The sequence below is a fragment of the Pelodiscus sinensis genome, chromosome 24 (genome assembly GCF_049634645.1).
Source record: "Pelodiscus sinensis isolate JC-2024 chromosome 24, ASM4963464v1, whole genome shotgun sequence".
Classification (NCBI taxonomy): domain Eukaryota; kingdom Metazoa; phylum Chordata; order Testudines; family Trionychidae; genus Pelodiscus; species Pelodiscus sinensis.
Genome location: NC_134734.1, coordinates 17,301,598 through 17,445,776, shown reverse-complemented (window position 1 = coordinate 17,445,776; position 144,179 = coordinate 17,301,598). Strand labels below are relative to the sequence as shown.

Below are 144,179 nucleotides of genomic sequence, written 5' to 3'. Positions count from 1 at the left end.
CTCTTGCATTGAATTTCACCATTCCCGCCCCTCACCAGGAAATGGGCAAGGGTGGATATGGAATGGCAAAGAATGTTTGAGCAGATCTTGCTGGGTCCGACCTCTTCAGACCTCCTCTCTCCCAGGAGGAGAAGACAAGCTCCAAGCCCCATCACCCTCAAGGCCCTGATCCTGGGTACCCTCCGAGACCCTGCACGTCACCTGAAAACCCTCAATTCCCAGCAAAGTCACGCCGCTTCGAAGGTGATCAACACAAACCAGGCAGGAAACAGTTTTCCTATCCCAGGAGCCTTTTCCAGAAAAAAGTTCCCCATCCCCGAGCAGGAAGAAAAGTCAAAATGTTGAGCGTTTTCCCAAACGGCAAATCTTGGCACCCTCTCAGAGCGGCGGCGTTGAAACTCTGTTTCAGTTTTGACATTGATGAAAAGATCATTTATAGCACAAGAGAAGCGTAGCCTCCCTTTCAGAGGGGAGAGCAGGGAATTTTTTTTGGAAACAGTGACATGAAAATGTTAAAAAATATATAATTGCCTAACGCATTCCTTTCTGGTGAAAAATGGTTTCTCAAATTCCTGACCAGACCTATTCAGCACTTTGGAGTTACTGGAAGGATGGACATAAGAAAGCTCAGATGAAGAGCAAGAATGATGTGGCTGTCTGGCTTATCAGAGTGATCCCTGCAGTTGGGAGACTTTGGGGGGACGGTTCACATCCCCACCTCCCTTCCTTTCACTAAGGCCAGGATGCAGGGTTGGCTCCATTCAACCACATAAGCTTGTTTGCAAATGCCCTAGACCTCTGTAACACTTCAGCCTAACAGGCCAAACTCTCCACAATGTAAAACCCAATGGAGCACTCATTTCAGACCCACACTTGGTTGAGTGGCCTCATAGAAATCATGAGGCATGCAGTTCCACAGGCTAATTTCTGGACCTTCCCCAACTTGACTATAAGGGCAACAAAGAATCAGAGCAAATATCTGTACTGGGGCTCAGTAGTAGGGTTGCATTGTGCTCCATGCCATAGGTAAACATATTCCTGGCTCTGAAAAGTTAAGGGGCCCGATTCTGTCGTTTGTTACGACAGCTCTAAATCCAAATTAAGTGCACTGAAGTCCGTGGAGTTACTGATGACAGAACAGGCTCTGGGGCTATAGTATCAGAATAGATCAGGCTTTCATAGCTTAGTAATTGAATATATAGAACTACTATAATAAAATATTTAAATAGGATCATTACAAAATTAAACAAGGCTAAGCTAGCCCCTTGAACTGGGCTGTTTTAACTTTGCTTTTATGCAGAAGCAAGGTTTCATGGTTACAGCAGATGACTGGGATGGAGGCTTGACTCCTCTTTTCTCAGTCCAGGGAAGAAGTATTGTCTCAAGGTTACATCACAGACTTGCTCGTCGGTCCTGCTGGGTTGATTGGCTCCCACATGGGACTGGGAGTCCAGGCTCTTAGGCCTTCCTCCAGGCTCTGCCCTGGTCTTGGGTCAGTCACAGCCCCTTTCCAAGCCTCAGTTTCCCCATCTGTAAAATAAGAATAATGAGACCGACTCTTAGTAAAGCACTTTGAAATCTATGGATGAAAAACGCTCTATAAACTGGAATCGACAGGAGATTTTTCATAACCACAACCCTTCAGCTGCCTATCTCTGCTTCTTCTCCGACACAGCTATTCATAAAAACGGTTTTTGATGAAGAGAGAGTATTTTGTATACAATGTAACATTCCTTCTCGAAGGGCCCAATCCAGAGCCCACTGAAGATAGGGTTGTCATTTCACTGGGTTTAAGTGGGGTTAGAGTAGGACTCCAATGCTTTCAAGTTATTTCCAAAACGCATCTATTTTAAAATGGCCAGGGCCCGATCCTGCACAGGTTTGGGTGAGAGCTGAGGGTTCCCTGATCTTTGCAGAATCAGGCTCCAAGACTCAGTCTACACACAAATTTGTCCCGGTGTAAACCAGCATACACCATTGTACAGATGCTCTAGTGTCAAATTTTAAAACAGTTCATTGCAGTTTATCTTAAATCTGGTTTTTAGTAGAAATGGGCAGGAAAGTTTTCCCATCCTGCGAAAAGATTAGCGAGGCCTGAATTTCATCCCCATCCCAAACGTGGACCAAATAAGGTCCAAAATTTTAAATTTAGCTGGTCGGAAAATGTGAAAAAATAAGTACAGATGTAAAACTGAATCAGTTCAAGTGTTTTGTTTTGATTCTGACTATTAAAAAGACCCCTGTCATTAGCTTTCTTTTAAAAATGAAAGGCAGTTCAAGCCAGAAAAACTGGATTCTTTTCAACAATTCTGAAACTTCCACCCACCCTTAAAAAATTTTTTCCAAGTCATAACATTCATCAAAGCGTATCCTGCGCTATCCAAAGTTTTAGTTCTGAAAAAGCAGCATTTTTCACAGCAAAAATGTTTGTTAACCAACATTCCACGTGGCCATTTTCATTGCTGCAGCAAAACTGGAATCACACCTTTTAGGTGATGCTGACGAGTTTCTCTCTCTGAACACCCCCAGGTTATCAATGATTTTTTAAAGCTGATTTAATAAAACCGGGGCAATATATGGACTTGATGAATTCTATTGAACCCGGGTAAGCACATTCACAAAGAGATTTGTACCACTCCAATTTAAATCAGTTTCAGCTGACTTCAGGATCATTTTGAATGAATTGTATTTATTTAAACCACCGCAAAGTCCTGGATGCATTACTGAAGTACGCCTCAGTTTCCCTGGCTGCTAAATGGGGATAATGTGTAAGGAGCTTTGAGATCTAAAGAGGAGAAGAGTTAACTAAGAGCAAGGACGGTATTATTAATGATTCATTATTACTTTTAAACCTGCTCCTAAGTAAGCAAAACCGAAAAAAAGATTGAGAGGAATAGTTGTGTTAAGTCTGCAATTTTAGAAACAACAAGCAGTCCTGTGGCACCTTAGAGACTAACAAATATATTATGAGCTTTCATGGGTAAAACCCACTTCATCAGATGAGTTGAGAAAAGACTGGTTTACTTATATACTATGTGGGTACTCTCGCTTATGTTTAAACCAGTTTAAAAATCACGCCTCTACTTCTAACATTGTGTATAGACAAGCTCTGCATCCAAATAACTGCCAAAGAGAAATGGAGGGGGGAGGTTTTAAAGCTATTTTAACCAGTACTCTTGATGTAATTGAAACTGGGAAGTGTTAGGAAAACTCTGTATCTGTTCCTGATGTGGCCCACTTGAAAGAAATTACCAGATACCCGTTTCCTTCTTTAAACCCTTCGGCTACGTCTACACTGGCCCCTTTTCTGGAAGGGGCATGTTAATTTCACCTATCGTCGTAGGGAAATCCGCGGGGGATTTAAATATCCCCCGCGGCATTTAAATAAAAATGTCCGCCGCTTTTTTCCGGCTTTTAAAAAAGCCGGAAAAGAGCGTCTACACTGGCCCCGATCCTCCGGAAAAAGCACCCTTTTCCGGAGGCTCTTATTCCTACTTCAAAGTAGGAATTCCTACTTCAAAGTAGGAATTCCTACTTCAAAGTAGGAATTCCTACTTCAAAGTAGGAATAAGAGCCTCCGGAAAAGGGCGCTTTTTCCGGAGGATCGGGGCCAGTGTAGACGCTCTTTTCCGGCTTTTTTAAAAGCCGGAAAAAAGCGGCGGACATTTTTATTTAAATGCCGCGGGGGATATTTAAATCCCCCGCGGATTTCCCTACGACGATAGGTGAAATTTACATGCCCCTTCCGGAAAAGGGGCCAGTGTAGACGTAGCCACCCAGTTGACAGTTAGGATGCGTCTATACTGCACCGTTATTTCGGGATAACTAGCATTATTTCAAAATAACAACGCGAGGATCTATACAGCCATTCTGTTATTTTGAAATAATTTTGAAATAATATATGGTTTATTCTGAAATCTGTAAACCTCAGTCTACGTGGAATAAAGCTTATTCCGGCATAGCTATTTCGAAATAAGGCGTGTGCAGATGCTCCACTGCTGCTATTTTGAAATAGCCCCTCACCAGAGCCATTCTAAGTTATTCCTCCCCAGTGCCTCCTGGGGCTCTAAATCAAGAAAGCACATCCACATTAGGGAAACCTGCCTTGGACTCATTTTGAGGCTTCCCTGCAGTGTAAACGTGCCATTTTGAAACAAGCTATTTCGGAATAACTATTCCAGAATAGCTTATTTTGAAATAACTATGCAGTGTAGATGTACCCTCATAGTCCTCGACCAGCAATAATGAACAGAAAATACTTTGTGAAAGGCATGTAATAACAACACTTTGGACCGCTACTATACCTTTCATCTGAGGAGCTTCAAGTGCTTAATGTATGATAATTAGTTCAGCTTCTCCAAGAGTTCCATGAGCATTACCACTCCCATTTTACAGCTGCAGAAACTGAGGCTCTGGGAAGAAGCAAAACTTGCCCAAGTTCACACAGCAAGTCAGCAACAATATTAGGGATACTAGCACCCCCACCATCTATTTTAACCAGGAGGACACATTTTTTCCCACAGTTAGGAAGAATTCCTAGCTCCTAGTATAGGGCTCTAATCATTAGACCACACATCTCCAAAAACTAGGAGCAAAACCTGGGAACCCTGAATCTTAGTACTCTGTTTTAGCCACTCCAGCAGGGATGGTCAATAAGGCTATGTCTAGACTACGTTCTATTTTCGAAAGAGGATATGCAAATTCTGGGGAAATTTGCATATCTTCTTCCGATCTCACTTTCAAAAGAGGATCTTTCAAAAGTGAAAGTAGCCTGGACACAGGTTTTTTCTGGGGAAAAAAACCCTTTTTTTAAAAAAACGCTCTGCCTTAAAAAATGAGGTTTACGCAGTTTTTTCAAAAAAGGGCTTTTTTTCCTGAAAAATTAACACAGAGTTTGCATATCCTCTTTCGAAAAAAACATAGTTTAGACATACCCTAATTTTTGAAAGGGGACCAGTTCAGAAATTTCGGAAGTGGCCCTGGGCCACCCCGGAAGGGGCGGGCCTTAGGCAGAAGGGGAGGAGCCAGGAGACTTCTTGTGCTTCCTTCCCACCCTGATTAGCTTGGAGTAGGCAAACGTGAGAAGTCTTCCCCCTTCCCTCTAGGCGCCTTGCAGGAGGATACCTTGTGCACTCTCCCTGCCCCCAGGCCAATCAGTGCCTGTGGGCAGGGGAGTGCACAAAATCTCTTGCCCACACAAGAGCACACAGCTGCTAGAGAGACATGCCTGCAGTTTAAAAACAGCCACCATGTCTCTTGAGCCACTGCACGCCCCTGGCAGGGCGAGGCCAAGACATGAGAGACTTTGAACGCTCCCCATCCCCAGGCCCCCCCCTCCCAGATCATGATTTTGACCATATGTGAGTGCTAGCAAATTTATTTGGCGTTGCTTGAGTCTGTAATTTGGAAATTCTGTCATGTACATTTAATTTCTCCATCCCTATAAATTCTTGTCATTCTCTAAGTTTTAACCAAAAAGGGTTAGAGTCAATTTGGTTTCCAATAACATTTTCTTTTCATTTTCAAACCTTCTGCATTGATTTAGCTGCGCCAAAACAGAGCACTACTCCACATTTCTCTGTTTTATCTCTTTTCTATACAGTTTACTGAGAATCAAGCCTCTACCGGGTTCGTCCTATTTTTCTGGCTCATTTTGGTTCAGTCTCTTTCATGCGGTTATGTCAGTTGTGAAGACTGTACTTGATTTGGGGATTCTGGCTCTTTTCTGTACGGTTTTAAGAGGAGCAATCCCATTCTAGGCACATCCCATTTTCCTGGCACAACCAAACCCTTCTGTTCCTTTAAGTATGATAAAAGGATGCTGTGTACCAAGTGTGGTGGTCTTAGCTCTTACCATTTAGGAGTTCTCAATGAATCAGACAGATAAACTTTCTAAAATATATAATTGATTCTGCATGCAGGTAGAGCCAAGGTGGGTAAATACCGGCCTGCGGGCCGGATCCTGTTCACCAGAGTTAGCCCCTGGTGGGCACCCACCACTATATTTACCTGTGTCTCTGCAGGTATGGGCGATCACAGCTGTTGTTGGCTGCAGATCGCCTTTCCTGGGCTATGAGAGCTGCAGGAAGCAGTCTGTGCCGCTTCCCACCGCTCGCATTGGCCAGGAACGGGAATCCGTGGCTAGTGGGAGCTGCGATTGCCTGTACCTTTGGCCGTGCAGGTAAATAGAGCAGTGGCCACCGCTAGGGGCTAACCCTGGTGAACCACCGATGTGGTATTGCCCACTTCTGATGTAGAGCATGGGAGCTGCTTTGCTGTGCATGATCTGAATTTTATGGTGTCCGCCCACATGTATGTACACACACAACACGTTTAAAGTCTGACAACAGCGAGCTAATTGGCACTGCAAAGGTAGCTGAGAGGGGGCCAAAAGGAGGCGGTGGGGAGGGGGGGTTCGAAGGCCTGAGGAGTGCTGCACAATTCAATGCTGTTTGCCTGCCTCAAAGGAAAGGAGAGGTTTGTGACTGCACAGTTTTCTTTTTTTTCAGGGCAGGGTCTCCCTTCCAAAGAAATATACAAATGACTCTTTGATGCCTCATTTTGTGTAAATGAAATGCAGTTGCACCTCTCCAGGGAGACTTTCAAAAGCAACATCATCCTCAGGAGCTAGAGTACAGTTATTGTAGCGCCTAGCAATTCCAAACAAAGATCGGGGGCTGGCAGGGAGAGGGTTCTACAGATCTGTGCCCACCCAGACAGTCCCTTGCCCAAAGTCCTTACAATCCTGAATGCCAAATAGGGCTCTTTGCAGAAGAATGGGGACGGTGGCCTGTTATCAGGTTAAAATATTGCTTGTGGACAGTACCTCAGAGGTGGCTACTTCTCAGCCGGGCGCTGCACAGCAATGGCCTGATTCTCATTATTCTAAGGGCCTTTTTACACCACTTTTGCAATATAAAGGTGCTTGTGAGTGGGCCAAAAGCAGTGGAGAGGGGGCACAGAATAAAAAAAAAAATCTGACCCATATTTCATCTCTCAAAGGCTAAAATTCTACCTTGAAACTTTATTGAAGACACCTAACCCCATTGATAAGTGTCACCCCAAGTGATGTTAATTTTTTCTAAGGGATGCAGTTATAACCTTGAATTTCTCTGAGTACCATTGCTAGTTTTTGCAATTCAAGAGGAGTCTCTCTTATTCCGTAGTTCTGAAGAAGCACTCACGTAACCCGGATTGTTTTGAATGCCGACATCTACATCATAGGAGATGTACAAAAAATTCGGATGGAAGTTTTCATTAAAAATATTGGGGTTGTCTCTTATTCAGAAAAAAAATTGTATTTGTTTTGTGAGTGTTTCAAAAATTAGAGATTCCGATTTTTTTCCACCAGCTGTGAAACCCATGAGGTAAAACTCTGAGAGTTATTTTTCTCTGGAATAAAAAATGTTGAAAACAAACTTTCAACTATTTTCTAAGGTTGGAAAATGTTTGTCAGTTCTCCCTGCGGAATTTTAAAAGGGGTGGACTGTTTTGTTTGGGTTTTTTAAAAATTGAAACACCAAAAAAGTGAATGCTAAGCAAAGTTTTAAATGCCTATGTTTAAAAACACCTATAGCAAGATTTTAATAACCGTGGATGTACCAGATCTTCCACCGTTGTAAAGCTGGGATCTGTCTCAGCCTTGCTAACATTCTAAAAACAATTTAAAGGCAGCAATGTTTTTAAAAGGCAGCAATGTTTAATAGAAACTGATTTCTATCAGTACATTGACTGGACTTGTTTATGGCCTGGTAGTTTAATAAATAATTGTTTAAAACATACTACAAATCCTTTACTGCTTTCACTTTTAAAAATGAATATGCTTCAAGCAGAAACGTTAGAGACAAGATGTTAGGTTCTGATATGGTTTAAACTGGAATCCCAACAAATCATTGCTATCAAAAAAGCCCTGGTGGCATACCAGACTTTACTATCCCTTAAACAGAAGTCTGACATGAAAGGGAATCCTTCATGGAGCTCATTTTATTTCAACGATTTTCCGGAAAGAACAAACCCTGTAGATTAAAAACAATCACGGATTTGCAGAATGATGTGGAGAGACGACTAGTTTAGCCTAGGAATCTTTGAAAATGAAATCAAATAGTTTGCCCCCCAAAAAGTCTAATTTAAAAGCGGGGAAAAAAGGATCATAAACAAATCGCCACACCTTTCCATTCCACCCAAAGCGTTTGATATTTTCTTTTCAACTGTTTTGGACGCGGAATGCGGAAGGAAATGTCCCTCGGAAGATAGAGAAGAGCGCCAAAGAGGGTCTTCATTCACCAAGACATGCCAAAGCAGCAGCACAAATAGGCAGTCCGCTTTTTCTTTTGCAGCTTCAGAGACTGAAAGGCACTCTCACGTCAATTGCATTGCTGATGGAACCCAAATATTTTCGTTAGTATCATTCCAAGAAGAGGGAGGGGGGCAAAGTTTAGGGCAGTTTGTGATCAACACCCCACACACACACCCAGCCAAAAAAAGAAAAACCTCTCTGCCTTTGAAATTCCTTTCTGCTTGAATTATTGATCAGAAATACTAGCGCGGCCACGTTGTTTCTTAGCCATAAGTCGCTTGTTTTAAATCAAGGAGGAGGAGGGATGGTAGAATGTAAAGCAAGCCAGCGTCTGAAAAGTTCAAGAAAGGCCGTTTTATCGGGTAGCAGAGAATTATGTTGGTAAACGAATGTGTTCAGCAGCAATGCCCGTTGCGAAATCAATTGCCATTTTACCTTTAGATCGGAATTTTACTTGTAACGTGATTCTGCAATAGTCACGCTCATCTCTTCTCCGCTTTGCCTAATTGACAATATTCCTCCCCGCCCCCATTTTTCCCTTCTGTTTCCTTCCCCATCCCCTTTCTCTGCGATTTATTTGTACCCTAAACCCCTTAACTCCATTCATTTAAGAAGTGGGTTGTGCCCACGTTTGGTTAGTCTCTAAAGATGCTGCAGGACTATTCGTTGTTTTTTGAAGTTTTTCCACTTTTCCTAGTTCTTCAAAAACTCCTATTGCGATTCCCCAATTCCGATTAAAAATACATATGCCCGGTTTTTACCCTTTGCCAATTTCCTTTTTTTTCTCTTTTTTCCCGGTTTGTGTTGGCTTTCTTCGTGTATAATCGGAGGTTACTTTGATTCAGCTGTGCATCAATTGGTTTTAATTTAAAAAGAGCTTGTTTTATGATCTGATTTGGGAAGGGAAATTCATTTATGATTTTTCTCCCCTGCTCGCCATACGGGGCTATTATTCGTGCATTTCCTAAGGAAACATAAAGATTACAAATTATTAATTTGGTTTTCATGTGGCATCTCTTCTAAACTTTTTGGCTAGCCGGTAATAAAACGCAGCAGGACAAATCTCCAGAATGTTTTCCCTTTTGCGCTGCTCATGCTGCGGCGAGGGGAGACATACCAGCCTGTCAATTTCCTCATCGGACCAGCTAGTTAATTTCCCTTTCCAAAATTCGAAGCTCGTCAATTTCGCAAATCATATTGCCCTTCCCAGACTATTCCACTTATACACACATGGGACAACAGAGCAAAGCGCCTAACAGGAAAGATGACCACAAATGCTGCTTTTTCTCCCTGGAAAACAAGTATAGGCTAGCTAGCTGAGTAATTGGCTTCCCAAACGCGACTGAAAAAGGAAAGGGAGGGTATAAAGCAGCCGCGGAAATTTGCAAAGGTGCAGACAGAAGAAATATGAAACCTGAGAGATGGTTTACTAAACACAACTCTTCGCACGAAAAAGAAACGTGTCTTAGACCTATAGGAAACACGCGCTCTCTTTCAGCCTTCACTCCAGGGGAGAGTTCTATTTGTGCAATCTTCTCAATCAATCCTTCGAGTTTGCATCCAAAATTCAGCCTCGATGTATTTTGACGTGCAGATAAGCTGGAGTTTTCACCAAAATTGATACATTTTTAATACACAAACAGGAAGGCACTTTGGTAAATTACAGGAGTACGGAAGGGCTGTAAATCCTGAACAAAATAGCGGAATATAGCTGAATTATAAGGTATACGTTTTCCATTTGAGCCTCTGCTATTCATTTTATCCTCTCCCATGAAATATTGTCTTTGCCCTTTTTTCTATTAAGCAAAGGTCATATATTTGTAACCACAGACACTAAACATGCTATTTGCTTCTTTAAAGAATTTTTTTAAAGTTTTGTCAAGAAGTACAGCAATGGGATATTTAAAAATGTAACCACATTTTTCATTTTTCTTTTTCTGATTGGCACATTCAATTGTCATGCCGCCATTTTTACTATTAGCAAGAGGGTTTAAATGGGCAAATTAAGCGTTTTGTTTTATGCCCTGATTTAAATGGGAGTAGCCTTTTAGTCTGTATCTGCAAAAACAACCAGGAGTCCTGTGGCACCTTAGAGACTCAAAGATTTATTTGGGCATCAGTTATGGGGAGTAAAAAACCTACTGTGTCAGATGCATTTTATATAAATGGTTGTTATCTGTGATAAGGAACTGTTACTGGAGGTAATATGATTGTCTGTTTCATATATACACAGATTTATCTCTGTAAATATTGCTATAAAAGTTTATATTATAGAAATTCCCTATAACTTTCTTACACATGCCAGATCCTTAGCTGGTGTAAATTGGCATAGTCAGAATCAGTCCTACAGTATTTTGTTCCAGAAAGATTTGCTATCAAGCACAACCCTCAATCCTTCCAACAGGCAGGCGTGTGCACTGTCTCACTTTTGTGCTTTGCACAACCCATAGGAGTATGTTCCCACATGCATTTGGAGGATGGGCATGGTATCTGAGACCTGGTTTCTGTTAGCTCTGCCACTGGCCTGCTGGGTGACCTGGCATGCCCACTCTATGCCTCAGTTTTCCCCACCTGTATAATGGGAATAATTATACTAACCTGCCATGAAAAGTGCTTTGAGATTTATTGGTACAGGTTGAACTTCTCTAGCCTGGTACTGTGTGGGCGGGCATGATTTTAGTTAGCTGGATGCCCACTTTTCATGAGTTTGTCCAAGTTTCCTGCAGTCCCATAAAGTTTGTTCACAGCCACCAGTCCCGGCTCTCAGGGTTCTGTGCTGTTCTTTAGCTCTAATTTACCCTTAAATGTCTTCTCAGAGTTCAGCAAGCAGTGGAAGTGTTGGTAAAGCTGCTAGACAATATTGACCACCCGTGGTCCTGCAAATTCTCTGGTTTGGCACTGGTCAGCCCCAAGGGTGCTGGACTAGAGAGGTTCAACCTGTAAAAGCTAGGGATGAATACCAGGATTACCTTTGTCACGTCAATGGAGCTATGCCAACCCATTGAGGAACTAGCTTATCTATATATAACCAGGCAAACAGACTAATAGGGAAGGCCTGGGGAGTTCCTAGGGAGATGATGGTGCTTCCAGATCCTCTTAAATAGTGGGGAAAAAACAGTGTAAATTACAATGGCACCCACCAATGTTCCCTCTAATCTTTTCCGTCCACATGCAGATTTTTTTCCATTCAGGTGCAGAATAAATTTTATGTGAACCAAGGACCATGCGGATGTGCACCACACACATAAACAAAAAACCCTAGCTGTGGGCTCTCTGCTAATCAGCTGGGCAGCATTGGAATCTCTCCTGAGCAGCTGCACAAGTGAACAGCTTACAGGGAACACTGGCACCCATGAGTACCCTTTACAATGCCAGCGTGATATAAAGGGGCTACCGTATCATGCAGAAGGAGGCATTATATTTCTTTCACTTAATTATAATATTAGGTGCCTCTTGAATAGCGCCCCTCAGTATGCATTCACTTTTGCAGTATCAAGAGCAATCAGTAGATATAGTTACAAGGACTTGGCTTGAATTGGTGTGCTTGTGAAGTGCCGAAGAGGGTTGGATAAAGACAATTCAATGTTAATTGTGACTATGTAGACTGTGTGCTAATTTTTAACAATACAGTTGTGCTTATGTATGAATGTGAATACAATATTAATAAATATAAATACATACATTCAAAATATTAATACAATCTTAACTAATCACTGCAGCTATAAAAATCCAAACCCACCATCCCCCCGGTTTTACAACATTTAGATGAGAATCCCAATTCTGATCCCAAATACACAGGTGTTCAGAGCAAGGCCCATTCAGACTGTCCCATCCAGAGGCCAACTGTCATATTTGAGCCCCGATCCAGGTTCAGGAGTCCAGATCCTGGGAATCGAAAGGCCTGGGTTTTGATTCAGTCCCCACCTACATTATAAACAGTTTACAGCAGGAGAGACAGGTCCCTTTGCATGGCAAACCCCTCGCCCAGGAATTTGGGTAACTGACAAAAGAAAAGGAAAGAGGTACCCTCTTTCAGTTACCCCAGTGTAACTGAGTGCTACTCAAGACCTGATATTAAAATCCCTTGGCATCAGGCTGACCAGACACATCCATCCACTGACCTCTGTGGCAGCATATAAGGGCCTCTGTGTAAATGAGACTCTAGCGTTTACACCGTTTGCACCAACAAGGCTGAGGCTGGCACACTTTTAGAACAGCCTGTCTCATGATGGACGCAAATGTCAGACACAGGGAATGGGGAGTCGTAATCAGAGACCAGCAGGAGGGTCCCAGGTTTGTTATATAACAGAGGGGATGTAGCCGATGTCTCAGTGCTACAAGCAACCGGGGACTGTAATAGGGTGATCACAAGCACGGCTAACAGATTGGGCCTGAGTCTCCTTTTTCACTAAGGCCCTTTAACAGTGACAAGGTAAAGAGGACGTGGGGCTAAATCGTGGCTAAGGTCCCTTTGCGCTGAGCGAACAGTCCTAACGTAAATCAAGGCAGAGCCAGACCTAAGGAGAAGTTTGTATAGGGATGAATGTGGGCCCGAGGATTCGCTGGGGTTTGCAGATCTAAATTCTCATTTACACTGAGGCCTGGTCCCAGTGAAAAGGTTTACTGGCATAGCTACACTGGTCAGGGTTATGATTCCCTGTGCCCCACCCATCCTGACTGAGGCTACGTTTAGACTGCAGGGGACTTTTGGAAGAAGCTTTTCTGAAAGAGAGCTTCCGAAAAAACTTCTTCCGATAGAGAGCATCCACACAGCAAAAATGCATTGAAAAAGTGATCTGGTTTTTCTATAGATAGCGTTCACACTGCATGGATGCTCTCTCGCATGTAAGTTGTGGTTCCTATGGATGGAATGGCCACCAGGGCACCTGTGCTTTTTCCTCTTTCCTCTTCCTGCGAAAGAAATCCCTCTTCCCCGTCCACACATGCCTTTTTGCGAAAGAGCGCTTCTGGAAAAAGGCTTTTTCCATGGAGAAGGAGGTTTACCAAAGTCGGGAAAACCCCTCAGTTCTTTTGATTTTCTTTAGAAATAACGCGACTGCAGTGTGGACGTAAGTGACGTTTTTTCGGAAAAACGGCCATTTTTCCGAAAAAACTCTGCAGTGTAGACATACCCTCAGATGCAAAACCCCCTGGGGTAGACACAGCCCCAGGAAGTCCTTGTGCCAGTCTGGCCAGCTTCCTTTGGGAAACTGGGGTACGCCCAACTCCGCTTTGGCCGGTATAAATGGTATCTCCTCTAGTAGAGAGAGGGGAAAGGCTGGAGTATCTACACTGGCAAACCTTTTCACTGTTAGACACAACCTTCAATGCCTTCCCTAGTGGGACTGGCTCCTTTGGGAGTTCTGCCATTGAGGCCAATGAAACCGGCATCATGGCCTTTGCATCGTAGAATCATAGGGTTAGGCGAGGTTGACCTCCGGCCAGAATGCAGGGTGAGGTGCATCTTAAGAGAGGGTAAATTGTTATCCTTCATTATTTGAACCATAGCAGTGCCCCCAGGGCCAGGTGAGCCAATAGGAGGGGGGAGGGCTCAGCTCCATGCCCCAGGAAAAGAGGGGGTGGAGGAATGAGAGGGAGTAGCCGGCCTTTGGCTCCATCCAAGTGTGCCGACCCCTCCTCCCCCAGGATCATCTGGAGCACTGTCTGCGGTTCCGGCGGCAATTTAAAGGGCCGGGAGCCACTAGTCCTGGGGCCCCTTTGAATCACTGGGCCTCGGGGCAATTATCCCCTTTGCCTCACTCTCATCAGCAGGCCTGCCCAGGGCATAGGAGAGGGAACTAGGGGTGCAGGGGTGGGAGCGTTGTCTCAGCTGCTGGCTTGAATTGGTTTCCCTCATCGACAGGGTTTACAGTGTGGTTCAAAGGCTCTCAGCACCCTCCCCCCAGAGTAGCTCATCCCGCTCCACTGGCCCCATTGCGCTAGGCACTGTAGAAACCAACCAAAATCTCTGCTCTGCAGAGCGTCACCAGGGACGAGTCCAGACAAGTCCCGCCGTCACCTCTGGGACTAAACCAGCCAACCAGCTGCCCAGTCCGCGATTGCTCTCTGAAAAACGCAGGCAAGGCAATTTCACCGCTCTCACTCTTCAGGCCTGCCCGACGGCGCCTCTTCCCGATCCTCCATTAGCAAGGGGGGAAGAAATGCCGTCATTCAACAGAGGATAAAAATCAGACTCACGGGTCCTTTAATGCTGTAGAAGCAGCTGACGATAACGTTGTGATGGGGTTCCATTCCCTTCCTTCCTAATCCCAATAGAGGTTGAATCGGGGTGGCGGGTGTCATAGGTGGGGGAAGGTGTTGCCTTCCCAAATTAACAGCCTGGCTCCACCCACACTCTGCCCCCAGAATGCCTACTGTAGGCCTACTGCGGGCAGAGACTTGCTGCCCCGGAGTGTCCTCCTCCCTCCCTGTGCTCCAGGGTCAGGGAGGCTGGCTCCGGGTGGGGTGAGGGCTTGGTTCCTGTGGGGGGCGAGGCCTGGGCAGAAGGGGCAGGGCTGGGGGCGGAGCTTGGGACTTGCCTTCTCCCACCCTACCTTCCCCCACCGCCCAGGAATTGGATAGAAGGTATCTAAAGGGTTTACGTTTCATCCTCACTCCTGATGGTTTTGAAGAAGCTGCAAGTGGCAGTAGCAGACTCGAGATGGGGACCCCGCTACCCCAGCCCTAACTTCATGGCTGTTTTCAATTTGGGAGAAAAAATAAAAAAACAGGGCTCCCTTCACAATGATTTCCCCCCTCGGGCAGTAGGGCTGGCCTTAAGGATCAGGGCCCCCTGCGCCAACTTGTGTCTTGGCACCTTTTCTTTGAGTTGGAGAACAGCAGCGCAGGGCGTGAGGACCTGCTCCTAGCCTCAGTGTCTGGCCAGAGAAGAGTTTCTGAGCCTCCTCCCACCATACACCTGCTGATCACTTAGCAGGAGAGGAGCAGGAGATGGCAGGGGAGACCCAAGAACTGTCCTGCTGCTATTTCCTGTGTCCCCCCACCTGGCTGGCAGCTCCAGGCAGCATCTTCTGCCCCCCAACCAGCTGGCCAGGGTCTCCAGACTCAGGCTCACCTACATTCTAATGGCCCAGGCCACCACCCCTGTCTGGCAGCATAAAGAGATCTGCAAGTAGGTGTCATTGTAATTGATGCTCACAGCGGTCCACAGAGACAGACCAGCATCTGGCAGAAATCCCGGACTTCCCCAGTCTGAGCCTCACCTGTTGTAGGTCATCCTAACTCAGCTGAAGTTTATGGCGACGAGGCGAGTTATACCCATGAAGCTTTTGCCCATCGTGTCATGGAAACTCTGATTCCACGGCGGTCTGGAGCGCCTCGTTCCTCACTACTCCCAAACTACACGAGCGCTTTAAAAAAAAAAAAGACCTCGGATCCAAGCAGCGGTTATGGGATTTAACACACAAGGGTTTCTAAGACCACTAATCCAATTAGAGTACTACAGGCATGCAGGGTAATAGCCACTGGACATGCATGGGGAGGGGAAAAGCAGGGGAGGGGGGAGCTTGTAAGAATAATGATACCGAAAGCTTGGAAAAAATGATGCATGTATGAATCTGTGTTGAGCTCAGGGGAGCTACTCCTGTTTACACCAGCTGAAGAGCTGGTGCATAGACCAGATTCTCTCTTGTGCTAAGGCCCCTTTATGCTGCTGGGAGGTGGGTAAAGAATCTTAGAATCCTAGAACCAGAAATCCTAGAATCCTAGAATCCTAGATCCCCTGCCCTCATGGCAGGACCAAGCACCATCTAGATCATCCCTGACAGGTGCCTGTCTCACCTGCTCTGAAATATCTCCAGTGATGGAGATTCCACAACCTCCCTAAGCAATTTATTCCAGTACTTAATCACCCTGGCAATGAGGAAGTTTTTCCTAATGGCCAACCTAAGCCTCCCTGGCTGCAGTATAACAGGGCCAAAGGGTGGCAGGGCATAGAACAGCGGTTTGCAAAGTTTTTTTCTCATGAGAAAAAAATCATTGATGCTTCAACCCAACAGAATGGCTGTGTCTAGACAGGCAAGTTTTTCCGCAAAAGCAGCTGCTTTTGTGGAGAAACTTGCCAGCTGTCTACACTGGCCGCTTGAATTTCCTCAAGAGCACTGACTTCCTACTGTCTGAAATCAGGGCTTCTTGCGGAAATACTATGCTGCTCCAATTCAGGCAAACGTCCCTTTTGCGCAAAGCTTTGCGCAAAAGGGCAGTGTAGACAGCTCAGATTTGTTTTGCGCAAAAAAGCCCCGATGGCGAAAATGGCGATTGGGGCTTTTTTGTGCAAAAGTGCATCTAGATTGGCACAGACGCTTTTCCGCAAAAAATACTTTTGCGGAAAAGCGTCCGTGCCAATCTAGACGCTCTTTTCCGTAAATGCTTTTAACGGAAAACTTTTCCGTTAAAAGCATTTGCGGAAAATCATGCCAGTCTAGACGTAGCCAATGTGACTAGTCTGTGGGCTCCAGGGTGGGGCTGAGGATGGGAGCTTTGGGCTGTAGGAGGGGGCTCTGGCTTTGGGGGGGGGGCAGGGTTGGGGCAGGAGGGGCTTCTCTTAAGCGGCTCCCGGTCAGTGGTGCACCGACAGGGCCTGGCACCGCAGACCATGCTGACCCCAGAAGCAGCCAGCAGCAGGTTCCAGTCAATGGGAGTGTGGAGCCAGTGCTCAGGGCAGGGGCAGAGTGGGGTGCCTTGGGCTATCCCCACGTCACACCTAGGAGCCGGGCCTGCTGCCGGCCGCTTCTGGGGCACAGCTCAGTCTGCGGTGCCAAGACAGAAGCTGCCTTAGCCCCTCCACTACTCACCTGATCCCCCTGCAGCAACGAGACCCAGCGCCCGACATTCCACACCCCTGTCCTGGGATGCGACCAGTTGTCTGAAACCCACTGGCACTCAAACCCTGGAATAAATCAGTGGGGGTAGTGGACCCTCACATGCCTCCCGCCCCATGCATTGCCTCTGCCATTGCTCTATAGGGGCTCCAATACAATGGTGATGAGCGTGGGAAATACATTTTTATGGCCTAGGGCCGATACTCACTTTCAGCCCCTTTCCACCACAGAAGAAAGGGCCCTTAGTGTACAGGAGAGGAAGGTCCCCTGTGTTTATTGCCATGTCACTAACAAAAGAGGATCTAAATAATGGCAGTGCAGGAAATACATGCCAAGGACTCAACCCTCTGTCTGGGCATTTACATCGGGTGAAAAGTGAGTCCAAAGTGCTGCCTTGCTAATTGGAATGCATTTTACACTGGGACAAATTGACCAGAGGCCCTTGTCTGGCTCCTATGGTTCTCTGAGCACCTCGCAGCTCACTGGTGAGATAGGGCTGTGCCATTATTCCCCACGGCACAGAGGGGAAGCAGAGACACAAGGGGCATGGCTGCCTCGCAGTGGTCCGGTGCAGTGGCACGGTGCTCCCCACGATCGGCTGAAGGTAGTGCATTCCACCAAATAGCAGCTTGGCCCCGCTGGCCCTCTGGGGCTATGTCTAGACTGCATCCCTTTGTCAACAGAGGGATTTAAATCAAGCACAGGGTTTTTTTTTCGACACGGAGTTTTTTTGGGAAAAACCCCCCCGGCAGTCTGGACGTGGATCTGTTGAAAATAAACCCTTTCCCGACAGATCCTGTAAACCTCATTTTTTGAGGTTTTTTTCCTCAAAAAACTCCATGTCGAAAAATAGTGGCAGCCATGTTTATGCTAATGAAGCACGGGATATTTAAATCCCTGCTTCATTAGCAATTTCGATGTGCTTGATTTGCATCCCTCTGTCGACAGAAGAATGCAATCTAGACGTAGCCTGGGCGCAGACGTGAGTGGCTGGCCCGACTTTTCACACAGATGTTCTTGGGGTGCAATCTCAAGGGGAGCCAGCACTGGGGCGCAGCATCCTGGCGACCGTGGAGACCTGAAAAGTGCATCTAACTCACATCCCAGAGCCCAGGTCAGCCGACTCGGGCTCGCTGGGCGCTCGCGTCCGCAGCGCAGGGAACACAACCAAATCTCCCTGAATCCTCGGCGAGCAACTTCCCTGTGGGAACCATCCTTCCAATGAGAGCACAAGGCCTGTAGGTTCCTTCTTGGCACATGATTCTCTTTTACACCAGGCTACCACCCATAAAGGGGCTTAGCATCACAGGCCTCTTGTAGTTAGTCGGTTTCAATATTTCCCAGTGCCTACTCAGTTTCCCCAGATCTTCCCTAGCGCCACAAGAGGGACAAATCAAAATAGAAAAATGGGATGGCAACAATGACAAAAATTAGCCAGGAGACTTAGACACAGGCCAAAGGACGACTGCCCCCCCCCCCCCCCGCCCCCACGCCCCTTTTCTAAACAGCAACTGGATTTCACGTTGAGAACCTCCCTTGCAGGACCACCTCCGGCATGCGACTTGAAGAGGAACCGTCAGCAGATATCACCATTTTTGTTTGTGTATTGATTGGTTTGGGGGCTGGCTGCTGTATTTTAATGGATCTGCCTTTAAGTAAGATTGGCGTGATTAACAGGGAACAAAGAACCCACGCACACAAGCTTTCAGACAGAAAAAAAAAGGCAGCGGACCGGTGGGGAGAGAAAGACGCGATACGCTTGTGGGGAATTAACTAAAAAGCTATACAAAAAAGTCTGTTTATAACCGATATAGCACTCAGGCCCACCTCTGCAGTAAGTGTGTTTCTATACAGCAGGGCTTCACTCAAAATAAGCTACGTGAATTGAGCTACGTCAATTGCGTAGCATATTTCGAACTAGCTTATTTTGAAATTGGGAGCGTCTATACAGCACTTATTTGGAAATAGAGCACTCTTCCTCCGACTTCCCTTACTCCTCATACAATGAGGGTTACAGGAGTCAGAGTAAGATGTCCTCCGGCTTGACAATATTTCAACATTATTTCGAAATGCCGCTAGTTATTTCAAAATAATGTTGCTGTGTAGACGTACCCTAAGAGACAAGATGGCTGATTCCACAGGCCGAATGGCTAAATACTTAGGCTCCGTCTACGCTGCACACTTATTTAGAAATAAGCTGTTCCAGAATAGTTATTCTGAAACAACTTATTTCGAAATAGCACATCTCCACTGCAGGGAAGCCTCAAAATTAGTCCGAGACAGGCTCCCCTAATGCAGACATACTATATTGATTTAGAGCCCCAGGAGGCACCGGGGAGGAATAACTTAGAATGGCCCTGGTGAGGGGCTATTTTGAAATAGTAGCAGTGGAGCATCTACACATGCCTCATTTCGAAACAGCTATTTGGGAATAGGTGTTATTCCTCGTAGAATGAGATTTACAGATTTCGGAATAAGCCATCCGTTATTTCAAAATAATTTTGAAATAACCGAATGGCTGTGTAGATGCTCGCATTGCTATTTTGAAATAACACTAGTTATCTTGAAATAACAGTGCAGTGCAGATACATCCTTAGTTTCTCTTGAGAGTCTATATAGGGCTTTATCTGATTCTTTTTCAATGCGAGCTAGATCCTCCACTACCACCTTTTCCTTTTGCAAAAGATTAGTTTGTCTTTCCTTCTCTCCTTTTATTGTTGTTTACAGACCGGCAATTAAAGACCAAAGACTCAATTCACCGGGCACTTTGTCCAGTTATTTACACATGTACAAAGTGGAGGCTGCCTTTGCATTAAGCCACCTGTACATGTTCTGTCCGTATAAAGGGGCTTTACAGTGGGTGTGAATTACCGTTACACTCACCGTGGTTCCTCTCCACACTGCTAGCGTGGTGTAGAGGCTTCTGGGTGACTGGGCATCTGCCGCCCTCTCACTGCGCCTCAGTCTCCCTGTCTGTGAAATGGGGATGTGCTACTCACCTTCTTTCTAAAGCACTTTGGGAGTCATTGCTGAGCAGTGTTATATAAGAGCTAGGTATAATTATAATATTACAAAGCAGTCTTCAGTGGAAATGAGAATCAGGCCTGTTGAACGCCAGCAGCAGAACGCCCACTAAGTTTAGAGCACTGTTGGCCCTAAGAGGTTTGCCCAGGTAATTGATAAGGTGACACGTAAGACCATTAAAGGGAGAGGTCTCTGTGTGTCTTTTGGGGGTGGATTTTAAAGTTAGGCTTCCTGTACCGGAGAAAACCCAGTGACTTTTTCAGCTGCAGCAGGGAGGATGTCCTAACCTTTATGGTCATCGGTAGCCAAGAAAATAAATAAAAAATGGGCACCGTCTTTTCATGGTTGGATTTTGACACGTTTTTAGATTCATCAGCAGTTGTGCTGGGCTGATACGGCATATCAGGCTCATATGCACCTCTATTGTCCTCCAAGTATAAGCATGCTCCAGCTGGCCAGGAGCAGCACGCTGCCCAAACCTCCCTCCCCCATGCTCTGACCAGCCGGGGGAAGGCTGGGGCTGATTTCCCCACTTACTTGGAGGACCATGGGAGTGAATTCACACCCCTGTGGGTCCACATTTTCAAAAAAAGTACCCCCCCCAATTCCTGCGTATGGGCCTGTATATGTACATGTTTGGTTTTTTTTAAAGAAACATGTAATTGAAAAAGGCACGTTCTCAGTGTATTTTTTCCCCTTTTGGGGAATACTTTGGATTATATACTTCAGTGTTTCCCAAACAGTGCTCCATGCAACCCCAGGGTTCCATGAAGTAAAAGTAAGGGTTCTGCGAGAACCCGATCACTCCCTCCCCCGCTCCCTCATGCTGGTCTTAGGTGTGAGTGAGCCAGGTGGTCACCTGGAGCCACCATTTTCAAGGTCTTAGGGGAGGACCACTGTGTGTTTTTTTTGTTTTTTTTTTTGTTTTTTTGCTTGACTATTTTTCCACTTTTTTTTATCAGTTTTCCCTGGCATTTTTTTTAAGGGTTCCGTGGCCAAACAAAATTGGGAAACACTGATATACTTTATACAGTACATAATTTATACTGTATATATTTTATACTGTTTGTAAAAGTTTCCTTAAAGAATCAGTAAAGGAAAGATGTTGTAGGCTGAGAGTACGGCTAGACTACAAGAGTTTTTCTGGGATACTAGGGACGCCTTTGCTCTTCCGCTTTTTTTTCCGGATTAGCAAACGCACTCTTTCAGAAGCCCCTGTGGAACGAGGAATAAGGGAGCTTCTGAAAGAGGGTGAAATGTCTAGACGGGCCAAATGTTGGAAAAGCCTCTTCTGATAAAAGGATCGGGGGGAAAAGCGGCAGTGTAGCCATACCCTATATAATGTAGACAAGTTTAAGAGTTAGTAAAGGACAAATTGATGTTATAGACATACTGTAGACATGAGCAGTATGTGCTATAGACAGGTCTAAACAAATCAGTAAGAGGCATTATAAATCATTATGAGCTATGTTTATAAGCAGAAGAGGTTCTGTGAACACGATGTGAGTTGATTTAGCCATTAGTGAAAGCTCTGTTCATCATTTACAACCTTACATACATTTTGTAAATTATCTTTAATATCAAGTATGATTTTTAAAAAGCCTGCCTCGCTAGTGAAAGGGAAAAATTGTTTGCGGAGCTTTATTTTAGGATGCTCAGGCTATTTTCTGATTAGGCACAGGATAGAAAGCTAGATTTAACTGGTCAGACATATGCAGCCAAATTTTTTCCGGCTACAGAAAACAGCTTTGACTAAATGGAAATTTTTATGGAGGTGGGGGTAAGACAGCTGGATTTGCTGAAAAATTGAAAAAAGCCAGCTTTAAAAGAAAAAAAAAGTTGGGTTTAAAAAAATGGAAATTGTTCTGAAGAAGTGGGTTGTGCCCACGAAAGCTCATGATGCCATCTACATGTTTTGTTAGTCTTTAAGGTGCTACTAGACTATTTGTTGTTTTTCAAGTTTTTCCTGTTACAGACGAACTTGGCTACCCCCTGAAGCTTTTGAAAATCTTTGGTGAGTGTTTTCTGAAGGAACCCCCCCAAAATTTTTAGAAAATCTATTTTGATGGAAATATTTTTCCCCAAAAAAGGTCATTTCCCATCCTGTTCAGGCAGACAGATATTCTAACAATTAAAGCAACAACAGCAAAGAAAACCCAGAGTATTTTTTCCTGTAGCTTTGTCACCAATGCTACTGCTGCTAGATACATTCATCCACTATAATGCATCAGCCCAAAACAGGTCTATTTTGCTTACACTGATCAGTTCATAAGAGGGAACCCCCCCCCAAATCATTAGAAAGACAAATGTTTAAAACATTCAGATTCTCAGATAGTACAAATTCAGTGAACCATCAAAATCAATGAAACGACTACCACTATTTATACCTATTGAGGGTCTGTTTCTTAGGGTACGTCTACACAGCATATCTATTTCGGGATACTGGAAATACCCCGCCTCTACACAAGCCACCCATTATTTCAAAATATTTTTCGAAATAACAGGCACGCTATTTTGCCATCCTGGTGAACCTTGTTGCACGAGGGATAAGGGATGGATTGAAATAGCACGTTATTTTGAAATAGATTCAAGATAAGATATGCAATTGGCGTAGCATATTTCGAGTTTAGGGTGCTGTGTAAACACACCCTAAGTGATTAAACTGGCTTATAAGCAGAATTCAATCATTAATATTTAAGATTTGATTAATCATTTCTGAGCAGGGAGTGCATGAGCTAAGGATCTAGCCCTTAACATACAGGTACCTAAAAATCTGCCACATGGCTCCAGACTAGACAGGACAAGAAAATATTGACAGCAAGCAATATTAGAGACTTCAGTCCTATTACGAGCAAAACCCTTTTACACGGCTAGAGCAGCACACAGAGACCATCGGTCCAGATTCTCACTTCTGGCAGTAACATGGGACTTAGCATGAACGTTAACTGCATCATACACCCTGGCTGTGTCTAGACTGGCAACTTTTTCCGCAAAAGCAGCTCCTTTTGTGGAAAAACTTGCCAGCTGTCTACACTGGCCACTTGAATTTCCTCAAGAACACTGACTTCCTACTGTCTGAAATCAGTGCTTCTTGCAGAAATACTATGCTGCTCCTGTTCGGGCAAAAGTCCCTTTTCGGGCAAAAGCGCCAGTGTAGACAGCTCAGATTTGTTTTGCGCAAAAAAGCCCCGATCGCAAAAATGGCGATTGGGGCTTTTTTGCGCAAAAGCGTGTCTAGATTGGCACGGATGCTTTTCCGCAAAAAATGCTTTTGCGGAAAAGCGTCCGTGCCAATTGAGACGCTCTTTTCCGCAAATGCTTTTAACGGAAATCTTTTCCGTTAAAAGCATTTGCGGAAAATCATGCCAGTCTAGACATAACCCTACTGTTAAACGAGAACCAGTGCAAAGGAACCTTAATTGTAAATGAAAACCCAAGGCTAATATTATATCGGTCTGTTTCTTATCTCGCCCGGGTGTAAATCAGGAATAATCCCCTTTCAGATCAGTGGCAGGCCACAGCAAGAGGATCAGACCTATTTCTCCTGCTTCTCATTCACACCAGGACCGCTTTCTGACTCTTTAACCGTGTACGGGGCTCTGAAAGTGTGTGTAAATATCCTTTCAGTCTTCTTCTTGTCACCAGCCCCGCAGAGTGGCATAAAAGGAGCCTTGGTGGAAAAGCGAATCTGGCCCGTTATCAGTCACGTGTCGCCGGCGTTCATTTTTCTAGCATTTTCCACAATCTGCCTTTCTCTCTCCTTTCTGTATGGGTAGCCTGAGGACGCCGAGCTGGGAGTGCAGTTCTAAGGTTTCTGCCAGTAGAGGCTGCCACGGCTACTCTTTCTGCCAACAGCCCTTGTCTGAGAGTCCTTCTGGGAACGGTGACACCTTTGAAATGCTGCTGGAAAAGGCTCACCTGGGCGAGGGGTCATGTTACTCCGCTGCTAGAGGCTGCATGTCAAAGAAAATGAACCATCTCATGCCGCCTTCTCCGCACTGGCGAAGGATTTGGAACATGCCGCGGCGATGCAGAATGGACTCTTCCTTTCAGACCGGTTGTAAGATTTCCACTCTGGCTGGCATCCGGTGTGGACACGCCTCCGTTCATTGCTTTCCTGTTAGAACAGGTAGGTCCAAGTGTGACCCATAGGCCTGCTGGGTGTGGTGCACTGTCCCGTCTAGCGGCACAGAGGCCTTGAAGCATGGGTCTGCTTGAGCGCGTTAGCTGGCTGTTAGATAATGCAGCAGAGCCAGGCTGGGCAAGATGCAGCCCGGGGGCCGGAGGTGAGCCGGGGGTCGGAGGCGGCCCGCCTAACATTTTGATCCAGCCTGTAGACTACATCTTGCTACTTTCTATTTATATCCTGCTGCACAGGCCACGGAATTTCCAGGCGGTGGCTCAGGTAGCAGGATCCTATTTAAATGGCTCACGACTCATGGTCGTGGCGCTACCCCGGTAGGGGTTGGAGCCGTGAGCTCTTTAAAACAGTGACAGCGACTCCGAGTGGCTACCAGGCAATGCAGTAAAAGCCAGGCTGGGAGCTGCGAGACCTTTGTTCTGTTTTTACTTCAGAGCCTCCTCCTCAGACAACTCTGGGGCGAGGCTAGTCCCTAGCCCCGCCCCTTCCACCTCAGGCTCCTCCCCTTCTGGGGTGTAGGGTGGAACCAGCCTGTGACTAGTACCAAAATTCATTAAGTGGCCCCTCTTGTGAAAATTATTGCCCACCTCTGAAGTAGAGGCACATGGCTTTAACCCCTCTCATCCCTGCTTCAATCTCTCCTGCCAGCAACCAGATCCATGGGTTACACAAGACTCCAGAAGCATCCAGATTCAGGGGCCTCATCCCTTGACTCAGGTTGGGGCTAAAAATAGTGTAGACACATAGACTAGACAGCGGAGGGGTGGGGTCCTCGCAGAACAACATTGCTCTTTTATAGCCCCACAGTACAAGCCCTGCAAGATCAAGTCAGCGGACTCCAACCGGCCTCAGGTCTTCTATTGCCATGTAGACCTGTTCTCTGAGGCCACATCTACACTGCAGAGCCTATGGCAGAAGAGTTGCTGCATTGTACCAATGCCCGGGTCAACACACAGTGCAGCCTGCAGGGACAGAAGGAGGTTTTTCATCCCTGTACGAACTGCAGCTCCCCGAGAAATGGTCTTTGGTCGATGGATGAATTCTTCCATCAACCTGGTTGCGTTTACACTGGAGGGCTGAGGGCAACAGAGCTCAGGGCTGTGGCTTCTTCACGTCAACCCAGAACTGAAGTGGAGACCAGGCCCAAGTTTGATTCCCAGCCCTCTTTATGCTGTTCCAGCAAAGTGAAGAGGTCTTAGGCCAGGTCTGCCCAATCTGGAGAAAATCGACCTAAAATACGCAATTCCAGCTGTGAGAATAGTGTAGCTGGACTCGACACACCCTACGTTAAATTTCTGCAGCTTGTGGGAAGTTGACGGGAGAAGTTCTCCCAGGGTATGTCTACACTAGCTCATTAGTTTGAGCTAGGTAGGCAAATGAGGGCAACCGGAGTTGCAAAAGAAATCTGGGATTTAAGTATCCCGGGCTTCATTTGCATGTTCCCGGGTGCTGCCATTTTTAAATCCCCCTTAGTCCGAACTAACTGCCGCTAGACGCGGCAGTTAAACGTTAATTCGAACTAACTCCTTAGTTCGAATTAACTGTTACTCCTCATTCCACTAACTAAGGAGTTAGTTCGAATTAACATTTAACTGCCGCGTCTAGCGGCAGTTAGTTCGGACTAAGGGGGATTTAAAAATGGCGGCGCCCGGGAACATGCAAATGAATCCCGGGATACTTAAATCCCGGGCTTCATTTGCAACTCCGGTTGCCCTCATTTGCTTACCTAGCTCGAACTAACGAGCTAGTGTAGACATACCCCCATTGACTTCCCTTACTCCTCACAATCTGGGTGGAGTGCTGGGGTTGATGGGGATGCCATCAGCGGTTGATTTAATGGGTCCTTACTAGACCTCCTAAATCAAACCCCGGGCCATCGATCTCCAGAGAGTCGATCTCAGGGTAAGAGAAAACAAGCCTTTAAAGTAGGTGAAGCTTATTGGCATTCACTTTCTGCTGCCAGAACGGTGTGATGATCAAGCCGGGCAGAGACCAATCCTCCATTGCCCTGCACCTTGCATAGTCATCTTCCCCATTACACCTGTTCCAAGTATAGAGAACTGCCAGTCTGATCCAGTATAAAAGACTGCACAAGATACAAGTAATTAGGGGTAATCTCTTCAAATAATTAATGAAGAGCCAGTTCCTCAACAGCGTTATGTCTGGCTAAGACAACATGGAACTTTTCATGCAATGTCAATGAATTTGGAGGGAGAGATACTGAAAAATTAACACCCCCCCCCCCAAAAAAAACATTTTTGATGAAAAATTGATAAAAATGAAGCCTTGTTTCTATAGAAATTTTTCATGGGAAGATTCCCCCACACACACAGTCTCATTAATGTATGTGTTACATTCAATCACATGAATAGTGATCGACATTATCCCGGCATGCAAACCAAGACCTGGAATCTCCTCTTGCTTATACCTGTGTAAAGACTTGTCTCCACTTACTGGGAGATCGACACTGTGGAAATCAATCTCCCGGAGTTCGATTTAGCAGGTCTGGCAAGGACCCATTAAATCGACCGCTGATAGTGCCCGTCAACTCCGGTACTCCATCGGGTCTCACGGAGTAAGGGAAGTTGATGGAAGAGTTTCTCCCTGTCGATCTCCCACAGTGGGGACGCCGTGGAAATTTGACCTAATGTAAGTCGATTCCAGCTACACTATTCTTGTAGCTGGAGTTGTATAGCTTAGGTCGACTTTCTCGCCCAGTGCAGACCTGGCATAACTTAGGAGCAACACCACCCATAGTCACTGGGTCTATGTCTACAAAGCAGCGTTATTTCAGAACGTCAGTTATTCTGAAATCACATAGTGTGCGTCGACATTGCAAGCCCGTTATTTTGAAATAAATTTGAAATAACAGGCTTCTTACTCCAACTCCTGTAAGCCTCACTGTCGGAGGAGTAAGGGAAGTCAAGGGAAGAGTGCTCTATTTCAAAATCACTGCTGTGTAGAGAGCGCCAAAAGTCGAAATTAGCTATTTCGACTTAAGCGACACAATTAACGTAGCTCAGATTACATAGCTTATTTCAAGTTTAGCCCTGCTATGTAGACGGGCCCTAGGTGTCTGTCAGCAACTGGGGCAACAGTGATTTCTGCCCCTGAAGATCTGACCCAATGAAACACCCTTGATTTGCACTAGTAGAGGATTTGGTCCTCGTCCTCTTTGTTTATCGACATACCAAAAATACTCGGTGTTGCAAAAAACAAAATAAATCACTAACCACCAAGCTCTTCTATCAACTGTTGTGGAGACTGGCAAGCAGAGACAGGAAACCAGGAGGAGCTGTAGCAGCAGCCAGGAAAACTCTGGGCTTACGGAAGGGGTTACACCTTGTTTACACCTTGGCACCATGTGGGGGCTCCAGTCCGTTCTCAAAGCTTGCAGGAACAAGGAGATAGAATCCACCGCTCAATTCAGAATGCCACCCCATACCCCTCTTGACAGCCTGCTCCGGCATCTGAACTAGCATAGATCTCCACGTGGCTTTTGTGAATTCCTGCTCTGCCCCAAATTCTTTGGGTCTTTGTGCCTCGGTTTCCCATTTGTAAAATGGAAACAAACAGCCCTTCTCCCGCCTCACAGGGGTGCTGAGAGGATAAATGTTTCTTTAAAACAATATTGGTGAGATTTCAGCAAAGCAAACACAGGACAGCTCCCTAGGCCTGACTCCTATACACCTCTGGGGCCTGGTCTGTTTACAGTGTACTGCAAACCCCTGCGTTCATGTACTCCCAAAAAGTGAGTGTAAATTACCCATGAGAATCAGACCCCCCCCCTTGTATTTCAAAGTGCTGTAAATGGCACATGGGAAAGTTGTTCCCTGCTGGCCTGTCACTTGTGAGATCACTTTTACACTAGTGCAACATGGGCATGCAACTTGACTAGATCAGAGAGGCAGCTCTATATTCTCATTGGCACTGAGCACCTCCTCCCCATTGTTCAGGGTAAGGCAACAAACATTGTTAAGGGAGCTTTGTTTTTCCCCTCCTTTAAGCTGCCCAAGGCAGTGGAGAATCAGCCTTCGTGCCGCCGGCGTGATGGCGTTTTGCACTCTCTTTCCACCAGTGTCACCGGCCACACAAGGTGCAGCAGAGTGGGAAATCAACTCCCCTCTCTGCAAATCTTTTCTATCTCTCTTCCTCCAGAGAATTTTCCCAGGCCCCTCGCCACATGGGAAAGTGAGCCCTGGGGAGAGACAGAAGGAGGGGGGCGAGCTGGAGATGGAGCCCAACATCCTGAGAACCCCTTGTTTGAGGGGGCTCAGCGAGCCCCTCTCCTGCCCCGGCTTTGTGCAAACGGTGTGAAGCGCCGTGACCGCGTCCCAAGTCATTGTCGCGACGTGGATGCATCCACGTGCGAGATCTCCCCTTTCCCAGCGCATTTCACCGAGACAACCGCGTCCCAGACACGGCGCCTTGTGCACGGATGATGCCAGACTGGCGAATGGGCTAACACACCGCTCCTTTTGTTTTACAGCATTAACACCCCCCTCCAAAAAAAGCCCATTAACTCTGGTTTAGTGTTTTGGTCCCATTCTCCCCTCTCCTCCCACTCCAGCCCCCTCTCTCATCTCAATTAGTGGGTCTGCGCCATCACCCGTCTGGCACCGATGCCCCTTCACACAAATGCCCTGGCAAAGCCGTGCACAAAAACGCATCTTGCAGGGCTCGCCTGGTTCCCCCGGCTGCCATAGAAACACTGTTTAGCTGAAAGTATATTAATGGTGTCTCCTGCCCTGGCGATGAATTCATCACATTGTATTCCCCCGGAAAAAAAAACCACGTCTCCCCTTTTGTCCCTCTCACTTGCTTTTGCCGGCTGAAAGACGGTCGTTTTATGGATCATTTTGCACTGGCAAATCCAACCCCCACCCCAAACTCCATGCAGCGTGCCCCAGACCCTGGAAGAACTGGTCCTGCACCCCCCGGAGTCTTAATATTTTCCAACCGCCACCCAGGATGCACCAGAGGCTCCTACACAGCGAGCCGCAGAAGGGGGAGCTGGGGGAGGGGGCGCGGGGAAGGGAAAATCGTTGGCCAAAACTGCCCCCGCACGCTGGCTTTGCAAAGCGATGAGAAAGTATTCCCCCAGCATCTCCCCTGCAGCCCCCTCTGCAAGCAGCAAACAACAGCACCAGCACAAAGGGCTCGCCTTTCTTCCCCGGCGCCAGCGTCAAAGCTGGCTGGGCCCAAGCCGCCATGTTGAGCCTCTCGCCCTTGCTCTGCCAGCCCCTGACAAGGGGAGCCGTGATCTCTGATTTTGCAGTTTTCCTTTTCGTCAGGCCAGGCTAGATTTTCAGGGGGCGCAAACCGGCGTAGCCCGCTTGGATTTCAGTGGTGGGAGGTAGATTGATACCAGCTGGGAACCTGGCCTAGGGGAGGAGAAGATCTTCCAGGGATCTGTGCCAAAAAAAACCAAAAAAACCCAGTTTGGGGCAAGGGAGCAGAAATCTACACTCGCATTTTCCCCTGGATTGCTGCATCTGACTGGGACTCCTTGGGCCCAGTGAAATCAAGGAAGTCTTTCTGTTGGCTTGAATGGACGTGGTCTGTAACTAGCACAGGAGGCAGTATGTCTGTCTGGCACCAGACACTAGAGCAATGGGCACAGGTTACACAGGCGCGCTAGAGGCCTCATCCACAGAGATACAAGCAGGCCTCCATAGGACCGTTCTCAGTGTCTCCCTTAGGGTTTGCCTGCATGGCACCGCACTGTAACTCAGTGCTCTCCATCACGCCCCCCTCCAACCACTCTGGGCAGAAGCTGCTGGCACGGGCATCTAGTCTGTGCCTACGTAGGAGGATGTTAACTCACAACAGGGTGTGCCCAGCAGCATCGCCACAGGGCAACCCGAGCGCAAACCCATCTCCCTCTAGATCAGTGCTTCTCAACCAGTGGTACCTTGGGGGATGCTTGAGAGAAGTCTGGAGGGTACATCGACACAACTGGAATTTGGAGAAAACTGAATTTTAGTTTTAAGTTTTACAGCATTTTATTCTTTTTGTACTTTTTACACCAAAAATGTCATCGCCCACCCGGCTACGATGAAGTTGTTTAAACAAAGGTGTTGCAATGGTAGAAAAAACATGAGTGTGTCTGAAAATTGTAGGTACTGGGGGCATTTATAACTTTTTTTTTAAAGGGGGTACTTTATTTAAAAAAAAAAAGTTGAGAAACACTGCCCTAGATCGCACTGTGACCAGAGCTCGCCCACAACATTTTGGCACCTAAGGCGGGGAGATCAAATGATGCCCCCATGCCCCCTCGCTTGGGCCAAAACTTTGAAAGGTTTCAATTCTGCCTTCTTCCTGTTCTATTTCTCTCATGGCACTGCTCTGCTACCTACCCCAATAAAGGAGACCTAACAGCAGCAGACACAATTTTCTACACTCTGGCTGTGTCTAGACAGGCAAGTTTTTCCGGAAAATCAGCCGCTTTTCCGGAAAAACTTGCCAGCTGTCTACACTGGCCACTTGAATTTCCGCAAAAGCACTGACGATCTAATGTAAGATCGTCAGTGATTTTCCGGAAATACTGTACTGCTCCCGTTCGGGCAAAAGTCTTTTTCCGAAAGACTTTTGCAAAAAAGGGCCAGTGTAGACAGCACAGTACCGTTTTCCGCAAAAAAGCCCCGATCGCGAAAATGGCGATCGGGGCTTTTTTGCAGAAAAGCACGTCTAGATTGGCCACGGATGCTTTTCTGCAAAAAGTGCTTTTCCGGAAAAGCGTCCTGTCAATCTAGACGCGCTTTTCCGAAAATGCTTTTAACGGAAAACTTTTCCGTTAAAAGCATTTCCGGAAAATCATGGCAGTGTAGACGTAGCCTCTGGGTCCTAGTGGCATCCCCCCACAGTCTAGCACCTGAGGCGACCGCCTCGGTTCACCTCATAGTAAGGCCAGCCCCGACTGTGACGGTGTGTAGACAAGCCTTTCACCGGCCATCCACGCCGCAAACCAAGCAGCCGCGGCTTTGCACACATTCATTTGGAAAGGAATTTGGAGTTTTCTGCTCCGCTCATGAGGCCTCTAATCGGTTTGTGCTTTCTGGTCGGCCCTGGGCGTGATTTCAAAATAACCCCCCTTAGTTCGAAATCAGGGGCTGGTTATTTTGAAATCTGGCTTCCTGCTTGCCTCGGGGAATAACACTAATTTCGAAATAGTTATTTCAAAATGGCGGCAGTGTGGCCGCACCACTGCTCCTATTTTTAAACAACTACTGCCCAGAGTCATTCAAACTAATTACTCCCCAGTGCTTCCTGGGGCTCTTGAGTTAAGGTAGCATGTCCACATTCACAGAGCCTGCCTTGCTCTAATTCCCATACTCCCCTTAATGTGGACGTACTATTTCCATTTTTTTTATTTTGGGAGTTATTATTTCAAATTGACTTAGTTCAAAATAATTTCCTAGTGCAGACATGCCCTGAGAGAGATGCTCCCCATTCAAACTGGGACAGGTGTGCCGTGTGTGTGTGTGTGTGTGTGTGCGTGTGCGTGTGCATGTGTGTGTGCGTGTGTGTGTGTGGCTGGAGAAGTGGCTGACAATTGTGACACCTGTAAAAATCTAGATGCCCACTAGAAGTTTTATGGCACCTTGCACCCAATGGTGTCAAAAACACTTCTCCAGTTGCCAGGGAGGTGCATTTTTAACCCTTATGTTGGAGGCGGGTAAACTGAGGCACAGGGAGGGTGATTGATAGGCATGGCCACAGCATTTGGAACACAGCTTGCATCCCACCTGCCAGCCCCCCCATCCTAACTACTAGACTCCAGTCTCCTTCTAGAGCTAGCAGCAAAATGCAGGAGTCCTGGCTCTCAGCCATCGGCTCAATCCATTTGCACTTTCTCCTAGCACTGGGAGTAAACCCCCAAGTCCTGATCCCAGCCCCCACTCCCACCTCTCCTTCCAAGCCACCAGACTCTCCTCCCCTTCTGGAGCTGGAAATCAACAGTCCTGGTCCTATTCCCAATCTCTCCGCTGACCACTACACCTGCTGGTCCGGCAGAGCCTGCGTGGAAAGAGAGGAGTGGATCAGGGACGAAGTCTCACATGGGCCGGCCTGACGTCACAAAAAGCAGCACACTCGCTGTCACGTGACCTGAGCGGGAGGTCTAAAGCCAGGGTCTCAGACTCACAGCCTGCGGGCCATCTACAGCCCGAGCAGGTCCACCCTCCGGCCCGCGTGGCTGCCGCCACGTGAGTCCCTGCAGCCCTGGGAGGGGGGAGGTGTTGGCACTCTGCTCCACCCCCATCCCACCCCAGTTCCGCCCTCTCCCCACATCACACCCCTTCCCCAAATCTCCTACTCTGACGGACTCAGCCTCGGGGATTACCGGGGGCCTGGCCTAGGGTGACAGCAGAGGTCGGGCCCCCCCACTGGTGGGAGCCGGGGGGAAGCAGAGTGACACAGCAGCCTGCTCCGCTCCACCACCATCTCCCAGTCCAGGAGTGCAGCAAGCTGGGGATTTCCACTCCCCCATGCGGGGCCCAGGGCAGCTGCTCCGAACCATCCTATGGATGGGACGACTTTGCACGTGCCTCCCCTAAGCCACAGGGACATGCCGCTGTAACCCTGCTTGATTGCTGGGGGCAGCAGGCAGGGCAGGGGGACACACAGGCAGAGAGACGCCCATGGGCTGGTGAATAACTGGGGGATATAAACACCCCCCCCCCCAGAGCCCTGCCGGGAGCGGAAGGGGAGGTGTCTGCTGGCCCGCTAGGAGGACTTAAGCACTGGCCCTGGCCTAAGTAAATTGAGAGCCATGGTCTAAAGCTAATCACAGGCCTTGACTGAACAAGAGGAAAGGGTGAGGAATTGTCGTGGATGCTCCGCAGGGACCCAACAAGCCTTCCCAGTCACATTTCATAGGACAGTGAATCTGTAACAGCCCCTCTGAGCTCCCACCAAGACACCCCTGCCCTCAATCTAGTTTCAAATGTCTGTTCTCAGTGGGTCTCCACCGCTTCCCTTGGAAAGTTAGGACATTTTCCCTTGGTTCCTTTTCAGCCCGTTACTCGCTGGTACACCCGCTTGCAGCATACCATAACCTGTTGCTACTACTTGCAATAGAATAGCTCTAAAGGGAGGAAGTGCTGCCTAGTGGATGGAGCATTAGTTTGACACTCAGGTTTTACTTCCCAGTACAGCCATGAGGCTGCTGGATGTCCCTGGGCAAGTGGCCATCTCTCTTTGCCTCACTTTTCCCATCTGTAAAATGGGGATAATAATACAACCTCCTATAAAGTAGTGTTACTCAAACTTTAAAAATAAAGTACCCCCTTTAAAAAAATTATAAGTACCCCAGTACCTACAGTTTTCAGCCACAATTTTTTTTTCTATTTTTTTTTCTAACATTGCAACATGTTTGTTTAAACAACTTCATCGTAACTGGGTGGGTGATTACATTTTTGCGTGTAAACAGTACAAAAATAATAAAACGCTGTAAAAATTAAAAAAAAATCAGTTTTCTCCAAATTTCAGCTGTATTGATGTATCCTCCAGACTCCTCTTGAGCACCCCTAAGGGTACTCGTACCACTGGTTGAGAAACACTGCTATTAAGCAATATTTATGAGCAAGGGGTTATTATTGTTGTTAAAATTGGGGCCTCATTGGGCTAGAAGTGTTCCGGGAGCATAGAGCCCAATTCTCATCTACACCCTGGCCTTCATGCATTGAGTAATGCAGCTGATTTGTGCATGCCTCGGTGCTGTTAAAGCCCCAGCTCCTGGATTCATGGGATTTGGTGATCATCTTAGGAGAGTTTTGATTTTAATGCAGAGTAAATGTTTTGCCCTTGCCGTTGTAAAAAAACAGTTTGAAAACAGGACCTCTCAGTGTGACACTAAGGGTGTGTCTAGACTACATGCTTCCGTCGACGGAGTCATGTAGAGTAGACAGATCGGCAGAGGGAAATGAAGCCGCGATTAAAATAATTGCGGCTTCATTTAAATTTAAATGGCTGCCCTGCTCTGCTGATCAGCTGTTTGTCGGCAGATCGGGGCAGTCTGGACGCGCCGCGTCGACAAAGAAGCCTTTCTTGATCGGCACAGGTAAACCTGGTTTCACGAAGCATACCTGTGCCGATCAAGAAAGGCTTCTTTGTCGACGCGGCGTGACCAGACTGCCAGACAAACAGCTGATCGGCAGAGCGGGGCAGCCATTTAAATTTAAATGAAGCCGTGATTATTTTAATCGCGGCTTCATTTCCCTCTGCCGATCTGTCTAATCTACATGCCTCCGTCGACGGAGGCATGTAGTTTAGACGTACCCTAAAAGGCCCAAAAGAGAAATGAAAAGGACCCAAATGTAATTGTTTGGCTTAAAAATCAAGAGGGGTTTTTTAAACACTCTCCGGATTTTGGAGGGAGTTGGTCATACTGTGACTACTTTCTGCCCACTTTCAGAGTCTTCTGCCAGACAGATGGAGAGGGGTCATAGATGTAAATAGAGATTCAGCTCAAAGAAACCCTTTCATGCCAAATCTCACCTCTGTGCCTTTGTGAACCATCCCCTGTTAACCAACGAGGAAATACAAGGCAGGCAGAGAGCTGATTTAGTTATTTCCCGGACACTCCAGACTGTTTCACTTGGAAGCCATCTAGTCAGTCAGATTTCACGCTCTGCCACTGGACATGTCTCTATCAGAGTAGCCAGCAGAGGTCTTAATAGAGAAGTGCATTCACTGTGTGGCTTGTAGGTGGAGACACACACACTTCCACAGCCAAACGCAGGTGCTGATTTCCACACAGGAAAGGCCGAAGGAAAGGGTGATTTTTTTTCTTTTTGGATTTTCAGTGAAGACTCAAAATCTGAAAAATTTAGGCTGGAAAAAAAAATTCAGCCGAGAATTGGTTCTTTCAATTGGTAAACACGAAAAACAAAAACAAAATCTACATTCGATTTGCAGCTTAAGTTTGTTGATTTGTGGGTTTGGGGGGGTTTCAGTGAAAACCTGAAACATTTCAATGAAAACAGAGACCAGATGGGTGAGTTAATGTCTTATATGGGACCCATTTCTGCTGGGAAGAGAGAGAGACCAGCTTTCAAGCACAGAAAAGCTGTGTGTGGCACATTGTCCCTCTAATATTTCGGAACCAACACAGCAACACCCACCCTGTATACATAATTGAAAACAGACATTTCCCACTGAAATTTCCATTTTGACAAAAAAGCCCCTTTTTTGTCCGAAATTGTAATTAGAAAATTCACAACCCATTCTAAGAAAAACCTTTCTATTCTACAAGTTATCTAAAATAAAATCAGTGTCTAATCTTAAGCTGTGTGAAAAACACTAGGTATGTTCTCTGACAAATATAGAAGGAAATCAATTTTTTAAAAAGAAAAATGCACTATTTTGTTTGAAGATTTCCAAGAATTGTTTGAGTTTTGGTTAAGTGAAAACTACAAGGGGGGTGTGTGTGTGGAATCCAGTTTTGCTTTTATTTATTTTTCCCTTTCTCTCACATTTTCTCTCCCAAAAAAGGAGGTGGAATGGAATGAAAACATTGTGTTGGACTTCAGTTTTTCACTGAAAGAACAGAACAGAAATGGTTATTGTGGAACACAGGCCATTTTTCAAAGAAATATTTGAGACAAAAACTCCACCCACCTCTAGTCTCATCCGGAGTTAAATCTTGCTAAATGGCGGGCCACAGTTTCCCTGCAGTAATTAGTGATTATAGGCGTCCAACTTGAGTCATCATTAAAGAGACTAGGGCTTTTCAGCTTGGAAAAGAGGACACTAAGAAGGGATATGATAGAGGTCTATAAAATCATGAGTGATGTGGAGAAAGTGAATAAGGAAAAGTTATTTACTTGTTTCCATAATATAAGAACTAGGGGGCACCAAATGAAATTAATGGGCAGCAGGTTTAAAAACAAATAAAAGGAAGTTTTTCATGGACGGGAAAGCCACTTCCCACCCACGTCTCTCTCTTGTTTATGGCTAGGCCTGCTGCCTTGCTGATGAAACGGCTCCCACGAACTCAGCCGTTCGTGGTGGCGCGGAATTGAATCCTCCTTGGTTCTAGTGCAGAACAGACGAACGTCTCTTTCTCTTGCTTCTGTCAGTGACAAATTCAGAACTTGGTCTCAATTGGGCTCCTCCCACTCCCCGCGAGATCAAACCCCACCTTTCCAGCAGGAAGAAAAAAAACCTATTTCTCAGGGCAAGCCTATGGAAATGTTATTATTTCATTTCAATTAAAGGGGTGAAAGGGAAAAAAATCCCTCTTTGCTAATACCACTCCAGACAGAGAGGGAAAAAAAACATCTTCACTTCTTTCTGGGCAGGGGGAGAAATATTGCTAGCCATTTCTTGGTGGCTGGGAACGCCAACAAAGGCCAGCTTCTCAGCTGAAGAATGACCCCTTCATTCACCAGCCACCCTCTCTCCCCCTCATTCAGGGAACTTTTAAGATCTGCCTTTGCTCGGATAATCTCCGGCTGCACAGAATCATGTGAGGTGAATGTGACTGCAGGCGCTAAGCCTTCCTTCTTTCGGTGAGGAAGGAGGGAATGAAAAATAAAGAGGGAGAATGAGAAGGAGGCTTTGTTTTGATTCTAGTTTCCCTTTTCTCCCACCCAAATGCCGCCTCCCCCCCCCCCCCCCCCCCAGGTCTCCATGGGCTTGATTTCAGCTGCTTCCTTGAAAGACAGGGTTGGAGAGGCTGCCTTGAGGATGCATTTAAATGCAGAAAGCTAGGGGGGGGCAGATTTATTGTTACCCAAGGGCCCCCGTCAGTAAGTGCAAAAGGGCTGTAGACAGTGGGAGAAGGGGCTGCTGCAGAACCAGTCCTACAGGCCTTCCCCTCCTGAAGATGAGTCTCTGTGGCCCTGCACCCCAGCAGTTCCTCTGCTGGGTCCTAAGCCCTGGTAAAACCTGAGCTGGGTTGCTCTCAGCTTTTTTACTCCTTCAGGTCCAGCTCCCATCTCCACAGCCAGCTCCTCGACTGCATCACTCTTCCTCCCTTCCATGTCATCCTGCCCGCCCCAGAGGGCGGATAACCTGCTGTACTGCTGTCCCTCCTAGGCAGCCCTGTCGTGGCCCAGGACGCCACCGTGCAAGGCGCTGTACAGTCGCAGCAAAGGCCAGCCCTGGAAGAGGTTGCGACCTGCGTGTGCATGTGAGTGCACCCTTCCAGGCCCGTGTCTGGGAGGGGATGAGTGCATGCTGGTTGGAAGGATCAGAACACAGGCCACTTCGACCTCGTCTGGTCTGGTCCCACGTGTTGCAGGGAGACTCACCCCCCCAGTGCGCCCCCTTCTGGTGTGGATGCAGCATTGCAGGAATGCATCCCACTCAGGCAGCCCCACGGATGTGGCTGGCCACGGTTTTCTTCGGCGCGACTCAGTTCTCCAGGCAGGTCACCCTTCAAATGCAGCCCCCTAACGGTAGCCCAAGTGTCATGGGTCAGGCTGGAAGCTGGCCTCTGTGGCATCCCTTTGCTCAGCTCCCTCCGGAGCTGGTAGCAGAGTCCTTCCCAGTCCATCTGAGCTCCACAGCACCACACCCTTCCGTTGCAAAATAGCAGGTCCCCAAGTGCCCAGGAAAATGCTGCCCAAGCATCTCCCGCCCCCTCACCACAGCTTTTCAGCGCTTGTGTGCACATCTTCACCCTCCTTTTGTAGCGCCCCAGACCCAGGGCCGCCTCCGCAGAGCCCAGCCCCTCCACCCAGGGGCCCGCCACAAGACTTAGCCCCATCCAGTAACTCAGCTTTCCAGTCACCACCCAGCTAAGCCTTCCCTCTGGACTGTGTCCTTGTCAGGCCTTTTTATGAGGAGGCTCCGGGGGGGGGGTTGCCGTGGAAACACCCCACCCCACTGGTTCCATCTACTGAGGTTGGGATGCCATTTATGACAGCCCAGGTGGAGTTAGTCAAACAGAGCTGAGCTCGCCCCAGGTGTCCTCGCCCTTACAGAGGTGGGGCACCATATTACAACCCTGTACCTTATTCTTCTACAATGGCCATCGGCAGCCTCCAACTATCCATCGATAATAACCATCTACCCATCTCCGGTGCCCACTGGCATTCCTACGCCCACAGCGGTCATCCTTCTACGTGTCTGCCTGGCCATGAGGCCCACCGGTCCATTCATCGAGTGTCACAAGGTGGGTGCCAAAACAACGCTTTTGTGGGTAAAAACCCCCTCGGCAGAGGCATCTGATGGACGTCTGGTGACTGTTGCCTCTGACAAAGTGGGTTTTATGATGCTCAAATAAATCGGTTAGTGAAAACGATGCTCAGATAAATTGGTCAGTCTCTAAGGTGCCAGCGGACTCCTTGTTTTTGCAGATACAGACGAACCCAGCGAGCCCTGTGAGATAGGGTGGGTGGCTTTGTAATGGGAAATAGACGTCGAAACCAATTGTGACCTTGTTAACGCACTTCCCCCAGAAGGGGGGAAATCAAAGATGGGTCATGTGATTGAATCAGGCCCCTGGGATAAATAAGGGGAGGCAAAGGATGAAACTCCATAGGCCTGGAGAACACAGGAAATGACAGCAGGGGTCCTGCAGGAAACTCAGAGATATCAGGATAGTAGCCAAGAGGGTGGCCTGCTGGCCTCTGAGTCAGAGAGTTTGGGGTTCTCTCCCAGGAGAAAGGAAAGAATAGTAGGTTAGAAGCTCTGAGAGTGGCTTTTGGATGGGGCGGGGGGAACAGACTGTCAGAAGACCTCTGAGCTGAGTGTGAACTTTTGGTTTGTAGTGGTGGACTTTATTTCTGGGCTTAGAGGGGTATTTTCGACAGTTTGTTAATAGAATGTAAGAACGGCCAGACTGGGTCAGACAAAAGGCCCACCTAGCCCAATTCCTTGTCTTCCAACAGTGGCCCAGAGGGAATGAACAGAGCCGGGAATCATCAAGTGATCCTCCCCTGTTGCCCATTCTCAGCTGCTGACAAACGGAGGCCAGGGACACCATTTCTACCCATCCTGGCTAATTGATGGACCTAACCTCTATGACTTTTTCTAGTTCTTTTTTTAACTTTGTTATAGTCTTGGTCTTCACAACATCCTCTGGCGAGGAGTTTCACAGATTGACGGTGCATTGTGTGAAGAAATACTTCCTTTTGTTTGATTTAAACTTGCTACCTATTCATTTCATTTGGTGACCCCTAGTTCTTGTGGTATGGGAACAAGTACATAACTTTTCCTTATTTACTTTCTCCACACTGGTCATGATTTTATAGACCTCTATTATATCCTCTCTTAGTCTTCTCTTTTCTAAACTGAAAACTCCCCGTTTTATCAATTTCTCCTCAGATGGCAGCCATTCCAATCCCCTAATTATTTATCTTGCCCTTTTCTGAACTTTTTCCAATGCCAGGATAAACCAGCCCTACAGCCAGGGTGTTATTAGCCAGGAGAAAGTCTTTGTGGATTCTGGAATCTGAGGGAAACTGAGGCAGGGTTGCTGTAGAACCAGGGTTGCTGCAGCACCTGGAAAAATTTGTGGAGTGGAGATACCTAGAACTACTAAAATCTGTAAATCATGTATAGCACATCAGTTTTAGCACCTATGACAGTGTCTATTTATCCATGGTATCCACCTACCTGTTTGGTCATCCAGTTACAGTATTTATACAAACTATCAATCTTCAAGCACACTCCCTAGTAGCGTATCCATGTACGTCACAACCAATGTTCTCTTTAATTTTTTCCACCTGTGTGTGGAACAAATTTTGTTCTGTGCACTGAAGCATGTGTGGATGTGCACCACTAGTAGAAACACATGCTACTAGATGTGGGCACTCTACTAGCTGGGCAGCATCTGAATCTCTCCTAGGTGGCTGCCCAAATGCTCAGCTTATAGGTAACACCTGCTCACAACCACACCTTACCACAGGGGTGGGCAAATACCAGGCTGGATCCAGTTCCCCAGGGTTAGCCCCTGACGGGCCGCAGCTGCTATATTTACCTGCTCCTCTGCAGGTACGGGCAATCGCAGCTCCCATTGGCCGCGAATCGCCATTCCTAGCCAACAGGAGCTGCAATCGCCCATACCTGCAGAGGCGCAGGTAAATATAACAGCAGCCCACCAAAGGCTAACCCTGGTGAACGACTGCCATTTTATTGTCTGCCTCTGCCCTAACAAGTCTCATAACTTCTCAGTCCCAGGACTCAGAGGATGAACAAGGAGAGAGAAACAGACAGACAGTGTAAAACTAGTCCTTTGTGTTCATTTAATTTGCCCCACTAGTAATTATGTTTGCTGGAAGGGGAGTTTCCCCATTATTATTTGATCAATAATCAAAACATGTTTGGCAACACAGGATCCGTGTAAGTCTGTCGCTAACGTCCATTGCTTTTAGACAAGCAGTTGGTAGAATTTCTCTTGCTCTTCTTCCTTGCCCCCTTATTGCCTGTTTTTCCAGCACAAAGTGTTGAGCGCAAGTCAGGGGAGAGAGGGGTGACCAAAACCAAACTGATTCCTTTTACGTTTCATTGTGAAACTGACCAATTATAAGAAAAATTGTCGTCACCAGAGCCTGAAGTGGAGACCAGCATCCCACGGTGCTCGGGCGCTGTCCAGTTAAAAAAACCAACAACTTGTCAAGTTTCACAGAGAACACTTGCCAGATTCAACCAACTACTTATTATTTATTATTATTAAAGGGTGGGGATTGCAGACCCAGCCTCTACAGGTCCACCAGTCTCGTCTGGTCTCCGCTGATTTCCATAACAAAGGCCTCAGTTCTTGTGAACGCAGGTGACCTCCTGCCCTTCCCGGCTCAGGGAGTGAATGGCTTTAGTCTGTAACCCATCATCATGTCACTTTGATTAGTGCGTGAAGAAACTCTCAATCCAGGAGGAGAAGTCTTGGCTGTCAGTCTCTGGGCCCTTCCCCTACCCAACCGCTCATGGAGGGGCAAAACGTATTGAAACGTCTGCGTCAGTTTCACCTCCTCTTTCTCGGCGACAAAAGCACATGGACCTCAAGATCGAGAAGAGGTTGTCTGCTTCTCTTTCTTCCTCCCCTCCCTCCCCCCAATTTCTCCCAGGATTTGGCCTAATCTGTTTAATCCACTTTTCTGCCTCTTGTAGGTGAATAACCCCCAGCTCTGCCCCCTTGGCTTCATTATTCACCCTCCGCTGTTCCATCCGCTCGGGAATCCAATCTCGTTGGGGTGTTGATCCTCCCAAAATAGTGTGGGGTCCCGAGTGACTCAGGTAGATTCTCTGATGGCAATGAGATTGCACCCCTCCCTCTCCAACCCCCCGTTCCCAGCACATAGGCCCCATCTGCCTTAAGCAGAACAAAAAGGAGACCAGGTAGCTAGCCTAGCTTAACACTCTGAGGCTGTGTCCAGACTCAGGGGTTTTTTCGAAAAAAGTAGCCTTTTTTCGAAAAAACTTCACCTGTGTCTAGACTGCAGCCGCGTTCTTTCGAAATTAAATCGAAAGAACGCGGCTTTTCTTTCGACGGTGGTAAACCTAATTCCACGAGGAAGAACGCCTTCTTTCGAAAGTGCTCTTTCGAAAGAAGGCGTTCTTGACAGCAAACAGGCTTTTTAGAAAGAGAGCATCCAGAGTCACTGGGTGCTTTCTTTCGAAAAAGCGGCTTGCTTTTTCGAAATTCCGCGTGCAGTCTAGACGCGCTCTTTCGAAAGAGGCTCTTTCGAAAGAGGCTTGCAGTCTAGACATAGCCTGAGGGCCTGGGAGAGGCCTCCCCGGAGAATCCACTCCCAGAGGAGAATACCTCCCCAGCTAGATCCGTGTAGCTAGATCTGAGCCCCAGATCTAACAGTGGATCCGAGTGCACTGCCCTCTGGCTAGTTCTTGTGGCCAGGGAGCAAGAGTTGGTGGCCCCTGAGTCTGCTGCGGCTTACGCCTCGGGGTCTAGAGAAGAAAAAACATGAAGGTGGCTTCCCCAAGGATTCCTTATTGTGAGGTAGATTCAGGGGGGCAATGTGGGCGGAGAGAAGCTGGCTCCACATTCCCAGAAGGGGTGGGGCCTATGGCAGAAGGGGCGGGGCTGGCACAACCAGCACCGCCTGGATGGTGCCATGTCCCCCCTGCCCCGAACCACCCAGAGCCGCGCACAACACGCTCTAGTAGCAATTTCAGGGTAGCAGCAGCCAGGAGCCCTGGGCCCTTTAAGATCGCCGGGGCAACTGCTCCCTTTATCCCTTCCTCACCCCCAGGATAGAATGGGACCCCTGCGTTCCATCTCACTGCCTGTGTGCAAACTACCCCTCTCTCCTCCCTGCAAGCTGGGGGTAAAACATTCAGGTCAAGCCTGTCAAAAGTGCCCATCCACTCCTGGCGTACTGAGCCGTAGCCGCTACTTTAAAATGGGGAAAATCTTCTCCTCTCGGTTTCATTGTGCAGTTCTGCCCCTATAGAACGGGTAGTGGCCCTTCAGGAGTGAGTCCCGTGCCACCCAGCTGATCAGCAGGGCACCCACCGCTAGGTTTGTGTTTCTATTGGTGGTGCACATGCCTAGGTGCACATAACATTTATTCCACACACGGGTGGAAAAAATCTGCACAGAGACGGAAAAGCTGAGGGGAACATAGCTATAGGGTTTTTTTTAAACAGGTGAAATCCGGTGTGGGGAAAGGACACCACCGATTTGGTCCTGCCTTGAGGGCAGGGGGCTGGACTCGATGACCTCTCGAGGTCCCTTCCAGTCCTATGAGTCTATGATTCTATGATTCTAGGGAGGACGAGAGAGAGTCAACTGTGCTAGAGGTGAGTGGCGTACCTGTGCTGGGAGGTCCAAGAAAAGAATGAGGCGTGGGTAGACGCTCCACTTCTGCTCTTTCGAAATAACCCCTCACCAGGGCCATTCTAAGTTATTCCTCCCCCGTGCCTCCTGGGGCTCTCAATAGAGATAGCGCCTTCACATTAGGGGAGCCGGCCTCGGACTCATTTTGAGGCTTCCCTGCAGCTTAGACATGCTATTTCGAAATAAGCTATTTCAGAATAACTATTCCGGAACAGTTTATTTCAAAATAAGCATGCAGTGTAGATGTACCCATTCTGTCTCTTCCCTCTTCAAGTATGCCTGATCTCCTCTCGGCTTAACCTCTCCAGAGCTAGTCCGATGTGGCATTAATGGGCTGAGGCAACACCCAGAGCTTGATTTTTTTTCCCCCATCTAAAATCTACATATGGCATAAAAGGCTCAGAATGATAGGGCATGTGGGATCACAATGGTGGAAATATTACTTTTAGCCTGTGACAAACTCCCTCAGGGTGCATCTACACAGCACTCTTACCTCGAAATAAGATACACAAATGGTGTAGTTTATTTTGAGGTAATTTCGAAATAAGGTGCTATTCCGAAACGTCCCTTAATCCTTGTGCAATGAGGTTTACTGGGATGTCAGAACAGTGAGCCCATTATATTTTGATAACGGGCTTGCTCTTAAGATGCAAAATAGCTCCGCAGCGGAGACATAGCCTAAGTGACCTAGTTTTGCAGCCTCTTTTGACTCTCCAATCTCCTTATCTCTCTGCTCTCCCCACCTTGCCAAGGCAATACATGGTCCCCTCAGCTGCAGAAGTGGAAAATCCTTGCAGTCAGAGCCGGCCCAAGGTACAGGCGAGGCGGGCTACCGCCCAGGGCGCCCCATTGTAGAGGGCACCACGTGGGGCTGCCAGGCTGGGTGGTGGCAGCACCGCGCATGCTCCGCGCACCCAGGGCGGGGCCACGCATGCACCAGGCACCCCCACGCATGCATCGCACTCCCAGGGGCGGTACCATGCTCCTGGGTCCAGGGGCGTGCGAATGGCTCCTCCCCCCCGCCAGAGCACATGGTGCTTCTAAGTGCCACGCACGCCTGGCACGGCGGAAGAAACTTTGTGTGCTTCCCTCCGCCTCCAGACCCTAATTGGCCTGGGGGCGGGGGCGTGGCAGGGCGTCCGTGAACCGGATCAACCCACTTGGTGGGCCAGATCCAGCCCACGGAGACCCTTTTGCCCACCCCTGCTCAAGGGGCATGTCTACACTAGGAAACTTTCAAAATTACTAAATTCGACTTAATAGCTCCCGATTTAACAAATTCAAACGCACGTGTCCTCCCTATGGGAAACTAGCCAAGACAGGATCTGTTCATGTGGATTTAGAGCCCCAGGAAGCACTGGGGAGTAATTAGTTCAAATTACTCTAAGGAGTAGTGATTTCAAAATAGCTGTACCAAAGCATCCAGACTACGGTGATTTCAGAATAACTATTTCAGAATTGTGCAGCACTTTAAAGACTAACAAGATGGTTTATTAGGTGATGAGCTTTCGTGGGCCAGGCCCACTTCCTCAGATCAAATTGTGGAAGAAAATTGGCATGACCATATGTACCAAAGGGATACAATAAAAAAAAGTGAACACATATAAAATTGACAAATCAGATTTTAGAACAGAGGCAGTATGTGGGGGGGAGGTTAGTGTCTATATAGATTATATAATTTCTTCCACAATTTAATCTGAGGAAGTGGGTCTGGCCCACGAAAGCTCATCACCTAATAAATCATCTTGTTAGTCTTTACAGTGCTGCATAGTCCTGTCTTTTGTTTCAGCAAGACCAGACTAACATGGCTACATCTCTATTACTATTTCAGAATTAGCATTACTCCTGGGCTACGTCTACACTGGCATGATTTTCCGAAAATGCTTTTAACGGAAAAGTTTTCCATTAAAAGCATTTTCGGAAAAATCGCATCTAGATTGGCAGGATGCTTTTCCACAAAAGCACTTTTTGCGGAAAAGCGTCCGTGGCCAATCTAGACGCGGTTTTCCGCAAAAAAGTCCCGATCGCCATTTTCGCAATCAGGGCTTTTTTGCGGAAAACAGTACTATGCTGTCTGCACTGGCCCTTTTGCACAAAAGTCTTTCGGAAAAAGACTTTTGCCCAAACGGGAGCAGCATAGTATTTCCGGAAAAGCACTGATGATTTTACATGAGATCGTCAGTGCTTTTCCGGAAATTCAAGCGGCCAGTGTAGACAGCTGGCAAGTTTTTCCACAAAATCATCTGATTTTGCGGAAAAACTTGCCAGTCTAGATACAGCCCTGATGAAAAGCAGGAGTACAGATTTAAAATTAAGTGACCCATTATTTCGAAATAACGGGCTTGATAGTGTGGACGCCCCACTTACAAATTCGATCGAAGGGGGCTATTTTGAAATAAAGTCCTAGTGTAAACCAGTTTTGGGTGTACTTAATCCTGCCTCAGCATGCAGTAGTTGGGGGAGCGGACTAGACCACCTTTTGAAGTACTTTGCCTGTCCCAAAGAGTTTACTGTGTTGTTGGGAACTAGACCTTTCCAAAAAGTACCTAAAAGGGAGTCACAAGGAGGAGGGAGAAAAATTGTTCTCTTTGACCTCTGAATATAGAACAAGAAGCAATGGGCTTACAGTGCAGCAAGGGAAGTTTAGGTTGGACATTAGGAAAAACTTCCTAACAGTCCGGGTGGTTAAACACTGGAATAAATTGCTTAGGAAGGTGTGGAATCTCCATCACTGGAGATATTTAAGAGCAGGTTAGACAAGTGTTTGTCAGGGATTGGGGGGGGGGGTCTAGAATAGATGGTGCTTGGTCCTGCTGTGAGGGCAGGGGACTGGACTTGATGACCTTTCGAGGTCCCTTCCAGTTCTAGGATTCTAGGATTCCCAGGTTTGCTTCAGAGACAAGAAATGTGGGAAGGACTGCAGAAGCCCCTGTGATGCAGCAGAAATTGGAAGTGGTCCCTGTATAAAAGAACATGTCACGAGTACGGATCGGATTATCAAGCACCACACTTGCATTCTAAGGGTATGTCTAGACTACATCCCTCTGTAGCTAGAAGGATGTAAATTAGACATACCGAAATTGCTAATGAAGAGGGGGTTTAAATATCCTGCGCTTCATTAGAATAAAAATGGCCACTGCTTTTTGCCGATGTGGCACTTTGCCGGCAAAAAGTGGCAGTCTAGACAGGGATCAGTCGACAAGGAAAGCCTTTTCCGACTGATTCTGTAAACCTTGTTATTTAAATCCCCGCTTCATTAGCAATTTCAGTATGTCTAATTTACATCCCTCTGGCGATGGAGGGATATAGTTTAGACATACCCTAAATGAGGAGGGCGGAGAGAGAGAGAAAGACCCTAATTTACCAATAGCTTGTGCAAGGTGAAATGGCATCTGTGGCAGCAGTGGAAATGGAAGCAGATCTCATGGTACGGTGTCTGCTGAAAGCTCACCCGAATCAGTTGCTGTTTAAAAACATCGCCACTTATTCCACTTGCCTGCCACTTATTTCAATATCGCTACAGGTCATGGGACACCCAGACAGACACCCGCCTGTAAAGCACACTAGTCAGTGGGGCAGGTTGATAAATCCGATCCAGAGCTGGCGTGCATTATCATCACTCCACCGGCTACCCTCCCCCATGCCAGGTGAGGAGCGGGCCCCGACGCCTTAGCTTTCCTTCCCAAACCCATCCACCGGGAGCCAGCCAGATCAGCGTCAGACAACCTGAATGGTGAAGAATTCAGGAAGCTGCAACGTTAGCATCAGCCAGTGAGCAGAGCTGACCTGCGGGGCCCGTTTCCTGCATTTCAGGGCCAGGAGGCGGCTTGCAGAGATTGGTGGCAGAGGGCATCTGATCACTTTCAAATGAAAAACCAGCCGCGGCAGAATGTGCTTGCCGACCCTTCTTGCTTGGCTTTTTTTTTTTTCCTGCACACCATCTCCAGAGATGTTCAAGGCCCACCCATGTGTTTCCATGACAACCCCAGCCAGCGCTGCTCACATGAAAGATGGCAACAAGGCTGTATCCTTTTGCCAGGTTGGGGGGGGAGGCGGAAGGGAGCTGCTGGTCGGGTGGATTTTGTGAGATGGGAGAATCATAGAATCCTAGAATCCTAGAGCTGGAAGAGACCTCAGGAGTCATCGAGTCCAGCCCCCGGCCCAAAGCAGGACCAACCCCAACTGGGAAGCATGAGCAGGGCTGGATTAAGGCATGGGCTAGCCAGGCAGCTGCCCAGGGCGCCAACCTACGGCGGGCGCCTTATGGCAGGTGTAAGGGACGCACAGCGCCACTTATAGCTGCCATCAGGCGCCATGCGCTCGGCTCCCGGATCACAAGCTGCAGCAGCTCCCAGTGGCCACTCTGCAGCGGTCTCCCGGGGTGTGGGCTGCGTTAACCCCTACAGTGCCGGCCAGCAGCGCCCTTTCCCCCATGGCTGCGGGGCCCTGCATGGCCTCGGGCTGCGCTCCAGCGGCGGTAGCCCGGCTGGGCCAGGCTGGGCACGTACATCCTGCTGCCCCCAGCTCTGCACACCCTTCCCCATGTGCCCGGGGGGGAGCGGGGCCACGCATGAGCCCTCTCCCACACGCCAGCGCAGGGGCGGGGCCACGCATGCAACCTCACCCACGTACCGGCGTGGTGAATGAGCCCTCCCCCAACCCGGGGCGCAATTAAACTGTCTGCCCGGGGTGTCAGAATAGCTCGGTCCAGCCCTGGGACTGAGGCCTAAGCAGACATTGGTTCCTCGCCTCCAAGGATCCAGGATATGTTTGTGGCACTTGGGCCAGGCAGATTTTAACAAGGGTTTGGCCCACAAAGAGCCAAATATCCCCTTCCCCTCCAATCCCACCTCAGCAGGAATTTAAAAAATACACAGTGGTCACCTAGCACTTTCCATCAGAAAGTCTCGAACGGCTTTACAAAGGAGGTCGGGTTCACAGCCATGTCTAGGGCTGGCTAGAAAACAAGTTCTGTTTCGTGAGGGGGTGGGGAAAGCCTCAGCACTTCAATGTTTGCTTTTGTTGCCAAGGCAGAATGAAAATGAGTCTGAATATTTTTGCAGGGGGAAAAAAAACAAGAGCGCGAGACCTAACCCAGAAAAGCCCCAAAGTTCAGATACTCTGCTGGAATCTGTGAGATGCAGAACACGTGAGCTTGTTCCAAAAATCAAACCGAGCAAGGACTTTGAACCTGACCGTCCCGTATCTCTGGCAAGGTGCCCTGAAAGCTGAGCGTTTGGGTGGTTACTTACGAGAGATTCCAGTGCTGCCCAGCTGATTAAAAGGGTGTCCACCACCGGCAGCCTGTGTTTCTCCTGGTGGTGCACATCTGCACCTGCCTCAGTGCACAGAACAAAATATATTCCACAAAGTGATGGAAAAAGTTAGAGGGAACATTGGTTTCCAGTGACTACCAAAACAACCACTCTTCCAGCTGGACACAAATGGATCCATTTCCGTAAACAGATCTGGTTTTGACAAACTGGTTTTACAACCAAAACAATTTTCTTGTTAAAAAATTCTGGACCAGCTGTACCCATCTTGCAGATGGGAAAACAGAGGCACAGAAGATCACCAGCAGAATTGCAAGGAAAAGCCAAGTATCACTGCCCAGGAGTCCAGCCACTGGTGCTAGGCTACAGCAAGTCACTCCTGAGCAAGATTTTGGGAGAGAATTTTAGAACAAACATCCTCCCCCACAAATTCCCATAAGCTATGAAGAAGTTATTCAAAAATCTTAAATCCTGATTCTGAATCACCAACTCTACACATTCAAAAGATCATGGTTTTTTTGGGAGCTAACTCCAAATAAAAAAAGGTGGGTTCTTTCCTTTTGCCTTCTGAAACTCTACAGGTGCACCGGAGGGGGCAAGGTGGGGAGGGGGTTACAGTTTATGGCTTTTCTCGCAGCCACTGGAGCTAGAAACATCCTTGCTTTAAACATGAAAACAGATTCCTGTGTCAAACTTCGGGAGGCAGGACTTTCTGGGTGTGTCTAGACTACAGGTTTTTTTTTAAAAAAGTGGCCTTTTTTTGAAAAAAACTTAACCTGCATCTAGACTGCCCCCGCGTTCTTTCGAAATTAAATCAAAAGAACGTGGCAGTTTTTTCAACTGCGGAAAACCTCATTTTACGAGGAATAACGCCTTTTTTTGAAAGTGCTCTTTTGAAAAAAAAGATGCTATTGAACGGAAACTGGACTTTTTCGAAAGAGAGCATCCAGACAAAAGAGGCTTGTATTCTAGACATACCCCAAGAGTGCCCTCCACAGCAGGGCTTAACTAGAAATAAGCTACGTAAATTGAGTTATGTCAATTGTGTAGCTTATTTGGAAATAGCTTATTTCAATATTGGGAGCGTCTACACAGCACTATTTTGAAATAGAGCACTCTTCCTCTGACTTCCCTTACTCTTCATGCAATGAAGGTTACAAGAGTCTAATTAAAAAGTCCTCCAGTTTGACACTGTTTCAACATTATTTCTAAAGAATTGCCTGCTGTGTAGACCAGAGTTGTTGACTCGAGTCCCACGACTTGAACTCAAATCAGACTTAAGTCGCCTAGGCGACTTGACTTGAGACTCAACTTGGGTTCATTGATTGTGACTTGAGACTCGACTTGAGACTTGCTAATTTTGTTAAATTGATTTGGTGAAAATATTGTCCAAAAATGCCACTGTTGTTAGTAACAAACCACCCACAGCAGTGATCGCAGCCCCGCCTCCCAGCTGGACGACTAGTAGTTAGCAAGTACGGCAAGTACGATTTATGTTAATAAATGAAAACAGATAGTGATTATTGTTATTTATCGATATTGATGGCTTGTACAAAAGTGACTTGACTTTTTTAAAATTAAGACTTGAGATTCGACTTGGGACTTGAACTGTAGTGACTTGAGACTCAACTTGGACTTGACAATGATGACTTGAAGACAACACTGGTGTAGACGCAGACTAAGTTATTTCAAAATAACACTAGTTATTTTGAAATAATGTTGCCGTGTAGACATACCCTTAGGCTGTGTCTACATTGGCCACTTATTCCGGAAAATCAGCCGCTTTTCCGGAATAACTTGCCAGCTGTCTACACTGGCCCCTTGAATTTCCGGAAAAGCACTGACGATCTAATGTAAAATCATCAGTGCTTTTCCAGAAAAACAATGCTGCTCCCGTTCGGGCAAAAGTCCTTTTCCAGAAAACTGTTCCGGAAAAGGGCCAGTGTAGACAGCAGAGATTTCTTTTCCACAAAAAAGCCCCGATCGCGAAAATGACAATCAGGGCTTTTTTGCGGAAAAGCGTCCGTGCCAATCTAGACGCGCTTTTCCACAAAAAGTGCTTTTGCGGAAAAGCATCCTGCCAATCTAAACACGCTTTTTCCGAAAATACTTTTAACAGAAAACTTTTCCGTTATAAGCATTTCCGGAAAATCATGCCAGTGTAGATGTAGCCTTAGGGTAGCCTTAGGGTACATCTACACTGCATGTTTATTTCAAAATAAGCTAATCCAGAAGAAATACTCTAAAATAGCTTATTTCAAAATAGTGCACCTACACTACAAGGAAGCCTCAAAATTAGTCCGAGGCCGGCTCCCCTAATGTGGAGACGCTACCTCAATTTAGAGCCTCAGGAGGCACTGAGGAGTAATAACTTTGATTAGCTGTGGGGCGGAGCTATTTTGAAATAGCAGCAGTGGAGCATCCACACTACAGCTATTCCAAAATAGCTATTTCGGAATAGGTGTTATTCCTCGCAGAATGAGGTTTACAGAAGTCAGAAGAAGCCGTCCGTTATTTCGAATTTATTTCAAAATGATGGAATTGCTGTGTAGATGCTCTCATTGTTATTTTGGAATAATGGCTGTTGTTCCAAAATAACACCGCTGTGTAGATGCACCAAGAAACAATTTCCTGGAGGCTGATAAACAATACGGGATAGACAATACGGAGTAGACATACCCGAAGTGAAAGTAAGGATCTCATCAGTGATCATCTTTCCTTAGAAAAAATATGGAACTAAACTCTTGCTTCATTCCTAGCTATTGATGCCTACCCATGCCTGTTCATCACACAATACATGCCTTATTCTACTCAGCCCTCTGGTCAGAGTATCAGGAAACCTTAACTATCTCCTTATCTATCAAGATTGCTGTGAGGTCCTTTGATCTTACACATGAAACTCACAGGCTGGGGGAGGGTTAGAATGATGGTAAATTAGGAGCTAGGCTAGGGGATCTACAGGGGAAGTTAATGACCTTTTGTCGCTCCTGTCTACAGACAGGCCTCATGTGCATGGTTGCAGTTGAAATCATCTAGCTCATCGTTAGAACATGTGGCTAGATCGCTGCGTGTTCCACAGATCGCTGCGTGGAAGTCAGAAGGGAGTCTCTACCCGAGAGAGTTCTTCGCGTTCCAGTGGGCTTTTCATATCGTCATCGCAATGCTCGGGCGCGAAGCGTAACGCGTCAGGAAATTGCACAAGACTCCTTGCGCTGGCTAATTCTCCATTGCCCCATGTCACAGCGGGGAAGGTAGCCACCCCCATCTGCAGCCAGATGGAATTCTCAGCCCACAGGTAGAGAAGAAGGTTTATTAGTTCACAGGGACACAGGGTAGAACGGACCGGTTAGTGCAGGGACCAGAGGCAGCCAGTACAATCCATCTTGGGGCCCATAGCCAGAGCCCCTGGGCTCATGTTGCAGTGAGCCTGGGCCATTGTGAATGTGCTGCCCTGGGGCCGCCTCCCCTCAGTGAGAGTCACACCCAAAATTGCCACCCCCATCCAGGGAAACTGAGGCACGCACACACAGCATTACTACAGAACAGCACGGGACAGTAGAAATCACATGCAACATAACAAGCAAAGAGAGCGAATACAATCCCCACTCTGTCACACCCTACACACCTTCAGCCTGAATCTAATTTACACTAACGCCCCTTCACACCCTTTCAGCAGGGCACAGAGTGGCTTGGATTCCAAGCAATCGTACATTCACAATTGAGTGATGCGTTCTCAGTACACATGGCCAGAGGACTTTGCGCCGAGAAATTAAAAGATATGACCACGGCCCCATCGGAAATGCAGTGGCAGAGCCAGGAGTGGCACCCAGATGTTCTAAAGTTCTGTGCCTTGGATGGTCATCTATGCCAATGCACAGAGGATTTTACATGGCTTTCCACTGGTACAGACAACTGTCCAGAGGTGCAGCACAGGGGAGAATGACACCCTGAATTTTGAGAGGTAAGGTGCCACCCTGCAAATCCCACCTTTTGCACCACATAATCAACACAGGCCTAATTCTCATTCAATGCAGGCCCCTTTTCACTGACTGTGGTGAGAAGGGCCTTCCTGCAAATAGGTCAGACCCTGCTGGGGTGCTGGAACAATTTGTGCAATGGGGATACTGCAACACCTCTCTCCCCTGCAGCCGTAGTTCCAGCTTCTACGGGCCCTTCCGTTGCTCCTGGCGGCCTCCCTCCAACTCACTTGTTTAACTCAGCTCAGCAACTTGGATGAAAGCCTGGCGTTCAACTCAAACTGGGAACTCCAGTTAAAAGCCAAGGTGCTGCATCTCCCATCTTGAGTTCCCCCAAGTGAAGAGCACACCTCCTTCGGCAACGCAGACGCGCCTTCCCGATCCATTTCTAAAAGGACGGTCTCACAGTTTGAGACAAAGCATTGCTGGATGGCAAGAGATGGACATTCCATTGCTCTGGCACTGGTTGCTGATGTGATTTTGGGCATGTGGCTTTCAGAAAGATGTCCAGAGGTGGCCCGAGCAATGCGGGAGGTCGGACTAGCTCGTCTTCATAGTTCCTTCTGGACTCGTGCAATGCAGAACGATACTGTTGACAACGCTTCTGTCGACAAAGAGCATCTAGACTGCATCCAGTTCTGTCGACAAAGCAAGCCGCTTTGTCGACATGACAGTGTAGACGCAACGGACAGTGTAGATGCAATAACGCCTTCTGGCGACAGAACTCTGTCAACAAAAGGCGTTATTCCTCATAGAATGAGGTTTACAGCCGTCAACAAAACTGCTGAGTTCTGTCGACGTTATGTCAACAGAACTCAGCGGCAGTGTAGACGCAGGTATAATTTTTGTCGACAAAAGTCCACTTTTGTCAACAAAACCCTGTAGTCTAGACACACCCTAACAGCATGTTTACACTAGGAGATTATTTTGAATTTATTAATTATTATTATTATTTTGACTTAATAAAAGTAAGTTATTTAAAAAATAACTCCTAAAATAATAGTTTTGAAATAATGTGTTCACACTATGGGGAAACCTCGAAATTTGTTCGAGGCAGACTCCCCTAATGTGGAGGTGCTACCTTAACTTAGAGCCCCAGAAAGCATAGGGGAGTAATTAGTTCTAATTACTCTGGGAAGTAGTTACTTCAAAATAGCAGCACCGGAGCGTCCACGCTACCACTATTTCAAAATAACTATTTCAAAATGAGTGTTATTCCTCCAGGAAAGCAGGTGCTATTATTTCGAAATTACAGGCTTGGTAGTGTGGAAGTTCCACTTGTTATTTCAAAATAATTCCCTAGTGTAGAACAGGACTAACTGACTAACTGTATCCACATAAAGAAGGTGGTATATGGGTAGAGAGAGCGGATTCATTAGGTACACCTAGCTATGCTGTCAGAGTGGGGACAGATCCGGCTCAACCCCAGTAGGAGGAGGACATGTAAATACATTTGAGGATATAGCTCTTTGAGTCTGTGAGAATCAGTCCCATCCATTCCTACCAATCTGCTTCAGCACCACAAATCCTGATCAAGTTTCCTCCACAACCAAGAAAGAGATCCAGATTCGATCTCATTCCCCTCTCTTGGCAGCAGGCTGGCATCCCTTTCTACTGCCAACGCAGGGCAGTAGGGGCCAGTGAGAATCAGGTCTTTAACACTAGGAGCGAAATCGCTTCACAATAATGCCTCTTTTTACGATCCCTGTGCTAGGCTCTGGGAAGGTGGCTTTTTGATGAACGCAAGGCCTCAGACAAGCCGAGCTGTCAGTCCAGCTGGGATCTCTCAAAAGATTGATTGTTTAAGGACCAAAAAAATCCCCAAAACAAACAAAAGAGAAAGGAAACTTATGGGCACAGGCAAAGGGGTGGGTAAGGGGGGGGGCCCAGACGAACCGAGTTAAAATTCCGACAGAACATGCAGTTGAACTATAGAGTCTAGACAACCATTCATAGACCAGGCCTCGATTGTTTCATAGCCTCTATTGTCTTAATTAACCATTTTAGCTGAAATGGGAGCAGACAAATCTTTTCTTCTCTATTCTACTCCCTCTTCTGCTGCACACTCATGCAGACAAACACGCACCAAAGTCAAGTGCTTTGATTTAAAACATACACACACACCCCTCTTTCTTGGGCCATCTTTGCTAGATTCCTTGAGAAAATGACTCTTGCGGGGAAAGGGGGGGGGGAGGAAAAGAGTGGCTAGTTAGAGGTAGGGAAAGAAATGCAAATTCACTCCCAATGTGAACAGGAACAAACAGGTTGATTCTTCTAATCTCCTAATGGGCTTTTAAAGCATTATGGCAATGCAAATTTTATTTTAATGCTTCTACATATTTTATTTGATGTGCCGGTAATTTTAGTTGGCTGAACAATCCACGGCTTTGTTTTATTGGGGGTTTTTTTTTTTTCCCGGGGAATGCTGAGCAATCCATGTTGCTATTTGAAAACTCTGGGAATCTTTTGCAACACATGATTTTTTTTTGGTCTAAATAATAATCTGAGGGCTAAATTCTACTCCTACTAATGCCAAAGCCAATCCTGAGAAAAGGCAAGGGAACTAGATACTCCACTGTCCCACTGCTTGGTCTGAAGTCTTGTTTACACCAGGCTCCCTTGCATCCACTCTAAGGAGTGATGTCAAATTACACTTGTGCTCCTTTTAAGGCCTCTTTACACTCATGGGTCCTTAGTGTAAATGGAAAGCAGGGCTGTAGCATGGTAGTGTACCCCAGTGCAAAGCGTAAGGCACATTATGGTCCCTGTACATGACTCTGGTGGCACCAAGGGTTCTGAAAGTGTGAAGATGGGGGGAGGAGAACCCCTGCCCTACCACACAGACTTGTAGGCTTGCCAGACGCTGTCAACAAAAATCCTGAACATGGCAAACTTGGTTGAGGAAAAAAAAGCAGGGGGAGACCAAAGTTGAGCAAAAAAAAAAAAAAAAACTCGAATACCAAACTGTATGGGCAAAAACTGGACAGCTGGCAACCCTACAGACTTGACCGGCTTTTGATCTCCATTTGCCCCTAAGCCAAGGGTGGGGAACGTAAGGCCCAGGGGCTGGATGTGGTCCCTGGCTTGCCTTCATCTGGCCCCCGAGGCTCAGGGCTCTCCCCCCAACATCAAGGAGCTGGTTCCCCAACCCACCCAGAGCTCCCTACCCCCTTTGCTTCTGCAGCCACCTTTCTGTGCAGACCCCACACTCCCACTCCACTCCTGCACCCTCCCTGACCCATCAACCCCCAACCCACTCCTGCCCAGACCCCACTCCTGCTTCCCAGAAGCTCCCTCCCACACACTGAACCCCTTATATTTGGCTCCACTCCAGAGCTGGGGGGGAGCACAAAATTTACTAGCCTGGGCATTGGTGTGTGAGGGGAACGTGGGGAGCATCTGTGTCTCAGTTAGGGGACCACATCAGTGAGGTGTTGCGCGTTTTTGTTGGTGCTTCTCACTTTTGTGCGGCCCCGACTGATTTTCCTGTGGGTCAGCAGCCCCCAACCCAAAAAAAAAGTTCCCCGCCCCTGCCCTTGGCAATCACAGCTTCCTCCCCCCACCCCAGAGATGCTCCCAGCAATGCAAAGCAGGCACGGAATTAACCTAGGTGGTGGGGACACACATGTGCTTTGCCATCATGCGGGCACTGGCATGAGGCGCGGAGAAGTTGAGAATCAAGCCCCCACCCCTGCCCAGAGCAGCAGTCCCTGTGCAGGGGAGGCAGATGACATGGGAAAGTCAGACCCCCCACCCACCCAACATGGCACTCCAGCCCTTCCAGGACGGCGCTTGGCAAACCTGCTCCAAAGCTCAGAGAAGGGCACCTCTTGACAGCCTCGGACTCCAGATCACAGCCTGTCTTTCGGCCAATACCATGGACAGCGCCGCTTCCAGCAACCGGGAAGGCAGCAGAAGAGCTGGGGTCCACCCCAGAGGAAGAGGAAGGATGGTCTAGTGACCAGGGCACCAGCCTCTGACTCAGGAGACCCGACAACCTGTCCGGTGACTGTAAACTATGCCAACATTGCAGCCTTTCAGGGATCACGATGGTCCCTTCTGACTTGACTGCAGGCCACCCATGCCTGTAATAGAGCCTCTAACTTCTTCCAGGCCCCTTTACACTGCCAGGGCAAGTGTGAACAAATGAATCACCAAAGTGGATCAACCCCACATCCACCTTCTCCAGTATCCTCTCCAGCTGTGATCAGCAACTCACACTGCTGAGGAAGATGCAATAACCTCCCACAGTAACAGACAGAGATACGGATTCTCCCCTAAGAATTGGAGAGTTTCTTCAAACCCCGAGCAAGAGGTTTAATATCCCTTCTAAAATTCATTAGCGTTAATATTCTAGCTTTGGATATTCACGTTATCCCTGTAGCCGTCCAATCCCTCTGGATCTTGCTGCATTCTTGGCCTCAGTGGCTTCCGGTGGCAGGGAGTTCCACAGTCCAACAAGGCCAAAGTATTTTCTTTGGTCAGTTTTCAGTGTGGCACCTTTTAATTTCAGCAAAATTGTTGTTCCTCTGTTAAGGGGCCTTTAGAGTAAATTGGAGTCAGCCAAGAAGGGAAGTTGCACTGGGGACACTTCAGTCAGCCACCCTGCCTAAAATCGGAGTTTTGCCTCCCCTCTACTCCATACCACCTCCCTTGAGGATTCGCTCAGGCCTAACTAATTCAGTTGTCGTAATTAACCAAGTACCTCGATCATGCGGCAGGCAGTCACTGAATGGCCCTCACGGATAAGCACATCTCTTTGGATTCAAGCGGAAGTCATACAAGTAAAGGGCTTGAGACAAAGGGGTGGGAGGAAGCTTAGATACATTTTTGGTAGGGAGTAAAACCAGGGGTGGGAAACCGTTTTTGGATTGGAGGCCGCTGACCCACAGCAAAAAATCAGTCGCAGGTCGCACACGGGTGAGAACCAAAAAAAAATAATTTTTTTGTAATCCCTCACTGACGTGGCCCTTGACAGAGAAACAGAAAGACACTCCCCATGTTCCCCTCCCACACCACAGCCTAGGGGGGCCCAGCCTAATAGATTTTGGGTGCTCCAGCCCCACGGTGGGGGAGGGGTGGGCAGGAGTGCCAGCACATGCTGGGGCGCGGTTCAGGGGGTGCCTCAGGGGCCAGATCTAGGCAAGCCAGGGGCCACGTCTTGCCCCCTGGCCTGAGGTTCTCCACTCCTGGACTAAAGGAAGAGGGGATCTCAAACGCTCACTGAGAGGCTGAATAGCCTCCCACACTTTAGCCCTTCCCTTCCCACCCCCCACACCCACCTCATTGACACAGCCTCCCAGCTAAGCTTGGCAGGCTGGAAGAAGACCACCTCGCTGAAGAATCAGCAGCTCTTGACATTTCAAACGCCCATCAGCTTGTATCTCAGGGCTTTTTCCAGCACTCCGCGTTCCCTGTCAGCAGTGTGCTTGGGCGGCCATGTGGAGAGAGTCCAATGCCGCCCAGCTGATTAGCAGAGCGCCCACAGCCAGCAACAGGTGTTTCTATTGGGGGTGCGCATCCACACGTCTTGGTGCACAGAACAAAATGTATTCCACATGGACGGGGAAAAAAATAGAGGGAACATTGCTCAGCATACGAGCCAGGTCTGGATTTCCTAAAGAGATTTGCTCCCATTGGCCTCTGACTTCACAGACGGGTGAGTGTCACGCTGATTTATGCCAGCCAGGGACACTAGCCTTCTGTGCTTATCGAACACCTACTCAAGAGCCTCAAACCATTGTGGGAATTCACTCAGCCTCGCAGAGGACAAGACTGGCATGATCCACATTTTACAGATGGATAAGTTAGGTGCAAGTTCTACCTCTATGATGGGTGAGCTGCGGCCCACCGGTTTCCATGTGTGGCCCACAAGACCATTTTTTTACTCTTAACCCTGTGCAGGGTTGCCAGAGTCTGCTGATTTCTGTCTGGGTAGGTTTTTTCCTACCAGTATCACTAAAGTGACAGGCACAGAAAGCCAGGGCAGGTGAAGGCTGATCACACAGACCACTGAGGCTACGTCTACACGGCGGGTGTTTTGCAGAAGGGGAAATGCAAATGGAGCGCTCATTTGCATATCTCGCGCTCTCGTTTGCATACGTTCTTCCCATCCTTTTTGAGGTGTAGATGTAGCTTGACGCTCCCTTGAGGTGTAGATGTGAAAGCCGGGCGCTCCCTCTACAGCCAATCTCAGCGCGGCTACCACTCCATCGGCGCCCCATGTACATTCTAGGGATGCAAGCACAGTGAGCAAAACTGCCCCGGCCTGGGAGTTGTCTTAGTTACAATAATCTTGCAGCCCCACTGAGATGAAGGTGGCCCCTCATGCAGCCCCTCACTAGCCTAGAATGCCCATCCTTGTTCTACCTCATTCAAACTTGCAGGAGGCTCTGCTAGGACTCCTGCCTCCCTCCCTTTGCCCATGCTCCCCACCCAGGGCAGCCTTGTGCTTAAGGGACTGGACTCAGGGGATCAGCTGGCTCTGCCGCCAACTTCCTGCAGCACGTGGGGCAGTTGACATCGATCTCTCTGGACCGCAGCGTCACCAGGTGCCACTCACAGGCCAGAATCCCTTTTCCATCCGTGTTGTCTATTGAGATCGGGAGCTCTCAACGCAGGGGTTCGCCGACTTTTTGGCCACGGCCCGCTGGGCTCAACACAGACCTTTCTGTAGACCACCAGCCCACCACCCATGATGACAAAATGGGTGCAGGAGAGGGTGGCGGGGCAAGTTATGGGTGGGAGGTTGGGTGCAGGCGCGAGCTGGGTCTGGGTGGGAGGTTGGGGGCAGGAGTGGGCTGGGAGGGGGTCAGAGTGGGAGAGTCGGTGCAGGAATGGGGTGGAGGTGCAGGGTCTCAGCAGAAGGGGGCTGTAGGAGGGGGTGGGATGTGCTGACCTGGCTCCAGGCCTCCCACCGCTCCCAGGCGCCACACCCACTGCTCCCATTGGCTGTGATTCTGGCCAATGGGAGCAGAGGGGAAAGCCTCCAGGCAAGCGGTTTCCTGTTCTGCCATTCCCCCCGCCGGTGGGAGGGGAAGAGGCAGCGCATGGAGCCACTTCCTTCCCCCACAAGCTGGATCCAGCCCATGAGCTCCCCCTCCCATGGGAAGCCGGCACTGGTGCTCCAACCTCACAGAGGCGGGGGGGGGGGGGGGGGCAGCGCAGGCTCCTTGCTGTCGGGGGTGGGGGAGTGTGAACCCCAAGCCTATGGTCTACCTGCAAGCTGGTCATGGACCATTAGTGATCTGTGGACCGCACTAGAGAACCTCTGTCTTAAGGCAAGAGGAATTATCACAACATGGATGTAGAACAAGGAGAACCAGCTCTTACTCGAGGTCCCCAAAAACTATGGCAATAGTAACGACAAGTAAAGCAGAAGCCTTGACCTCTAGGATCACGGCTTCTTGGACCTAATTCAAAACCATTTCAACACCCTGCAGTTACAGCTTGACTATGTGAACACTCAGATGCAAGAATGGACGAGGGATATCTTCATCCCTGCTGGGGCGTTTCCCAACCTCCGCAAACCTCTACCGTTCACGCAATCTTAGGTCTTTCTTCTAAGCCAGGCACCGAGAATCTCAAGAGTGGCTCATTGCCAGATGGAAACATTAAAAAAAGACATCGTTTCAGGCTGATTTAAAATGAACTTGTTCCAGGCTTTTTTTTCCAGCAAACTGAATTCAAAATGCACATTGTGTCAGGTCCAATGCAATGTTTTGTTCAGTCCAAAAAAAAAAAGTGTGTTTTGTCTGAGTTTTTAAAAAAAAACCAGTTTAACAATAATGAAACCCAAAGTTGTGTCTACACAGCAAAGGTATTTCGGAATAACGGCCAATGAGAGCAGAGAGGCCAATGGGAGAAGACTGTTTAGACTCTCACATTCCTGTGTAGACACTCACATAGTTATTTCAGAATAACGGTTGTTATTCCGAAATAACTATGTGAGTGTCTACACAGCAATTCCATTATTTTGAAATAATTTCAAAGTAATGGATGGCTTATTCTGCCTTCTGTAAACCTCATTCTACAAAGAATAATGCCTACTGTGAAATAGCTCTTTTGAAATAAGGCGTGTATAGATGCTCCACTTCTGCTATTTCGAAATAGCCCCTCACCAGGGCCATTCTAAGTTATTCGTCCTGAGGCTCTAAATCGAGATAGCATGTCTATATTAAGGAAGCCTGCCTTGGACTCATTTTGAGGCTTCTCTGTAGTGTAGACATGCTATTTCAAAATAAGCTGTTTCGGAATAACTCTTCCTGAATAGCTTATTCTGAAATATCTGTGCAGTGTAGCTGTAGCAAACTCAACAACCCCAAATGTAAAAAGTCCTTGTGAATAGAAAAAGGGATGCATTTTGTTTTGACAAAATTTTGAAATGTTTCAGGGGTTTTCTTTGGGGGGGGGGGAGAGGAGGGAGTGGTACAAATTCCACACAAATTAGCTACATATTTTGATCAAATAAAATCTGCACTTTTCAGGGTGGGGGAAGTTTCACCCATAAAGTTTCACCCAGCTCTTCTGGCGAGCCAGAGGTACAAGTCCCCTTAGCACATTCCTAATTCAGCCCCTCTAGCTTCCACACACACTTCCATTGCCAACAGAGCAGAGAACGGTCTCCATCATTTGTGCCAAGGTGGGCCAGGACAAACCTGATTGCAAGCGAAAGAAATTAGCGACAATTATAATCACCGCGGCAGGCTGCAGTTCGCTAATAGAAAAATGTCACTTTGGCATGATAAATGCCACGAGAGAAGCTCAGCAAAATAAACAGAGCGGCGCGCAGGGTTGTGTGCGAGCAACTCTGCCGGTTCCCACTGGCAACGAGGTTTTGGAATGGAGCCAGCAGTTCTACTGGCTCCTGAAACGACTGAATCATGGGGTTTTGGGTCCCTTCCTCCTCCCCTCCCCCGGGAAAAACCCAGGGAAACCAGATGAGAGATTTGAATGAAGTATGGTAGAAATTTCACCAGGAATAGCTGAGCTGGGTATTGCAACCGAGGGTTAAAGTAATGGCCATGTGGTCTAGGCCAGTGATTTTCAAACAATGGGGCACAACCCAGGACTGGGGGGGATGGAATGTCGGGCATTGGGTCTCGTTGCTGTGGGGGGGATCAGGTGAGCAGTGGGGGAATTAAGGCAGCTTCCTACCTGTCCTGGCACTGCAGACTGTGCCCCAGCTCCGCACTCCCATTGGCTGGGAACCCGCTGCTGGCTGCTTCTGTAGGCAGCTTGGTCTGCGGTGCCAGGAGAGGCGGGAAGCTGCCTTAAGTCCCTACTGCACTGCTGACCGGGAGCCACACAAGGTAAGCCCCTGCTGCCCCAGCCCTGCCCCCCCAAAGCCGAAGCCCTCCCCCACAGCCCAAAGCTCCCCTCCTTAGCCCCACCCTGGAGCCCACACTCTAGTCAAATTCTGTTGGGGGCGGCATCAGCAATTTTCTTCAACTGGGTCACAAGAAAAAAAAGTCTGAAACCCGCTGGGCTAGTCCAATGTTTCTCCGCCCTTTATAACACCAAAGGACCAGCTGGTTACTTTCCTAAAGCACCAGGAAATCTCGGAGACCCGTACCGGTCCAGAGACTGGTCATCAGGAAACAATGGCTTGTTGCTAGGCCATCAGTTGGGGAACAGGCTCCATTCCTGGAGGCAACACTGGTATATACACAGCACCGAGTACAATGGGCCTTGAGGATGCTGCATTCCAACACCCCCCCCCCCCAATAGTGAGGTGGAAATGTTCCAGCTGTGAATGAGGGTGCAGAGCAGAACAGCGAGTCGATTGGTCCTGAACTCGCCAATTAGTAGGATTGTAGCAGAACCCCCGTTCATGCCCAAAGTTGCAGATCGCATGAGTGGTTTTTGAAGGGAAGCCTCATTCCTGCCCCCTTCCCTTCCCCAGGGCATCTCGCTCTCACACTGTGCAGTCAGCCTGGCATATGCCCACATCTGCCACGGTTCCAAGGCCCAAGTGTGGAGCTGGCAGATGGCGTTACAGACAGCCTGTCTCATCCCCCTTGCCCGCTGCGGGAACCGTGGATGTGGAGCATTGGAAAACGCTGCCACTGGGTGCATTGTGTCCATTCACTGCTCTCTGAATCGCGCCAGCCCCTTGCCAGCAGGCGCACCTTGCCTCTCGACAGCCACGGGGGGGGGGGGGAGAGAGAGCGTGGTCCCCCCCCCCCGATGGGGTGGCACAGCCCTTTGTTGGGATGGCATCTCTCACCTGACTCCGCCTTTCATGCCAGCCCGACAGACATGCCCCCCCACGTCGCTGCAATGGTCAGCCCTCAGACAAAAAGGCTTTCCCCTCGCTCCTCCCCTTTGATTCTTCTTTGTCCTCTCCTGAAGCTCCAATAATAAAACCATGAGCACAATCCCCAGCCGGGGTCAGAGACGCTCCGTCACCGCCAAAGGAGCCACAGCTAATTACATCACCTGAGCATCTGACCCATCGACGCCAGTGGAGCTAGGCCCATTCACACCAGCTAGGGGTCTGGTTCTCTGTCCTTACGGACCCTTTCAAAGGATCTCAACACATATTCATCAGTTTAGCTTCCCAACATCCCTAGCAGGGAGGTACCATGCATAGCATTAGCTACATTTTGCAGAAGGCTAACAGAAGTGCATGTTTTGCTGTGATATCAGCCTGTCCTAGGACCAATGTTCTCAATTTTTTTCCATCCATGTGCAGAATACATTTTGTTACATGCACCAAGGTATGGGCAGATGTGCACCACCAGTAGACACACAAGCTGCCACTGTGGATGTTCTGCTGATCAGGTGGGCAGTATTTGAATCTCTCCTGGGTGGCCCATCCAAGCACTCAGCTTGTAGGGAACACTGCATAGGACTCCTGTCTTCTCCCCTGAACGGAAATGAATTGGACTCAGGAGATTTTTGCATGCAGTACTTGGCTCTGCTACTAACTCTGTATCACCGTGGGCATGTCACTTAAAATCTCTCTGGGCCTCTGTTTACCCATCTGAGCTAGGACAAAACCTTCTCTCCTCCATGTTGTGCATTTAGATTGTAAGCTCCTGATAGTAGAATCTGCCTTTACATGTGGAAGTGTCCTACCTAGCACAAGAGAGACCTGATCTCCCTGGAGGTCTCCCAATGCCATGAGAGTGGCCAGACTAGGTCAGACCAAAGGTCCATCTAGCCAAATGTCCTGTCTTCCGACAGCAGCCAATGCCAGGTGCCCCAGAGGGGGTGAACAGAACAGATAATCATCATGTGATCCCTCTTCTGTCACCCATTTCCAGCCTCTGACAAACAGAGGCCAGGGACACATTCCCAGCTAATAGCCATCGATGGACCTACCCTTCATGAATTTATCTAGCTCTTTTTTGCCACTGCAACAGGAATGATAAGTAACCACTGCAAGTCAAGGTTAGCGGTATCACAGCCTTCTGGACCCAATTCCCCAGCATCCTGCACCCCCTGCGGTCATTTCCACACATGGGAAGTGGGTATAAAATGACTCCAGGCCAGAACATTTGTTTTTTGCTCTCGTGAATGACCAGGCACAGAGCAGGGTCAAGCCAAATTAAGACCTTGGACATCAGACATTGATTTCCTGAAGGTAAAGTCACGTTCTTATATGTGCTGACAAGGAAGCACCCACCCAAGATCAGAAATCAGCTCTCATAATGCAACAGAGTCTGCGCTCACTGGCTCTACCAGGCCTCCACAGACTAACACGAATGATAGACGATCTTGGCCCCTCCCCCAAACCCAAGAGGTCAGCTGTCAGCTTCCTTGCTTTGCTTTAAGGTACGGTGAGCGGTAATTTTAGAAATGAAAGTTTGAGAGTTGACTTAGTCATTGTGTAGAGAAATCCATATAGGAAAGAATTTTCTGGTAGCACTCTTTCTTCCGGCACCCTTGGGACTGACTAGTGCCAAATCAGAGAATTTGCTGAACTACAGAAGATCAATGAAGGCAGGAGACCTGACTCCAAGGTCCCTTCCAGCTCTAGGAGATAGCTTCATTCATTTCATGATAAGTGGCTATCCAGCTAACTAAAATCATGCCAGACTACAGATAGTGCTGGACAAGAGCAGTTCAACCTGTAGAAAGCTCTTTAATTTTGGGGAGCAGACAAGCTCATAAAGTGACCCAATGGCTGGAATCTGAAGTTAGATAAAGTCAGGCTAGAAATAAGGTGCAAACTCTTTGTCATGCTAATTAGCCACTGGAAGACTTCCAAAGGTATGTGGTAGATCCTCCAGTATTTACAGTTTTTAAACTCAAGATTGGACATTTTTTCTGTAGACATGTCCTTTAGCTCAGTCACAAGACAGGGGCTTAATGCAGAGACCACTGGAAAAAAATCTCTGGCTTGGGCTATTCAGACCAGATGCTCAGAAATGCTTCCTTATAGCTTTAAAGATCTGGAAACTCACCAGTGGATATCTGGGCTAATTCTACCACTGAATTGCAATTTGTTGTGCTTAGTATTTACACAGAGCTGAGCCTGAACCACAACAAGAAGTCTGGCTGGGGCAGGCTCCAACAACCAGGCTGGCCAATGGGGTAGTAAGGCCCGATTTAGAAGATTTAGAAAACTATCAAACTAACCTTCCAACCGTTCCAGCCTCCCCGTCTTCCAGCAACTCTGACAGCCAGCTCAAAGCCCAAGCTTTATATAAAGGCATTTCCTACCCAGAACCCTTTGCAGTGAAATCCCACCTGTGTCTCTCTGGGTGATTGGCAGCCCATCAAGCCAATCAGCTCTCTTTTCGTCGTGGATGATACCACATAAGCATCACACTGAGCCCCTTCCAGCATTTGAATTTTAGATTTAGGTCAAGCTGCAGTGCATGTGACTTTCCCTTGCTGGCCTATACCTGTACTCACAAGCTGACACACTCTGAAACTTTGGTCTGAATACGTCTCTCAACCCAATATCTGAGGACCATATCCCTTGTTTTACAGCATGGCTACGTCTAGACTGGCATGATTTTCCGAAAATGCTTTTACCAGAAACGTTTTCCGTTAAAAGCATTTTTGGAAAAATCGCATCTAGATTGGCAGGATGCTTTTCCGCAAAAGCACTTTTTGCGGAAAAGCGTCTGTGGCCAATCTAGACGCGGTTTTCCGCAAAAAAGCCCCGATTGCCATTTTCGCGATCGGGGCTTTTTTGCAGAAAACAGTATTATGCTGACTACACTGGCCCTTTTGCGAAAGTCTTTCAGAAAAAGACTTTTGCCCGAACGGGAGCAGCATAGTATTTCCGGAAAAGCACTGATGATTTTACATGAGATCGTCAGTGCTTTTCCAGAAATTCAAGTGGCCAGTGTAGACAGCTGGCAAATTTTGCCAGTCTAGACACAGCCCATGAGTTTGTTTCCCTTCCCGTACCAGTATGGATGTTAAGGGAAGTATGTTGCAATATCGAATTTACAAGCAGGGCAGTACGTATGGAGTTGTCTGAAACCCGTCAGTTTCTCATCTTAAGGAAACTTGGTGGCTACGTCTACACTGGCCCCTCTTCCGGAAGGGGCATGTAAATTTCACGAGGCGTCGTAGGGAAATCCGCGGGGGATTTAAATATCCCCCGCGGCATTTAAATAAAAATGTCCGCCGCTTTTTTCCGGCTTTTAAAAAAGCCGGAAAAGAGCGTCTAGACTGGCCCCGATCATCCGGAAAAAGTGCCCTTTTCCGGAGGCTCTTATTCTTACTTTGAAGTAAGAATAAGAGCCTCCGGAAAAGGGCACTTTTTCCGGAGGATCGGGGCCAGTCTAAACGCTCTTTTCCGGCTTTTTTAAAAGCCGGAAAAAAGCGGCGGACATTTTTATTTAATTGCCGCGGGGGATATTTAAATCCCCCGCGGATTTCCCTACGACGACTCGTGAAATTTACATGCCCCTTCCGGAAGAGGGGCCAGTGTAGACGTAGCCCATGTGTTTTCCCCTTGGCATGCTGCATGGCTTTTCACCAGAACCTGTGTTGTGCGAGCTTAAATAATTATCCCCACCACTGTTTACAGCTGAGAGTCCCACACACTTTAGTGAATTTATCCTCATGACACTCACGTGAGACAAGGCCATACCACAATCTCCATTGTACACATGGAAAAACTGAGGCTAAAGTCACACCCTGGCTGTGTCTAGACTGGCCAGTTTTTCCGGAAAATCAGCCGCTTTTCCGGAAAAACTTGCCAGCTGTCTACACTGGCGGCTTGAATTTCTGCAAAAGCACTGACTTCCTACTGTAAGAAATCAGTGCTTCTTGCAGAAATACTATGCTGCTCCCATTCAGGCAAAAGTCCTTTTGCACAAAACTTTTGCGCAAAAGGGCCAGTATAAACAGCTCAGATTTGTTTTCCGCAAAAAAGCCTCGATCGCAAAAATGGCAATCGGGGCTTTTTTGCGCAAAAGCACATCTAGATTGGCACGGATGCTTTTCCGCAAAAAGTGCTTTTGCGCAAAAACATCCATGCCAATCTAGACGCTCTTTTCCAAAAATGCTTTTAATGGAAAAGTTTTTCCGTTAAAAGCATTTACGGAAAAGAGAGTCTAGATTGGCATGGATGCTTTTGCACAAAAGCACTTTTTGCGGAAAAGCATCCGTACCAAGCTAGATGCGGTTTTGCGCAAGAAAGCCCCAATCGCCATTTTCACCATCGGGGCTTTTTTGTACAAAATAGTCCTCCCCTGTCTACACTGGCCCTCTTGCGCAAATACATTTGCACAAGAGGGCTTATCCCTGAGCAGGAGCATCATAGTATTTGCGCAAGAACACTCACAATCTTACATTAGATCGTCAGTGTTCTTGCGCAAATTTAAGCGGCCAGTATAAACAGTTGGCAAGTTTTTCCGCAAAAGCAGTTGCTTTTGCGGAAAAACTTGCCAGTCTAGATGCAGCCTCTGAAGTCTTAGGTTAATACCAGGAATGTGGAAACTTACGCCCAGGGATCAGATGCAGTCCCTGGCTTGCTGGAACTGGGCCCCAAAGTTCAGGGGGCCCACAGGCTCTGGTGTTCAAGGGGAAGATGGAGCCATGTTTTTGTTTTTGGGAGGACTTTTTGCTTCTCACTTGTGTGCAGCCCCCAACTGATTTTTCTGTGGTTCAGCTGCCCCCCTGATCCAAAAAAGGTCTGCCACGTCCCACCCCTGGCTATACCCTACCTCCTGCACCTGCTTGCTGCTCTTAATACTCCTGACTGCTCCACAAATAACCTATATATCCCCCAGCCTCCCTCCAAATTTACTCACGGATCACCTGCAACATGGCCCAATCCTGCTCTGACAGTTCCCAAACCTTAAGCGATCTTTTAGGTGGGAACAAGTCTAAGCCACAATCCTGAATCCAGACTCCAGATCTGGAGCTGACCTCCATGTGCCTTTTACCCAAAGTCGCCTTTACCCCATGCAGACAGCATAAAAGTGTCCTACACCCCCAAATCCTGTTCACCTTATCCCAGTCTCATAAGACTTAAAGGCACTCTGGGCATGTCTACACTGCAATGCTATTTTGGGATACCGGGGTATCCCGAAATAGCTATCCCGCGATGTCATGGCAAGCCCGTTATTTTGTGCTCACTATTCCGATGTCCCTGAAGATCTCATTCAATGGGGATTAAGGGACGTTTCAGAATAGCGCTTTATTTCGAAATGGGGCGCTGGGTAGACAACACCAAATGACGAAATAAGCATAAATATAAGAGACACAATTTGTGTAGCTCAAACTGCGTAGCTCATTTTGAGTCACGGTGCAGTGTGGACACACCCTCAGGCTTGTAACTTCTGCTGAAATCAGCGTTATCAGCTGGATGCTGGACTTTGGTTGTTGAGCATCAAGGGATAATAGAAGGGTCGAGCCCCTTTGTCTATTATTAATGTACTTCTCAAACTGACTTGCATATCAGGATTCAAGCCACCGTGAAGTATCTTGCAACTGGAGTTACTGCTGGTACCACATGATTTGGTGGTATAGGACCACCACGGGATCAGGATGGATTCCTTGCTATGAAGTAAATGCTCTCACAGATATATCCAGTAGCCCTGCTGCTAAAGATGATTTTATAGTGCAGCAGCGTGGCTTACTGGTTAGCGCCCTGGATGTGGGTTCTCTCCCACATTTTGTGACTGACCTGAGATGCAATCTTGGGAGAGTTACTCTAAGCCTCTCTTTTCCCCTTTATCTGTCATTCTGCATTAGAATGAATGCTCTTAGTAGGGAGGACTGAGAGGAGGGATGGGTCAGAGGTTAGGGAAATAGCCTCGGACTTTGGCAGCCAGCATTAGCTCCATGCCTCAATTTCCCCATCTGTACAACACAGATGATAGCACGGCCTTACCCCCACAGGGGGTTGCTAATATGCTAAGGGGACCTAAGTGGCCATTGAAATAACTAAGATAGGTTGCCTGTCACTTGTTCTAGACACTTTATACAAGCAGGCCCTGGTCTCAGTGGAGGCCTCAAAGAACCATCTTCATGCAAAACTAATCGTATTTCATCTGCCTGATTTGATTTGGTTAGTCTCACTTGATCTTTGCAAAACTCCTTTAATCACCTTGCTATTTCCATGTTGTTACAAATGAAACAGCCACAAACATTTTCAGGCATCCAAGTTTTATTGTGGGGCAATTTATATTTTAAAGTACAAGAAAGGCAGTCGTTAAAAAAAAAAAAAAGAATTCTGAACAAGACAGAGGCTGAGAAAACATGAACAGGTCCCCCACGCTTTCCGCCAAAGTGCCTTCATTTCATTATCATTAAATTTCCCTAGTAATTAGATTTCCGCCCATGAATATTTAAAAAAAAAAGTAACAGACAGGCTGTCAAAAAAAAAAAAAGCACGACGACATCAATTTGATAATTTTTCAGACAGAGACATTCAGAAGCAATTAACACAGATTTCCAGGTTTTCAGGCCTTTGCGGCTCTTTCTTTCTTTGATGATCAAATTCTTCCTTTCCGCCTTGCATCCTTCACCTGCAAATCAGAAGGAGAAAAAAACAAAAACACTCTAAATATCAACACTTCTGGTTTTTTTTTTTAATGTTTTTGCTATAGATTAACATGATCTCTGGGCCATTTTTTCCCCTATCCAGCCATGTTGCAAAGCTTGCTTAGCATGCTAAATCATTGCTGTCTTCCCCTGCTCCCATCCTTGCTAAACCCAGGCAGGCATGAGGTTGGGTCATCTATTAGACCTCCCCTCTCCTGCAAGACCAGATTAAATTAAGGTTGCATGAAGCTTCTGTCTTGATCTTCAGGCATTTCTGCTGAAAACAGTGATTTTGATCATCATTTGCATAATTGTACAGTTACATATTCACCGGCTCCCTAATTATATAATCTGTGTTCGACACCGCTCCAGACAGTTAAAAGGTTTGCCGTGGGCATACTAAACTGGTACTCTATGTACCTACCTATGGACTCTACCCTTAAAGATCCCCTAGTCTGGATATTAGGGTATACACTGGCGTGGCTGCAGAGTTAAATCCATTCTCCAACCTAGAACCAGGCTTGCCTGCCTACGCTCTTCCCACAGTGCTCTTCCATGCACCTGAAAAAAATCACCCAGAGGTGCCCCTAAATTCCCATTGCACAAGGCGCTGTACACTCACACTGTTCAACAGTCCCTGCCCTGAAAAGCTAAATCGAGGAGGGGTGGAGACATTTGTATCCCCTTTTTACAGTTGGGAAACTGAGGCACCCAACGCTTAAGTGACTTGCCCAAGCTCACGCCGGAAGCACGTGGCGAGGGCAAGAATGCAAACCAGTTCCCATGAATCTCAGCTCAGTGCTTTCACCAGACGGTCACACATCATCTGGCCACGGGAGTCATATCGGCGTGGCCTCAACTGGCCAAACTCTATTGGCCTTCTACACTAGCCTATGCAAGGCTGGCCTGGAGATCCCCTCCACAGTTCAGAGGAACAGTGAAGAAACTGCATAGCCAGCAGGCCCCTCACACAGCCATGGAAGTTCAGTGAATTTCACCTGGCCACCTAGGACTGCTGCAGCTCCAATGATGGTACCATGGGAACTGATACGCCAAGCTTAGCTCCAGTGAACTCATTGGCTACGTCTAGACTGGCATGATTTTCCGCAAATGCTTTTAACGGAAAAGCTTTGCCGTTAAAAGCATTTGTGGAAAAGAGCGTCTAGATTGGCACGGATGCTTTTCCGCAAAACCACTTTTTGCGGAAAAGCGTCCGTGCCAATCTAGACACGGTTTTGCGCAAGAAAGCCCCGATCGCCATTTTCGCCATCAGGGCTTTTTTGCGCAAAACAGTTTTTAGCTGTCTGCACTGGCCCTCTTGCGCAAAAACATTTCCAGAAAAGGGCTTTTGCCCAAATGGGAACGTCAAAGCATTTGTGCAAGAAGCACTGATTTCGGACAGTAGAACGTCAGTGCTTTTGCGCAAAATCAAGTGGCCAGTGTACACAGCTGGCAAGTTTTTGCACAAAAGCGGCTGCTTTTGCGGAAAAACTTGCCAGTCTAGACGCAGCCATTGGGAATTACGCCAGCTGGCACCAGCTAAGGATATGGCTTGTGCTGACTGTCCATGGTCAACATCCTGCCACAAAGACCTGGTGCTCTCTCACAGATCATTCCCAGTAGAGCCAGGCTCGCAATGAAGAAGGAATTCCCTGCATTTTTCCATTTTTTCCACCTGCAATTTTCTCAGCAGGTAGTACCCAAGAATTTCCCACAAACAATTCTTATCTTGGATTGGTTTGCAGTGACACCCCCATAGTCAAGCTGTTCTGATTGGACACAGAGGTCACATGGGGTGGTTCAGGTCCTCTGACTGGTCCTCCATACCTGTCAGGGATGGAGATGGTACTTGGTCCTGCCGTGAGGGCAGGGGACTGGACTCAGTGACCTCTCAAGGTCCCTTCCAGTTCTAGGATTCTAGAATTGGAAGCAGGTGCCTGGCCGAAACAGAAAATTTGCTTTCAATGAATATGAATAAAAAAGGATGACTTTTGTGAATATTAGGAGTAAATCATGTATTGGCTTAAAATACTGTTTCCACTTGCTATTGTTTTTTAATACAGTAGCCCTGGTGTGCCACTGGACTGGGCACCATACATATGCAGAGAGGGAGATAGCCCTTCCCCAATCCAAACAAATCCCTGACAATTCCTTAACCATTCATTATCAGTGGGAAATAGGTCAATGGAGGGATGATAGGAGTTACTATAGAGAACTTTCTGGGTTTCTGGCTGGTGAGTCTTGCCCACATGCTCAGGGTTTAGCTGATCGCCATATTTGGGGTCGGGAAGGAATTTTCCTCCAGGGTAGATTGACAGAGGCCCTGGAGGTTTTTCGCCTTCCTCTGTAGCATGGGGTACAGATCACAGCTGGAGGATTCTCTGCATCTTGGGGCCTTCAAAGTATTTGAAGGCTTCAATATCTGAGATATAGGTGAGAGGATTATTCTAGGAGGGGTGGGTGAGATTCTGTGGCCTGCACTGTGCAGGGGGAGTCAGACTAGATGATCATAATGGTCCCTTCTGACCTTAAAGTCTATGAGACAAAGCATGAAAGGGGAAACTGAGGAACAGTGGCAGCATGCCTTCCTCAAGAGCACACTACAAGCCAGAGGCAGAAATAAAACCTAAGTCTCTTAGTCCATTTCATTGTTCACTGGCCCCCATGTTGCTTCACAAATACTCTCAAATTAATTCCCAGAAGAACTGGGCAGAACACTTTTACTGGACTTGTTTTCCATTGGGCAAAATCAAAATCAGAATGCTTGGTAAAACAGTGCAAAAGCAGCCGAAATTTCAATGGAGGCGGGGAAAGGGAAATCTGTTTAGACAATGCTGAAACAGAAATGTTTTGATTTTTCCTCTGACAGTGACTTTTGGTTTAGCCTTTTTTTTTTAATAACTTTGTATTACATCCTATCCCTCCATCATATACAATTTGTACCAGTCAAAATAGAAATGACTCATTGTGCCTGACCTGAAGTGGGATTTTTTTTTTCAGAATTGTGAAGAATTTTGAAATTGGCAGATTTTGCTCCCACTGGAAACAAAAACAAATTTCAAAATCTTCCATTCTCTGCACGGTTCTAGCACCCAGCACAACCTAATTTTCTATTGCGTCTGTAGAACCGGTGTTAAATAAATTGTTACCAGAGTTTTTTAGAGCCTTATCAACTTGACACTAGCCTGGTAAACAAATTATTCCCACATCAGTCATTTGATGGTGTCTTGTGGCTTACACGGTTGATTGCCACGTTTTACAGACAAGAGCTCAATTTCTAATCTCTGCTAGTCTGGGGCAAATACGGAGTAAATTCACAGAAGTTACCAGGGTTACACTAGATTTATGCTGAAAGCAAAATTTAGCCTGTAGGATCCACACTGGTATGTAAGCAGTGAAGAGCTTTAGACAGCAGGTCATATGATACAGGTTGAAACTCTCTTAACCAGGACTCTCTGGTCTGGCAACTTCCATGGTCCAGCATGGATGTTGCAGGACCAGAGAGTCTGGTGGAAGGGCAGCAGCAGGGAGCCTTGGGGGGTTGGCAGGGCAGCGGGGCCGGCAGCAGGTGGGGAGCCAGCCAGGAGACCAGAGGGCCAGGCCAGGGCTGGGAAAGCTCGTGGCAGGGAGACCAGAATCTAGCAAAATTCCTCATCCGGGACCAGTCAAGTCCTGAGGGTGCCAGACCAGGGAGATCCCACCTGAAGATACATCAGATATTAATACAGAAGGGGTACAGTTGGGGAAATGCAGGTATTTTGACCTGGGCATAAGCTGGTTTTATTATTATTTTGTGGAAGAAAGAAAGAAAGAAAGAAAGAAAGAAAGAAAGAAAGAAAGAAAGAAAGAAAGAAAGAAAGAAAGAAAGAAAGAAAGAAAGAAAGAAAGAAAGAAAGAAAGAAAGAAAGAAAGAAAGAAAGAAAGAAAGAAAGAAAGAAAGAAAATCCTACACCTCAGCCCAGGTCATGCCTCTCCAAAATCTCCTTTGCAAGGGCTTTATCGGAAGGAGCAGGGGGTGGAAGCAGCTGGTACGAGCAAGCTGAGAACTAAAATCAAAAGCATGTGAGTAGATTAAAAAAAATTAATCCTCCATCTGATGCAGAGGAAATCCCACTAATTATAAAGAAGGGGCTTATTTCCTGGAGTCACTCTGTTTGAAGTCATCACAACGAGCAATTCTTAATTACTCTACTTTATGGTATATATGGAACATCAGCCTCCGAGTCTTCTGGTGCAGTGCTGAGCGGGACTTCGCAGAGATATCTGTGATGCATGCCATGTACGGTATCTGTTTATTCAAAGGCATGTCTTACCTGCTCTCCCATGACAGAGCAGGCAGGTAATTCAACCTGCTTCAAAAAGGGGGTCGTTACAAAAAGTTCATTAACCTGGGATCTACCAGAGGACTGCTTTGGCTGGGGGGGGCGGAGGGGGGGTTATATTTGCTGAGTCCCTCTTTGATTTAGCCACAGTTGCAAATAAAAATGGATCCCAGTAAAGGAAGCTAACACTAAGCATAGGTCTTGTCTACACTAAACAGAAGAGCGTCGCTGCCGCGATTGATCTTCCAGAGTTCGATTAGTTAAGACTCACTAAATCAAACTCAGAGGGTGCCCCGCCAGCATCCGATACTCCTGCTCTTGCCAGGAGTAAGGGAAGCCACTAAACTCCGCTTAAGGTAAGCCGACTCCAGCTACGCTTTTTACATAGCCAGGTCTAGTGTAGACTGACCAGACCTTTAAAAGGAAGGGTAGTCTAGTGGTGAAAGTGCTTGACTGGGTTTTGAGGGTCTGGGGTCACTCTCTACTATTTCCAGGGGAAGTTGCTAATGCCCAAAACTACAAAGAGACCTGCCTTTTGCTGCAATCCATAAGCCCAGAGCACAGGTTTCTATACAATGCATAGCAAGAAAAAGGAGGCTTCAGAAAGGGAACCCCAAAAGCCAATATGCTATACGGAGTGCTGCCTAAGCTAGCCAAGGGGAGTTGCCAAAGAGAGGGATGTGTGTCCCAAGCCCTGCACCTGTCAGGAGTTTGACTATGGTGTGCAGAGGTGGGCACCCCATCTCAAAAAAGATACCTTGGAACTGGAAAAAGTGCACCATAAAAATGAACAGGGGTCTGGAACAGCTTCCATGAGGGAGAAATTAACAAGATCTTTTCAGCTTGGGAAAGAACCGGCCAAGTGGAGATATGATAAAGGTCAATACAAGCATGATGAGCGTGGAGAAAGGAAATAAGGAAAAGTGATTTACTTGTTCCCGCAACACAAGAGCTAGGGGATCACGCAATGAAATTCACAGGTGGCAGGGTTCAAACCAACAAGAGGAAGGATGTCTCCTCACAATGCACAGTCAGCCTGGGGAATGAACTGCCAGCGGGTGTGGTGAAGGCCAAAAAGATAGCGGAGGCAGGCAAAAGGGGAGCAAAAGGGGCAACCGCCCCAGGGCCCTTGGATTCTACAGAGCTCGGAGGACCAGTGGGGGGGGGGGGGGACTGGCTGCCCCACCCCTTCTGCCTACTGAGCTCCATCCCACCACACACATTGCCCAGAGGTGATCCTGTCGGGTCTCCCAAACAGGGTTAAAAAAAGAGCTGGATAAATTCCCGGAGGGTAGGTCCATCACTGGCGATTTGCCAGGAGGGACAGGGATGGTGTCCCTCACGTCTGTTTGTCAGAGGCTGGGAATGGACGACAGGGGAGGGATCATGGTTCCCTGTTCTGTTCATTCCCTCTGGAGCACCTGGCATTGGCCAGGATGCTGGGAGAGATGGGCCTTTGGTCTGACCCTGTTTGACCATTCTCACGTTTCTAACCCTCTCTTGGAGTCAGGCACCAAAGTCCTTTCGTGAATCTAGGCTTCGGGGCTGGATTTTCAAAGGCATTTAGGAGCTTAGGGACACCTTGGACCCAAGAGGAGTCCGGCGCCCAACCCATGTAGGAGCTTTTGAAAATTGCAACTGAGCATCTAGCTGCATGGTTAGGCAGCAAATCATTTTGAAAATTGGGCCCTCAGCCCCTCCATAGTCTGTTAGAAAGGAAGCAGAGCCCTTCCTTCCTACTCTCGCTGCCTATGTAGGCCTTGATCCAGCGAAGGCCTGCACCTAGCATTACCCATCTGATGTTCATGGGATTGCTCAGGAGGTCATCAAGTCCAACCCCCTGCCCAAAGCAGGACCAACCCTGAGATGATCCTGAGATGGGCTTTCAAATCAAGAGATTTTGAAAAAAAAATTATGAGGATTCTTTTTACGTGCCCTCCAGTGCTGGAGCCTTCAGGGGGCAACCACAAGTGCTGCAAACTTAATTTAAAATACTAACCAGAAGCTGAGAATCTCACCTAATCACCTGACTCCAGGAGCTGAGTCTTTAAGAACAGAACCAGGAATGTTGGAAACATTACTAGAAAGTATCTTGGCTCATGGAGAAGTAGGTTGTACAGGACATCCAACGTCAGCATTTTATCTAGTTTGCTCCTCTGGGTTTTCTTTGCGCCCACTGTGAGTTTCCCCAGATCAAATAACCAAACGCTACTTAAAAAACGTAGGGAAGATTTGAAGCTACGTGCTGCTCTTTGAAATTCTGCACCTGCCTTTAAGCTTAAGGACTGCCCTGGAAATGCCTTTCCAGTCCTGCGGCATTTCAGTCTGAAAACAAAAACAAAACAAGAAACACATGGGGGAGGGGAGGAATCAATTGTCTCCAAACCAAGGTCTGGATTCATTCAGAAAAAAAAAAAAGTAACAAATAACTCAGACCAGCTGTAGAATTGTAGGGCCTGGTTTGTAAAGGAGTCCCAGGTTTTGCAAGAACAATGAATTGTGTAGGGCCTCGCTTAATTACAGGTGCAGTTCTGCAAGCATCAAATGACCTGAATTGTCAGTCCACTCAGGTAGTTGAGACATTAAAGAGTTGAACTGCCACTTGCCATCTCTGGGTGCAGTTGCTGGCTCTGCCACTGGCTGCTTGTAACACCTTGGGCAAATCACTTAACGGTTTCTTTGGGTCTCAATTCTGTGCCCCACCCCCCATCTATATAAATAAGGGTGATGATAATACTTCCTATCCTTCTGTCTTGATTACTTAGGCCAAGTCCATAGTAGACCCAGAAGGTCAGCTCAAGATACCCAACTCCAGCTATGTAAATCACATAGCTAGAGTCAACATACCTTAAACTGAGCTTGGCGCCATCTTCACAGCAGGAGGTCAAAGGGAACAAATGCCCCCGTTGGCTTTCCTTACTCCTTGCAAATTGAGGAATACTGGTGGTGACCAGAGGCGCCCTCAGTGTGCGATTTAGCGGCTCTTTACTAGACCAGCTTAATCGAATGCCAGAAGATCGATCTCCAGCACAGCAAGTGGATACGTAGCCTTAGATTACAGACTCTTTAAGGCAGGAGCTGTCTTTTAGTATGCGTGTACACTTCATTGCCTAGCACAAGAGACCATGACCTGATCTGAGTCATCTAGGTACTACCATAATAATAATTTAGATATCTAAAAGCCATCAGTTGTGCCAGCCATTCCTCCCACATCTGCTAGTTGTAGGCTAGTTTTTAAAAAGAGACTACCTCATTTTAATTATTATTTTAGTCTTTCGTACAAGGTACAAAATCCAGTATAGGTAATTACATTCCATCTCCCTAAACAACTCCAACAGATGCAACTGATCCTATTTTTCTGCTTCGCTCCCTGTTACTGAGCATGGTTTAGCAACTCCCAGGCTCCACCCCAAAAACAAAAGCATTTCAGAGCAGGTAAACTGTTTGCTCTGTACCACTTACAATGCTCAGAGGGGAGCTCTGAGGCTGAGGCCAGGTCTACACTAAAGGGGAAGGTCAAATCAAGATATGCAACTCCAGCTATATTAATTACATAGCTGGAGTCGACATACCTCGATTTGAGTTTTCCTGCTGTCTCCTTAGTAGGAAGCTGATGGGAGCAAATGCTCTTGTCAAGAGGTGCACCCTCTGAGTTCGATTTAGTGGGTCTTTATTAGACCTGCTAAATCAAACTCCAAAAGCTTGATCATTGCAGCATCCACCTTCCCCAGAGTGAAGATAAGGCCTGATTTAGTGAACCTGATTCTCCAATTGCCCGGCTCTTCGTGCAATGATTTTCCCCAGTGCAAGAGAGCTGCACACTCACATTCTGATCTGATTCAGTTTTCACGCCCTTTGCAATGGCATAAACAGCTTCTTAAGGTGAAAGGGAACAGAATCAGGCCCAGTGTTTGTAAAGTTCTTATAAGTTCTGTTTTCAATAGAACTTAGGCCTTGCTTCTGCTCAGATTTTTGTCTGGCTATATCAGGTAGGGGTATGATTTCTTTTATCAGTCTACTAGGACAACCTTAATACTATCATAAAAGTGCCTTGCAGTAGTATAGCTTCTCCCCCTGTCCCTATGAGAAGAGGCAGAATGGTTAAGTATTTGCATAACTATATAGCTGCAGCTATGCAAGGGGAATGGATGAAGTGATGCAATTTGTGTGTATAAGCAAGATTTACATCATTTGGCACTTTGGACAATTTAGGTTTCCACAGAGAAGTAAACTGAGGCACGGGACAGCGTCATGCCTGAAGTCATCATTGGTCTGCGGCTAAGCTGGGGCAAAGATTTGAATAGCTACTGAGAGAGACAAGGCGGGTGAGGGATTATCTTGGGTTTGACCAATGTCACTTGGTGAGAGAGACAAGTTTTCGAGCTCCCGCAAACCCCCAAGCCTCCAGCACTGGGACGGGGACCCTCACACTACAGAGGGTTTGAAGTTTTTGGTCCTGGCGCTCAGTATGAGTGTACACCCCCGCACACACACACACACACGCACACACACTCCATCCATTCCCCCGGGGGAGTTTGTCGGTGCTTAATTTGTCATGAAAGCTACCAGGGCTCAAGAATTTTTTTTTTTACCTTTTTTTTTTTTTTTTTTACCAAGAGTGCCATAGACAGAGGGGGAGGGGCAACTAGGCATGGGTGTTGCTGGGTAAGGGGGGGGGAGGGAGCTGGGCAGGGGAGCTGCGTGGCAGGACAGGCTGGAAGCTCAGGGCTGGGGTTGGGGGCGCCGGTGGGAGGAGAGTGCAGGGGTTGGGATGAAGGGGGCCTGTGCAGAGGTTGGGGGCACAATGCAGAGGTTAATGGTGAAGGGGGCACTGGATGGGGGTGCACAGGCTGGAGAGCCCCTGAATACCAGGGGAAATAAGTGGTGCTGCACCAAAACACAAGTTTGCCCAGGGCACCATTTTCTCTAAGGCTGGCCCTGGTGCTAGGGCTCAGCCCTGGCACACATGAAGCTGTGGCATTTGGGCTGACTAAGCCCACGCTAATGCTCCCCCTCCTCTCCTCTCCTCCTCCTCAAAGTGATTTCAATGTGCGGCCATGCCCATCATCTACGGGCACTGACAGGTGACATTAGCACAGCAGTCTGCAGAAAGAACAATGCCATGGAACATGGTGCCCCTCCCATTGGAGCCATGCTGCTGGCAGCATGTTAAGCCACACTTGGCAAATGTCAGTGCAACCCCGCAGGGCATGCAGAACTGGGAGACAGAATGCTCAGGAGGTGTCACAAAAGTGGACTGGCTTTGGGGTGCTAGAAAAGACTGCCTTGAACCATGGGTGCAGAATCAATGTCAGGGTGGGTTGGGATTGAACCCACAACCTTGGGGTCCCCAGACCAATGCCCTAGCCCCTAGGCTACTCCAGAATCTGCACTATGTTGAGGGCATCCCTTAATCTGCCTTCTTAATGGGAGAGCCAGCTCCATTTCTGGGGCAACTGGTGCTGGGTGCAGGTGTCTTCCTGGAACTATCTGAACAGAGTCAGCACATTCTAGAAGCCAGCCGAAGCTCAAAAAGCGACCATGGATCAGCTGGTTGGGTGGTGTACATGGTGTAACGACAATGATGTCAGCCCAAGCCCCGCTGTTTTACAGCAGCTGTGGCTCTGGTCAGCTGTGAGACCTAGTGAACAGAGTAATAGGAATGGGTTTTATCCCAGGGTCTGCCACGAGTCTTGAGCAACTGCAATCCCCTCTCCATGCCTCAGTTTTCCCATCTGTAAAATTGGGGTAATAATAGTGACCTACCTCAGAGGATGATTGTGAATAATGTTTCCTCTAATGTTTGTCATTCATATGAAGAATAAAGTTTTTTATATGCACCTTGGCATGTGCAAATGCACACCACCAGCCAAAGCAAAACCTAGCTCTGGGTGCTCTGCTAATTATCAGGGCGGTGTTTCAATCTCTCCTGAGTGGCCACTTAAGCACTTGGCTTACAGGGAAGCTTAATTATTGTATAGGCATGAAACAATTCTCATTGACATTAGATTTATACCAGTACTGCCATTGACTTCAATGGAGTTAGTCCTAATTTACATTGGTGTGAATGTAATCCAAATCCAGCAGCATAAATATATTAAAAGAACCAATAAGAATTAAGGAGACTGACTCCCATCTCAAACTAGTATCAATCCAGAGTGGCTCCATTTAAGTCAATGCCTTTACTCAGATATGAAACCAGTTTAAATGAGAAGGCAGCTCAACCCTGGTATTTAGAAACCAGACTGGAAAAGGCCTCCCAGGAGAGGTTTCGCTCTAAAATTCCAGCCCTTAAATTTTCCAAAGAACTGCAGAGTCACTCCCATTAGCTGCTCAGGGTAAAAACTATGGGGATGTAAAGGATTCACCTTGACTTGCTGACTCGTAGCAGAACTACAATCTGCCTCATCTTGGGATAGTTACTTGTGCACCCTGATTCACTACTGCCCTGTGCCTCTCACACTTCCTTTGCACCAGTGCCAAGCGAGCATAGTAAGCTATTGAATGAGAATGGGCAGCATCCCAAACTTCCTTTGCTCTGGGATAGACCACAGCAGACGGTGCAGGGCAAAAAGTGAGGAATTGGGCTCTGGTCATCGAAAGCCAAAGGAGCTTTTCCAAACATGAGGGGCCATAGACCTTTTTCAGCTCCCTGAAGAAATGAATTTGCCCTTCCTATGAGGGTGCCCCTTACTCTGGTTCAAACCCCATTTGAGCCCAGCCCTGTGCTGTTTGCTGACCCATTTCAGCAGAGTGCAGGTCATGTCACTCCACCCAGTGTGACCCACGGCGCTATCCATTGGGGGGGGGGGGGGGAGTGGGGAATCAGCCGCCAGAGAAGTAACATAAACAAGTTAAAAAAGATTGGATCCATCCTCCATTGACCAAAATGGTCAGGGATACATCCCCATGCTCCGGCTGTCCCTAAACTTTGGGCTGCCAGAAACATCTAGCAGTGGCCCCTGCCAGAGACAGGATACCGGGCTAGAAGGACTGTTGGTCTGATGCGACATAGTTGATCTTATGTCCTTATTAAAGATGGACTTGAAGGTGAGACTGTCCTCTAGGAGAGTGTTTTTCAACCAGTAGTACAAGTACCTTTATGGGTACTCGAGAGAAGTCTGGGGGGGAGGGTATGTCAATGCAACTGAAATTTGGAGAAAACTGAATTTTTGTTTTAAGTTTTACAGGGCTTTATTGTTTTTACACTTTTTGCCCTCAAAAATTTCATCGCCCACCCAGCTTCAATTAAGTTGTTTAAACAAATGTGTTGCACTAGTAGAAAAAAAATGTTGTGTGTCTGAAAACTGTAGGTACTAGCAGTACTAAGGTACTTTATTAAAAAAAAAAAAAGGGTTAAGAAACACTGCTCTACGACCTTGGAGAAGTGGGTTTCAATTCCCAGAGCTAGGTCAATTTTCCCTTAATTGCCTTTGGCAAGTCACACAGTGCGTTGATACTCCAGGGCTTTGATCCCCAAAAGTATTTAGGCACCTAAATACCTTTAAGGTTCCCGCTCCAATTCCTCCTCTGCAATATACAAATAATAGTGCTTCCTTTGTCTGTCTGGTCTATTTCGATTGCATGCAGGGTGGGGAATATATCTTACTATGTGTATGTATCGCTTCTAGCACAATGGGGTCACGGATCTATTTTAGAGGCTATCCCAAAATGAATACTCAGAATTGCCTGTATTGGGCATACACTGAAGATGAAAAACCGCCAAGGCCTTTTGCTGAAACTGTTGTGCATAATTCTGCACCATCCGCGTTCTAATGGGCCAGCAGTTTTTCTCTGTGTGTGTGGAGTTTGGGGGAGGATGCTAATGGATTGTAGATTACATAGCACTCCAGCATCAATCTAAAACAAAAACATTTGCCTCCAAACACTCCCAGAATCTAGAAGAGGTTCAAAACTGAACCCTAAATCCAGGTCCTCCTCTAATACCGCTTTGCCTTCTTTCTTGTACCCGCATAGCCAAGGGTGGTTTCAAACACGAATACATTCATCTGCTGTGAGGTAAATCTTCCCATTTTGCAAACAGGGAAAACCAAGACAAGGAGCGAGAAAATTATCAATACACAAGAGGCTTTTTGTAACGGGGCACACTGTATAATGCAACCCACGTCAACTCACCTACAGCACAGCTGGGGGGAGAACTAGCTTTCCTGACTCCTGGTTGGTTACAGTCGAAATAGATGAGAAATTTATCTCTAACTAGGTGGGTACAGCGGGTTAGATCCCAGCTAAAAGGCAGAGAGGTACAAGAAAGCCAGAAAGCCGCTGTCCTGAACTAGACCATCCTGCTGCCTGAGATGGGTCAAGTAATCTCAGTATAAATCCACACTTTAAAAAAATGTAAAAAAGATATTGAAAAGTAAAGCTATTCTACACTCCCTGTCTTCCCAAATGTAAAAGGGAACTGAAATGGGGATCTGTGGCAGTTTCTTTCATCAAGCTGGATATCAGAGGTATTTAAATGCCTTACTCCTCTTGGGGAGTGGCCAGAAGGCAGGAAAGTACCTGTGCCTTTTCTATTTTACTTAGAAGAAAATTCCTTCCCAACTGGAAATCTAGTGATTCTTTAGACCCAGAGTACATGAGCGAGAAATACAGCTAACCATTGCAAACGAGGATGGAACCATCAGAGAGAAAGCACCTAAAACTGACAAAAATTTCAGAGGGCAAGCAAAATATTCAGGGGCTGATTATCAAGAAGCGCATTTTAGGGCAACAATTGACAGACGTTTTGCTGCGAGCTCACATTAAGAAAAATGAACCCAGAATCGGCATCAGACAGCACGACTCTTCCTGTGGTCCCAGACTGTGGCGGGCCACCCAAACGGACTTGGAGCAGCATTTCAGCATGGGCACAAATCGCATGGACATCTATGAGATTTAAGCCCATGCAGAAAGTTAAGCAGGCGTGTCAACAATCTGAAGCAAAGGCTAAGAGAATTTGGGCCAGCTTCATAGTTAAAGGAATGAGGAAGGCGGGGTGGAAGGAAATTGGTCAAAATCCCACTTCCACCGCTGTGGTGAACAGAAGGCAGAAAGTTTATAAAAGCTCCCCCCTTCTTTTGGGGGGGGTCCAGATGGAGGGGTGAATAAAGGGCCAAGGGAAGAGAAAGGCAGAAGACTGGGTCCCTGCTGGTGGTGTTGCTGCTCTAAAACTAGGATCTCACTGAAACTCCCATAACAAACAGCTCATCGAAAACAGACCAGGGTGCATTTGTCAGTTTCCCTTCATTATTTGCAGTTTGTACACAGTGGTCATTAGGGATTCATTCGGTTTCCCTAGCAGCAGGCATTAGTCTAGCTTTTCTCTCCTCTCGCTTGCTCTCTCCCTCGCTCGCTAGCTCCCTTTATTTTTAGTGTCTTATTTACAGTTTGACAGAGTAACAGTATCCCTTGCAAACTACTCCAGCGGCTTTAATCGGGGGAATAATGGGGCCTGTCGGGAGATGAATAGAGTTTAGGGGACAGATTGTTCCACACTCACGCGGTGGGGGTAATTTATTTATGTGCGCACATGTCAGGAGGAGAAAGGGACGGCGGGATCAGTATGCAGCGAGGACACCGCCAGAACTGAATGGCGGCGGCGAAGGGAGAATTGAGTCAAATGCCCAACTTTCCCCCTCCCCTCCTCCTCCTCTTGTCAACTGACCTCCAGTGGCCATGAACTTGAGGGGAGGCAAAGACCCATTCCCAGGCCCTCTGGGCGTCCCGGGGGCCAAGTTCGGTCTAGTCTGTTGGGAGGTAGGCCTCAGGTTCCAGATGGGTCTAGCTGCAGCCGTCCCCCCTCCCTGGCCGTTCCCCCGCATAGCGACGGCATCAGGAGCATGTCACATAGCAACGGTACAGTAGCCAGAGCGCAGCAGGGGTCTGGGAAGAGAGGCAGAGCCCTAAGAAAAATACAGGATGGGCCCAGACAATGGCGGTCTCTCATATCATAAATTACACAGCAGCTACAGAGCGGCACCCCGCCCCCGCTCAACTGGATTCTGGCTGGCACCTAACGCCGGGGGTCCGGGTGCTCGGATGTTGGTGTTCCAAAGAGACGTGCTTTTTTCTTTCCCTTACCTCCTTTCCCACCGACCAGTCCCTCTCTTTCCTCAGCATGAGCTGGGGCAGCGGGTCCTTTCCCTGTGTTCTTGGCGTTTGCGTCTCTCGGTTGCTGTGCCCTTGTGAAAGAAGAGCCCTGTTCTTGTGCCTGGGATTTCTCCAGCCATCCAAGGAAGGTATCATTTGAACACTACAATGGCCAGACTGCATCAGACCATCTAGTCCAGTGTCCTGGCTGCCAAAGGCAGCCAGTGCCAGGTGCCCCAGAGGGAATGAACAGAACAGGGAACATCAAGTGATCCACTCCGTCATCCATTCCCAGCATCTGGCAAACTAAGGCTAGGGACATCTTTCTAGCCCATCCTGATGGACCTAGTCTCTATGAATGTATCTAGTTCTCTTTTGAACCCTGTTAAAGGTTGGCCTTTACAATATCCTGTGGCAAGGAGTTCCACAGGTGCACTGTGAACCCCAAAAGCCCCATTGTGTTAGATGCTGTGCAAACACCTAGGGAGAAGTAGGCCTGTCCTACTGCCCTCATAGTCCAACCATTTAAGACAAACATCTGGAATGGTAAGACGGAAAAGAGTCAATAGTTACAGAACCTTGCTATGCGCATGTCAATCCATCCAATAACAGTCTGCTCTCTTCCCAACATATCCCACCCACCCGTATCCTTCCATCCATAACATCTACCCTTCCTTCCTTCAGTCCACCACCTCCATCTATAGCCTGCACCCACGACTTCTATCCAAACATTGCATCTCTCGATCGTACTTTTAAAATCCCCGGCATTGGGGCATCTAAACATTGAACAACAACTGAAGGTGGATAAGCACATCCCAGGAAGGAGGTTAAACTTTCCTGGTTTTCCCACATTCCCACTGTATAATAATTGTTTTCTTCTAAGTCTCTCTTGGTTTTTGTTCAGTGGGGATTGGAAGGGGGTGGACGTTGACCAGGAGAAAGGCCTTCTCAGAGCCTGGCATTTGAAGTTGGGCCCGCTGTGAACTTCTCTGGGAAGGCTTTTGCCTTCCAGGGTCTCATCTGACAATTGTCAAAGCACCTTCCTAAGCACGGTACAACCTACCCAAGCTCATCCACAAGGTTTCCTATCAGGGCAAGGTGAAAATTTTCCAACAAAACAGTTTATGGAAGGAAAATTGGGTTTGATCAAACTTTAAAAAAAAAAAAAAGACACACAGAGCATCTGCTTCCCATGGGAAGTTTTGTTTCTCGTCAAAATCCTTCAGCTGAAAGCCAGATTTGGGCTGAAAACCAAAAACTTTTCTGTTGTCAGCCAAAATCTTTAGGACTTTTGAGTTTTGGGCTGATAGCTTGTTGGTTTTCAGCTGAAATCTTTCAGCTTCTAAATTTTGGAGACAAACACATGGGTTTCAGGTATCTATGGGCAAACTTCAGAGCCTTTGTTGAAAATCTCCGTAGGCTGGGGTCACAAAATAAATTAAAAAATGGTTTTCCATCAGCTCTGTTCCCCTCCTCCATCCACATTCACGTGCCTCTGGAAAAATCCACATCTAACCCCTTCTGGTGAATCAAATTGATTAGGATCTCAGTTACCTATTGTCTTTTCCCTTCTCCTAACTCCCGTCTGCTAGTCTGTCCATCCTTAGATTGACACCTCTACACAGAGACGGCTCCTTCTTGAGAACCTAGAAAGCACATAGCATGTGCCGAGTGCTACTGTAAGTATGCAACACTGGCAGGACAATTGCAGGCTGGTGCTCACACCATAACGCAAGTAACAATGGCATAGAAATGCTCTGCATTGCCAGCCTTCAGACTCAGCTAAATTCTGGCTCCCAGGAGGGCAAAAATGTTTTAGTCAGTCACGGAACCAGCGCCCTTCTATGGTCTCCAGGTGGGACTCACGCAGCCGGCACAGATGCCACTCATTGGAGTGAAATGGTACAGCCAAGATCCTCACTGTGTGTGTGTGTGTGTGTGTGAGAAAATTTGAAGAGTGGGTTGGACCAACAGTCCAAACAAAATGGCTGACCTACATTCTGCTGCCGGAAACTCCTGTCTGCCCCACCCTCAAAGAGAGATGGAATTCTTCTTTGGCTTGTGTAAGCTCTGCCTGAGATTGAATGAGACTCAGTCGCTTGGCATCAGTGATACGCTCGCGTCGCAAGATACAATCCCTGCCCCATGTCTGAACGGCACCTAGCACCCTGGGCTGCTGATCTTAGTGGCAATCTCAAAAAGCTATTGTAATATAAAGGGACAGAGAAGACGACAGAATAAGTTATTGCCTCTGTATAAATCCATGGCATGCCCACATTTTGAAACCTGCATACAGGTGTGGCGATCTTATCTCAAAAAGATACCTTGGCATTGGAAAAGGTTCAGAAAAGGGCAAAAAAAAAATGATTAGGGGTTTGGAATGGCTGCCATGTGAAGGGATTAAAAGGACTGAGACTTTTCAGCTTAGAAAAGAGGAAACTAAGAGGGGATAGGATAGAGATCTAAAAAAAATCATCACAGGTGTAGAGAAAGTCAATAAGGAAAAGTTATTTACTTGTGTCCATAACAAAAGAACTAGGGGCCACCAAGTGAAATGATTAGGTAGCAGGTTTAAAACAAACAAAAGGAAGTATTTCTTCACACAGCACACAGTTGAACTGTGGAACTCCTTGCCAGAGGATGTTGTGAAGTCCAAGCCTACAATAAGGTTAAAAAAACTAGATAAATTCATGGAGGTTAGGTCCATCAATACTTATTAGCCAGGACAGGCAGGAATGGTGTCCCTAGCCTCTGTTTGTCAGAGGTTGGAAATGGATGATAGGAGAGGGATCACTTGATGATTCCCTGTTCTGTTCACTCCCTCTGGGATATCGGACATTGGCCACTGCTGGAAGACAGGATACTGGGCTAGATGGACCCTGATGCAGTACAGCTGTTCTTACGTTAATATCTACTACTCCTACTAATGGTGAAGGCCCCTGGGTAGCTCTTGGTGTTCAAAGAAGATTCTGCTCAACACACGTCTTGCCCTTCATTTAGGCAGACAGAATCTGCCCCTCCCAGTGCCAATGCTCAGCATTTCTCTGGTGTGGACCCCGCTTTCCATTCACCACAAAGCATCCAAGACGACTCACAACAGAACTCCCAAAAGTAGAGACCAATGCCCAGGGAGGGGTTCCCGAAACCCACACCAACGGACGTGCTACCCAAAAAGAGGCATCACGTATCATGAACCGAAGGCAAGACAAGCCCGTGTGAATTCCAGTGTTACAGAGTTTCTTGTGAGCACACCGGTTCCTCCTAATTTCCATCCTAAAAACCAATACATAAAAGACGGTTCCCCTAATTCCTATACCCCCATCACTCCTTTTGGATAACCTCATTAGCAAATCTCGAATAGCCCACGTGGAGGCACTTGGTGGGCTTGCATGATGCACAGACATTTCGGAAGTGGTCCCCCACTGTTCCCTCCCTCTGTTTGGAGCTTTGGGATCAACACTAACACATTGAGTGACTTCAAAAGAGACAGCTTCTTCTATGGACAGAGCTGGTCTCAGTGGAGTTTTCAGACCACCGCAGCTCCACCAACTTTATTGGGGTTATGCCTGATGCCGAATCGGTAGATGTGATAAAAATGCCCATGATTTGGGGGGGGGGGGCACATTTAAATTTTGAAAAAAGGGAAGAAAAAGTTTTGTTTTAAAGACATTTCCAGTGTAAAATTTTCAGTTACTCAGAAAGGAAAGGGGGAAAGAGAAAGAAACGCACATATTTGGTGTGCAAAACCTGTTTTGGGGTCCATTTTTAGTTCATCACAAACCAAACAGTTTTAACCAAAAACTTTTTTTTTGGCGGGGGGAGGGGCATTTGTCAGCTGAAACTAGACAATATCATCCACAAAATGAAACATCTTTCTCTATTGGTCAAAAAGCGTCTCCTCCCAACCCCCTTGAACATTTTTTGTTATAAATATTTTCACTGGGTCTAAAAATCAGTCATTGACTTCAGTGGAGTTATGCAGCCTAAATCAGAAGACAGCATAGATGTTGCTTTCATTGTTTAAAAGGCACCACTCAAATGCCCTGCTTTCTTTTTATTTGTAATTCAGTGTTATGCTTTTCATTTGAGTTTTCTGGATTTGAACGGGCCCATTTCTGCAGTAAGTCTCTAGTGAGCATGAGTGAAAAACTGACTCATGGGTGGGGCAGCCAAGCAGGACTTCTTCCCTGGGTGATTTTTGTCTACACATAAGAGTGCCTTCATCCAAAAGGAATTAAGGTTCTCCTCTATTTTTTCAAGTATTCATTCTGGATTAAGAGAGTCCCTATCTAGTGTTATTCTGGAGTAGCTTCTCTGCTATGAATTCACTCTGGATTCTGGAATAACTTGCATGTGTAGACAAGTCCTTGCACTGGGGCTGACAGGTGATGTGAGATGGTCTGACACTACATTAGTAAGTACCGAGGATGGATAGAGGCTCTTAAAGAAAAGCTGAGAGCACGGCTCTCAAACCCACCCAAACAAGAAAGAAGCTGGGTCCAGAACGTTAACCAATCAGTGGCACTGTTAAAGAGACAGTGGCATTACCAGGAAAAGCATTACCTGCAATGAGCTGGCACTTCTAGACTACCTGTGATCTGCATGTTTGAACACGTTTTACAGAAGTGGGCAACTATCGCTATGACCATTTTAAAAACAGGGGACGCTGAAGTCATTTCCGAAAATCCCAAGGCAATTCGCTGGCAGTGCCAGGACTAGACCTCAGCTCTTCCAACGGCACCAACTGGGCTCTAGTTACACCGCCATGGAAGATTTTTGTTGTTGGTGGTGGGTTTTTTTTTTTTTAACATTTTGCCACTAAAAAATTGGAGGAGGGAAGGGAAGAAAGGAGAAGTAACAGGCAAAACCAAACACTGGACATTTTTTGTATGAAACTCAAAAATGAAAAAGCATAGGAGGGAGAGAATGAGATGTAAAAATATTGGTTGAAAGGCTTTGTCTATATTTACTCGGAGAGTGATGCTCCAGAGATCTATCTTCCAGGGTTCGATTGAGCAGGTCTAGTAAGGACCCACTACATTGACTTCTGATTGTGCCCGTTGATCCCAGTATACGAGGAGCAAAGGGAATCAAAAGGTGAAAATTGGCTGAAAAATTTCCAACAACAATGCTAATTCTGGCCACACGTCAGTAACTAGCTCAGCATGATTCCCACCCCAGAAAACTGGTTCATTTTCCAGCTGTTCTCAGGGCCAGATTTCCAAATGTTCAGCTTCCAAAATTGGGACCCAGTTTTCAAACTGGTATAGCACATGGTGTGCAGAACTCTTCTGCAAATCCCTCTCCCAGTTATTTTGAAAACTCTGGCCATTGCGCCTTGGGCAAACCAGGCACGCAGGCTGAGAATATTACCCATGTCTCCTATGCCCTGTTCCTCTGCTATAGCAACAAGATATACCCCAGGAGCAATGCTGTAGCCATGTCTACACTGGGGAAGAAATTTGACTTAGAATACGCAACTCCAGCTACAAGAATAGTGTAGATGGAGTTGACATACTTTAAGTCAAATTTCTGTGGCGTCCCCCGAGAAACTCTCCTGTCAACTTCCCTTACTCCTCATGACCCCATCAAATACCGGGGTAAATGGGGGGCACCATCAGCAGTTGATTTAGTAGATCCTTACTAAACCTGCTAAATCAAACCGCGCAAACCTAATCTGAGGTAAATATAGACAAGGCCGTCTCCTCCCTTCCGAAGGCAGCTAAGGGCTCTGTATCAAGCAGAACAGAAATGATGCCAATTAGCAAATCATTATTATTGTACTGACTACAAGCCAAAAGGTAAGACATTTTGAAGCAGCATTCCCTAGTGGTAAGAGCATTAGACCGTTGAGAAGCAGAAGAACAAAGGCTCCATTCTACCTCTCTGCCTCTGGCCTGCATCTTGTGCTGCTGTAATGCTGGTAGTATAGACATATAGCTTCTCATCCCTTTACACCTACATGGAGGGTGAGGAATGGAAGTGTTTTGGTCCCTTCTGTAAACACTGAGGTACAGAATTTGGTGGTTTAAGACTAAACCAGGACAGACGATGGCACAAAACTGGGTAAAAATCTCCCCTGGCCATGGAACCACATGCACGTAAGAGAGATTCTTCCCCTTTTCCCCATATGCTGGATACTGCACCAATCAGTTCTCCCAGATGGCACGCTGGCGTGCATGTAAACACACACATTCCAGCCTCTTATCCCGCATGCTGCTTTTGACTCCCCAGGCCAAAGACAAGGACTGATTTGCTAGCTGCATGGAGGAGAAGAGATCTGGGTAATGCCCTATATGGTACTAGCCATAGAGAACATCGTGTTAACCTGGCTATCATCCAGAGCACGATACGGCATACAAAATGGCTGCCCCGACTTCAGCTGCAACAAGGAAATGAAAGGAGATGGGAAGGAAGAGCAGAGGGGAATAAATCAAGCTAACTGAGCCATTCCCACTGTGTTTACATGAAGCCACTTTATGAAGGATCTGTGTTATTCTATTCATCCCCGTTCACCCTCAAGAACGTCATATGCCTTCAACTCCCCTTGACCTTCACAGGAATTGAGGGTTCTCAGAGGTAAGCCCTCTGTCAGCTAGAGGTTCCTTTATGCCCTGAAAAGATGAGGATTCATAATCCCTTCCCCAAATATTGAGGACTTGGGAAGTCACGCTATTGTAATTTTGTACAGTCTTGTTATCCCAATAAACATCTAGTTTTTGATTGTCTGTTTAATCCCCTGCAAAGTTCTTGGCCTCAGCAATAGCCAGTGGAACTCACTGCCACATGATAATTGTGCTCCAGGTGAAAAGTCAACCTTCAGCAGGCATACCTGAGCAAGACTAATATCCAGCCTATACCTTTCCAACTGGTGTCAGACAGGTGTTAAGGTACAATATTCCCCATGGGGATATACAAAAAAAAAAATTCTGCTTTCATTTATAATAAACCTCTGATTTCTCCAAGTACTTGCATAAGGACAAGATTTCTGATAGCAGGGGGCTCTTCAATTTGGTAGGTAGAGGCAAAACAAAATCCAGTGGTTGGAAGCTAGAAATAAGGTGCAGATTGTTCCAGTGGTTAAATACCATCACTGTTCACAATTTGCAGGAATTATTAGGTGAGAAATTCTCTGCATTGTACCCAGTGCTTTTTTGTCATGGTACTGCCCAGTACACAGTATCGGCACCTCCAGACGCAGTATCAGCACCTCCAGTCAGAGCTCAACAACTTTTCCCCTGGAGTACCGGCACTTTAAAACACACACACACACACACACACAAAAAGCACTGATTACACCAGTATTCCCTGTAAGCGGAGCACGTGGGTGGCCACCCAGGGGAGATACAGATGCTGCCCAGCTGATTAACAGAGCACCCACAACACCCATAGCCAGCAGCATGCATCTCCACTGGTGGTGCACATACACATGTCTCTGTGCACATAACATTTATTCTGCACATGGGTGGAAAAAATTAGAGGGAACATTGCCCTGTAAGTGATCAGACTAGATGATCAAAGTGGCCCCTTCTTGCCTTCAAAAAAGAAATTGAACCCTCAACTTTTAACTTGATTTATTAATAACCCTTTAAGGCCTAGAGCCCCTGAAGATCCTACTATGCTCACCTCATAGATGGGGAAACAGACTGGCACGGTGAATTCACCCAGGGCACAGAGAATGGCTGCAGCAAAAGAACTGTGCCTCCCTGACACCGAGCCCTCTGCATCAGAGAAGGCCACACTTCCTCTCCAGTTTGCATGGAAACATCTGTGTCGGACGATTTTCTTCTAATACCAGCCATGTAATGAGGCATCGGTTGGACAGCTCCCTGGCTATTCTAAATTGGTACAGCTCCACTGACTTCAGATCTTTGCCAAGGTCTAAACCAGTGTTTCTTAAACTGTGTTCTGTGGCACATCGGTGTGCCACGAGGCAGTCAGAGGTGTGCCGCGGAGAACAGAATTCAAAATGGCCACCCTTAAAGGGACAGGCAACTTCCCCCCCCTTTCTCCCCCGACCCTATTTTATTGCTCAATAACTCCCCCCCCCGACCCTTTTTTTTGGGGGGGTGGGGAGGGCTCAACAAAATGTCCTTGGTGTTCCTCATTAAAAAAAAAAAATTATTGTTTGGTGCTCCTCTGTCTTAAAAAGTTTAAGAAACACTGGTCTAAAGATAACAATGGGAAACCGAGACTTTCCTCTTTAGACTTGCCCTCTAGGCAGGCTTATCTCCTGTGGAAGGAGAAGGTGGTGCCTACCCAAACCAAATCATGCACTTGACACATTTCGCCTCTTTCAGCCAGCAGAAAGTCAATGGGCAGATTGCAGACCTCCCTCCCCCTCCCCCTCCCCCGCACCCTGGTTTTATTCCGAATTTGAAATTATTCATTGGTGGTTTTCTTAAATAAAAGGGAGCACTATGCGCACCTTGAGAGTGGCACGCACATCTCATTTACTCTACAGCTTTGCTCCGCCATGGTCAGTAGCCAACATTTTTGAACTTCATTGGTCCAGAAAGTCCCACGGTGACACTCCTCCACGCGGAGTTCGGGAATGTAATTCTCCGTTGAGTTAGCAGTGTACATTTTCATGGAAAAGTGAGCTAAAAAATAAACATACCCCACTTCCTTGCCCATATTGGAGCATATGAGCTGGAAGCTGGATTCCCACAAACATTTGTACCATTGTACATGTGGTTTGTGAAAAGCAAATACAACTAGGGACATAAAAAAAAAAGTACTCAAGGCCTGATTCATATAGCGGTTAAAATCAGGTTTATACGGTGCAAGCTAAACTGGTAGAAACTAGGTTTAAACAGTAATAGAGATGTAGCCGTGTTAGTCTGGTCTGGCTGAAACAAAAGACAGGACTATGCAGCACTTTAGAGACTAACAAGATGGTTTCTTAGGTGATGAGCTTTCTTGGGCCAGATCCACTTCCTCAGATCAAATTGTGGAAGAAAATATATGGTCATGCCCAGGGCTTGACAATTAATGTAATCTACTTGCGCATGGCGAGTAGATTACAAGCCGGCACAGCGCGGTCAGTGCATGCCGAACCGCGTGGCTGGCGAGTGAGGCTCGCTGTGGCTTGGCGAGCCCTGGTCATGCCAATTTTCTTCCACAATGTGATCTGAGAAAGTGGGTCTGGCCCACGAAAGCTCATCACCTAATAAACCATCTTGTTAGTCTTTAAAGTGCTTCATAGTTCTGTCTTAGATTGAAACAGATTGCAACACCCAAAGCTGCACCAGTTTAACTACATGGGTTTAAAGTAACACCTTTCGTTAAAGTGTAGCAAGTACAGGTGTTAGACCAAGTCTTAGACCGCAGATCTCTCTTTAGGTGTATGTGTGATGGCTCTCACCTTGGCCAATACACCAGGATTTTTACAGGGGAGCTCCAGAGCTAATATCATGATCTACTACAACTCAAATTAAAGAGCCAACTCTCTTTGAGAAGCAACTGTAATAGCTCATAACTTCTCTGGATTGGTAGAAAGGGGAACCCATAACTCACTCTCACCAGTGCATTACATATCTCCAGCTCCTGATGTAAATATGCCTAGTGAAATTGGAGAATCCCAATTGGTTCTACCATGAAATAGTGAACTAACTCCAAGACCTCCGCACCATTTGTCTTTTGCCTTTCCATAAGTAGACACATGAGGTGGCGTCACCCTAACAATGAGACAGTGTCACCTCTTCACCCCAACATGGCACAGTTCACCTGTGGAACTCATTGCCACAAGGTACTATGGAGGCCAAGAGCTTGGCATCTGCAAGCAGGACATTTGGGGCAGGGACTGTCCGATGAGAAACAAGTCTGACTAAGCACATTCAGCCAGTCCCCCTCCAAGTTGAGATCCAGGAGAACACACACAGATTTAAAAAATAATCCCTCTTCAAGGAGTTGATGCTCTAGTTTTGCATTTAATTCCCCACTCTTCATGGGCCAGATTCTAGGCTGGTGGATGCTGGCAGAGCTCCAAAGATGAGGAGCAGGGTTCTGTGCATCTCTCCGTCCCAATAAGATAGGAAAGCGATGACAATTGACAGAAAGAATTTGAATGAGATAGATTGGGAGGCATGGGGGGGGGGGGGGAGGAAACACACATACACATGCTCCTCAGGGCACAATGATGGTCTATTCTCCCCTTCGCAAGGGCTAATCCTCGTCGGTTTTAATTGGCATTTGGGCTAAGCTGATTTAAGCCTCTTCACCTTGGGTTGTTTCTTCTTTTCTCTTTCCCTTTTGGCCCAAATCGCAACGCTGCTACTGCCGAGTCCCTAGCACACTAACATCTTTGTGTGAGGGAGAGAAAAGAGGAAAAGAGGCCCGGGGGGGGAGGGAGAGGGAGCGCGGGGAGGGAAAAAACCAGGCTGAACCTGCTCTAAAACAATGAGGAGTTTGTGAATCAAGCGGAGCCGCTGGCAAAGAAACCGCTTCAGCTGTGCTTCATTAATAAAAGTACTGTCCCTGGGTCAGAGCCAGGCCTCGGCCCTTTCCCATCTCCCTTCCCCTTCCCTCTCCAACCCCTCTCCCCACAACCTTTGAAGAGCCTGTCAGCCAAAGGACAATCCGCTCTTGTGGGAAGCATTCCCACTGTCCCCCTGTAGATTTAATTTCTCTGGGGCTGGAAACACTTGCATATCCTAGCACCCAGCATGAAACAGCCCCTGCCTGAAACCACCCTCCCATCAATCTACTGCTCTGCGGGCTCACATTCCTACCCATCCATTGCTTTGCGTGCCGCTTAACGACCGATAGAGCCTGTTACGGTCAGGTACTCGTCTCTACTATCTGTTCTCTAATATCCATGCCTGAGCTAACTCAGAAAGTCATTTATATAGCACTCGATCCCTGTAGAATTGGGATGCTTTGCTGCACGGCAACCTGTAACCAGGCCACTGCCACACACCTGCCAACGGAACCTCACCTGAGACACCCACGTGGCCGGGGCCAGTAGGCCTTTGTCTCTCACTGCGACTCGCTGCCCAAGGATGGGGGAGGAGGACATTTCAAAACCCCATGAGACAGGTGCTTTCCTCCTCCCGCTCACAGGTACAAATCCAGCCTGTTTGACATGGGACTAAAAACCGCTGCTGGCCGGATTGGTGCTAGGAGGCGGGTGCAGCCTCTCTGCAGTGTCTCTTTTCCAGGAAGACCTTTGGGTCTGAACTTTCATTTCTATACTAAGGCCCCTTAACTAGTCAAAAGTGTGAGTTAGCCTAGCTGTGTGGCCCCTTTCTGCTGCCAGAGTGGGGTAAATGAAAATTAGGGTTCCTTATTTCTTCAGTGTGATTATTTCTGTACGCCGCCATTGCTGTCGGACACATGGACAATAGACAGACTGGCAAGGGCCAAGTCTCCCCGTTCAAGCATCAGTGTCCAGTGAGGTTTTCCTGAAAACCCCTGGTGTCATGTTATTTTGAGAGAATCGCAGCTTTCATATTTAAAAAAAAAAAAGCTTCTAGCCCATACAGTGGTGGAGAAAAGCGTCCAGCTACGAGGCAGGCATGCCTGTTGGTGTAACCCCTGGTGCCGATGGGAAGGTTTAGACACCATGAGCATGAGTCCCCTCCTCTGGCAGTGGATGGATTGTTAGAGCAACAACCTTGGATGTGAGAAGGCTGCATGCAACTCCCTGCTCTGATGGTTGGCCTCTGTGACCTCCATGAAAAAAAAAAAATCAACCTCTGTGCCTCAGTTTTCCCCATCTGTATAATGGGAATAAAAGCTCTTTCCTACCTCACCCACATTGAAAATGGTGAGGCTCTCAAATACGATGGCAATGGAGACCCACAGCCTAGAAGAGAGGTGAAAGGACCTTAAAATGAGTCTGAATTACAGTTATGTCCACTTCAAGGCCCCTTCACACTGGGACCCGGTTATAAAGGAGAATCTGACACAACGATGGAATGATTTGTCCGAGGCCAGTGAGTGAATGACACAGGTAGGGACAAAGTGCAACAGGCTCGGTACCTAATCTTTGCTGCAACCCCTATACCGGGGTGGGCAAATACCAGCCCGTGGGCTGGATCCGGTCCCCAGGGTTAGCCTTTGGGGGCCCCCACTGCTATACTGACCTGCGTTTCCATAGATACCGGTGATTGCCACGCCCATTGGCAGCAGATTGCTGGTCCCAGCCAATGGAAGCTGCAAGAAGCGGTATCTGGTCCACACTGCTTCCCGCTGCCTCCATTGGCCAAGAATGGCAATCCATGGCCAACAGGAACTACAATCACCAGTGCCCGTGAAGATGCAGGTGAATATAGTGATTGCAGCCCAGCAGGGGCTAATTCTGGCGAACCACCCACCCCTGCCCTAGATAGGGCTTTCCTCCATCATGATTTTGGGGGATTATTACGTGGCAGGGGACCAGACTTGATGACCTCTCGAGGTCCCTTCAAGTTCTAGGATTCCATTGCATCTTGTCCCTGGTCCACGAACACACACCAGGAGGGAAACTCACCCCACTAGGATGCCATGCCTGTGCTTAAAACAAACCACCACCAAAGAAAAACCTTGTCACAGTCATGGGAGCTTCCAATAAGTCTACTTACCCAGGAATTCCAAGTGAACTTTCACAGGGACTCAAAACCCACACTTCTCCATCCAGGGTGACAGTGGCACAGGGACATCGCCTTAAAATGACACCCACGCTAGACCCTAAGGGAGAAAGAAAGGAAACCCTTTTTGTGATAAACAGCAATAAAATCCATGGCTAGATAACTCACAAGCAACAGAGACAGCCAGGAAGATGTTCCTGGATTCTGTTCTAGCTTTTTCCTGCAGGGACTGAGGCAGGAAGATAGAGACAGGTTTGTGACTGGGCCTTTTCCCTGCATTATTTCATTAGTGGCTGCTTCCAGAATTGAGCTCTGGTAGAAAAGATCATGCATGTTTTCCATGGAAAAGCTCACAAGTAGTGCTGGCTGAATGAGAAACCTACTGCCCAGAATCACCTGGCATCTAGAAAAATCAGCTGAGATGCAGAAGATGGGGGATTTAAACCTTTGATTTGGACCAAGGATCTGAACCCAGGCCCCTTTATCACCCCTGACTCAGGGCTACCTGTCCCATCCTGACTGGGTGCTGGTGTAGGTGGGACTTGAACCTATAACCCTATTCTCCCCAGGCAAGTGCCCCATCCCCTAGGCCATGCAGGAACCTATCCCACCACCTTACCGCAGGGAGGCCCTTTATCCTGCCTGCCCCAGGGCCGTCTGTCCTGACCTGATGGGATCAAAAATCCCATCCTGGACCCAAGAAGCCTGGCCTGATAAACAGTCAGTGGAAATGGGTACATTCCCAAGCAAACCGGTAGCCTCGGCAAGCTGACATTTTCCAGCAAAAAAACAAAAAAAACACAGCTTCATCTGAAAATTTCCCACCAGCTTGTTTTGGCTCAGGATGATACAGTGCCGATGAAAATCTAAGTTGCTAAGACCCACCTACACTGCTCTGGCAACATAAAAAAAGGCCCTAAAATGGAAGTTATTTCCAGTCACGCTTGCTTTCAGATGCCTTCGCACTGCCAGCGTGATACAAGGACAGCAGGGCAGCGATGGGCAACCGAGGTGAGTGAGTGGGCCCTTCATCTCAGGGGGCCACAAGATTGACCCCATCCCGGGAGACATTTTGCTCACGGCGCTTGCCTCTCTAGAATGTGTGGGGGGTGCCGATGGAACGGTAGCAGCGCTGAATTGGCTGCAGAGGGAGCACCCGGATCTCACAGTCAGTGCTGCGTGCAATCCACATGCACTTCCCTTCACCTGCCCTGGCTTCGTGTGCATGTCACTGAACACCGGTAGGAAAAAAAAATACTTGGACGGAAACCAGGGGAATCCTGCAACCCTGTGCATGGGCAACGGTCAACAAAATGTCTCGTGGGCCACACAGAACCCCAATGGGCCACATGTGGCCCACCTATCCCTTAGTATCAATGAGAAACAGACCCAAAATATTTCATTTAAATCACAAGGGAGAGAACCGACCAATATAGGCCTTTGGCCCTGTGGCCTGATTCTTCCTTGCCCTGCTCTTTGCGCAGTCATTAACAGTGCAAAATGAGAATCACACCCTACTAAACCATTTTACACCCTCTTTGGGTGTAAAGAACTGCACAAAGAGGTTTGTTGCCAGGCTAGCGTTATGGAGCCTTGTAGCTCATCTGCAAACAGTCTGTGGCCCACAGTCAATATCAGAGCTGTTTAGATTGAATGTGCAGGCTCGTGCATTTTGATACTATTGTGAGGATGCCATAGAAACATGTTAAGCCAGACCGAAACAATCCCACCTGACCAGTTTTCTGACTGCATAGGTGTAAGGGTTAGAACAGCCTTTCAGATGCAAATGCTTATAATGACATTCCTGCCAATTCCAAAAACTCATGAGTTTCCATTTGGGTTTTTTGGGAGGCTTGAAGATTGACTTAAAAATCATCCCATTTAAAAAATTAATACATCTGGGGTTGTTGATTTTTTAATTTGCCTTCTGGTTTTTGCACTTCTCTGTAACCAGAGACACAAGAATTTTTCTTCTGAATTAAAAAGAGTCCATGTTCTCCACTCATTACATGACTCTAGCAGCAGGGGCTTAAAAAGAGGGGGGAAAAAACCTTGGGTGAGGGACAGGGGTGAGGAACCTTTTTTGGTCAGGGGCCGCTGACCAACAGGAAAAAAAAAATCAGTCGGGGGCCGCACACAAGTGAGAAGCAAAAAAACCCAACAAAACCCTCACTGAATTGGTCCCTATTTGAGAAGGAGAAAGACACTCCCCACATTTCCCTCACACCCACAGCCTAGAGGGGCCCAGGCTAGAAGATTTGTGCGCGCCTAGGGTTGCCAGGTGTCCGGTTTTGAACTGGACAATCCAGTATTTGAGCTTTCTGTTCGGGAAACCAATTTAGACAATAGAACTGTCCGGTATTTTCTAAATAAGATGGAATGTCGATTGTGATGTCATATAAAGTGTGCCTAGTATTTTTGTTGAAACCATCTGGCAACCCTATGTGCACCAGCTTCTCAATGCCGGGGGTGGGGCTTGAGCTTTGAGGGACAGTTCCCGACAAGCCAGCGGCCACATCAAACCCCGGAGCCTGAGGTTCCCCACCCCAGGAGTAGGCTCTCAAACATGCTCAGCACACGGAGCCCTATCTGTGGTTTCCAAGGCCTTTAACATCTGGCCCCATTTATCTAACTCTGTCCCTCTCCAAACGCGTTAGTGTGGGAGCTGTGAGTGACGTTATCCTCAACACTTCAGGGAGGAAGTGGTTTTTACAGGTGCCTGTTCTGGAATGAACTAGGTTAGTTTAAGGCAGAGTTGTTGACTCAAGTCGTGGGACTTGAACTCGAGTCCGACTTAAGTCGAGTCCCCTAGGTGACTTGAGACTCAACTCGGGTTCATGGTGTGCGACTTGAGACTCTACTTGAGACTTGCTAATTTTCTTCAATCGACTTGGTGAAAAAATTGTCCGAAAATGACGATATTGATGGCTTGTACAAAAGTGACTTGAGACTCGACTTGAGACTTGAACTGTAGTGACGTGAGACGCAATGTGGACTTGACAATGACAACTTGAAGACACCGGTTAATCTAGAGCCGTGGCACCCAACATGCTAGCTATTAGCCACAGGTGGCTATTTGGCCAGCTGAGTGGGGCTAGTGTGCTATAGCAGTAGCCACTAGATTGGATACTGCTTCAGAACTGGTTGGACACCCCAGATCAAGAGTCTGGCATCCTTGGGTGAGACACAACAAGAACCTCCGTGCATGATTAGCCTGAAAGGCATTCACATCAGCTGCTTGCTTCAGCCCTGCCCCCACCAACAGCCAAACTCCTACTCCAACGCAGCGCTTTCTATAACCTGACAAAGGAAAAGAACCAGACTCTATAAAGCCCACGCAGCACAAGGCCACAAGATCCAAGCCTTTAAACTCAAGGGTCTAACACCGTCCTTTCCTCTCGCAAGAGCTTCGGAACACATTCCCCCAGACATCGAAACACACAGCATCACAATACTGCGGAAAAGAAAAAACCACCAGCAGCCACAGTGCTACTGCTGCTAACCCTCTTTCCACCCAGAAGTAAACACGGCCTACTACAATTCCCACCACATTCACAACACGACTACTCTTGTCCTCCCCACTTTTCTGGGCCTCCTCTCCCCGCCTCTGTAATGGGAGGAAACCCAGACATGGGGGTCAGAATGGGTGTGCCTTGGCAGTGCACAGTGCTTCAAATGTATGTAATGCTGTTTCAGATCGGAAAGGGATGGTTTTCTCCTCGAGGAAACCACTTGCAGAGTTATTGTAAAATATCGGGCCAGCTCCTTGATGGTTGTTAATGGCCTCGTTACGTGGACTTCAGCAGAGTCAAGCTCATGCCAGCTGGATCATACCATTTATGACCATTATGGTATTACTTTTAGGAGAGGCTTAATTCATAGAGCCCTGCAAATCCGCGTCCATCCACTTTATATCCACAGGCATCTGCCTCCATGCCCGCGCCTCCTTTTTGCCGTTACGGACACAGATCTGGCTACCAATTTTCTATTCGCGCAGGGCTCTATTAACTTGCTTAGAGTGCTAGCAAATTCTGTTAAAGTGTTTCATGTTTATTTTAGCTTCTCAGCACCTCAGGTTTTACTAGATCCACCTTCCAGATGGAAAATAGACCACTTTGAATCTGACTGTGATCCTTTTCTTCATGTTAAATAGTACCTTACACCACAAGTAATTCCTCCAAAAATCAAACCGGGCTATTCGGTGGAAGCAAGTGATTCATCATCCAGCCTTGGTAGAAAGAAGCTAGAGTGGATGCATCTACACAGCACCCTAAACTCGCTAAGCAAATTGCATATCTTATTTCGATTGTTTTTCAAAATAGCTCAATTGTACTTCAAACAAGCTTATTTTGAAATTTGGTGCATCTACACCACTATTTCAACATGCCCCTTAATCTTCATGGAATGAGGGTTACAAGGATGCCAAAACAGTTCACCTGTTATTTCAAAAAATATTTCAAATAAAAATATTTCAAAATAATGGGCGCATTTAAAAGATACGGGATAGCTATTTTGGGATACTCCAGTATCCCAAAATAGCCCCACTGTCTAGACATACCCTGTGAGTCAGGGGCTGTGCTGGGAATAGAAACCCTAGTCCTTCCATGCTCTAACCATTAGGAAACCCTGCCAAACAACTTATGATACTCTGCATAAAAAAGTAGACGGGAAATCTTCCACAGTGACTAAGGTTATAAGTAAAAGCTGTGGGAAAGAGGCTGCATTGATGCTGCTAAGCTAAAATAGCTGAGACTTTTGCAAGCACCAGGCAAATATTTTCCCCTTCTTGGATAAGCAAGTTGGCAGTCAAAGAGACACACACAGAACAGCTTGCCCTTTATAACTTGGGCTTAACAGAGTCCGACAGGGAATTTGGGCCCCATATTATTAGTGGTATACGACGGCCTCTTTATGCCACTCGGCTTGCAAGAAGGAGCCTTAAAGTGGATACAACTGTAATGTATTGTTATTTTAAAGCCCCTTTACAGAGACACATAAAGAGGCCTTAGTGTAAATAGGATTCAGGTTCACTGACTGTTTTGCCATCACACCCTGAGGCCTGACAGCGCTCGGTGCTGTACACGCAGAAAACAAAATGGTAGTCATTTGCCACCAGGCGTTTACAATCAGTGAGGAGGGTGCTCAGCACCAGAGAACTGGGGTGTTGTTTTAAAGCTCTTCTGGGATAGGGACATCTTTGTTCTCGGTTTGTACAGCACCTACCGTAAAGGGGTCATAGGCCAGGCCTCAGGGCTTCTAGACTTGACTGAAATACAGATACAGCAATGCCAATAGCTTCATCAAGCCCCCTCGTTAGAATGTTTCCTCCTGCCACCGTCTAAAGAGAGGGCTTCACATCATGACAGCAACCTCGCCCCAGAGTGTGAAGAACCCCAACCCAATTGTGTCACACCGGGCCACAAGAACAACAAGGAAATAGACAAGAAATAGGGAATTCATCTCAAGTGGGCCTGGGTTAGAACTGGGAGCCTCTCAGCCTCTGTCAAACTGAGAACGGGCGACAGGGGAGGGATCCTGTGATGGAGCCCTGTTCAGTTCATTCCCGCCGAGGCACCCAGCGTTGGCCGCTGTCAGAAGGCAGGATACCAGGCTAGATGGGCCTTTGGTCGGACCCAGCAGGGCCATTCTAAGTGGCCCCAGCAAAGCCAATGGGTCTCCCTCTCCAGCTCAGAGAGAAGCACATGAGGAGGTCTTTGAAGATCAGTCTTAGGTTAAACTGGATTCAGAGGCGTAGCGAGGCTGATACGCACCTGGGGGCAAAGGCAAAATTTGCCCACACACCCCTGCCGCCGCCGTGCAGTGGGGCACTGAACCTGGCGCACAGCTGAGCCCGACCCGGGGGAGCAGGGGGAGCCTGTACCACATCTTGCGCCGCCCCCTCCAGCACCCACTAACCCACCAGCGGAGATGGAGGAGAGTCGGGCTGGGGGTGGAGAGGCGGCTCCAGCTGCCGCCGGCAAGTGGAGGAGGAGCAGGCGAGCTGAGGGATGACAAAGGGAGTGAAGGGGGACTAAATTGGCACCGCCCTAGTGTGGCATCCGGGGGAACTGCCCAACACTTCCCTCTCACTACACCACTGACTGGCTTCCCTATCAGTCAAGGGGGGAAAAGCAGGGGAGGAGTCAGGCCCCTGGACAAGGTCAGGGGAGCCTCCGCTCTGTGCTCCTGGAAGGGGTTGAGCTAAGGGCAACTAGCCTTCCCCTTTGCTCACCGAACCATGTGCCTCCCCCTCCCCCAGCTCTTAGGGTATGTCTAGACTAAAGGCTTTTGTCGACAGAAGTTGTGTCAACAGATACTGTCGACAAAGCTTCTAGCCTACATCCAGTTCTGTCGGCAAAGCAAGCCGCTTTGTCGACATGACAGTGTAGACACAAAGGACGGTGTAGATGCAATAACTCCGTTGACAAAAGGCGTTATTCCTCATAGAATGGGGTGACAAAACTGCTGAGCTATGTCGACAGAACTCAGCGGCAGTGTAGACGCCGGTATAGTTTTGTCAACAAAACCCTGTAGTCTAGACACACCCTTAGAGCCACAAAGACTGCATGGTGCAGCACTCCAGTGGCAATTTAAAGGCCCAGGGCTCCAGCCGTAAACGTAGCATTGGCTGCAGCCTGGCGCCCCGGACACCTCTGAATCACTGGACCTTGGGGCAACAGCCCCTTTTGCCCACCTTCCTCACCACCCTCCCCCCCCCCAGGTCGACAGGCCTGGGGAAAAAGTGAATTTGACTTTCAAAAATTGTTTCAGGGCATTTTGACAGGGTATATGTGCGCATTGCACTGGGAACCCTTACACATGTGTACAGGACAACACTGAGTATTGCCAACCCTAAGTCTTATAAGGGGAACCTGTAGCAATTGTTGACAAAATTCTGGCTTTCTAGAGGCCCCGTGACCTGCCTAATGCTTCAGCATAGGATCTACATTTTAAATAGAACAAATTATTTTTAATGGTTAGCAGATAGGCGGCTTTGTATTGCAAATTTCTGGGAAATTTTGACACCTCCCCGCCCCTCCCCCCACCTCCCCGTAGAGCTGTGGTATAGTAAAATATCGACTCTCCTTGTATATGGGGGGGGGGGGGGGAAGCTTTTCCACTACAAGAAATGTGTGTGGGGGGGGGGGGGGGGAGAAGACGACAATGAGTATTTAAAAATTTGGTCTCCCTTTTTAGCACAGTCTGAGAAGGGCTTCCCAGACAGACAAGCTCTTTGAATATTAACCTGATCCCAAATAAATAATAAGCAATCTGCTGTGTAGCATGTTCATGCTTTATTGCAATTTTTGTTTGGACGTTTTTAAAAAAAAAAATTCAGGCCCACCCATACAAATATCATGACAGTGAAAAAAATCTGATGATTTTTAAGCCAAATAATAATTTGGGGGTTCCTTCTAGTTTGAGCCTTTAGGGTGCACTCATTTCATGTCTTCAAGCTTTTCGCTGCAACTGTGAACATAAGAACAGCCAGACTGGGTCAGACCTAAGATCCATTCAACCCAGTGACCTTCTGATAGCGGCTAATGCCAGCTGCCCCAGAGGGAATCAACAGCGTGAATAAACAGGGCTGGAAACTTACTTTAAAATATTATGTGAAACTAATATTTAAATCACAGGACTCCAACAGCTGGGATCTTTAAGAAAAACATTAAAAATAGTGAGACTCATCTTACAAGCACAAGAATTGGTGACACTTTTGTCTCACACATATAGGTAGCTTTCATTCTCATACATGACAGACTAATAGTATAAGACTTAATAAAAATTAATAAAATCTCCTATCTATTACCCTTTAAAATATCAAAGAGCATAAAACACCACCATTCTTATTAGGGAGTGTTTCACATTCATCTTGCACAGATATAAGTGACAATCCAAGGTGAGGGGAATTAAGCCTACAGAGATTTTTAGTCAAACAACAACAAAAGAGATTACATAGATTAGTTGTGTGTGTGAGATATAGGGGGGAGAGATTTTTCCTTTTCTTTTGCAGTCGCTCCAAAATAAAAATATGAAAAAAACCACAATTGCACATAGAGCAAATTCTAGTCATGTGTTAAAATAAGTAATAACATCTGTTCTGTATAGAATAGGATTTTTAAATGTTGTTCACATCCATTTGCATCCCACCCTAATGCAAACAGTGTGTAAGGAGATAGCCTAAATTAACACAGACTTTGTCTTCATGGCACAAAAAAGGTGCATTTTTGACACCGCCTTAGCTTCTGCAAGGTAAAATTCTAGTGTAGACAAGACCCAGGTGGTTTTTACCTCCATGAGGTCAACCTTATATCCCCACCACAGGGTTTACATGGAGGTCAAAACCACAAGCATCTTCTCTTGATGTCAATACCACACCTCTTTCCCACAGTGAAGACTTAGCCTCAGTCGGCTGCTCTCAACCCAGCTGCCTTCCAGTGGGGAATTCCGCCACGGCTCCTCGTGTCACGTCCCTCAATGGGGTGAGCAGTGCTGCCACTATGACACGCAGTACGCTACCGAGCACATCACTCATTACCTGTGAGGAGGACCGGCCATTTTAGAGATGCCAGCTGCCTAAGATGGTGGATTTCCTCCTTTCCCTTTTTGCGACAGACTTTTTGTATGTCCTCCCCCCACACGCGGATATGCCAGAGGGGGAGGAATCTCAATATTTGCGGGTGGGGAGGGGGAAGAAAAGGGATGGAGGGGGGAAATAGATCAGTGAAAAACAATTGAAAAAAGGATGTAGTTCAGTTCACAAAGGCCTATCTGCCTTTGGCTTCTATGTGTCCTGCGGAAGGAAAAGGCAGACAAGATGTCGTGTTAAATTCTCCGTTTGGGGGGGAAGTGAAGAGAGAGAATCTTCCCTTTTTTCCTTTGCCGACCCCCCTTCGCCCTCCCCGCAATCCCGCTTTGACTTTTCCCACAGAAGTAGCCAACCTCCAAGAATGCAAATGACATTCATTATGCAAATGCATGCAAATCAGGTTTAACTATCGGAAGAGGGGCTCGGAATTGTTAATGGGTTAACTCTTTCACTGGCAGCCACCACTGTGGTTTTGAAAGAGCCAGTGTCTTCCTCTGGCTTTTTTTTTTTATTTATTCTCCCTTACTCCCTTTCACAAACACACCATTCCCTCCCTAAACTCTGATCCACCACTCCAAATCTGAAATCTGGTACATGGTGGCAGAAACACAGCACCTGGCCCCACTTTCTGTATAAGTGTGTAAGGTTGATGGAACATAACTGGGGCATCCGGTAAGACAAAGCAAAAAGAAAACACATTGGCCTAGAGGTAGTTACTCCTTCCTTAACTACGTCCGCAGGAGAAGAGAAACAAAGCAGGCTTAAACTCAGAATTTAAAAACACAGCCATCGATAGATCATAATAAAGCCCCTCTGTGATAAACTGGCAAAAAGGTAGGGTAGCCACTAGCTGGGGTGTTGGCTGCTTAAATCCACTCAAGAGCCATATGCCAGGATGGCCGCAAAATAAAATTCACTTTCCACAATACACGCAAGATATCTGAGGTTGAATTTTGGTTTTAAAATTGGAAAACAAAAATGGGCCATTTCCCATAAGGGAGAGTGAGCAATGGAGAGGGGGGAAAAAAAGACAGAACAAGGACTGAAATAATGGCAGACAATCCTGCAAACCTCTCAAGGCACGGTGGTTTGGTGGATGTTAACAGAACTACCAGGCCTAAAGAGAGAAATGTTTACACAATAGGATTACCTCTCATTCCACAGTATCAGCTTGTTTTTCTATTATATTCAGGCCTTACAGAATATGTTACGACACAGGGACTCATTCTGCAGTGATGGAAACAGCCCAAAATTAATCTCTCTAAACCTAAAATCAGCCGATATTTCACTTAAGAGCAAAAATAAATGTATGAAGCACAACAATGACTATAAGTGGCCAGTACAACACAATTCTATTAAAAATGTGTATAATTCTAAACAGCAAATTGATCGGTTATTAGTTAGAAATATTTTCTTTGTGGCTGGTTGGCTGAGTCAATATGTGCACTTCTAAGGTGGGCTACAGCACCCGATAATTTGTCAGCCAGTCTTTCCTCACTACCTCACCCTCTTTATTTCAATCACCTGTTATCACTTGGCTTTTTTTGATCGGACGTTACGATCAGAGATGACAGCGCTAACATTCTCCCCAAGCATCAAGTAAGTTTCAATACCTAGCTAGAGGCACCTCAAACGGGGCTTCCTTTTAAGACTGCTGATCACACTTTAAAAACAAAAACAAAAAACAGGCCCTTTTAAGGTTTTTCAAGTTTGGCAAGAGTAACATTCAGGGGCTCTGATACACTAGCCAGTTTCAAAAACATTGCCCTACTTTTGTATTTTTATTTTCTATTTTTAGTGCAATAGGGCACCAATCTAACGGAGGGCTCTATGTGCCAATTCTAACTGCAGCTGCTGGGCACTGCCGTCATGCAACTAACAACAACTTTGGCAAACCTGGAGTCATCATAAGAATGGCCAGTCCGGGTCAGACCAAAGGTCCATCTAGCCCAGTATCCTGTCTGCTGACAGTGGCCAATGCCAGATGCCCCAGAGGGAGGGAATACAACAGGTAATCCTCACATGAGCCCTCCCGTTGCCCATTTCCATCTCCACCACTAGTGTTCACAAATCATACATCAGACCCATCCCACTGCCAAATAAGATGAGATTTACACTAATATTGAAACTGGGATTCTTTTTACTAGTCTTCTGGGCTGAGCCTTTTATGAATGCTTCAACTTATTTTGTTATCATAGATTAGCCTCTTGACGGCTGGAAAACATTGGTCTAATTTTGGATGTTGGTTAAGTGTGTAGGTGCTAGGTGGCGTTTAGTGGCATGTGTTAGGCAGGAGGTTAGAGCAGATGATTTGACAGTCCCTTCTGGCTTTGGCTTGATGACTATGTTATTAAATGAAAGCGGATTTTCACATAACTCCTGATGCTTTGAGGGGGAAGGGGTGGGAAAAAAAGACACCAAATACTATGAGACTTGCAATAAAAAAAAGTCGGCCAGCTAGGGTGTGGCTACAGGGATTTTTCGAAAAAAAAGTGGCCTTTTTTCTAAAAGTCTTTACCTGCATCTAGACTGCTGCTGCGTTCTTTCAAAAGTAAGTCAAAAGAACGTGGCAGTTTTGTCAACCATGGAAAACCCCGTTTTACGAGGAAGGTCGCCTTTTTTCGAAAGTGCTTTTTCGAGAAAAGGCGCTAGGTAATGCAAATTGTGCTTTTTTGAAAGCGAGCATCCAGACTGCCTGGGTGCTCTCTTTCAAAAAAAGTGTCTTGCTTTTCCAAAGTACTGATTGTAGTCTAGACGCTCTTTTTCCAAAGAGGCTTTTTCCAAAGAGGCTTGCAGTCTAGACACAGCCTCCGTTAATAAAGAGAGAAAAACCACAACAGTGTCTCCAGGAATGGAAGGAGTGGTATTTTGCTGTGATATGGTTAGAAGGTTCATTGATACTCTTACTTTCATCCCCCTTTATGCTGTCAGAGCACTGTTCGGTAGGCTGAAGGGTAAACAAGAATTCAGTCAGGAATTTTGATCCCACCTGAAAAAATGGTGGCTTGGAAGAGCTAATTCTACCTCCTGGGATACACACCCAGGCCCAGAAAGTATTTTGCTTTAGACAAACAGTGGGATGTAGGGGAGAGGCTAAGGAGCAAAGTTGGGGGAGAGGGGAGGAGGAAGCAATAAAAGTCCAGTGAAAATACAGGATGGCAAAAAGTAAAAGTAAATAGAAAAAGGGCATAAAGGCAAAGGAAAGAGGCCTTCCTGCGAGAGTAGCTATAATTTGCCTCCCCCTTAAGCCTACTTTATCCTGCCACAATGCAGTCAAGAGGCCTCCCTGTGAACCTGGCTTCAATGACTTCAACACAGTTGTGCCTGTCTGGTTCAGGCGCATGCGGGAAAAGAATCAGACCCACCCCAAACAGGGCACCCACCTGTGCTGGCGTAGCTGTATTGGGAGTCTCGCTGTGGACTTCCAATGCAGTTGGATTGGACCCAGAAAGGACCGCTGTTGCCAAGCACGGATTGCCCTCAATTCCAATGATGCAGGCTTAGCTCCTTGCTAGTCAGTGCCTCGGAAAACTGGGCTCAGAGCAGTTTGCCCCAGAGTTGCACACAACTTGTAGTGGATTCCAAAGGCGTTAGGGACCAGAATTAATACTTAACTTCTTTGAGCTGCTCCTTTGGAACACCCCCCGCCGCCTTTGCAGTTCAGTTGGAATAACTCAGGCTTTAAAGCCAGAAGGGACCACGGTGATCACGTCATCTGGCCTCCTGCACATTACAAGCCATGGAACCACCCTCCCCCACTCCTGGAATAGGCCCATAACCTCTAGCTTCGTTCTAGACATCCTCACCTCTCAATTTAAAAACAGCAAGTGACAGAGACTTCGCCACTGTCTAGTGGCGACCGACCAGCCTTGTGGTTACCCCCCGCCCCTTCATCTGCAGTGTTATCTGCCAATCTGTTCTGAGAGGAAAGTTCCTTCCCAAACTCAAATATGATGATGATCAGGGAAAGCCGATCTGCCGGGCACCTGGGAAATAATTCTCTGTAGCAACTCAAACCCCTCCCTCCCGCAACTATCTAGTGCCCCATCTCCAGCTTTTGGAGATATGTGCTAATAGGAGTCATAGATGGACCAACTGGTATGGTCTGTTGGCAACCTCATCAGACCATACCAACTGTTAGGGGGGGGACACACACACACACGCACACACACACACGAAAGATTCAGCCAAGCCTGTTTTGTTTTGTATTGTAAGCATAAGCGGTCCAGCTCACAGGGTCATCAAAAATGCCACTTCTCCTAGGAGTACCTTGTCTGCATCTTCCATGCATCGTCTGAGAAACTGACATGGACAACTACTTATTATTAGTGACTAATATGCACCATCATGTTCATACCACAGTGCTGAGAAAGCAAACTTCCCCCTTGCTTTTTCATGAGCATACACTATAGCCCGTAACTTGTCATTTACCTAGGCGGAACATGAATTCGGATTCACTTCGCAAATCACCATTGTCAAATTCATGCCAGGAGTCAGAGCTGGATGAAGCTAGTTTCCTGGAAGAGCAGCTGGGTTTGTGATTAAGACCCAGGGGACTTCAGTTTAGTTCCTAGCACCAACGTAAACTCCTTGAGTAAGCACTAGTGTCAACTCGTGATATTTGGTGATTTTTCGTAAAGCACCATTTCCTAGTCATGTGATTAGCTGATCTTTTCCCCTTTCATTGAAATTAAAAAAAAAAAAAAAAGTATAACCTTCTTGGCTGCAAAGTAGAGCTTGAAATGTGATTCCTTTGAAAGTTCCAAAACCAGAAGGCAGACAAAAAGCACCCCAAATTTACCCCCAAAAAACCTCATGGTTTAAGCCCCACAGGATTTTTGGTTGGCTGGATGTGATTTTGCAGTGTTTGAACTGGAGAAACTGAGCAAGTCATTTAAGATCAAATTCATGTTCTTAAAACAAAACAAAGAAAACACACAACCCAGGAACCATTTCCCGACAGCTCAGCAGCCACTCTTTGTGGATTTTCAACATGCGAAGTTCATTTAAAACCCAGTCTCATGAAAGCTAAGAACCCTCCTAAAGCTTCCAGCCTGGCCTGCTTACATCTCAGTTCAGTGTTATACCTACTGGACCATGCATGTTAAAAGCACAAGAGGGGGAAAGGTAGCACAGATTTCAGATACCCATGTGAATCTGAATTACATGCTCCAGCAGGTAATGCAGTGGTCTGAGACTGCAAGGAGGTGGGTTCTTTTCCTGGCCCTGCAGTGTGACTTTGGCCCTCCTTTCCTCCCCACACTTTATCTAAATACAGTCTTCCCCATGTGTTTGTAGAATTCTAACCCTGCTTTACAAGGTATTCAGCTGACACCAGTACTACCTGTTAGCTGGGTGCTTGTACAGTCGCTCCGGAGAGATTTGGATGCCACCCAGAGTTAGGTTTGTGTTTCTCTAGTGGTGCACATTCACACATGCCTCAGTGCACATAAATTATTCCTCACATGGATAGGAAAGATTAGAGGGAACATTGTCTGATGCTACTGGAATAGAAATAGTTATATTTAAGGACAGTCTTACCTCAAATATCTCAGGCTATGTCTACACTATGAAGCTATTTTGATATACCTCCTGTATCCCAAAATACCTATTCTGCATCTTAAGAGCAAGCCTGTTATATTGAAATTAAACAGGCTTGCTATTGTGACATCCCTGTAAACCTCACAGCATGAGGGATAAGGGATGTTTTGGAATAGCACTTTATTTTTAAATTTGGCGCTGTGTAGACCGTGCCAAATTTGAAAATAAGCTATGCAATTTGCGTAATGCAAATTGTGTAGCTTATTTTGAGGTAAGCGTGCTGTGTAGATGCACTCTCGAGTTTTATCCAATAGTCAGTATATTAATACCAAAAAAAAATGAAGTTGTGTCTATTCACTCCATTTTTTCCTCCAGCTAATATCTTTTATGCTTGCTTTTGCATTGCCAGTTGTACTAGGATAAATAATTGTGGGGAACAAGTGTCCTTTGAAGGGCATTTTTCACCAAAATTTCAACATTTTCAAACAAGCTCTGTTCTCAAAAACCCATATGCGAGTTTGGTATGTTGAGGGCACTCATCCAAATGGTGCCAAATCAAGGTCTTGTGACATTTGTGACCAATCACAGCTTGAACCACAAATATTTGTATACAATGCTAGACAACTGGCTCAGTGGGTTTGGGAAAAGGAGAGGGAAAAAAAACCAAACCCTAACCCTCTGGACTTATGAGGCAGTAGAAAGAAAGAACTGAAAACGTGTGACATTGTTCACTAAACCAAGACAAACTGGCCATTTCCAATATTAAGTGGGGGTGAAAAGGAAAACAAATATATGTGCAAGTTAAAACAACAACCCACTGGATTCTTGTTCCTGGAAACACTGCACATTCCAGCTGATTGAGTTTAGAATCCTGGGTTCTATTCCCTGCTCTGCCATGGATTTGCTTGGCTTTCCCTCCTGCCATCTATAAAATTGGAGGACCCAGCATTAACATGCGTGGGACGCATCAGGCAGTTGGTTCTATTACAGCTGATTGGAAAGTGAGGTTATTTTTCTCAGGAAATTTTCTTTGAAAACCCAGAGAGAGAAAAGTTGTCAATGGAAAGAAGAGAGAATTTTTTTCAAAATAAATAAATAAAATAAAGTTTCTCCTTCACCAAAATCCCAGTTTTCTACCCCAAACAGCTTTAACCCATCACTCATAGGTATTAATAATCTTGAGGATAACAGGGAAGTAGTCCTTAGGAAAAAGTGTGGGGGGGAACCTCTTAGGCCTGGGTCTATACAGAAAATTTAGGTGCAGCTAGCTACATTGCTCAGGGATGCAAAAAGTGTCCTGCCCTGTGCGATGTAGTTAGGTTAACTTAATTTCACTATAGATGCAGCTAGATCAACAGAAGCGTTTTGCCAGACATTTTACCAGGTTTTGTAACTGACATTTTTATTTCTTTCTAGTGAAAGGCAGCTTCTGTCCCCCTCCCATCCCCACTGGAAAAAAAAAATGTGATTTGTATGGTAGATATTCAGCATGTTTCATGTGATGCCTGTTGGGGAAAAAAAAACAAAACCAAAAACACAAAAAAAAAGCCACCACACACATTTGGGTCAGGTCTACGCTAAAGGGGAAAGTTGAATCAAGAAATACTAATTCCATAGCTGGAGGCAATGTAAACACCACTGGGCACATTTGAACCTGGGACCTCTGGAGCTTAGTATACTAGCCTCTACCCTTTGAGGTAAAAGCCAGATGGCTCTCAGCCCCTGCTGTAGAGGTCTCTTGAGCTTAGCTGTTGCTGTGGTCTAGGTGCCACTGTATGGGACAGTGAACCACACTATGTATGTGGGTTACATCAACATACTTTGATTTGAGTTTCCCCACCACCCTCATAGCAGGAGGCCAATGTGAGCAAATGCTCCTGTTGGCTTCCCTTACTTCTCGCAGCAGCAGGACCACCTGACAGGGGCGCCCTCTGAGTTTGATATAGCAAGTCTTATCTAGACCTGCTACATCAAACTCCGGAAGATTGGCACTGCTACAACGTTGATCTTCCGCTTAGAGAAGACACGTTCTTCGTGGAATTTCAGGGAAGTGAAGTTTTGAAAAAAAGTAAAATCATTAGAAGTTAACAAGTGCTTAGAAAAAAAAATTCTCCACCTCTGAGTGTGTGTGTGTGTGTGTTGTACCACACACACACACACACACACACACACACACACACACAAATTGCTCTTAATTGCGCTAGTCCGTATGTAATCTGGATTGCATTTCCAAAACCAACGGCCTACATTGCACCTGCAAAACCAGTATTCGGCGTCAGGGCTTAGCACAAACTAGGATAGACAATAATGGATAGAAAAACAAAGCATGGCCCACAACATAGGCTTCACACCTTATATCCTTAATACCTGACATGAATAATCTTCAGGCTATCAGAATCTTTGAAATCACAGGAATAAGGATCACAGGCCCAAACTCCCAAATCTGGTGCCCAAGCAAAGATTTGAGATTTTTTTTTTAATTAACATCTCTGCTAATTGATAGCAGCTCAAAAAGCAACATAATGGCAGCATAACCAGATAGCATGGATAGCTGTGGGAGCCAGAAGACCTGGGGTTCTAGTCCCTGTTCTGCCACTAACTTGCTGAATTACCTTGGGCATGTCAGCTTGCTGCTCCATTCTTTGGTTTGCCCTCCCACCTGTTGTCTATGTGGATTACTGGCTTTCTTGGCAGGGATTGCTTCTGACTACCTGTATGTACAGCTGGAAACCCTGCAAATCCATAGGTAGCTGCTCATTTTTGCTGATACAAACATTGTCTCTAGAGCGCTGTAAAGCTGCAGCTCTCCACTTTTGTACCTGCAGGTATCTGTATCCACAGATGTGACTCTCCATGGCTCATTTTTGAGGACAGGGATGCGTATAAAAATGTTGTATCAGTGCAGGTCTGATGTACAGCCCCTAGCACAGGTGTGGTGGGCACCTCTAGGTGCAACTGTACGCCAAATACTAATGAAAGCACATCCCAAAGTAACCCTGACTTTTGGCCATTCCTATAGAACATCAGCATTGGAAAGAAGAGGTAATAGGGGTGATCTTCCCCCTTCTCTGTATTTGTAGAAGTCTTGGGTGCAAAAATAGAGGCAACAGGCAGCTCTCCACCCATCCACCGACCCACCCACCTTCTTGGACTTAGACACGCAGACTGGTGGGGGAAAGGGCAGATGTTCAAGCATTGTCCCTCATTCCTCCATAACTTTTTTCCACAATCTTCTCTAAAAGTCTGAGCAAGGTTGGAGACTTGGGACCAGTCCCTTGCATGAGCCTGACTCATGCAGCCCATGTGTGTCTAACTCTCGCCAATCACTGCACTATAATCCCATTGCATGTGGCACAACTTAACTTCAGCAGCCTTGCCAACGCTTGTGGTTTTAACAAGTCTCCCACCACTAGCTGTTTTTCTTAACGCCTCAAGTCCTGGACTTAGAATCAGAGCCCTCATCTATACTGGAGAGTTATTTTGAAATGACCCACCCTTATTTTGAAATAATAAACGGCACATCCACACTACCAACCCCATTATTTTGAACTAACCAGCCCGTTATTTTGAAATTTGTACTCCTGCTTTCCTTGGAGAATAACCCTAATTTCAAAATAGAAGCAGTGGCGAGTCCACACTGCTGCTATTTCGAAATAACTATTCCCCAGAGTAATTTGATGTACTCCCCGACTTACAAACACACCGACTTATGACTATCTGTACTTACGACCAACCTCCCATTAACCCCATCATAATATTTTCAAGTTGAGAACCATGTACGTCAAGTTTTTCGAACAGCGCGGGCAGCACGTTTAAGGGTATTTCCGAGTTATGACCAAATCGAGTTATGACCAGGTGTTCGGAACGTAACCCATTCGTAAGTCGGGGATGGCCTGTAATTACTCCGCAGTGTTTCCAGGGCCTCTAAGTTGAGGTAGCACATCCACAATAACGGAGACTGTGTTGGACTAATTTCAAGGATCCTCCATAGTGAGGACACGCTATTTCCATGTTATTTTGGGAGCTATTATTTTGAATTTAGTTATTTCTAAATAATTTCCTAGGATAGACATGCCCATAGAATCCTAGAACCGGAAGGGACCTCTAGAGGTCAAGTCCTGTTCTCTACCCTCATGGCAGGACCAAGCACCATCTAGGTCATCCCTGACAGGTGTCTGTCTAACCTGCTCTTAAAAATCTCCAATGATGGAGATTCTACAACCTCCCTGGGCAATTTATTCCCGTGTTTAACCACCCTGACAGTTACGAAGTTTTTCGTAATGTCCAACCTAAACCTCCCTTGCTGCAATTTAAGCCCGTTGCTTCTTCTCATCTGATGTTAAGGAGAACAATTTGTCTCCCTCCTCCTTGTCACACCCTTTTAGGCACTTGAAAGCTGTAACCATGTCCCCTCTGTCTTCTCTTTACTGATTAGACCAGGCCAGAATCTCTCATCTATGCTTAAAGCTTTAAAAATCCAAAACTGAAACACACCACTGACCGACACAGCAATTCCAATTAACACCCCCCCACACACACACACAGACACACACACACATGCTGTGTAGACACAATCACTAGGTTGATTATGTTATTATCCAAAAATCTCATGAGTTTTAAGACAGTCTCATGAATTTTCCTGGGGCTTCAATCCTAATTTTTGAATGTCTAAGGCAAGTGAGCCTTTCACATATCAGCCCTTTCTCTGGTTTCTCCATAGCGCCCGCAGGCACGAGTGTTCGAGAGTCAAATTTGCCCAGGACCCCCGTTCCTTAAGAAAGCAGGGCTCATTTGCCTTCTACAAACTCTGCAGTGGCAACAAAAGGCCCTTTCAAACTCTTCCAGACGCAAGTCCTTCAGCTCAATTAGTCAGGCACACAGACACACAAAAAAAGCCTTCCATTCAAGCTAGTGGCTAGCTGTGGAGGACAAGGGGAAAGAATGGATCTTTCTCCAGCGCTTTCATTGGGTGTCATAACAAGCAGAAAGACCTCTTATTGGGGGATTATTGGAGATAAGAGCCCCGCTGGAGAAGCTGGCGCAAAAGCTGGGATGGCAAAAGCAGGGGGAAGGGGTGGGGGGGAGAATAAACATTTGGAAGTTAAAATTGCCAAGCTCAGGAAGAAAGAAGCTGATCACAATTCCCCCTCTCCACAACTTTTATTTGGCATCTTATTCTAGCATGATCATTCAAAAAAAATCAGGTATAGGGGGGGGGGGGGACACTGATTCTCCACTCCTTTGTGTAAATTATTTACACAAGTGCAAAGTGAATGGAAAATGCTTCCACGTCACCATGGAAGCATTTCACGGCCATTTTGCACTGGTTCAAATGCCCACACAGGATTCAAGCCAATGGACAGTCAGGTCCCATTAACAGCCCACTCCCTTCCATTTGTTCCTGTCTGGAAGAGAAAAATAACTCCCGGTTGCTGGCGCTGATCGTGACTTTCACCGGATTTGGTGGTTTTCCTCAAGCCTCGGCCCCCTGAAGACACGCGAAGTCAACGGGAGTTAAGTGCCTGAACCCCTTTGGGGATCTGAGCTTAAGTGTCTCACCCTCCTCATCAGGGAGAAAAGTTTCGAAATATGGCCTGTGTGTAACCCTAGACGCTCTGAAACTAGAAGACAAAGAGAGTTTGGTTTAAATCTCATTTTTGAGGCTATACACAGGATTTTGGGATGCTCACAAGGTCAATACTGGGAGTAGATCAAGAGTGACTAGTGATTTGGGATAGAGATACAGCCATGTTAGTCTGGTCTAGCTTTTTATTATATATATATATATATATATATATATATATATATATATATATATATATATATATAAATAAATAAATAAATAAATAAAAGACAGAACTATCTTATTTGAGCCCAATTAAAGGACCATGATGTTCTGAAAGCCAGACTCATCTGAGGTATGTGAAGTTAGGCATCAAAAGGATTTTTTCAAATCTGTCTAAATACTTTTTTTTTGGGGGGGGGGGGGGAATGGATCAGGGGAAAGGGGGGGGAGAGGGAGAAGAAGAGAAGTGATCATTGCTCACTTCTGTTTGCACGACCTTCGTGCAATATTCCCCTCTCCCCAACGAAGAAGAGACATTGACATGCATGAGCAGAAATCCAGCCCATGCTTCAAACCTGAATCAAAGTCTGATGGGTGGCAAGGAAGAAAGTCAAATCATGAAGCTTTTGGAGGACTAGGTATTTAGGTTCCTATTTGGAGAGAGACCATTTTTAAAGGAAAGGTGCTTTGCACAATCTGGAAATCAGGCCCTTTAGAAAGTCTTAATTTGGGAAGCCCAAAATTGAGATACACACAAAAACCCAACTATGACTCACTTGGCCCCTGACTTCCACACCTGGTCCTTAGTATCAGAACGAGCTCTTCTCCACAGCTACTCATGCAAATGTCAGAGACTGCTGTCCAGCTAGGCCTGGGGTAACAGTGCTGTTACCCCAAGAACACAGACCTCCAGAAAGGTTCTTCAGACCATGCAAAGGGCCTTCTAGAGGTACAAAAGCAGAGGAGGGTTTGGTAACTCTCAGCTTGAAGAACAGATGCCAAGGGGGGAATAGGGCAGAGGTCTATAAAATCATGAACTGGTGTGCAAAAAAAAGTGAAAAAAGAAGAGTTATTTACTCCTTCCCATAGCACAAGAACTAGCAGGTCTGCCAAGGTAGCAGGTTTAAAACAAAAAAAAAAAAAAGTATTTCTTCACACACTATACAGTCAACCTGTGGAACTCCTCGCCGGAGGATGCTCTGAAGGCCAAGACTATAACAGGATTCAAAAAAAGAACTAGATAAATCCATGGAGAGTAGGTCCATCAACGGCTATTAGCCAGGCTGGGTAGGGATGGTGTCCCTAACCTCTCTGTCAAAAGCTGGGAATGGATTACAGGGGATGGATCACTATGATTCCATGGGCTGTTTGCTCCCTTTGGAGTACCCGTCATTGGCCGCTGTTGGAAGACAGGACATTGCCCTAGATGGACTGTTAGTCTGACCCAGTGTGGCCATTCTTATGTTCTTAACTCCTGGATGAAGATCACAGCTAGACTTTAAGAGAAAAATTCATATGGAAGTGAACGATCACACTTTCAAAGTGCCTAATGATGCAAATAGGTGCCTAGCATGATTTACAAGAGCACCTAGGAAAGCAGGCTCCTAAATCCCACAGAAAACCAATAGGAGTTAGGAGCCCAAAGGAGGCTCCGAACCAACAGGAGGGTTGATCAGGCCTCACATGCATAATTCCATTCTAGCAAATCTCCTGCCACAGGGAGAAGCAAAATTCATGTAGAATTTGTTTTCCTAGAGCTAGCCAGGAAAATTAATCCAAACTAACTAAAGGGCTGTGACTACACTGGCCACTTATTCCAGAAAATCAGCCGCTTTTCTGGAATAATTTGCCAGCTGTCTACACTGGCCCCTTGAATTTCTGGAAAAGCACTGATGGATCACATGTAAAATCATCAGTGCTTTTCCGGAAAAACTATGCTGCTCCCGTTCGGGCAAAAGTCCTTTTCCGGAAAACTGTTCTGGAAAAGGGCCAGTGTAGACAGCAGAGATTTATTTTCCGCAAAAAAGCCCCGATCGCGAAAATGACGATTGGGGCTTTTTTGCAGAAAAGCGCGTCTAGATTGGCCACGGACGCTTTTCCACAAAAAAGTGCTTTTCCGGAAAAGCATCCTGCCAATGTAGATGTGCTTTTCCGAAAATGCTTATAACGGAAAAGTTTTCCATTATAAGCATTTCCGGAAAATCATGCCAGTGTAGACATAGCCAAGGTGTGAATTGGAAGTGGATTAATTAAACAGCATTAAAACCCTTTTGGATGCCCTCAGTGAGAATTAACATGGCCTTAATTTGGTTTAATTTGATTCACTTTGGGGGGTTCACATAGGGGTTTAATGAAGGTTAAGTCCCTTCAAATTCACACTTGTAGTAGATTTGGATTAACTTCCTGGATCTCCCATGTAGACAGACCTTATGTCATTGTAGAAGGCCCTTCCCCAATTCCCCCCTCTCCAAACTGCATCCAAAAGAAAAGGCGACTGGAAGGAGTGGGTGAAACATAACTAAAAGATATCCTTTGTTTCCCCACCTGTAAAAATATCCCTTCCCTGGAAAGGAATTTTCCTAACTCTGGATGCCTGGGGACAGTGCTCTGTGGCCCTTTGTCCTCTTAGGGGTTTTGCTGACGCTGGTGGGGCTGCACCACCTTGTGATACACCAGCTTAGGATCTGCCCCATAAAACTCCCACTGGGGCTTGCTCCATGGAGTGCCAGCCCCAATCTGTACAGCTCACCTCCGTTCCATTCTGTCTGAAGGCATCGGATCCCTCGCTCAAGCCCCACAAGGCTGATTATCATGAAGTGCCTTGTGAGAAGAAATGTGTCTCCTGTGCTCTGCTATTTAACCCTTTGCGGCCACAGCTGCACCCTTTCTACTTCTGTTTGGACTCTCGCCGATCAGCTCTTCAGCAGGCATCCATCGAAATGGCCCCATTTAGTTCAATGGGGCTTTGCCAAGTCACACCTGGAGAGGATCTGGCCACCTCTTTGTTCTTTTGGGAAAGGACCTACCATGAGCCCTGCATGGGTCTGGAAGGAGCAGCACTCCCCACCTTCCAAGCACCCGTACAAACTTTCACCCTTCCTCCCCTCCACTCTGCAAAGGAATTGACGGCGCATTGGCCCTCTTGCACCGATGGGGCCTCGGCATCACAGAATCGGAGGATCTAAATCGACTCCAGTGGGGGGTCAGGTCCATTTACACATGCTAAGGACCTGGCTTTTAGGGTCAGGTCAATCTTTAGCATCACTGCATTCAGCCCAGTGGAATTACACCACAATGCGGGTGGAACTAACTTCCCAAGCAACCCTGCCAGCCGAGCTCAGGGTGTCAACCAGACCACTCCGAGCAGACAAAAGCACACTTAGGATTTATAAATTAGGGCTTTCTGCAGGGATTTTGCCACTTCTTTGGGTCACAGAGTGAGTTAAGACCAGTATCCTTATAGACAGAGCCCTGCAGATCACTGCAGGCAACCGTGAGCGCGGACACGGGTCTGCGCGGCTCCTTTTGGCAGATACAGAGGCAGATACCAATTTTGTATCTAGAACCCTGCAAATCTGTGGATCTCCGTGGGTGCGGGTATCTGCAAACCATTTTTGCAGCTGCAGATGTAGATGCCAGTTTTGTATCTCAGGCCTCTGCTTATGGGGCCAGCTCACATAATTTCAGTGGCCACTTAAAGAATTTGCCATACATCATCAGCGATCCGACACTGAGTGCACCCTTCCTCCTGGGAACCAGAGGGGTCTGGGATTATTCAGTCTGTCAGGAATGGGTTTGCAGTACCGCCAGTGTGAGCATGACATCTCCCACGGTCTCCCCTGCCCCATCCCTTAAATTGCCCCAAATCTTAGAAACCTTAGCGCCGTAATCACGTAGTCCTAGTCTCCCACGGAACATACGCTCCCATTTCGACACACCCAGCTATTTCTGGTCAGGCATGTGCACTAAGACTTGATTGCTAGTTATGCAAACCTCTCTTTGTACAATGCAATAGGGTCTGAGAGCGAAAATAAACTGCATGCTCATCCCATGTACGTCATCTGGCAATGCCAAGGGCTCCTAGCATAGATCCAGGCCCAGTGCTCATTTAGAATTAAACCGCGTACTCCTAGCATTGCAGCTACTAGGCCAGATTGCGATCACCGTTACAAGGCTATCGATGCCATGTAACTTCACCCGGCATGTTCACCGCTGTTGGACTCCGGTCCACTCTCTAACGAGAAGAGATGGGCTTGAATCCAAGCCACAGATCTGAAACTGCTCCCCTCCCCCAGGTGTTTGGAGGTGTTTGGACCACACACACCCAGCTCCCGCCCCAAAACCGGGCCCCTTCCAACGCTCCAGTAGCAAAATCTGCAGCTTACGTCCACCACTATTAACAATATTTCTGATTGTGCATTTCATCTTCCCCAACGGTGTTGCAAACACTAACACTTGCAACCTTCCCAGTGCAGGGGTAGAACAGTGACACTCCCGTCTGCCAAAGAGAGGTGGTGAGGAGGGGGAAGGAAACGAAGCAGGGAAAGTTAGAACTCCAGGTCATAAGTTACGTTCTCATTCACTTCCAGGCCCCTTGACGCTGCAGGACGATCGTGTAAATGAGAATCAGGTCCTGCCTATTATGGGTGGCTCGCGGATGCACATTTCTGCCATCCAGCGCTCTTCAAGGCACCCAGCTAGAGCTGATGCTGTCATATGAGCCTAGGCCAGCAAAATCTTCCCTTGATTTGCTTGGGTGCGCAGGGAGGATGGGGACACATCTTCCAGCCTGCTGACGGATACCAAATACCCTAGAGCAAGCTCCGCATCTCCCCCATCACATCTAATCACCGCCTGCTGCATCGGAGCGACCTTTCTAGTGGACGGCCGTCTCTTCGGTCTAACCTAAGAGCTAATGGGTCCACTTCAGGCCACTGGCAGCGTGACTTTAATCGGCTGCCCCCCCAGGGGGCCAAAAGTCCAATCTGGTCCCCTTGCAAGCTGTCCAACACCTCCCACAAACTCAGGGAATGGTTTGAAGCAGCCCTCCCCCCCCCACCCTCCTTTCCCCCCCACACAATTATTTTCCTCAAAAACGGCAGCATAGGGCAGCTGAATTCCACCGAATAGAGCTAGGAGGGCACTTCAGGGACATGGGGTCTAAGGCGGCCATCACACCACCAGGGAAAACGAGACCAGAACCACACAGCACCCTTCAAGGAGCGTGGGATCCCAAAGCAGTCTAAAGAACCCACTACTGCCACTAACCCTGAGCGGTGACATTCCTTGTCAGCTTCTCCCCTACCAACGCTTAGTGCCGGCAGCAAGAGAGGCTGCAAGGCCTACTTGAGCCAGTCACATGATTTATTCAAAGGCTTTAGCTACCCGGGAGCTCACAGGGTTATTCATCGTGTCCCACATGCGCCCGTTCCCACAAACTCTGCCACTGGCTGGAAATGAAAGCACGGGCCTGAGCTAATGCGTATGGCAGCTTAGCTCTCCCACTCGGCCAGTTTATCATAATCCCGACATAAAAATCACTCCCTTGAAAACACTGAAGCCCCGATTGTTTGAAGAGGGAAGATTGTGTTCTCTGCACAAAGACGATCCCCCCCCCCCTTTCCATTCATCATTCCTCCCCTCCCACTCCTGTTTCAACAGCTGGGGGTTTTAATAAGCATTTTGTCCTCCGATAGCACAAATATAAGGAATCCGCTCTCTTTCCCATGGCTCAACGGGTCCCACCAAACCCAGGAAACTGAAGTGATAGAATCATTCCACAGATCCACATTATATCGGACCTGCTGCCTTTAAGCAACTCACAGGAATTCCTTCTTAGGAGTGAAGACAGTCTTTTGGTTAAGATCTGGAAGTGGCTTTGCAAGATCTGGGTTCAATTTCCAGCTCTGCTACTGACTCTGTCTGACCCTGGCCAAGTCACTTAGGGTACGTCTACACAGCAACATTATTTCGAAATCACTTAGCCCGCGTCTACACAGCAGGCAGTTATTTTGAAATAATGTCGAAATGCTGTCAAGCTGGAGGACTTCTTACTCCAATTCTTGTAACCCCCTCTGTACGAGCAGTAAGGGAAGTCGGAGGAAGAGTGCTCTATTTCGAAATACACAGTATGTAGTTGCTCTGAGTTTCGAAATAAGCGACGCAATTGATGTGGCTCAATTTTTCATCACTTATTTCGAGTTCAGCCCTGCTGTGTAGATGCACCCTTCAAGAACGTGAAGGAGACTCTAGTTTACTCACATTTTAGAGAGGTCTACACTACAAGGAAACAACTCATGGCAGCGAGTTGTTACCCACACACCTAGGTTATGTCTACACTCGCGGCTTCTTGCGCGAGTAATATGCAAATGAGGCTAAGCGTGGAATATTGCCGAGCCTCATTTGCATACCTAATGAGCCACCATTTTTTTTCAGAAGAGGCTCTTGCGCAAGAAGGAGCATCTACACTGCCCCTTCTTGGGCAAGAAAAACCCTCTTGCTCAATGCCGTTACACCTATTACTTTTCTGGAAGAACGGCCTTGCGCAAGAGGGTCTTTCTTGCGCAAGAAGGGGCAGTGTAGATGCTCCTTCTTGGGCAAGAGCCTCTTCTGAAAAAAATGGTGGCTCATTATGTATGCAAATGAGGCTCAGCAATATTCCATGCTTAGCCTCATTTGCATATTACTCGCACAAGAAACCACGAGTGTAGACATAGCCCTAGTGTGGTTGACTCTCTAATGCAGTATCACCTAGACCACAGCAACAGATAAGAACAAGAGACCTCTACAACATGGGCTGAGAGCCAGGCAGCTTTTAGCTCCGAGGATTGAGGCTCCTGTACTAAGCTCCAGAGGTCCCAAGTTACACTCCCTCTACTGGGCTACCTGCTATCTTTCTACTCAGTGAACCTGGGCTCTAAAACTCACTACCACACCCATGTCTTTAGTGGCATCACAGAGTTTTACTTAGGTCCCGATCCAGGATGTGCTGAACTGTACACTCTGCAGCCACCAATCAACTCCTTTTCAGGAATGCACTGAAGCACAGATTTAAATTCAGACAGCTGCTGATGGTCCCATTGCCTTCCACTGGACTTCAACCCCAGCTTAAAAGCCAGGACCACCCTGTGCAGTGCTGGATTGGGAAGTACGAAGCCCCCAAATCATGGAGGAACTGCAGCTTAAATGGCCATCTGCCTAACTCAACAGGATCAATTTCAACAGGAGGCTTCCAGGGACTACTCTAATACAAATGACTGCTGGTGTCTAGATCCAACAGTTTTGGGGGGACCCAAATCTTTTCTGCGCAAACTACAAACAAAGCTCTTACCATCAGGTTTCTGTGATGAACTAAGTCATTAAAAAGAAAGCAAAAGGGAGCTAAATCAAACATGTCTGTTGCATTAAATAAAGATTGCTTACCTATCTGTCCCACAGCATCTTGGAATCCTCAAATGAAACGATTGAATTCTCTTCTTTTTTTTTTTATCTAAATTTAAACTTTTCACCATCACTGCTCTGATTAAACAGATCTTTAAAATATCAGTAATTATCTAGGAGCAAATTCTCATTGACAGAAAAGCCCCTTTCCATCCTTCTAGCTGCACAAAGGGTCCTGAAAGTAAATAAGTGGAGTTTATACCCATTTAAAAGCCCCTTTAAGCCGGCATGGTCACATAAAGGGACCTTGGTGTAAATGCGAAGCAGGACTTTATAGGCACGAAAGGCCAAGATTTTAAAAAGATGATCAATGATTCTGCTGATACCCAGCTTGGGATGTCTTAAAGGGGCCTGATTTCTTTTCCAGTCCCACTCCTCAAATTTCATCCTGCCCTCTGAAAATCAGGATCTTGTAAGGCATGTCAAATTGGGAACCCCTCCCTCCACACCCAAAAAAAAAAAATCCTTGTTTGCAAGAGTTGGTCACTGGTTCTAATTCTATCCTCGTTGTTCAACTCCATTGAAATCAGTGATAGAATCCTAGAACTGGAAGAGACCTCAAGAGGTTATCAAGTCCAGTCCCCTGCCTCACGGCAGGACCAAGCACCAAGGATGTGATGTTGCACAGGGTAAAAGTTCCCATACAACAGCCCATGAGCTCCCAATGAGTCAGCCACAACAGAGAAGCTAAGCATGGAATAAACTTGACCTTGTTGGACCGACAGCTTAGAAAAAATATCACATGCAGACCCAAACCTTTTCACAAGAGATAGGGTATCAGATAAGGATTCTAGCCAATTTCAAATTTGGATCATAATAAAAAGCTTGTTTTCACATGGCACCTTCCATCCCAGACTCATTTTACAACCAAACAGCACATATATGAAATGCAATTACCTGGCCCACAGTACAACAGCAGAAGGATGATGATGTTTTTGACTAAGGACCAAGTTTATTCTATTGTATCCACGGACACATCTTTACTCTGGAAAATGGGGTACACAAACAAAAAAAAATGGCAGAAAGTGTCTGTTTTCCTCAAAGATCAATTGCTCACCCAAAAAACCGAAAACAAACAAAACAGTGTCTAAGAGTATGGGACCAAAATCTTTCTATATCCAGTTGCCAGAAACCAAAATAATTCTGTGTTTTTCAATGAACAGTTAACAATTGCCATTGAAAATGTGGTTGAAAGTGGAAATATTTTCAGAATTGTCAAAGTTTCTGAGGCTGGGGAGGAGGAGTTGAAGAAGGAACATTTTTGACCAACTCCATTCTTATGGATCTTTATTTTTGATGCAGAACAAATAGGCTTTAGGTTTTAAGGCCACAAACTACGGAGTGTATAACTGAGACGTACGAAGGAGAAGTCAGTAATGTGAGAATCTCAACGTAGGATTCCTGCTGACCATTAAAACACATCATTGTGTTCAACTGCTTTCCCCCTTACGTAATTCCACTTGCATCTAAATACATAGTGCCTTTGCTAGTCTGTGCCTCATCTTAGTACTGTTGGGCAGTGTTATCATTAATGCACAGTGACTGCAATAATTCCACCCCAGAAGTGGCTGCATTTCAGTGGTAGGGCCTAATATGCAGACATTCTGAGACCCTTTACTCCACTCCAGCACTGTAAAGTGGTCTCAAAGCACGTGTGAATTACGGCAACACTCCCTTTCAGACCCCTTTGTATGGCCAAAGAAATGATGGGGGATGGGGGGCTTACTGTAAAGGAGACCTTGACCTGTAATATTTTGCACCTTCTTTGTGTGAGCATAAAAGGTGCAGGGTGATAGTGAAATGAAGCCCGCTGGCTGTAAACTTCGGGGAGGGGGGGGGGGGGAGGAAGGCGTGTCTTCCAGATGAAACTCACTCTGTATAAGAGTAAAGGATTATTATTATATGGGGCATCTCCTCCCAAAGTGCTTCACCTGCAGACTGAAGAAGAATACAGTATTGCCATTTCTTTTTCCATAAATAAATAGCCACCTCCCTCTCAAGCATGGAACAGAACACAGAGAGAGCTAATCTCTCCTCGAGATATGCAGGCATCACTCCTGGGAACGTCAACGGGAATTGTGCCTGCCTAAGGAAAACAGAACAGACATGCTGAGTGTTTACCAGTCAAATCAGAACATCCAGGCAAGCTTAAACAGCAGCGTGTAAGCTGCAATTTGGATCAATGTCATGCCAATACCTTGAGATTTCTTATTGCAACTGGCTTGGCTGAAGTACACACTGGGGAAGCAGGTGAGAAGTTGGCACTGTTTGCCAGACCTGTATTGCTACGGTTCCGATTTCAGCCATTAGAAATGGGCAAATCTGGAACGGGGTAGCTAAGGCAACACTTAGCGATGTCCAGACATTGCAGGCAATAAGGGAGATCATCCACCCATCCTTCCTTCCTTCTCCAATCAGCTCCCCTTAGATGTTCTACACTAGACTGCACCTGAGACGCATGAGTCTCTTAAGACAATGCCATCACTATGGTGTATTGCCAAGTGCTTAGGAAGAAAATTCGACTCTCAGGAAGAAAATTCTGGCTCCGTCTTATTAGCAAAGGCTTGGAGGAAAGGGACAAACACCACCCCGAATTCACAACCTGAAATCTTGCTTGTGAGGCATCAGTTGGACGGATTCTCATTTAGACAGCGATCCCTTTACACCACGCTACCAGCATAAAGCGACCTTTAAACTGGGTGAATATTTACTCTGGATTTAAGGCTCCTTTGCCTTACAAGAATGACAACAGGCCATTCTTGTAAGCCGAATGCTGGCGCGGCCGCTCAGGACACATTCCGGTCCCGCCCAGCTGATTAGCAGAGCCGCCCACAGCTTGGTGTTTGTTTCTGCTGGTGGTGCACATGCGCCTTGGTGCATGTACAAAAAATTATTCCGAGCATGAATGGAAAAAGATTAGACGGAACATTGGGGGAGGGGCTCATCAGTGAGCGCTCATTATCTACATAGGCTCCAGCTCATCACTGCTTTACGTACTGCACCTGGCTCCTTTGTCTAAAGGGGTTTTAAGGAAGGTGTACATCTATGCCCACTTCCGGGCCCCTTCCCAGCGCTGGAGTATAAAGGAAAATCAGGGCCAAAGGGGCCCATTCATGTAAGCCAGACAACAGCACTTTGCCCCCAACACCCTTCCTCCTGATTGTTTATTATGAGCAATTAAAATTTCAGCCTTTCTAAATCGTTCCCCCTCCCCCCCCCCCCCCCCACTACAAAAAATAAAAAACGAACCTCAGGAATCAAATGAATGCCTGGTATAACTCCACTGACTTCAGTGGTATAACAGCAAGGGAGGAATTTTATCCCCGAGATCAGCTACCTCTGGCTAAATTATTCATTGTGAATTAAATCTTCCTCGATTTCTGATAATGTCTTTGCTATTCCCAGGCAGTTTACACCAACAAATTACAGCCTATGGGGTTTCCCCTCCATTACTGACAGCATGTGATTGGTCGCCTAACAAAATTAACACCGTATTGTTCCTGGTCCTTGATTGGATGACAGATTTCTTTTTAAATGGAGAGTAACCAATGGCAGGTCACCAGTCACCAACAACCAATCCTTTTGTTCATGCACAAGCCCCCTCATTTCTATGTGACTAGGGGCATTTACTCTACCAACGGCCATGCCTCCAGGGTTCATATGAACGAATGTATTCACCCAAGTGCTTGTGCATAGCAAATGTGTACATATGAGCAGACGTGCTGAATTCCAAGATGTGTCTTGCAAACGCTCCCCACTCTTCACCCACAGTCTTCAGACATCTTTACGCCCAACTGTTTCCCCAATGCCACCCTCTTAATGAGTCTGCTCTTTTGGGGGGAAAAGGATGCAGTTCTGGTAAAGCCTTGGATTGGGACTCAAGAGATGGTGGGCAAACTAAATGACTCTATTGAAGTCCCTGGTATAACTCCCACCAACCTCAATGTGGCTGGGATTTTGACTCTGAGTTTCCAGCTGTGCCACAGACTCGCTGCATGACATAGCCTAGTCACTTTGGGTCTGATCTGAACTCAATGGGAGTCATTCCACTGACTTCAGTGATCCCTATGCCTTACCTGACCTGATTCACTGTCATCTTGCATTGTCACTTAGTCTAGCCCCCAGTGGATGTGCAAATGCTACCAGACCAGACCAACACCACTTTGCCCCAGTGCAAGGAATGGCACAAGGAGATGTACAACAGAGAATCAGGCTACTGACAAATTGGAGTTTTATAAACCTCCCTACATCACAGGAAAACTGGGAAAATAGATTCATCGATACAGGATAGTTGCTCAGATACTCATGTGACTGTGACAATAAACTGGATCCACCTGGTCATCTCTAGCCTGATTCTGGCCTGCATATTTATACCTGCCTCTGGAAATTTCCACTACATGCATCTGATGAAGTGGGTCTTTGCCCACGAAAGCTTATGCTCTAACACTTCGGTTAGTCTATAAGGTGCCACAGGACTCCTCGCTGCTGTGACAATATAAATACCTAAATAGATGGATGGCAAAATAGCTAAGGGAGATTCCTCTTAGTGCAGGCATGTCAAACAGGCCTCTGCAGGGCCGGATGCAGCCCAATTAAAAATTTTTGCGGACCGCCACTATATTTTTATAAAAGAATAAAGTGCAGCCCGCTGGCTGCTCGGAGCTCACGGCAGGCCAGGCTGTTCGGTGCTCCAGCGACTGATCACGGCCGGCCAGGCTGCTCTGCGCACAGCACTCAGTGCGCCTGAGGAAGAAATGTGTGGTGGCAACTCCGGGACGCAGGCATTAGGTTGAGGGGTGCGGGTAGCGCTGGGAGTGCCTGGTTCTGAGGGAGGAGGGAAGCATTAGGTTAGGAGGCCTGGGGGGTGCCTGGCTCTGGGGGAGGCATTAGGTTAGAGTGGGGGTATGGCAGTGCCTGGCTCCAGGGGACAGAAGGAGGATATTTTGTTATCATTTTGGTTTATATTTATTTATTCTCAAATTAAAAAAAAGTCACAAAATATATATTCATTTTATATCAATAAATGTCAATTATGTTTATGCAAAATCTCAAACTTACGAAGTATCTGAAATTTTCACAGAAGCCTGTTCTATTTGATTAACCATGATCTATACTTGTTTTTATTTCAACAAAACAAGTTATGCATCATATAAAAAAATTAAAAGTACCTTAAATTTATATTTAAATTAAAAATTATTGTTCTGGGCAAATAATTTTACACATCAAATTATTGTATTGTATTAAAACAAGGCCTGAAAAATTATAAAATATAACTAAAACATCTATAATAATTATGATTTTCCAATAGAAGTACATTTTCTTTGGTGGCCCTGAAAGCTATCAGTTTGTTTGTGCGGCCCTCAGTAGGCTTCGAGTTTACCTGCTAAGACAGGCATGTCAGATTGCAAATAGATAGTATGCATGTGTTGAATTCTTGTGAGTTACCAGGATGTGACCAAGGAGGAAAAAAAATCTTGTTTGGAATCATCATATAAAAGCAGTGCATTATAAATGATTTGTCCTAAGATTTACATCAACAGCCAGGATAAGGTATTTCAATGCTGGTTTTTCCTGCTCTTTTTTAAAAGTTTCTGATGAACTCAGTCCACACAGGACAGAAATGAACAGGTCCAGCAAAGTTCAAGAGCGAATTCTTATTACACTCATTGCAGGAGAGAACTCACAGGAAGTTGCAATGTTACAAAGCATTCTTTTCCAAAATTACCTCCAGTGACATCATTGAAATTTAATTCTGACTTTTTAATTCATTGATTATTAAATCTGTGTCTTGGAACATAGTCTTGAGTTGTTGGGGTTTAAGCCTTGAGTTGTTGGGGTTTTTTAAGCCATTACTGGACTTTTGAGCTCTTTGAAATGCCATCAAGATCACTTTCCAAATAGTTTGTCATATTTTGCTGATGACGTCTAGGTCAACCAGTCAGGGCACAGTTAGTCCAAATCTTTGACTCAAAATTCCCATTCAAGGTAAAGTAGATAGAATTTGAGAAAACTTATCTAGAGCAAGTTGGGAGGAAATCCAAAAAGGGGGCAAAGATCGAAGTGAATTTGAAGTGAGAGGGGAAGAATTATGCACAATTCAGTAAAATCCCATTCATAAAGATTCACCCAGAACATAGATTTATTTTTGTTTTAAATTTCCAAATTTGGACACTTGAATCCTTTAAAATAAATGTGAATTTTTAAAAAATATTTGTGCAGCTATATTGCAAGAAAAATATAGAAAATTAATAAAACCATTTTCCAAATCATTGTACCACTTTTTCCTCATCCTGATCAATGATATATGATAGGGAACAAATTTTTTTTTAAATGTATATAACGGGATGGGAGTGGGAAAAAAAAGCAAGGGCCCATATTTTCAATGCAACCACTGATTAATTCTATGCTATACTGTTGCCACTTCGCTATGTACACTGCAATACTCAGGCCCGTAGATAAGTAAGGTTAAGTATATATAAGTAAGTATTTTTAAAAGACAACCCATCACAACCATCTATATTTTTATGCATTCCTTGGAGTGATCTGATTGGTTATGCAACTACAGTGTACCTTTCTCTATTGTTAGTGTGCTGATTTTGACCAATTCATCATTTATTAGAAGTTTTGCTTGTGCAATTCAATTATAGGAAACTAGATTCACTTAAGACAAGTGTTTTCTTGTTCCATGCATTGAACCAAATTACTTCTTTAAATTCTATGATGCAAATAGGTTCTTTAAAAAAAAAAAAAAAAAAAAGCCTACCTCAGGTTTTATTCCAGTTTCAAAAAGGTGACTTTCCTTTTCTTTCTCCTCTCTTTTCCTTTCTCTTTCTTCTTTCTTTTCTCCCCCTCCTCTTCCTTTCAGAGGCTTTATTTCTTCTCCACATCCTCCTCAGGCGTGTAATGGGGTTATTTTTACTTTCGGTTATCTAGCTTTATGAAGAATTGACACCACTCATACAGCTAGATAACCAAAGATAACAACCAACCCCTGAAGTCTACCGCAACAGCCGCAAAGCAAAAACAAAAAGCACCTTCTTTTTCTCCAGTAGGTTTCAGTGGCACATGTCTTTTTAGAAGGAAGAGGAAATAAATAAAAAGATGCAAATATTAATAATAGGAACCAAAGCATGGGCGCATCAATGCATTGGGGACCCTGATCCTGTAACTAATTGAAGTCAATGGCAAAACTCCCATTGATTGCAATGGGACAGGATAAGGCCAAGTAAAACACATTTTTTAAGCAAAAGTGCCGTGATTAGGATATCCACACAAAAGATTTAATTCTCAACTGGCTGCAGATTATTTTTTTATTCACTTCAACCGAGATAAAGTAACAATGTTAGGGTGGAGAATTAAAACCTTTCATAGACATTTTTACTGGACCAAGCTTGAACAAATTGGCAAAACTTAAAAAAAAAACAAGGCTCTGACATAGGTCCTAACTGTATCGATGCCTATAGCATTAGGTAAGTACAGAACACGGTCATGATTGCATTTCAAGAATGCGGGGGGGGGGGGGGGGTAGGAGGAAAAGGACTTGAAAGGGGAAAGCATCAGAGGATGCAATTTTTTTCCAAAGAGAAACAATGTCCAATAGAATAGGAGACGGGAGGATTGCAAATACAGAAGAAATGGGAGTGGGGAAGAGAAAATAGTCAAGCAGGCTCAGAATCAGCCTGCACGCACAAACACACACCTCAGCCCATTCTCGCTGAAATCCCCTCTTAAAAGCAGCTACTCCCTCCTAGGCTAAAAAAAAAAAGGCACTTACATAGGAGGGGGTGAGAAATAGCCGATTTCCTTGAAAACGCCGCGGGTTCTCCTCCTCCTTCTGCAATGGGGGCTCCTTGTACCAGGCGGCCTGGCCTCTGCTCCCCCAAAATGCCCCCCCCAGGATAGACTAGGAGGGCAAAGGCAACCCCCTCCAAATTTCCCCCAGCGGCTCCTGATGCGAGCAAGGAGAGCCCGACACATGCTCTGAGCTACTCTGCGCTCGCCGCCCGGTTTTGCTCCTTTTCCAACCCTCCTCCCCACCCAACTCTGCCTGCAGCCTCTGCACCGGGAGGGGGAGGGAGGAGAAGGGATGGGAGACGCACTTTTCATTCATTCTTTCACTCGCCCTTCCCTCGTCGCTGCTCCTGATTGGCTCGGGCCGGCCTGACGTCACCCGCCCTGGCTCCAACCACTTTGCGGCTCCCGTCCGTTCATCAATGAGCGGAGCAAAACTGGCAAGAGGAAGTAGAAGCCTGCACAGACCCACACACCCTTGCTCGGAGCCCATCGCGTTCCCCTGAGCAGCGGATTAAAATTGGCCAAAAACCGAGTTCCACATGCACATGAAAATACAAGCAACCCCGGTGGCTTTTTCTCTGTACATCAAACCCTTTTAATTGCCCGAATTGTATTTGGATTTATCACTAATTGTGGTCGATAAGGTTAGCATAGAAGGCATCTAAGACTGATTGTGCAATAACACATATATATATAAAGGAGTATGCACACACGTAGACTCATGTATCTATATCTGCATACCTATTCCTAGCTATCTATCCTTCATACACCTACCTCTAACTCTCTCTCCACCCACTCCATGTAATCTATTTATCTATCGCCATTCACCCCATCTATCTATCTATCTATCTATCTATCTATCTCCGTCTTCTTTCACAACAACAGTATTTTGTAAAGCTCCCATTTCTTCACAATTAATGAGGTTCCATGAAGCCAGATCCATCTTTTGTTTTCTTGCATGCATTGTCAGTGAGCTGCTGTGAGTTTCTCATTAGCTAATGGGAGCTGATGATTTTACTCGGACATTAGATCAAATCGGATTGGAATCGTTTGTTAATTGTAACCGGTAGGGCTGCTACCTAGTTATCCTTTTATTTGCTGTTCTGAAATACTGGCATATGACAGCAGGGTTAATACAGTGATCTTTTCCTTTAAACTAAAACTGGAAATAAAATAACATTCAAGTAAATCACTTTGCCCTGCAATTCTTTATGGAGACTTGGGTCGGGATTCATTTCGTTTCACACCAGATTAGGTTTAAAAAAATAATACTCTGGTTTTACCTTCTCCTGAACACAACCTGATCTAACCAACTTTTCTCAGCACCAAAGGACAGATTAGAACTGCAAGCGCCTCTGCCTTGCAACTCAACAAAGCAATCTGCTGCCGAAGATTCTCCTACAAGGGCTTTTCACGCACATCTGACCCAGCGAGCCAATCGCCAGCCGGATTGTTATTTATCAGCTTGCCTATTATTTTAATTTTGATGCGCAGGCCTGCCATTTCTTTTTCCCCGCTCCCCAAATCCCTACCTTCTACCCCATTGCAGAGTGAATTCGGTTTCATTCCGCCTCGACTCTGATTCGTTTCTGGGTGTCTGCAGCCTGCTTTCCATCTCAAGGCCTTATTCTGCGTCTATTGAAATGACTAGAAACCTGCGCATGTCACAAGCCTTCTGAGGAGTTTGCCCGTGAAGCTAGAGTAGAGACACCTACCTAAGAACGGATTGTAGCAGACTGACGACAGTTTAAGTGTGTGTTTGTCTGTGTGATCGGATAGATAGTTTAAGTGTGTGTTTGTGTGAGAGAGAAAGAAAGAGAAAAGAAAAGAAAAGAAAACCCGTGTGTTTTGACTCATGTCTATTTGCAAATATTATCTTTCCTTCTTTAAATCCTATTCGATTCGGGATTGGATATTTACGAAGGTTCGGCTTTTCCCTAGCTCTATTTTAATATTCCCCACCGACGCCGCTTTGCCCATTTCTTCGGAGTTGTCAGATCCGGATTCACACCGCTTTCCCTTAGGTTAAACCTACGCATGCACTGGAGTGTACTCGCCTGGCTAACCTCCATTGCTACGTGCGACCTTTGGGGCGGGCACATGAGGGGTCTTAAGCCTTATTCTATACGGGAACAGTGTGTCTAGTAGATACACTGTTCCCTTAGAGCGGACTCAATTTGCCCTTCGAATTCTCCCTCATTTTCTTTGCAACGCACCTTTTTGGCTCACCTTTGTACCCACGGGCGCAATGCAATTAAGAACAGAGGTTTTTCCTCCCTGTGACAGGCAGCCCAAACATTACAACGGCGATCCTCTCTTTGGGGGAAAAAATAACAAGGGTTTGTGTTGCCTGCTGCGAAAGAGATTTGGACCAAATTAATCCCGTCTGGGCAATTACAATGCAGTAACTGACCACAAAGCGCTTTCTGGTCCATACTAAAGATGGGAAAAAAATCTTTCGGGGAAGGTGTGTTTATTCAGAGTCTTATTTTTTTGTCTTTGAAGTGATCAAGGTGCAATCCTCGCCCGAGGAGGAGAATTGCTGGGGCTCTGTGTGTGTGTCTGTGTGTGTTGTGCGTGTGTTTTCAAATCCTCTTTAAATGACAGAGAACCTTTTTTCGCCAAACTAAGCCCGGAGAATTTTTTGACACCAGGTTCCTGCATGAAAATACTTCTGGATTAATGGTATGAAAGAATTTCCCACCGGCTTCAATTTTTGTTGCTTCCTTAAATGTACAAAATTCCTTCCAGGTTATTTTATGCTGGTCTCGTCCCCCCCCACTTCCCCTCCGCTAAAGCTTTTCAACGGAATGTTTTTGCCATTCTTCTACCAATTTAAACAGGGGTTTGGGGAGGGGGGGGGGGAATCTGAGCCCAAAGGAAACCTACACATTTTTCCATACAGGGCTTATATGGAACTATTTCCAAGTATTCAAGAACAAACCCCTTTGAGGTTATCAAACGTTTGCTCGACACACCGTTAGCCACACTTGAATTGTTTCCATTTTCACTTTTTCTGTCGTGCGTAGGATGGCTAACGCCTTACATTTTAGATGCAATAGTATTGCTATCCCATTGGCTGCTCTATTGTCCTCACGAGTCTATACTCTCCAGCTTTTTCCTTCACCATACTCTTCACAGTTCATGGTAATCTCAGGAAAGAGTGAAATTTGAGAGAGAGAGAGAGAGAGAGAGAGAGAGAGAGAGAGTTCTGTTTATTGGACCAACTTTAGGAGGTGAAAGAGAACAGAAGCTTTTTCAGATCTAATAAACCATCTTGTTAGTCTTTAAAGTGCTACATTGTCCTGCATTTTGCTTCAGCTACAGTACCCCAGACTAACACGGCTACATTTCTATCACTATTGGGCAAATCTGACAGCGCAGCTTTTCGGAATCAGCCCCCGGATGTATGCTCCTTGAAAATCCGGCATTTTTCCTAATGAAAAGAGTTTGCTACCTAATCTATCTCCACGTGCCCACCTGTTCAAATGCCAGAAGAGGGCCCTTGCATCCGGCTAGGGGTTTAGAAAGAAGGTTGTGTTGGGTATTGTTGTTTACAGGATAAAATCTGGTATATTTTTAATGCAAGATCAAATAGCACATGAAGGGGGAAGCACGAAAAGAACAGGCCTCTCATGCAGCAGGAGCCAAAGTATTTGCGGCCTCGAAGCCCAGAAGCGAAATGGACAAAGTTCTAAATACATCTGGCCCGTGTTTGCCACGCAGCCAGAGGTTACGGAAATCGAGGGGCGCTATTGCAGGAAAAAAAAGGGCTCCGCTCCCCGCCTTTGGCTATCCGTGAGCCCTGTGGGTTAACCCTTTGGGCTTGAAGGTGCTATGAGGTCACCCAAAGAAAAGCAAGGATGATCCGATTGTTTCATTGGCTTCTGTGAAGACATGGTTGGAGGCAGCCGGCCATTCAATAGAGTATCTTTAATTATTGTTATTAAAAAAAAATACCAGATCCCTAGACTACGTTAACAATTACAGCAATTTAATTGGGCACAATCCAAGAACTTAAACAGCATAGACTCGTTCCAACACCGCCCAAAAGGTCCGAATTTCCAAACGATTGTAAGCGAGTTTGTTCCTGAGTATTTCGCCATGCACCCGACCTTCCTCTCTTCCTGGAGGCCTATCTAGCTATCAGCTCCATTTCTCCTGATGTCCCCACATTGGTCAATTTCAGAAATGCCCTCACTCTAGAGTCTAGACTGTAGGGTCGTCTCCTGCCCGGTCTCCCCGGGAGCAGTGGGTCCAGTAAAAGAGGCTACTTCGTTCGCCTTGTCTCGGAAATACCATGGCTCTGAGTGGATTTCAGTTCCTTAAGTTTTAGAAACCAGGAACTAACATCCATACAGCAGCAAGCGGCGGAGGGCATTCCTGAAATTTACAAAGCTGAACACAGTAGACATACTATCCATTACACGCTGCTGTGTGGATGTAACTTCTTTGTTTCTCAAAAAAAAAAAATCCGTGTGGGGCTCTCCAATACGTTTGATGCAAGTTTCTTGTTTCTTAAACCATCACCCCACAGCTATAGTCCTCAAACCTCTTAATGACAGGTAAGTTTCACATCTCATCAGATGTGGATCCCCGAAGTGTTTGGGCTTGATTTATTTTCTCTTCTATTTCTCTGCTTTGGTCAGCCACTTCAGCCTAAAAGCAATGTTCGATCACATATCTATTTTCTTCCCTGTAGGTTTTACCAGCATTTTCCCCTCTGTTCTCCCATCACGACCGGTTTCCTCCAGCGGGAAACAGAAGTCTAGCGATTGTGTTTATATAAAGTATTACATATTTAAGGGGGGCTAAATTAATATATTCCGAGAAAATTCTGCACCAAGACGTGTTGCGATTGCTTTAAAATCAACCTTTATAAATTCTATTCTGATGTCAACAACAAATACAAAGATATTATTCTCCACTCTATGGCTATTGTTGTTGTTTTAAAACAAAACGTTTATGTAAACAAAGAAAACTTGCACCTTCGGTCTACACATTCTCCAGCTAAGAAGAACAGTCAAATTTCAACCAGAAACCACAGACTAAAATGGCAGGTTGTTTTTTTTAAAGAACAAACCCTCTTGGGGTTAGATTTTAAATTTGCAAACACTCGCGCAGTGAGGCGTATGCGAAAAGGTCCCCCAATACTTGATAAAATGCACTCAGAGACGTGTTTTTGCTTTGAGAGCTGCTTAATGTTTGGATGGGTGGCCCTGTTAAAAATCAAAGACACTTTTACTCCAGGTAGAAAGCCTGCTATCTATAGAAAACTGATGAGAATCTAGGGGGATTCAACCCATCTTTATAACCATACCGCAGGAAAAATAAAGGCTGCGTATGCACATGTCTATACCGTTATGCTATTTCTTTATGCAGGCGTGTGAGAACCTATATGCACACGTGTCTCTATGTATATGCATATGAATCTCTGTGTGTAACCATCTATAGCTACCTAAAATTATGTGCATTTATGTATAGATATTTAGATCCACATATAGGTTTACGGTCACGACATACATTCATTTACAGAAACATCTCTCTATAAATACACATATTATATTATATTATATTATATTATATTATATTATATTATATTATATTATTTCTCTGCACACACACAATTCCGTGCATTCAGTGCAGTCCTTGAAGCCCTTGCATTAGATCCTTCTACTTTTCAGACTCCTTTACCAACAATCCCCAACCAGATTCTTTTATGATCTTTATTAAAACTGGCAAAACCCCAGAAACTGTTCACTTTCGCTTGTACTATATATATCCAGAGGGGTGGACTGGGCGTTCTTTCAATTGGCAAAGGACTGAGCTTCCTTTATTTATTTAGTGGCTTTTTCCTTAAACACTGTATAAAGAGGCAAGAATAGTGGTGCTGGTTTAAATAGTTGCTCTCATTGTAAATAGACTTGTTTCTGTTGTCAGAAACCAGCATACAAAAGGACAGATTCCTACCTGTCTATTTGATGTAGGAGAAAAGATGTTTCATCTCCTTACATTAAAAGGTATGTTTACTATGAAGAGGGATAGATAGATAGATAGATAGATAGATAGATAGATAGATAGATAGATAGATAGATAGATAGATAGATAGATAGATAGATAGATAGATAGATAGATAGATAGATAGATAGATAGATAGATAGATCATACGATCGTGTTTGGATATGCAATGTATGTTTGATCACTAACACAATTACTTAAAACTACGATCTGTCCCTGAAAGATAATATCTAAGGAACAACAATGACTAACTGTGACTGTTTTTCTCTCAATAGAAAAATCCCGCATCCCATTTTAAAGCAACCCACGTTACAGACTCTATGCACTCGTGTTGGGCCGAAGGTTAAAAAAAAGCGCTGGAGTTTTATTCTTGCTTATCTGTATATGCCACCTGCGTGTCCTTGCTCAAGAAGTAGGTACCAGCATTGCTTGCCTTAAGAGGGAGAAAGGGAAAGGCGACCCGAGTGGGCGTGAAGAAACGAGATCACGGGTGGATTGTGTGACACAGCAAGAGTTAAAACGAGATTTACAGGGCTCCATCCGGCTCGCTCTCTCTCCTATGGGTGTAAATCGTTCAGGAGCGACTTCACTGAAGTACAGGATCATACACACTGTATGTTACCAAAGAAAGTGGCCCACCCATTTTTATCTTGATAGTGTCATGGGGCTGTATACCATGATCTAAGGGAGCCAGGCAGGACTTAGGCAAGAGAAGCAGTCAACAGAGATCTGGAATGGCGTTGGGATAATGCATGCAAGGCGTAGAAGAGGGAGGAAAGAGAAAGTTTTGCAATGCAAGAGGAAATGCCGTTCCAGGTCTTGCATTCAACGGAAGCAGAACGATATCTTAAGTAAAGCAGTGACTATACCTGTTCCATGCGACCGCCGGATCTGTTCTGCAAGAGAAGAGATTGAAAGGGGAGAGTTAAACAGGCTGGTCAATTTCAACACAGCTCTATATTGTGGCATAATGCAGTCGAATTGCTACCAGAGGCCCTTTACGACGTTACCATGGTGGGGGGTATGACATTGCCTTGAAATCGAAATGAGTTTTAGTCACTCCCAGTCCTTATGAAGGCAGAATCTTTTAAAATACAACCGCTTTCCTTTCCGACCTAACCGTATTTTCTCTCTCTTAAAAAAATCCTCATAAAAAATCAGTCCCTATACTAGAAGCTCCTGGGGGGGGGCGGGGGGGGACCGGGAGAAGGGCACTAAAGATTTGTTCCCTGTCCTAAAAAACAGTACACCATGGATTTGGCTGTTTAACTTGGAATACATACAAGACAAAGGCACGGATTCAGCATTCGAACTCAAGACATCATGAGTTAAACCTGATGATCATCCATTTTTATTAGCATCGTATTTTACATGTCCTGGTCTACGAGACTTATGGGAAGCTGAGAATAATTTGCAGCGTGTGTGTGTGTGTGTGTGTGTGTGTGTGTGTGTGTGTGTGTGTGTGTGTGCGCGAGAGAGAGAGAGAGAGAGAGAGAGAGATGCACCTTTTCATTAACAAATGAGGCGTAAAATGAAAACATGCTGCGGACATTTTTACATAAAGTTACGCGGGGACACTGAAGGCAGAGGGAAAATGCAGCCAGGTTCAATGATCTATTGCCCACGCTGAAGAATCAAGGCTGCCTACTGAGCTTCAGGTTTTGAGATTTCCAAGGGTCTTTAGAATGACATGTTGGCATGTGCCCAGACGCAACTAGAAACAGCCGTGCTTCAACCCCATTCTTTAAAAAAAATCCATCTTTGCAGGCATTAAAATCTAGCAGCTGGTCTAATAAGAACGATATCTCCCAGTGTGGAGAACCTGGTGTGTTCGAGCTCAAGGAATAGGCTGCAGCTTTTTCAGAGACGCAATAGATGGTGGGACAACTCTGATTTTCCTCCCGGTGCATGTGAATAGCAAAGTATGGCGCTAAGACAGAGAGGTATGTTTCTAACCTAAGGTGAGAGGAGACGAGAATTTCAGAAAGAACTGGACAGTTCTTAGAGCCTGACATTCTTCCTTAATCCCCCGCCCCCGCCCCCGTTCCCAGTTGTACCCAGTGCACTAAAACCAGGCAATTGGGATGCAAGGTTCTATTCATAGCCAGGAAGCCATATTTCTGCTGTGTGGTGGTAACTGACAAATGCACTTCCGGCTGATGCTGTAGGTAGCCTCTAAATTCCACCGAATGCTTTAAAATAGATTCTGCCCCCCACCAGATGCAATAACACGGGCCCACGTTCGTGTGCAGAATTGTATCGCCAGCTGGGAGTGGGTATTTTTAAACCCAAAATGGAACTGATCAGCAATCGAAGGGCGGTGAGAAATTATATTGCTCTCTGTCAATGCCCACACATACATTACACAGAGAGAGAGCTAATATAATAAGTATATTAAATAAATCATTCCCTTCCCATGTACGTTTCTCTAGCAAAGGTGATAGGAGGCCTTTGTACTTTTCAAAATTGCCTTAATTTAATAGGAGGAATGTAACCAATGCAAACCAGACACGGCATTAGTATAGTTCTGAAATTCCAGAGCTAATGCCCGGTACTTAACTCTATTGTAACTTGAGATTTGAGTTTCTTTTATACACATAAACACCATCGGCGCAGATCTGCTTATTTGATCATGAGCTACAGATAATGTTATTTCAGTGCTCTGGTTTAGAACACACGAGTAATCTTTCTTAGTCAACATGCCAGTAGTTAGCTAGTAAAGCAATTGGGTTTCCGAACACTGTCATGCTAAAAAGAGAGATATTGAGATAGATGTTCTTATCAAAGACAATCTGCGTGTGTGTGTGTGTGTGTGTGTGTCCCCGCACAAATGTTGGAGTATCTAAATAAACTAAATGTACATCAAGCAAGAGAGATACACAATTAAAGTAAACGTTCACATTTTTTCATGTCTTTCAGAAGTTTGTTTAAGGGAAGGAGGGGGAACCCTGTAAAATGAAAACATGCTGCGGATATTAAGTTAGGTGGGGACACTGAAGGCAGAGGGAAAATGCAGACACAGCGGTGGGTGGGTGTCATATATATGGGAAATTTTAGCTGACTGGTAGATAGATAGATAGATAGATAGATAGATAGATAGATAGATAGATAGATAGATAGATAGATAGATAGATAGATAGATAGATAGAATTAAAATACACACTCAAATCTGAGAGTGTTTGCAAAAAGATTTATGTATGTGTGTGTGTTTGCTCTCCCCTACCCAATCTAGGAATTTGCTTCTACAAAATATGGTCCGTATTGTCAAAAGTCCAAAGGTGAGGTGTTTACATTATTTTCTTCTTCTTCTTCTTCTTCTTCTTCTTCTTCTTCTTCTTCTTCTTCTTCTTCTTCTTCTTCTAAGTGTATCCCTTATTTTTCCCACACATGTGTGTATGTGTGTGTGTATATATATACCATTCGGTATTGTGCTCCCTGGCCTGTCACATTAATGTCTTAAAAATTCGCTGGGTTATTCCAAGATAGATTTTTACATCAGAAGGGAAGTACAAATTGGTCCTGATACACACAGGTTATAAATCAATTAGTACAGTTTGCTTGTGTGTGTAGAATAAGGGGGAAAGGAATTCAGCTCACCCATCCTTCTGAAATTAAACCCACTCAGACACAGCTCCTTTGAGGATGCCAATCAATACATGGTCAGTCTACGGTCTACACACTCTCGTCCGTGAGCCCTGGTGTCCTTTGATGGACTTTTTGAGGCACGGGGAAGGGGGGAGAAAAAAAAGACGGAAGAGGGAAATAAAGAAGGGTCTACAGCGGCGGCGGGGGTGTTCTCCCGTCCGTCCCCCCCGGATCAAGGCAACCAACGGCTCATGGCTACACTGCAGCGATCTCATCCCCCTCTCCCCGGCCAAATTGAGATGCCAAGAGTCCGCCCGGAGGGTTTTCATAAGATAGAACCAAGCGTAACCCTCGCCCTTTCTCCCGGGGGAAAAAACTTCTCATCTGCTCCCAGCGCGGGGAAGGTTTTTAGGATGATGTTTGGTCTCCAGAGCCGGGCGGGTGTGGGTCTAGGTAAGAAAAACCCCGGGGAATAATGGGCTTTGAAGCAGGCCGGGTCCTCTTTGCTACCGCCCTCGACTGAGATCTTTGACCATGGCAAAGCAAGGCCGGGGGGAGGTTTGAGGAAGGCAGCAAGCACTCGCTTAAAAAAAGGAGCAAGCCTGTCTCTGCACAGACGACTCCATCTGCATTGGAAACACACAGAGCTCCGCTGCAACGCGGCGTCCTGACCTAGACAATCCCCCTCCTCCCCCTTCCCCGTTGATTGCAAATAATAATTAGCACTTACCATTGCTGGCCGCGGAGGTTCCATGACCAACCCTGCAGCCCACCAGAGGTACCTAGAATAAGGCACCTCTCCCTCTGGCATCCTACCCACTTGTGGATGGATGGTTGGCGCTTGGGGTGACGTAGCTGCAGTCTATCCATTCAAGATATTTTTCCGCCTCCCTCCCCCCCTCCATCCCTGCCTCCCCTTACGGGGGGGTGGCGTGGGTCTTTACCCAGGTAACACATCTTGCAAAGAGCCCAGCTCTCTTACCCCATATATCCCCCCCCCAAAAAAAAAATCCTGCTTAAAAATGAACAGGGAGAAACAAATCAACGGTGCTGGGTGGATTTTTTTTCTTTACAGAGAAAGACCGAGCAAGGTTGCAGGATCCAGGCTGTTCCGTGCCTATCTTGTGATCGAAAGACAAAGGGGAAATCTGCCCAGACGCCCCAGCCAATCCCTCTCCCCCCTTACTCTGCCCCGCTAGGCTCGAGAGAACATTAAGAGATCCACATGAATGGCAAACATGTTGGTGTCAGGGTTGGGGGGGGGTTCAAAAAAGAGGGGGGCTTGTAAGTGGGGTGGCGCCTCTTTAAGCGCATCCCCTTTAAAGCCATCAAGTTCTCCCCCCCCACACACACACACACCCCTCCCGCCAGCAGCCCCCGAAAGCCTCTTCAAGTCTAGGAATTCGTCTGGGTCAGCCTCAAGACCGTGGAAATCTCGATTGTCAAGCCCCCAAGTTGAGCTTTGCAGACTGGAGGTCTTTAAAAGAGGTGGGGGGGGGGGGCTAGTGCGGTATGGGGAGGGGGGAGTGAGCATTAGCATAATAATCACATCTCCAGCAAGTTGCTTTGAATAAAGGAAAAGGAAGCACTAGATTGAAAGTCTAGACTGGGGTGAGGTGGGGTGAGGGAGGGGGTCGGTACCCCTGGTTTTGCAAAACTTTGTCTCTCGGGGTAGGGGGAGGGTGAAAGACAGCGAGAGAGAGAGATTGTGGGGGAGGACTCCGCGGTTTGATTTTTTCCCTCTGATGGGAGGAGGGAGGAGATTTGCACCGTGTAAATAAATTACTGGCTGGCGAAGGGCCTGCTCTGTTTGTGTTTGTTTTGTGGTCTCTCTCCAGTCTGGTTTCCAGGGTAGATTCCCCGGCTCCCGCGGAAAGGCAGCAGAAATCTAACGGTCCGTAGAAAATGCATAATGAATTCACTGTGTCTCTGAGCCTGCATGGGAACTCAGGTCCCCCTGAACTTGGGAGCCACCCTCTTGCATGCTGATGAGCCCACGTCTCAAGTTCATTGTCACCGAGGCCTCGCAGACAACCCCGCCCTGCCCCCGGCCACACGGCTCCCAGGACTAACTTTTGTCCAAGAACTCTCCCCACCCTCCCCGAGGGGGGGGGGGGCTTTTTGAAACTACAAACTCGTAGACGGGCATAATGAGGCGCTACACGTAGCCTCACTCCTAGCAGCAGCCATTCAACCCCCAGGCATGGACACACACACACACACCTGCTAGGACACAGATACACAGATACACACACACACCTGCTAGGATACAGATACACAGATACACACACACACCTGCTAGGACACAGATACACAGATACACACACACACCTGCTAGGATACAGATACACAGATACACACACACACCTGCTAGGACACAGATACACAGATACACACACACACCTGCTAGGATACAGATACACAGATACACACACACACCTACTAGGTTCCTACCTTTTAGCAACATTATTTGGAAGTGCTACCACACACACACACACACACACACACACACACACACACACACACTCCTGGGTTCCCATCTTTTAGCCACATTATTTGGAAGTGCTAATTGGTGCTCATTGTGGTCTCCCCTCCCCGGGAGTGTCCCCTATTTTTCCTGGGTCTGTATCTGGGGGGGGGGAGGGATTATTTCTCTCTCATTTGAAGCACTGTTCGCTGCCCTATTTGTGCCTCTTACAGCCTTCCCCGTCACACCCACGGATTGATCCTTGTATTTGCCAAGCAAAGCCAAACAGCCCGCCTAGGCTGTAACCTGCAAAATCCCCTCCCTCCCCCCCCCCCCCCCGCACGCACACCCTCCCTCCCTTTTGCCCCCCTGCTTTGATTACCTCTACTTCAGTGCTTCTCCTAAAGAGGCACCGAGAGACGCAGTTTTCTCTCCTCCCCCTTCCTTTTTTTTTTTTTTTTTACATTTTTATTATTATGATGATGATGATTGTCATTTTCTCACCAACTCCAATACACTGAACGGCCTGTCTGGCCTCAGACGTGTCCAGCAACCAAAGCCTCCCAGCCTTTTGTTCTGGCAAATCTCACATTGTTATCACTCTATGGGACTTGATTTAAACCCGCCTTCCTCCCCAGCATCACGTGAGCCTGGCTTTTCCTCACCCCCCCCCCACCCGATTTTCCCCTCCCCCTCTAAAAAATTTGCTCATTAGCAGAAAGGAAGCGAAGAGGGGGGTAATTATAATTAAAAAGAGAAACCTCTCCTGATTGCTCGCTTTTCATATACACGCACAGAGAGAGAGACAGAGAGAAATTCTCCCATGCAGGGCAAGGGGGGAGTTCAAGGAATTGAGGGGTGTTCTTTGATGCCCAGGAATTGGGGAGTTTGCAATCTCAATTTCTGGGCTAATCACGCCGAGAGATCT

General features: G+C 46.6%; 1 long non-coding RNA gene across 2 annotated transcripts; it reads right to left on the bottom strand.

The window, feature by feature from the left end:
- Positions 1 to 68,879: 68,879 nt before the first annotated feature.
- LOC102462559 (uncharacterized) lies at positions 68,880 to 141,575 on the bottom strand. 2 transcript variants are annotated; one of them, XR_331388.4, is made up of 4 exons: positions 141,515 to 141,575; positions 138,069 to 138,095; positions 96,245 to 96,350; positions 68,880 to 69,248 (listed from the first exon to the last, which is right to left on the bottom strand). It is a non-coding gene; the product is annotated as an uncharacterized LOC102462559 (long non-coding RNA). The 2 variants fall into 2 exon arrangements; XR_012897456.1 differs by lacking the exons at positions 138,069 to 138,095; positions 141,515 to 141,575 and adding an exon at positions 130,151 to 130,287.
- Between the last annotated feature and the right edge of the window lie 2,604 nt (positions 141,576 to 144,179).